Genomic DNA, 141,484 nt, shown 5'->3' on the forward strand with positions numbered 1-141,484 from the left:
AGGCTACAGCCTCATGGAAAGTGCTGCACACCTCCGTTTCTGCAGGGCAAGTCCGGCCTTAACCTACAGGCATGTGCTCACTCTGAGTGTCCCGTTAGCGACACAGCTTTGAAAGATGCTGACTTTCTCCTCGAGCTGAGTGACTTCAGGTACGAGGTCCGCGAAGTATGCAAAGCACAGTGTTTTTTCTTGGCAGCTCACACAAGGGCGGCAACCGGTATTTCCTGGGCGCTTCGGACACACCAGAAATCGTGTCCTGAAGCTGTTTGAGGGCTCTGGAAATAGAGCTCTCCTCAAGGAACGCGCAGTGTGTTGCCCATCACTCGGCACGCACGCAGGGCATCGGAGGGGAAGACGACTGGGCCTCGATGTTGCTCAGCTGGTCCACCGGGGTCTGGAGATACTCACTGACAATGGAGGAAAATGGATGCAAACCAGAGGGGCCTACGAGTCCTCAGAAGGGTACTTCCCTGAAAGTAAAGGCGAAGAGCTACTAAGAACTCGTGGAAACAGCTGCATGCCTCCCTTTCTGCCCGGCTACTCAGGGCCTAACCTGGAGGCAAGTTCTCACGTTGAGTTTCTCTTGACTTCTAGAGCTTGTCAGGCTGACCACCACGGCGGCCATGGAAGCACCTGGTTTAGACCGAGCAAATTCAGTTTCTTCCCAGAAGCATTCCTACAGGGTTCCCAGGCCTGTCAACAGCAGGGATTTCAGGTAGCATCAACGCACCGTGAATGCAGCCTTCCAAATTGGAAAGCGAGGATGTTTAAATCAGGCCCCCGATTTCATGCGCAAACGCAGCATACATTGCTGTTGTTTCTAACAAGTCAAAAGAGACACATGGCCCCTTGTGTTTGCTTGCCTGAATCAGCTTCTCGAAGCAGGGGGTTGTGCATCAAGTGGACTGCCTCAACCAAGGAACGCCCTAGCTACTCCTCTGGGGCCTGTTGCTATTCAGAAGCCTGCATTGCCACCGCAAGAAGCGGACTGAAATTGCAGTAAGAACGCAAGGGGACTTTCTTCTGGAGGCACGGTGACTTCAGGCAGGAGGTCCTAGATGGAATGCGAGGGCGAGGGTGCTCTCAGTGCAGGTCAGACTAGGGCAAGGCCTAAGACCTCAAGGCCTGTGAGACGTGCCAAAATTCTGTTCATGAACGTGTGGGTGTGATGGGGAAATTAAGCTGCTTCGGTGGAGACTGCTGTGCGTTTCCCTACCCTCGGCGTAGAGAGAGTGGCTCCAAAGGGCTACGGGGCTGGATGTTGCTTAGGAGACCTAAGGGGTCCTGGGGTTAGTCTGTGTTCCAGCCGGGAACAGGGAGCCCACGCGATTTTCCTAGGTGTCCGGAAAACTCTACTGCCATAAAAGATATGCAGAGCAGAGGCTACGGCCTCAAGGAAAGTGCTGCACGCCTGCGTTTCTGCAGGGCAAGTCCGGCCTTAACCTACAGGCATGTGCTCACACTGAGTGTCCCGTTAGCGACACAGCTTTGAAAGATGCTGACTTTCTCCTCGAGCTGAGTGACTTCAGGTATGAGGTCCGCGAAGTATGCAAAGCAGAGTGTTTTCCCTTGGCAGCTCACACAATGGCGGCAACCGGTATTTCCTGGGCGCTTCGGACACACCAGAAATCGTGTCCTGAAGCTGTTAGAGGGCTCTGGAAATAGAGCTCTCCTCAAGGAACGCGCAGTGTGTTGCCCATCACTCGGCACGCACGGAGGACATCGGAGGGGAAGACCACTGGGCCTCGATGTTGCTCAGCTGGTCCACCAGGGTCTGGAGATACTCACTGACAATGGAGGAAAATGGATGCAAACCAGAGGGGCCTACGAGTCCTCAGAAGGGTACTTCCCTGAAAGTAAAGGCGAAGAGCTACTAAGAACTCGTGGAAACAGCTGCATGCCTCCCTTTCTGCCCGGCTACTCAGGGCCTAACCTGGAGGCAAGTTCTCACGTTGAGTTTCTCTTGACTTCTAGAGCTTGTCAGGCTGACCACCACGGCGGCCATGGAAGCACCTGGTTTAGACCGACCAAACTCAGTTTGTTCCCAGAAGCATTCCTACAGGGTTCCCAGGCCTGTCAACAGCAGGGATTTCAGATAGCTTCAACGCACCGTGAATGCAGCCTTCCAAATTGGAAAGCGAGGATGTTTAAATCAGGCCCCCGATTTCATGCGCAAACGCAGCATACATTGCTGTTGTTTCTAACAAGTCAAAAGAGACACATGGCCCCTTGTGTTTGCTTGCCTGAATCAGCTTCTCGAAGCAGGGGGTTGTGCATCAAGTGGACTGCCTCAACCAAGGAACAACCTAGCTACTCCTCCTGGGCCTGTGGCTATTCAGAAGCCTGCATTGCCACAGCAAGAAGCGGACTGAAATTGCAGTAAGAACGCAAGGGGACTTTCTTCTGGAGGCACGCTGACTTCAGGCAGGAGGTCCTAGATGGAATGCGAGGCCGAGGGTGCTCTCAGTGCAGGTCAGACTAGGGCAAGGCGTAAGACCTCAAGGCCTGTGAGACGTGCCAAAATTCTGTTCGTGAACGTGTGGGTGTGATGGGGAAATTAAGCTGCTTCGTTGGAGACTGCTGTGCGTTTCCCTACCCTCGGCGTAGAGAGAGTTGGTTCCAAAGGGCTACGGGGCTGGATGTTGCTTAGTAGACCTAGGGGGTACTACGGTTAGTCTGTGTTCCAGCTTGAACCAGGGAGCCCACGCGATTTTCCTAGGTGTCCGGAAAACTCTACTGCCATAAAAGATATGCAGAGCAGAGGCTACAGCCTCATGGAAAGTGCTGCACACCTCCGTTTCTGCAGGGCAAGTCCGGCCTTAACCTACAGGCATGTGCTCACTCTGAGTGTCCCGTTAGCGACACAGCTTTGAAAGATGCTGACTTTCTCCTCGAGCTGAGTGACTTCAGGTACGAGGTCCGCGAAGTATGCAAAGCACAGTGTTTTTTCTTGGCAGCTCACACAAGGGCGGCAACCGGTATTTCCTGGGCGCTTCGGACACACCAGAAATCGTGTCCTGAAGCTGTTTGAGGGCTCTGGAAATAGAGCTCTCCTCAAGGAACGCGCAGTGTGTTGCCCATCACTCGGCACGCACGCAGTGCATCGGAGGGGAAGACGACTGGGCCTCGATGTTGCTCAGCTGGTCCACCGGGGTCTGGAGATACTCACTGACAATGGAGGAAAATGGATGCAAACCAGAGGGGCCTACGAGTCCTCAGAAGGGTACTTCCCTGAAAGTAAAGGCGAAGAGCTACTAAGAACTCGTGGAAACAGCTGCATGCCTCCCTTTCTGCCCGGCTACTCAGGGCCTAACCTGGAGGCAAGTTCTCACGTTGAGTTTCTCTTGACTTCTAGAGCTTGTCAGGCTGACCACCACGGCGGCCATGGAAGCACCTGGTTTAGACCGAGCAAATTCAGTTTCTTCCCAGAAGCATTCCTACAGGGTTCCCAGGCCTGTCAACAGCAGGGATTTCAGGTAGCATCAACGCACCGTGAATGCAGCCTTCCAAATTGGAAAGCGAGGATGTTTAAATCAGGCCCCCGATTTCATGCGCAAACGCAGCATACATTGCTGTTGTTTCTAACAAGTCAAAAGAGACACATGGCCCCTTGTGTTTGCTTGCCTGAATCAGCTTCTCGAAGCAGGGGGTTGTGCATCAAGTGGACTGCCTCAACCAAGGAACAACCTAGCTACTCCTCCTGGGGCTGTGGCTATTCAGAAGCCTGCATTGCCACAGCAAGAAGCGGACTGAAATTGCAGTAAGAACGCAAGGGGACTTTCTTCTGGAGGCACGCTGACTTCAGGCAGGAGGTCCTAGATGGAATGCGAGGCCGAGGGTGCTCTCAGTGCAGGTCAGACTAGGGCAAGGCGTAAGACCTCAAGGCCTGTGAGACGTGCCAAAATTCTGTTCGTGAACGTGTGGGTGTGATGGGGAAATTAAGCTGCTTCGGTGGAGACTGCTGTGCGTTTCCCTACCCTCGGCGTAGAGAGAGTTGGTTCCAAAGGGTTACGGGGCTGGATGTTGCTTAGTAGACCTAGGGGGTACTACGGTTAGTCTGTGTTCCAGCTTGAACCAGGGAGCCCACGCGATTTTCCTAGGTGTCCGGAAAACTCTACTGCCATCAAAGATATGCAGAGCAGAGGCTACAGCCTCATGGAAAGTGCTGCACACCTCCGTTTCTGCAGGGCAAGTCCGGCCTTAACCTACAGGCATGTGCTCACTCTGAGTGTCCCGTTAGCGACACAGCTTTGAAAGATGCTGACTTTCTCCTCGAGCTGAGTGACTTCAGGTACGAGGTCCGCGAAGTATGCAAAGCACAGTGTTTTTTCTTGGCAGCTCACACAAGGGCGGCAACCGGTATTTCCTGGGCGCTTCGGACACACCAGAAATCGTGTCCTGAAGCTGTTTGAGGGCTCTGGAAATAGAGCTCTCCTCAAGGAACGCGCAGTGTGTTGCCCATCACTCGGCACGCACGCAGGGCATCGGAGGGGAAGACGACTGGGCCTCGATGTTGCTCAGCTGGTCCACCGGGGTCTGGAGATACTCACTGACAATGGAGGAAAATGGATGCAAACCAGAGGGGCCTACGAGTCCTCAGAAGGGTACTTCCCTGAAAGTAAAGGCGAAGAGCTACTAAGAACTCGTGGAAACAGCTGCATGCCTCCCTTTCTGCCCGGCTACTCAGGGCCTAACCTGGAGGCAAGTTCTCACGTTGAGTTTCTCTTGACTTCTAGAGCTTGTCAGGCTGACCACCACGGCGGCCATGGAAGCACCTGGTTTAGACCGAGCAAATTCAGTTTCTTCCCAGAAGCATTCCTACAGGGTTCCCAGGCCTGTCAACAGCAGGGATTTCAGGTAGCATCAACGCACCGTGAATGCAGCCTTCCAAATTGGAAAGCGAGGATGTTTAAATCAGGCCCCCGATTTCATGCGCAAACGCAGCATACATTGCTGTTGTTTCTAACAAGTCAAAAGAGACACATGGCCCCTTGTGTTTGCTTGCCTGAATCAGCTTCTCGAAGCAGGGGGTTGTGCATCAAGTGGACTGCCTCAACCAAGGAACGCCCTAGCTACTCCTCTGGGGCCTGTTGCTATTCAGAAGCCTGCATTGCCACCGCAAGAAGCGGACTGAAATTGCAGTAAGAACGCAAGGGGACTTTCTTCTGGAGGCACGGTGACTTCAGGCAGGAGGTCCTAGATGGAATGCGAGGGCGAGGGTGCTCTCAGTGCAGGTCAGACTAGGGCAAGGCCTAAGACCTCAAGGCCTGTGAGACGTGCCAAAATTCTGTTCATGAACGTGTGGGTGTGATGGGGAAATTAAGCTGCTTCGGTGGAGACTGCTGTGCGTTTCCCTACCCTCGGCGTAGAGAGAGTGGCTCCAAAGGGCTACGGGGCTGGATGTTGCTTAGGAGACCTAAGGGGTCCTGGGGTTAGTCTGTGTTCCAGCCGGGAACAGGGAGCCCACGCGATTTTCCTAGGTGTCCGGAAAACTCTACTGCCATAAAAGATATGCAGAGCAGAGGCTACGGCCTCAAGGAAAGTGCTGCACGCCTGCGTTTCTGCAGGGCAAGTCCGGCCTTAACCTACAGGCATGTGCTCACACTGAGTGTCCCGTTAGCGACACAGCTTTGAAAGATGCTGACTTTCTCCTCGAGCTGAGTGACTTCAGGTATGAGGTCCGCGAAGTATGCAAAGCAGAGTGTTTTCCCTTGGCAGCTCACACAATGGCGGCAACCGGTATTTCCTGGGCGCTTCGGACACACCAGAAATCGTGTCCTGAAGCTGTTAGAGGGCTCTGGAAATAGAGCTCTCCTCAAGGAACGCGCAGTGTGTTGCCCATCACTCGGCACGCACGGAGGACATCGGAGGGGAAGACCACTGGGCCTCGATGTTGCTCAGCTGGTCCACCAGGGTCTGGAGATACTCACTGACAATGGAGGAAAATGGATGCAAACCAGAGGGGCCTACGAGTCCTCAGAAGGGTACTTCCCTGAAAGTAAAGGCGAAGAGCTACTAAGAACTCGTGGAAACAGCTGCATGCCTCCCTTTCTGCCCGGCTACTCAGGGCCTAACCTGGAGGCAAGTTCTCACGTTGAGTTTCTCTTGACTTCTAGAGCTTGTCAGGCTGACCACCACGGCGGCCATGGAAGCACCTGGTTTAGACCGACCAAACTCAGTTTGTTCCCAGAAGCATTCCTACAGGGTTCCCAGGCCTGTCAACAGCAGGGATTTCAGATAGCTTCAACGCACCGTGAATGCAGCCTTCCAAATTGGAAAGCGAGGATGTTTAAATCAGGCCCCCGATTTCATGCGCAAACGCAGCATACATTGCTGTTGTTTCTAACAAGTCAAAAGAGACACATGGCCCCTTGTGTTTGCTTGCCTGAATCAGCTTCTCGAAGCAGGGGGTTGTGCATCAAGTGGACTGCCTCAACCAAGGAACAACCTAGCTACTCCTCCTGGGCCTGTGGCTATTCAGAAGCCTGCATTGCCACAGCAAGAAGCGGACTGAAATTGCAGTAAGAACGCAAGGGGACTTTCTTCTGGAGGCACGCTGACTTCAGGCAGGAGGTCCTAGATGGAATGCGAGGCCGAGGGTGCTCTCAGTGCAGGTCAGACTAGGGCAAGGCGTAAGACCTCAAGGCCTGTGAGACGTGCCAAAATTCTGTTCGTGAACGTGTGGGTGTGATGGGGAAATTAAGCTGCTTCGTTGGAGACTGCTGTGCGTTTCCCTACCCTCGGCGTAGAGAGAGTTGGTTCCAAAGGGCTACGGGGCTGGATGTTGCTTAGTAGACCTAGGGGGTACTACGGTTAGTCTGTGTTCCAGCTTGAACCAGGGAGCCCACGCGATTTTCCTAGGTGTCCGGAAAACTCTACTGCCATAAAAGATATGCAGAGCAGAGGCTACAGCCTCATGGAAAGTGCTGCACACCTCCGTTTCTGCAGGGCAAGTCCGGCCTTAACCTACAGGCATGTGCTCACTCTGAGTGTCCCGTTAGCGACACAGCTTTGAAAGATGCTGACTTTCTCCTCGAGCTGAGTGACTTCAGGTACGAGGTCCGCGAAGTATGCAAAGCACAGTGTTTTTTCTTGGCAGCTCACACAAGGGCGGCAACCGGTATTTCCTGGGCGCTTCGGACACACCAGAAATCGTGTCCTGAAGCTGTTTGAGGGCTCTGGAAATAGAGCTCTCCTCAAGGAACGCGCAGTGTGTTGCCCATCACTCGGCACGCACGCAGGGCATCGGAGGGGAAGACGACTGGGCCTCGATGTTGCTCAGCTGGTCCACCGGGGTCTGGAGATACTCACTGACAATGGAGGAAAATGGATGCAAACCAGAGGGGCCTACGAGTCCTCAGAAGGGTACTTCCCTGAAAGTAAAGGCGAAGAGCTACTAAGAACTCGTGGAAACAGCTGCATGCCTCCCTTTCTGCCCGGCTACTCAGGGCCTAACCTGGAGGCAAGTTCTCACGTTGAGTTTCTCTTGACTTCTAGAGCTTGTCAGGCTGACCACCACGGCGGCCATGGAAGCACCTGGTTTAGACCGAGCAAATTCAGTTTCTTCCCAGAAGCATTCCTACAGGGTTCCCAGGCCTGTCAACAGCAGGGATTTCAGGTAGCATCAACGCACCGTGAATGCAGCCTTCCAAATTGGAAAGCGAGGATGTTTAAATCAGGCCCCCGATTTCATGCGCAAACGCAGCATACATTGCTGTTGTTTCTAACAAGTCAAAAGAGACACATGGCCCCTTGTGTTTGCTTGCCTGAATCAGCTTCTCGAAGCAGGGGGTTGTGCATCAAGTGGACTGCCTCAACCAAGGAACGCCCTAGCTACTCCTCTGGGGCCTGTTGCTATTCAGAAGCCTGCATTGCCACCGCAAGAAGCGGACTGAAATTGCAGTAAGAACGCAAGGGGACTTTCTTCTGGAGGCACGGTGACTTCAGGCAGGAGGTCCTAGATGGAATGCGAGGGCGAGGGTGCTCTCAGTGCAGGTCAGACTAGGGCAAGGCCTAAGACCTCAAGGCCTGTGAGACGTGCCAAAATTCTGTTCATGAACGTGTGGGTGTGATGGGGAAATTAAGCTGCTTCGGTGGAGACTGCTGTGCGTTTCCCTACCCTCGGCGTAGAGAGAGTGGCTCCAAAGGGCTACGGGGCTGGATGTTGCTTAGGAGACCTAAGGGGTCCTGGGGTTAGTCTGTGTTCCAGCCGGGAACAGGGAGCCCACGCGATTTTCCTAGGTGTCCGGAAAACTCTACTGCCATAAAAGATATGCAGAGCAGAGGCTACGGCCTCAAGGAAAGTGCTGCACGCCTGCGTTTCTGCAGGGCAAGTCCGGCCTTAACCTACAGGCATGTGCTCACACTGAGTGTCCCGTTAGCGACACAGCTTTGAAAGATGCTGACTTTCTCCTCGAGCTGAGTGACTTCAGGTATGAGGTCCGCGAAGTATGCAAAGCAGAGTGTTTTCCCTTGGCAGCTCACACAATGGCGGCAACCGGTATTTCCTGGGCGCTTCGGACACACCAGAAATCGTGTCCTGAAGCTGTTAGAGGGCTCTGGAAATAGAGCTCTCCTCAAGGAACGCGCAGTGTGTTGCCCATCACTCGGCACGCACGGAGGACATCGGAGGGGAAGACCACTGGGCCTCGATGTTGCTCAGCTGGTCCACCAGGGTCTGGAGATACTCACTGACAATGGAGGAAAATGGATGCAAACCAGAGGGGCCTACGAGTCCTCAGAAGGGTACTTCCCTGAAAGTAAAGGCGAAGAGCTACTAAGAACTCGTGGAAACAGCTGCATGCCTCCCTTTCTGCCCGGCTACTCAGGGCCTAACCTGGAGGCAAGTTCTCACGTTGAGTTTCTCTTGACTTCTAGAGCTTGTCAGGCTGACCACCACGGCGGCCATGGAAGCACCTGGTTTAGACCGACCAAACTCAGTTTGTTCCCAGAAGCATTCCTACAGGGTTCCCAGGCCTGTCAACAGCAGGGATTTCAGATAGCTTCAACGCACCGTGAATGCAGCCTTCCAAATTGGAAAGCGAGGATGTTTAAATCAGGCCCCCGATTTCATGCGCAAACGCAGCATACATTGCTGTTGTTTCTAACAAGTCAAAAGAGACACATGGCCCCTTGTGTTTGCTTGCCTGAATCAGCTTCTCGAAGCAGGGGGTTGTGCATCAAGTGGACTGCCTCAACCAAGGAACAACCTAGCTACTCCTCCTGGGCCTGTGGCTATTCAGAAGCCTGCATTGCCACAGCAAGAAGCGGACTGAAATTGCAGTAAGAACGCAAGGGGACTTTCTTCTGGAGGCACGCTGACTTCAGGCAGGAGGTCCTAGATGGAATGCGAGGCCGAGGGTGCTCTCAGTGCAGGTCAGACTAGGGCAAGGCGTAAGACCTCAAGGCCTGTGAGACGTGCCAAAATTCTGTTCGTGAACGTGTGGGTGTGATGGGGAAATTAAGCTGCTTCGTTGGAGACTGCTGTGCGTTTCCCTACCCTCGGCGTAGAGAGAGTTGGTTCCAAAGGGCTACGGGGCTGGATGTTGCTTAGTAGACCTAGGGGGTACTACGGTTAGTCTGTGTTCCAGCTTGAACCAGGGAGCCCACGCGATTTTCCTAGGTGTCCGGAAAACTCTACTGCCATAAAAGATATGCAGAGCAGAGGCTACAGCCTCATGGAAAGTGCTGCACACCTCCGTTTCTGCAGGGCAAGTCCGGCCTTAACCTACAGGCATGTGCTCACTCTGAGTGTCCCGTTAGCGACACAGCTTTGAAAGATGCTGACTTTCTCCTCGAGCTGAGTGACTTCAGGTACGAGGTCCGCGAAGTATGCAAAGCACAGTGTTTTTTCTTGGCAGCTCACACAAGGGCGGCAACCGGTATTTCCTGGGCGCTTCGGACACACCAGAAATCGTGTCCTGAAGCTGTTTGAGGGCTCTGGAAATAGAGCTCTCCTCAAGGAACGCGCAGTGTGTTGCCCATCACTCGGCACGCACGCAGGGCATCGGAGGGGAAGACGACTGGGCCTCGATGTTGCTCAGCTGGTCCACCGGGGTCTGGAGATACTCACTGACAATGGAGGAAAATGGATGCAAACCAGAGGGGCCTACGAGTCCTCAGAAGGGTACTTCCCTGAAAGTAAAGGCGAAGAGCTACTAAGAACTCGTGGAAACAGCTGCATGCCTCCCTTTCTGCCCGGCTACTCAGGGCCTAACCTGGAGGCAAGTTCTCACGTTGAGTTTCTCTTGACTTCTAGAGCTTGTCAGGCTGACCACCACGGCGGCCATGGAAGCACCTGGTTTAGACCGAGCAAATTCAGTTTCTTCCCAGAAGCATTCCTACAGGGTTCCCAGGCCTGTCAACAGCAGGGATTTCAGGTAGCATCAACGCACCGTGAATGCAGCCTTCCAAATTGGAAAGCGAGGATGTTTAAATCAGGCCCCCGATTTCATGCGCAAACGCAGCATACATTGCTGTTGTTTCTAACAAGTCAAAAGAGACACATGGCCCCTTGTGTTTGCTTGCCTGAATCAGCTTCTCGAAGCAGGGGGTTGTGCATCAAGTGGACTGCCTCAACCAAGGAACAACCTAGCTACTCCTCCTGGGGCTGTGGCTATTCAGAAGCCTGCATTGCCACAGCAAGAAGCGGACTGAAATTGCAGTAAGAACGCAAGGGGACTTTCTTCTGGAGGCACGCTGACTTCAGGCAGGAGGTCCTAGATGGAATGCGAGGCCGAGGGTGCTCTCAGTGCAGGTCAGACTAGGGCAAGGCGTAAGACCTCAAGGCCTGTGAGACGTGCCAAAATTCTGTTCGTGAACGTGTGGGTGTGATGGGGAAATTAAGCTGCTTCGGTGGAGACTGCTGTGCGTTTCCCTACCCTCGGCGTAGAGAGAGTTGGTTCCAAAGGGCTACGGGGCTGGATGTTGCTTAGTAGACCTAGGGGGTACTACGGTTAGTCTGTGTTCCAGCTTGAACCAGGGAGCCCACGCGATTTTCCTAGGTGTCCGGAAAACTCTACTGCCATCAAAGATATGCAGAGCAGAGGCTACAGCCTCATGGAAAGTGCTGCACACCTCCGTTTCTGCAGGGCAAGTCCGGCCTTAACCTACAGGCATGTGCTCACTCTGAGTGTCCCGTTAGCGACACAGCTTTGAAAGATGCTGACTTTCTCCTCGAGCTGAGTGACTTCAGGTACGAGGTCCGCGAAGTATGCAAAGCACAGTGTTTTTTCTTGGCAGCTCACACAAGCGCGGCAACCGGTATTTCCTGGGCGCTTCGGACACACCAGAAATCGTGTCCTGAAGCTGTTTGAGGGCTCTGGAAATAGAGCTCTCCTCAAGGAACGCGCAGTGTGTTGACCATCACTCGGCACGCACGCAGTGCATCGGAGGGGAAGACGACTGGGCCTCGATGTTGCTCAGCTGGTCCACCGGGGTCTGGAGATACTCACTGACAATGGAGGAAAATGGATGCAAACCAGAGGGGCCTACGAGTCCTCAGAAGGGTACTTCCCTGAAAGTAAAGGCGAAGAGCTACTAAGAACTCGTGGAAACAGCTGCATGCCTCCCTTTCTGCCCGGCTACTCAGGGCCTAACCTGGAGGCAAGTTCTCACGTTGAGTTTCTCTTGACTTCTAGAGCTTGTCAGGCTGACCACCACGGCGGCCATGGAAGCACCTGGTTTAGACCGAGCAAATTCAGTTTCTTCCCAGAAGCATTCCTACAGGGTTCCCAGGCCTGTCAACAGCAGGGATTTCAGGTAGCATCAACGCACCGTGAATGCAGCCTTCCAAATTGGAAAGCGAGGATGTTTAAATCAGGCCCCCGATTTCATGCGCAAACGCAGCATACATTGCTGTTGTTTCTAACAAGTCAAAAGAGACACATGGCCCCTTGTGTTTGCTTGCCTGAATCAGCTTCTCGAAGCAGGGGGTTGTGCATCAAGTGGACTGCCTCAACCAAGGAACGCCCTAGCTACTCCTCTGGGGCCTGTTGCTATTCAGAAGCCTGCATTGCCACCGCAAGAAGCGGACTGAAATTGCAGTAAGAACGCAAGGGGACTTTCTTCTGGAGGCACGGTGACTTCAGGCAGGAGGTCCTAGATGGAATGCGAGGGCGAGGGTGCTCTCAGTGCAGGTCAGACTAGGGCAAGGCCTAAGACCTCAAGGCCTGTGAGACGTGCCAAAATTCTGTTCGTGAACGTGTGGGTGTGATGGGGAAATTAAGCTGCTTCGGTGGAGACTGCTGTGCGTTTCCCTACCCTCGGCGTAGAGAGAGTGGCTCCAAAGGGCTACGGGGCTGGATGTTGCTTAGGAGACCTAAGGGGTCCTGGGGTTAGTCTGTTTTCCAGCCGGGAACAGGGACCCCACGCGATTTTCCTAGGTGTCCGGAAAACTCTACTGCCATCAAAGATATGCAGAGCAGAGGCTACGGCCTCATGGAAAGTGCTGCACGCCTCCGTTTCTGCAGGGCAAGTCCGGCCTTAACCTACAGGCATGTGCTCACACTGAGTGTCCCGTTAGCGACACAGCTTTGAAAGATGCTGACTTTCTCCTCGAGCTGAGTGACTTCAGGTACGAGGTCCGCGAAGTATGCAAAGCACAGTGTTTTTTCTTGGCAGCTCACACAAGGGCGGCAACCGGTATTTCCTGGGCGCTTCGGACACACCAGAAATCGTGTCCTGAAGCTGTTTGAGGGCTCTGGAAATAGAGCTCTCCTCAAGGAACGCGCAGTGTGTTGCCCATCACTCGGCACGCACGCAGGGCATCGGAGGGGAAGACGACTGGGCCTCGATGTTGCTCAGCTGGTCCACCGGGGTCTGGAGATACTCACTGACAATGGAGGAAAATGGATGCAAACCAGAGGGGCCTACGAGTCCTCAGAAGGGTACTTCCCTGAAAGTAAAGGCGAAGAGCTACTAAGAACTCGTGGAAACAGCTGCATGCCTCCCTTTCTGCCCGGCTACTCAGGGCCTAACCTGGAGGCAAGTTCTCACGTTGAGTTTCTCTTGACTTCTAGAGCTTGTCAGGCTGACCACCACGGCGGCCATGGAAGCACCTGGTTTAGACCGAGCAAATTCAGTTTCTTCCCAGAAGCATTCCTACAGGGTTCCCAGGCCTGTCAACAGCAGGGATTTCAGGTAGCATCAACGCACCGTGAATGCAGCCTTCCAAATTGGAAAGCGAGGATGTTTAAATCAGGCCCCCGATTTCATGCGCAAACGCAGCATACATTGCTGTTGTTTCTAACAAGTCAAAAGAGACACATGGCCCCTTGTGTTTGCTTGCCTGAATCAGCTTCTCGAAGCAGGGGGTTGTGCATCAAGTGGACTGCCTCAACCAAGGAACGCCCTAGCTACTCCTCTGGGGCCTGTTGCTATTCAGAAGCCTGCATTGCCACCGCAAGAAGCGGACTGAAATTGCAGTAAGAACGCAAGGGGACTTTCTTCTGGAGGCACGGTGACTTCAGGCAGGAGGTCCTAGATGGAATGCGAGGCCGAGGGTGCTCTCAGTGCAGGTCAGACTAGGGCAAGGCGTAAGACCTCAAGGCCTGTGAGACGTGCCAAAATTCTGTTCGTGAACGTGTGGGTGTGATGGGGAAATTAAGCTGCTTCGGTGGAGACTGCTGTGCGTTTCCCTACCCTCGGCGTAGAGAGAGTGGCTCCAAAGGGCTACGGGGCTGGATGTTGCTTAGGAGACCTAAGGGGTCCTGGGGTTAGTCTGTTTTCCAGCCGGGAACAGGGACCCCACGCGATTTTCCTAGGTGTCCGGAAAACTCTACTGCCATCAAAGATATGCAGAGCAGAGGCTACGGCCTCATGGAAAGTGCTGCACGCCTCCGTTTCTGCAGTGCAAGTCCGGCCTTAACCTACAGGCATGTGCTCACACTGAGTGTCCCGTTAGCGACACAGCTTTGAAAGATGCTGACTTTCTCCTCGAGCTGAGTGACTTCAGGTACGAGGTCCACGAAGTATGCAAAGCAGAGTGTTTTCTCTTGGCAGCTCACACAAGGGAGGCAACCGGTATTTCCTGGGCGCTTCGGACACACCAGAAATCGTGTCCTGAAGCTGTTAGAGGGCTCTGGAAATAGAGCTCTCCTCAAGGAACGCGCAGTGTGTTGCCCATCACTCGGCACGCACGCAGGGCATCGGACGGGAAGACCACTGGGCCTCGATGTTGCTCAGCTGGTCCACCGGGGTCTGGAGATACTCACTGACAATGGAGGAAAATGGATGCAAACCAGAGGGGCCTACGAGTCCTCAGAAGGGTACTTCCCTGAAAGTAAATGCGAAGAGCTACTAAGAACTCGTGGAAACAGCTGCATGCCTCCCTTTCTGCCCGGCTACTCAGGGCCTAACCTGGAGGCAAGTTCTCAGGTTGAGTTTCTCTTGACTTCTAGAGCTTGTCAGGCTGACCACCACGGCGGCCATGGAAGTACCTGGTTTAGACCGAGCAAACTCAGTTTCTTCCCAGAAGCATTCCTACAGGGTTCCCAGGCCTGTCAACAGCAGGGATTTCAGGTAGCTTCAACGCACCTTGAATGCAGCCTTCCAAATTGGAAAGGGAGGATGTTTAAATCAGGCCCCCGATTTCATGCGCAAACACAGCATACATTGCTGTTGTTTCTAATAAGTCAAAAGAGACACATGGCCCCTTGTGTTTGCTTGCCTGAATCAGCTTCTCGAAGCAGGGGGTTGTGCATCAAGTGGACTACCTCAACTAAGGAACGCCCTAGCTACTCCTCTGGGGCCTGTGGCTATTCAGAAGCCTGCATTGCCACCGCAAGAAGCGGACTGAAATTGCAGTAAGAACGCAAGGGGACTTTCTTCTGGAGGCACGGTGACTTCCGGCAGGAGGTCCTAGATGGAATGCGAGGCCGAGGGTGCTCTCAGTGCAGGTCAGACTAGGGCAAGGCGTAAGACCTCAAGGCCTGTGAGACGTTCCAAAGTTCTGTTCATGAACGTGTGTGTGTGATGGGGAAATTAAGCTGCTTCGGTGGAGACTGCTGTGTGTTTCCCTACCCTCGGCGTAGAGAGAGTTGGTTCCAAAGGGCTACGGGGCTGGATGTTGCTTAGTAGACCTAGGGGGTACTACGGTTAGTCTGTGTTCCAGCTTGAACCAGGGAGCCCACGCGATTTTCCTAGGTGTCCGGAAAACTCTACTGCCATAAAAGATATGCAGAGCAGAGGCTACAGCCTCATGGAAAGTGCTGCACACCTCCGTTTCTGCAGGGCAAGTCCGGCCTTAACCTACAGGCATGTGCTCACTCTGAGTGTCCCGTTAGGGACACAGCTTTGAAAGATGCTGACTTTCTCCTCGAGCTGAGTGACTTCAGGTACGAGGTCCGCGAAGTATGCAACGCACAGTGTTTTTTCTTGGCAGCTCATACAAGGGCGGCAACCGGTATTTCCTGGGCGCTTCGGACACACCAGAAATCGTGTCCTGAAGCTGTTTGAGGGCTCTGGAAATAGAGCTCTCCTCAAGGAACGCGCAGTGTGTTGCCCATCACTCGGCACGCACGCAGGGCATCGGAGGGGAAGACGACTGGGCCTCGATGTTGCTCAGCTCGTCCACCGGGGTCTGGAGATACTCACTGACAATGGAGGAAAATGGATGCAAACCAGAGGGGCCTACGAGTCCTCAGAAGGGTACTTCCCTGAAAGTAAAGGCGAAGAGCTACTAAGAACTCGTGAAAACAGCTGCATGCCTCCCTTTCTGCCCGGCTACTCAGGGCCTAACCTGGAGGCAAATTCTCACGTTGAGTTTCTCTTGACTTCTAGAGCTTGTCAGGCTGACCACCACGGCGGCCATGGAAGCACCTGGTTTAGACCGAGCAAATTCAGTTTCTTCCCAGAAGCATTCCTACAGGGTTCCCAGGCCTGTCAACAGCAGGGATTTCAGGTAGCATCAACGCACCGTGAATGCAGCCTTCCAAATTGGAAAGCGAGGATGTTTAAATCAGGCCCCCGATTTCATGCGCAAACGCAGCATACATTGCTGTTGTTTCTAACAAGTCAAAAGAGACACATGGCCCCTTGTGTTTGCTTGCCTGAATCAGCTTCTCGAAGCAGGGGGTTGTGCATCAAGTGGACTGCCTCAACCAAGGAACGCCCTAGCTACTCCTCTGGGGCCTGTTGCTATTCAGAAGCCTGCATTGCCACCGCAAGAAGGGGACTGAAATTGCAGTAAGAACGCAAGGGGACTTTCTTCTGGAGGCACGGTGACTTCAGGCAGGAGGTCCTAGATGGAATGCGAGGGCGAGGGTGCTCTCAGTGCAGGTCAGACTAGGGCAAGGCGTAAGACCTCAAGGCCTGTGAGACGTGCCAAAATTCTGTTCATGAACGTGTGGGTGTGATGGGGAAATTAAGCTGCTTCGGTGGAGACTGCTGTGCGTTTCCCTACCCTCGGCGTAGAGAGAGTGGCTCCAAAGGGCTACGGGGCTGGATGTTGCTTAGGAGACCTAAGGGGTCCTGGGGTTAGTCTGTGTTCCAGCCGGGAACAGGGAGCCCACGCGATTTTCCTAGGTGTCCGGAAAACTCTACTGCCATAAAAGATATGCAGAGCAGAGGCTACGGCCTCAAGGAAAGTGCTGCACGCCTGCGTTTCTGCAGGGCAAGTCCGGCCTTAACCTACAGGCATGTGCTCACACTGAGTGTCCCGTTAGCGACACAGCTTTGAAAGATGCTGACTTTCTCCTCGAGCTGAGTGACTTCAGGTACGAGGTCCGCGAAGTATGCAAAGCAGAGTGTTTTCCCTTGGCAGCTCACACAATGGCGGCAACCGGTATTTCCTGGGCGCTTCGGACACACCAGAAATCGTGTCCTGAAGCTGTTTGAGGGCTCTGGAAATAGAGCTCTCCTCAAGGAACGCGCAGTGTGTTTCCCATCACTCGGCACGCACGGAGGACATCGGAGGGGAAGACCACTGGGCCTCGATGTTGCTCAGCTGGTCCACCAGGGTCTGGAGATACTCACTGACAATGGAGGAAAATGGATGCAAACCAGAGGGGCCTACGAGTCCTCAGAAGGGTACTTCCCTGAAAGTAAAGGCGAAGAGCTACTAAGAACTCGTGGAAACAGCTGCATGCCTCCCTTTCTGCCCGGCTACTCAGGGCCTAACCTGGAGGCAAGTTCTCACGTTGAGTTTCTCTTGACTTCTAGAGCTTGTCAGGCTGACCACCACGGCGGCCATGGAAGCACCTGGTTTAGACCGAGCAAATTCAGTTTCTTCCCAGAAGCATTCCTACAGGGTTCCCAGGCCTGTCAACAGCAGGGATTTCAGGTAGCATCAACGCACCGTGAATGCAGCCTTCCAAATTGGAAAGCGAGGATGTTTAAATCAGGCCCCCGATTTCATGCGCAAACGCAGCATACATTGCTGTTGTTTCTAACAAGTCAAAAGAGACACATGGCCCCTTGTGTTTGCTTGCCTGAATCAGCTTCTCGAAGCAGGGGGTTGTGCATCAAGTGGACTGCCTCAACCAAGGAACGCCCTAGCTACTCCTCTGGGGCCTGTTGCTATTCAGAAGCCTGCATTGCCACCGCAAGAAGCGGACTGAAATTGCAGTAAGAACGCAAGGGGACTTTCTTCTGGAGGCACGGTGACTTCAGGCAGGAGGTCCTAGATGGAATGCGAGGCCGAGGGTGCTCTCAGTGCAGGTCAGACTAGGGCAAGGCGTAAGACCTCAAGGCCTGTGAGACGTGCCAAAATTCTGTTCGTGAACGTGTGGGTGTGATGGGGAAATTAAGCTGCTTCGGTGGAGACTGCTGTGCGTTTCCCTACCCTCGGCGTAGAGAGAGTGGCTCCAAAGGGCTACGGGGCTGGATGTTGCTTAGGAGACCTAAGGGGTCCTGGGGTTAGTCTGTTTTCCAGCCGGGAACAGGGACCCCACGCGATTTTCCTAGGTGTCCGGAAAACTCTACTGCCATCAAAGATATGCAGAGCAGAGGCTACGGCCTCATGGAAAGTGCTGCACGCCTCCGTTTCTGCAGGGCAAGTCCGGCCTTAACCTACAGGCATGTGCTCACACTGAGTGTCCCGTTAGCGACACAGCTTTGAAAGATGCTGACTTTCTCCTCGAGCTGAGTGACTTCAGGTACGAGGTCCGCGAAGTATGCAAAGCAGAGTGTTTTCTCTTGGCAGCTCACACAAGGGAGGCAACCGGTATTTCCTGGGCGCTTCGGACACACCAGAAATCGTGTCCTGAAGCTGTTAGAGGGCTCTGGAAATAGAGCTCTCCTCAAGGAACGCGCAGTGTGTTGCCCATCACTCGGCACGCACGCAGGGCATCGGACGGGAAGACCACTGGGCCTCGATGTTGCTCAGCTGGTCCACCGGGGTCTGGAGATACTCACTGACAATGGAGGAAAATGGATGCAAACCAGAGGGGCCTACGAGTCCTCAGAAGGGTACTTCCCTGAAAGTAAATGCGAAGAGCTACTAAGAACTCGTGGAAACAGCTGCATGCCTCCCTTTCTGCCCGGCTACTCAGGGCCTAACCTGGAGGCAAGTTCTCAGGTTGAGTTTCTCTTGACTTCTAGAGCTTGTCAGGCTGACCACCACGGCGGCCATGGAAGTACCTGGTTTAGACCGAGCAAACTCAGTTTCTTCCCAGAAGCATTCCTACAGGGTTCCCAGGCCTGTCAACAGCAGGGATTTCAGGTAGCTTCAACGCACCTTGAATGCAGCCTTCCAAATTGGAAAGGGAGGATGTTTAAATCAGGCCCCCGATTTCATGCGCAAACACAGCATACATTGCTGTTGTTTCTAATAAGTCAAAAGAGACACATGGCCCCTTGTGTTTGCTTGCCTGAATCAGCTTCTCGAAGCAGGGGGTTGTGCATCAAGTGGACTACCTCAACTAAGGAACGCCCTAGCTACTCCTCTGGGGCCTGTGGCTATTCAGAAGCCTGCATTGCCACCGCAAGAAGCGGACTGAAATTGCAGTAAGAACGCAAGGGGACTTTCTTCTGGAGGCACGGTGACTTCAGGCAGGAGGTCCTAGATGGAATGCGAGGCCGAGGGTGCTCTCAGTGCAGGTCAGACTAGGGCAAGGCGTAAGACCTCAAGGCCTGTGAGACGTTCCAAAGTTCTGTTCATGAACGTGTGTGTGTGATGGGGAAATTAAGCTGCTTCGGTGGAGACTGCTGTGCGTTTCCCTACCCTCGGCGTAGAGAGAGTTGGTTCCAAAGGGCTACGGGGCTGGATGTTGCTTAGTAGACCTAGGGGGTACTACGGTTAGTCTGTGTTCCAGCTTGAACCAGGGAGCCCACGCGATTTTCCTAGGTGTCCGGAAAACTCTACTGCCATAAAAGATATGCAGAGCAGAGGCTACAGCCTCATGGAAAGTGCTGCACACCTCCGTTTCTGCAGGGCAAGTCCGGCCTTAACCTACAGGCATGTGCTCACTCTGAGTGTCCCGTTAGCGACACAGCTTTGAAAGATGCTGACTTTCTCCTCGAGCTGAGTGACTTCAGGTACGAGGTCCGCGAAGTATGCAACGCACAGTGTTTTTTCTTGGCAGCTCACACAAGGGCGGCAACCGGTATTTCCTGGGCGCTTCGGACACACCAGAAATCGTGTCCTGAAGCTGTTTGAGGGCTCTGGAAATAGAGCTCTCCTCAAGGAACGCGCAGTGTGTTGCCCATCACTCGGCACGCACGCAGGGCATCGGAGGGGAAGACGACTGGGCCTCGATGTTGCTCAGCTCGTCCACCGGGGTCTGGAGATACTCACTGACAATGGAGGAAAATGGATGTAAACCAGAGGGGCCTACGAGTCCTCAGAAGGGTACTTCCCTGAAAGTAAAGGCGAAGAGCTACTAAGAACTCGTGGAAACAGCTGCATGCCTCCCTTTCTGCCCGGCTACTCAGGGCCTAACCTGGAGGCAAGTTCTCACGTTGAGTTTCTCTTGACTTCTAGAGCTTGTCAGGCTGACCACCACGGCGGCCATGGAAGCACCTGGTTTAGACCGAGCAAATTCAGTTTCTTCCCAGAAGCATTCCTACAGGGTTCCCAGGCCTGTCAACAGCAGGGATTTCAGGTAGCATCAACGCACCGTGAATGCAGCCTTCCAAATTGGAAAGCGAGGATGTTTAAATCAGGCCCCCGATTTCATGCGCAAACGCAGCATACATTGCTGTTGTTTCTAACAAGTCAAAAGAGACACATGGCCCCTTGTGTTTGCTTGCCTGAATCAGCTTCTCGAAGCAGGGGGTTGTGCATCAAGTGGACTGCCTCAACCAAGGAACGCCCTAGCTACTCCTCTGGGGCCTGTTGCTATTCAGAAGCCTGCATTGCCACCGCAAGAAGCGGACTGAAATTGCAGTAAGAACACAAGGGGACTTTCTTCTGGAGGCACGGTGACTTCAGGCAGGAGGTCCTAGATGGAATGCGAGGGCGAGGGTGCTCTCAGTGCAGGTCAGACTAGGGCAAGGCGTAAGACCTCAAGGCCTGTGAGACGTGCCAAAATTCTGTTCATGAACGTGTGGGTGTGATGGGGAAATTAAGCTGCTTCGGTGGAGACTGCTGTGCGTTTCCCTACCCTCGGCGTAGAGAGAGTGGCTCCAAAGGGCTACGGGGCTGGATGTTGCTTAGGAGACCTAAGGGGTCCTGGGGTTAGTCTGTGTTCCAGCCGGGAAGAGGGAGCCCACGCGATTTTCCTAGGTGTCCGGAAAACTCTACTGCCATAAAAGATATGCAGAGCAGAGGCTCCGGCCTCATGGAAAGTGCTGCACGCCTCCGTTTCTGCAGGGCAAGTCCGGCCTTAACCTACAGGCATGTGCTCACACTGAGTGTCCCGTCAGCGACACAGCTTTGAAAGATGCTGACTTTCTCCTCGAGCTGAGTGACTTCAGGTACGAGGTCCGCGAAGTATGCAAAGCAGAGTGTTTTCTCTTGGCAGCTCACACAAGGGCGGCAACCGGTATTTCCTGGGCGCTTCGGACACACCAGAAATCGTGTCCTGAAGCTGTTTGAGGGCTCTGGAAATAGAGCTCTCCTCAAGGAACGCGCAGTGTGTTGCCCATCACTCGGCACGCACGCAGGGCATCGGAGGGGAAGACCACTGGGCCTCGATGTTGCTCAGCTGGTCCACCGGGGTCTGGAGATACTCACTGACAATGGAGGAAAATGGATGCAAACCAGAGCGGCCTACGAGTCCTCAGAAGGGTAATTCCCTGAAAGTAAAGGCGAAGAGCTACTAAGAACTCGTGGAAACAGCTGCATGCCTCCCTTTCTGCCCGGCTACTCAGGGCCTAACCTGGAGGCAAGTTCTCACGTTGAGTTTCTCTTGACTTCTAGAGCTTGTCAGGCTGACCACCACGGCGGCCATGGAAGCACCTGGTTTAGACCGAGCAAACTCAGTTTCTTCCCAGAAGCATTCCTACAGGGTTCCCAGGCCTGTCAACAGCAGGGATTTCAGGTAGCTTCAACGCACCGTGAATGCAGCCTTCCAAATTGGAAAGCGAGGATGTTTAAATCAGGCCCCCGATTTCATGCGCAAACGCAGCATACATTGCTGTTGTTTCTAACAAGTCAAAAGAGGAACATGGCCCCTTGTGTTTGCTTGCCTGAATCAGCTTCTCGAAGCAGGGGTTTGTGCATCAAGTGGACTGCCTCAACCAAGGAACGCCCTAGCTACTCCTCTGGGGCCTGTGGCTATTCAGAAGCCTGCATTGCCACCGCAAGAAGCGGACTGAAATTGCAGTAAGAACGCAAGGGGACTTTCTTCTGGAGGCACGGTGACTTCAGGCAGGAGGTCCTAGGTGGAATGCGAGGGCGAGGATGCTCTCAGTGCAGCTCAGACTATGGCAAGGAGTAAGACCTCAAGGCCTGTGAGACGTGCCAAAATTCTGTTCGTGAACGTGTGGGTATGATGGGGAAATTAAGCTGCTTCGGTGGAGATTGCTGTGCGTTTCACTACCCTCGGCGTAGAGAGAGTGGCTCCAAAGGGCTACGGGGCTGGATGTTGCTTAGGAGACCTAAGGGGTCCTGGGGTTAGTCTGTGTTCCAGCCGGGAACAGGGAGCCCACACGATTTTCCTAGGTGTCCGGAAAACTCTACTGCCATAAAAGATATGCAGAGCAGAGGCTACGGCCTCATGGAAAGTGCTGCACGCCTCGGTTTCTGCAGGGCAAGTCCGGCCTTAACCTACAGGCATGTGCTCACACTGAGTGTCCCGTTAGCGACACAGCTTTGAAAGATGCTGACTTTCTCCTCGAGCTGAGTGACTTCAGGTACGAGGTCCGCGAAGTATGCAAAGCAGAGTGTTTTCTCTTGGCAGCTCACACAAGGGCGGCAACCGGTATTTCCTGGGCGCTTCGGACACACCAGAAATCGTGTCCTGAAGCTGTTTGAGGGCTCTGGAAATAGAGTTCTCCTCAAGGAACGCGCAGTGTGTTGCCCATCACTCGGCACGCACGCAGGGCATCGGAGGGGAAGACCACTGGGCCTCGATGTTGCTCAGCTGGTCCACCGGGGTCTGGAGATACTCACTGACAATGGAGGAAAATGGATGCAAACCAGCGGGGCCTACGAGTCCTCAGAAGGGTACTTCCCTGAAAGTAAAGGCGAAGAGCTACTAAGAACTCGTGGAAACAGCTGCATGCCTCCCTATCTGCCCGGCTACTCAGGGCCTAACCTGGAGGCAAGTTCTCACGTTGAGTTTCTCTTGACTTCTAGATCTTGTCAGGCTGACCACCACGGCGGCCATGGAAGCACCTGGTTTAGACCAAGCAAACTCAGTTTCTTCCCAGAAGCATTCCTACAGGGTTCCCAGGCCTGTCAACAGCAGGGATTTCAGGTAGCTTCAACGCACCGTGAATGCAGCCTTCCAAATTGGAAAGCGAGGATGTTTAAATCAGGCCCCCGATTTCATGCGCAAACGCAGCATACATTGCTGTTGTTTCTAACAAGTCAAAAGAGACACATGGCCCTTTGTGTTTGCTTGCCTGAATCAGCTTCTCGAAGCAGGAGTTTGTGCATCAAGTGGACTGCCTCAACCAAGGAACGCCCTAGCTACTCCTCTGGGGCCTGTGGCTATTCAAAAGCCTGCATTGCCACCGCAAGAAGCAGACTGAAATTGCAGTAAGAACGCAAGGGGACTTTCTTCTGGCGGCACGGTGACTTCAGGCAGGAGGTCCTAGATGGAATGCGAGGCCGAGGGTGCTCTCAGTGCAGCTCAGACTAGGGCAAGGCGTAAGACCTGAAGGCCTGTGAGACGTGCCAAAATTCTGTTCGTGAACGTGTGGGTGTGATGGGGAAATTAAGCTGCTTCGGTGGAGACTGCTGTGCGTTTCCCTACCATCGGTGTAGAGAGAGTGGCTCCAAAGGGCTACGGGGCTGGATGATGCTTAGGAAACCTAAGGGGTCCTGGGGTTAGTCTGTGTTCCAGCCGGGAACAGGGAGCCCACGCGATTTTCCTAGGTGTCCGGAAAACTCTACTGCCATAAAAGATATGCAGAACAGAGGCTACGGCCTCATGGAAAGTGCTGCACGCCTCCGTTTCTGCAGGGCAAGTCCGGCCTTAACCTACAGGCATGTGCTCACACTGAGTGTCCCGTTAGCGACACAGCTTTGAAAGATGCTGACTTTCTCCTCGAGCTGAGTGACTTCAGGTACGAGGTCCGCGAAGTATGCAAAGCAGAGTGTTTTCTCTTGGCAGCTCACACAAGGGCGGCAACCGGTATTTCCTGGGCGCTTCGGACACACCAGAAATCGTGTCCTGAAGCTGTTTGAGGGCTCTGGAAATAGAGCTCTCCTCAAGGAACGCGCAGTGTGTTGCCCATCACTCGGCACGCACGCAGGGCATCGGAGGGGAAGACCACTGGGCCTCGATGTTGCTCAGCTGGTCCACCGGGGTCTGGAGATACTCACTGACAATGGAGGAAAATGGATGCAAACCAGAGGGGCCTACGAGTCCTCAGAAGGGTACTTTCCTGAAAGTAAAGGCGAAGAGCTACTAAGAACTCGTGGAAACAGCTGCATGCCTCCCTTTCTGCCCGGCTACTCAGGGCCTAACCTGGAGGCAAGTTCTCACGTTGAGTTTCTCTTGACTTCTAGAGCTTGTCAGGCTGACCACCACGGCGGCCACGGAAGCACCTGGGTTAGACCGAGCAAACTCAGTTTCTTCCCAGAAGCATTCCTACAGGGTTCCCAGGCCTGTCAACAGCAGGGATTTCAGGTAGCTTCAACGCACCGTGAATGCAGCCTTCCAAATTGGAAAGCGAGGATGTTTAAATCAGGCCCCCGATTTCATGCGCAAACGCAGCATACATTGCTGTTGTTTCTAACAAGTCAAAAGAGACACATGGCCCCTTGTGTTTGCTTGCCTGAATCAGCTTCTCGAAGCAGGGGTTTGTGCATCAAGTGGACTGCCTCAACCAAGGAACGCCCTAGCTACTCCTCTTGGGCCTGTGGCTATTCAGAAGCCTGCATTGCCACCGCAAGAAGCGGACTGAAATTGCAGTAAGAACGCAAGGGGACTTTCTTCTGGAGGCACGGTGACTTCAGGCAGGAGGTCCTAGATGGAATGCGAGGGCGAGGGTGCTCTCAGTGCAGGTCAGACTAGGGCAAGGCGTAAGACCTCAAGGCCTGTGAGACGTGCCAAAATTCTGTTCATGAACGTGTGGGTGTGATGGGGAAATTAAGCTGCTTCGGTGGAGACTGCTGTGCGTTTCCCTACCCTCGGCGTAGAGAGAGTGGCTCCAAAGGGCTAGGGGGCTGGATGTTGCTTAGGAGACCTAAGGGGTCCTGGGGTTAGTCTGTGTTCCAGCCGGGAACAGGGAGCCCACGCGATTTTCCTAGGTGTCCGGAAAACTCTACTGCCATAAATGATATGCAGAGCAGAGGCTACGGCCTCATGGAAAGTGCTGCACGCCTCCGTTTCTGCAGGGCAAGTCCGGCCTTAACCTACAGGCATGTGCTCACACTGAGTGTCCCGTTAGCGACACAGCTTTGCAAGATGCTGACTTTCTCCTCGAGCTGAGTGACTTCAGGTACGAGGTCCGCGAAGTATGCAAAGAAGAGTGTTTTCTCTTGGCAGCTCACACAAGGGCGGCAACCGGTATTTCCTGGGCGCTTCAGACACACCAGAAATCGTGTCCTGAAACTGTTTGAGGGCTCTGGAAATAGAGCTCTCCTCAAGGAACGCACAGTGTGTTTCCCATCACTCGGCACGCACGGAGGGCATCGGAGGGGAAGACCACTGGGCCTCAATGTTGCTCAGCTGGTCCACCGGGGTCTGGAGATACTCACTGACAATGGAGGAAAATGGATGCAAACCAGAGGGGCCTACGAGTCCTCAGAAGGGTACTTCCGTGAAAGTAAAGGCGAAGAGCTACTAAGAACTCATGGAAACAGCTGCATGTCTCCCTTTCTGCCCGGCTACTCAGGGCCTAACCTGGAGGCAAGTTCTCACGTTGAGTTTCTCTTGACTTCTAGAGCTTGTCAGGCTGACCACCACGGCGGCCATGGAAGCACCTGGTTTAGACCGAGCAAACTCAGTTTCTTCCCAGAAGCATTCCTACAGGGTTCCCAGGCCTGTCAACAGCAGGGATTTCAGGTAGCATCAACGCACCGTGAATGCAGCCTTCCAAATTGGAAAGCGAGGATGTTTAAATCAGGCCCCCGATTTCATGCGCAAACGCAGCATACATTGCTGTTGTTTCTAACAAGTCAAAAGAGACACATGGCCCCTTGTGTTTGCTTGCCTGAATCAGCTTCTCGAAGCAGGGGTTTCTGCATCAAGTGGACTGCCTCAACCAAGGAACGCCCTAGCTACTCCTCTGGGGCCTGTGCCTATTCAGAAGCCTGCATTGCCACCGCAAGAAGCGGACTGAAATTGCAGTAAGAACGCAAGGGGACTTTCTTCTGGAGGCACGGTGACTTCAGGCAGGAGGTCCTAGATGGAATGCGAGGCCGAGGGTGCTCTCAGTGCAGGTCAGAGTAGGGCAAGGCGTAAGACCTCAAGGCCTGTGAGACGTGCCAAAATTCTGTTCGTGAACGTGTGGGTGTGATGGGGAAATTAAGCTGCTTCGGTGGAGACTGCTGTGCGTTTCCCTACCCTCGGCGTAGAGAGAGTGGCTCCAAAGGGCTACGGGGCTGGATGTTGCTTAGGAGACCTAAGGGGTCCTGGGGTTAGTCTGTGTTCCAGCCGGGAACAGGGAGCCCACGCGATTTTCCTAGGTGTCCGTAAAACTCTACTGCCATAAAAGATATGCAGAGCAGAGGCTACGGCCTCATGGAAAGTGCTGCACGCCTCGGTTTCTGCAGGGCAAGTCCGGCCTTAACCTACAGGCATGTGCTCACACTGAGTGTCCCGTTAGCGACACAGCTTTGAAAGATGCTGACTTTCTCCTCGAGCTGAGTGACTTCAGGTACGAGGTCCGCGAAGTATGCAAAGCAGAGTGTTTTCTCATGGCAGCTCACACAAGGGCGGCAACCGGTATTTCCTGGGCGCTTCGGACACACCAGAAATCGTGTCCTGAAGCTCTTTGAGGGCTCTGGAAATACAGCTCACCTCAAGGAACGCGCAGTGTGTTGCCCATCACTCGGCACGCACGCAGGGCATCGGAGGGGAAGACCACTGGGCCTCGATGTTGCTCAGCTGGTCCACCGGGGTCTGGAGATACTCACTGACAATGGAGGAAAATGGATGCAAACCAGAGGGGCCTACGAGTCCTCAGAAGGGTACTTCCCTGAAAATAAAGGTGCAGAGCTTCTAAGAACTCGTGGAAACAGCGGCATGCCTCCCTTTCTGCCCAGCTACTCAGGGCCTAACCTGGAGGCAAGTTCTCACGTTGAGTTTCTCTTGACTTCTAGAGCTTGTCAGGCTGACCACCACGGCGGCCATGGAAGCACCTGGTTTAGACCGAGCAAACTCAGTTTCTTCCCAGAAGCATTCCTACAGGGTTCCCAGGCCTGTCAACAGCAGGGATTTCAGGTAGCATCAACGCACCGTGAATGCAGCCTTCCAAATTGGAAAGCGAGGATGTTTAAATCAGGCCCCCGATTTCATGCGCAAACGCAGCATACATTGCTGTTGTTTCTAACAAGTCAAAAGAGACACATGGCCCCTTGTGTTTGCTTGCCTGAATCAGCTTCTCGAAGCAGGGGTTTCTGCATCAAGTGGACTGCCTCAACCAAGGAACGCCCTAGCTACTCCTCTGGGGCCTGTGCCTATTCAGAAGCCTGCATTGCCACCGCAAGAAGCGGACTGAAATTGCAGTAAGAACGCAAGGGGACTTTCTTCTGGAGGCACGGTGACTTCAGGCAGGAGGTCCTAGATGGAATGCGAGGCCGAGGGTGCTCTCAGTGCAGGTCAGAGTAGGGCAAGGCGTAAGACCTCAAGGCCTGTGAGACGTGCCAAAATTCTGTTCGTGAACGTGTGGGTGTGATGGGGAAATTAAGCTGCTTCGGTGGAGACTGCTGTGCGTTTCCCTACCCTCGGCGTAGAGAGAGTGGCTCCAAAGGGCTACGGGGCTGGATGTTGCTTAGGAGACCTAAGGGGTCCTGGGGTTAGTCTGTGTTCCAGCCGGGAACAGGGAGCCCACGCGATTTTCCTAGGTGTCCGTAAAACTCTACTGCCATAAAAGATATGCAGAGCAGAGGCTACGGCCTCATGGAAAGTGCTGCACGCCTCGGTTTCTGCAGGGCAAGTCCGGCCTTAACCTACAGGCATGTGCTCACACTGAGTGTCCCGTTAGCGACACAGCTTTGAAAGATGCTGACTTTCTCCTCGAGCTGAGTGACTTCAGGTACGAGGTCCGCGAAGTATGCAAAGCAGAGTGTTTTCTCATGGCAGCTCACACAAGGGCGGCAACCGGTATTTCCTGGGCGCTTCGGACACACCAGAAATCGTGTCCTGAAGCTCTTTGAGGGCTCTGGAAATACAGCTCTCCTCAAGGAACGCGCAGTGTGTTGCCCATCACTCGGCACGCACGCAGGGCATCGGAGGGGAAGACGACTGGGCCTCGATGTTGCTCAGCTGGTCCACCGGGGTCTGGAGATACTCACTGACAATGGAGGAAAATGGATGCAAACCAGAGGGGCCTACGAGTCCTCAGAAGGGTACTTCCCTGAAAATAAAGGTGCAGAGCTTCTAAGAACTCGTGGAAACAGCGGCATGCCTCCCTTTCTGCCCAGCTACTCAGGGCCTAACCTGGAGGCAAGTTCTCACGTTGAGTTTCTCTTGACTTCTAGAGCTTGTCAGGCTGACCACCACGGCGGCCATGGAAGCACCTGGTTTAGACCGACCAAACTCAGTTTCTTCCCAGAAGCATTCCTACAGGGTTCCCAGGCCTGTCAACAGCAGGGATTTCAGGTAGCTTCAACGCACCGTGAATGCAGCCTTCCAAATTGGAAAGCGAGGATGTTTAAATCAGGCCCCCGATTTCATGCGCAAACGCAGCATACATTGCTGTTGTTTCTAACAAGTCAAAAGAGGCACATGGCCCCTTGTGTTTGCTTGCCTGAATCAGCTTCTCGAAGCAGGGGTTTGTGCATCAAGTGGACTGCCTCAACCAAGGAACGCCCTAGCTACTCCTCTGGGGCCTGTTGCTATTCAGAAGCCTGCATTGCCACCGCAAGAAGGGGACTGAAATTGCAGTAAGAACGCAAGGGGACTTTCTTCTGGAGGCACGGTGACTTCAGGCAGGAGGTCCTAGATGGAATGCGAGGGCGAGGGTGCTCTCAGTGCAGGTCAGACTAGGGCAAGGCGTAAGACCTCAAGGCCTGTGAGACGTGCCAAAATTCTGTTCATGAACGTGTGGGTGTGATGGGGAAATTAAGCTGCTTCGGTGGAGACTGCTGTGCGTTTCCCTACCCTCGGCGTAGAGAGAGTGGCTCCAAAGGGCTACGGGGCTGGATGTTGCTTAGGAGACCTAAGGGGTCCTGGGGTTAGTCTGTGTTCCAGCCGGGAACAGGGAGCCCACGCGATTTTCCTAGGTGTCCGGAAAACTCTACTGCCATAAAAGATATGCAGAGCAGAGGCTACGGCCTCAAGGAAAGTGCTGCACGCCTGCGTTTCTGCAGGGCAAGTCCGGCCTTAACCTACAGGCATGTGCTCACACTGAGTGTCCCGTTAGCGACACAGCTTTGAAAGATGCTGACTTTCTCCTCGAGCTGAGTGACTTCAGGTACGAGGTCCGCGAAGTATGCAAAGCAGAGTGTTTTCCCTTGGCAGCTCACACAATGGCGGCAACCGGTATTTCCTGGGCGCTTGGGACACACCAGAAATCGTGTCCTGAAGCTGTTTGAGGGCTCTGGAAATAGAGCTCTCCTCAAGGAACGCGCAGTGTGTTGCCCATCACTCGGCACGCACGGAGGACATGGGAGGGGAAGACCACTGGGCCTCGATGTTGCTCAGCTGGTCCACCAGGGTCTGGAGATACTCACTGACAATGGAGGAAAATGGATGCAAACCAGAGGGGCCTACGAGTCCTCAGAAGGGTACTTCCCTGAAAGTAAAGGCGAAGAGCTACTAAGAACTCGTGGAAACAGCTGCATGCCTCCCTTTCTGCCCGGCTACTCAGGGCCTAACCTGGAGGCAAGTTCTCACGTTGAGTTTCTCTTGACTTCTAGAGCTTGTCAGGCTGACCACTACGGCGTCCATGGAAGCACCTGGTTTAGACCGAGCAAACTCATTTTCTTCCCAGAAGCATTCCTACAGGGTTCCCAGGCCTGTCAACAGCAGGGATTTCAGGTAGCTTCAACGCACCGTGAATGCAGCCTTCCAAATTGGAAAGCGAGGATGTTTAAATCAGGCCCCCGATTTCATGCGCAAACGCAGCATACATTGCTGTTGTTTCTAACAAGTCAAAAGAGACACATGGCCCCTTGTGTTTGCTTGCCTGAATCAGCTTCTCGAAGCAGGGGTTTGTGCATCAAGTGGACTGCCTCAACCAAGGAACGCCCTAGCTACTCCTCTGGGGCCTGTGGCTATTCAAAAGCCTGCATTGCCACCGCAAGAAGCGGACTGAAATTGCAGTAAGAACGCAAGGGGACTTTCTTCTGGCGGCACGGTGACTTCAGGCAGGAGGTCCTAGATGGAATGCGAGGCCGAGGGTCCTCTCAGTGCAGCTCAGACTAGGGCAAGGCGTAAGACCTGAAGGCCTGTGAGACGTGCCAAAATTCTGTTCGTGAACGTGTGGGTGTGATGGGGAAATTAAGCTGCTTCGGTGGAGACTGCTGTGCGTTTCCCTACCATCGGTGTAGAGAGAGTGGCTCCAAAGGGCTACGGGGCTGGATGATGCTTAGGAAACCTAAGGGGTCCTGGGGTTAGTCTGTGTTCCAGCCGGGAACAGGGAGCCCACGCGATTTTCCTAGGTGTCCGGAAAACTCTACTGCCATAAAAGATATGCAGAGCAGAGGCTACGGCCTCATGGAAAGTGCTGCACGCCTCCGTTTCTGCAGGGCAAGTCCGGCCTTAACCTACAGGCATGTGCTCACACTGAGTGTCCCGTTAGCGACACAGCTTTGAAAGATGCTGACTTTCTCCTCGAGCTGAGTGACTTCAGGTACGAGGTCCGCGAAGTATGCAAAGCAGAGTGTTTTCTCTTGGCAGCTCACACAAGGGCGGCAACCGGTATTTCCTGGGCGCTTCGGACACACCAGAAATCGTGTCCTGAAGCTGTTTGAGGGCTCTGGAAATAGAGCTCTCCTCAAGGAACGCGCAGTGTGTTGCCCATCACTCGGCACGCACGCAGGGCATCGGAGGGGAAGACCACTGGGCCTCGATGTTGCTCAGCTGGTCCACCGGGGTCTGGAGATACTCACTGACAATGGAGGAAAATGGATGCAAACCAGAGGGGCCTACGAGTCCTCAGAAGGGTACTTTCCTGAAAGTAAAGGCGAAGAGCTACTAAGAACTCGTGGAAACAGCTGCATGCCTCCCTTTCTGCCCGGCTACTCAGTGCCTAACCTGGAGGCAAGTTCTCACGTTGAGTTTCTCTTGACTTCTAGAGCTTGTCAGGCTGACCACCACGGCGGCCACGGAAGCACCTGGGTTAGACCGAGCAAACTCAGTTTCTTCCCAGAAGCATTCCTACAGGGTTCCCAGGCCTGTCAACAGCAGGGATTTCAGGTAGCTTCAACGCACCGTGAATGCAGCCTTCCAAATTGGAAAGCGAGGATGTTTAAATCAGGCCCCCGATTTCATGCGCAAACGCAGCATACATTGCTGTTGTTTCTAACAAGTCAAAAGAGACACATGGCCCCTTGTGTTTGCTTGCCTGAATCAGCTTCTCGAAGCAGGGGTTTGTGCATCAAGTGGACTGCCTCAACCAAGGAACGCCCTAGCTACTCCTCTGGGGCCTGTGGCTATTCAGAAGCCTGCATTGCCACCGCAAGAAGCGGACTGAAATTGCAGTAAGAACGCAAGGGGACTTTCTTCTGGAGGCACGGTGACTTCAGGCAGGAGGTCCTAGATGGAATGCGAGGGCGAGGGTGCTCTCAGTGCAGGTCAGACTAGGGCAAGGCGTAAGACCTCAAGGCCTGTGAGACGTGCCAAAATTCTGTTCATGAACGTGTGGGTGTGATGGGGAAATTAAGCTGCTTCGGTGGAGACTGCTGTGCGTTTCCCTACCCTCGGCGTAGAGAGAGTGGCTCCAAAGGGCTACGGGGCTGGATGTTGCTTAGGAGACCTAAGGGGTCCTGGGGTTAGTCTGTGTTCCAGCCGGGAACAGGGACCCCACGCGATTTTCCTAGGTGTCCGGAAAACTCTACTGCCATAAAAGATATGCAGAGCAGAGGCTACGGCCTCATGGAAAGTGCTGCACGCCTCCGTTTCTGCAGGGCAAGTCCGGCCTTAACCTACAGGCATGTGCTCACACTGAGTGTCCCGTTAGCGACACAGCTTTGCAAGATGCTGACTTTCTCCTCGAGCTGAGTGACTTCAGGTACGAGGTCCGCGAAGTATGCAAAGAAGAGTGTTTTCTCTTGGCAGCTCACACAAGGGCGGCAACCGGTATTTCCTGGGCGCTTCAGACACACCAGAAATCGTGTCCTGAAACTGTTTGAGGGCTCTGGAAATAGAGCTCTCCTCAAGGAACGCACAGTGTGTTTCCCATCACTCGGCACGCACGGAGGGCATCGGAGGGGAAGACCACTGGGCCTCGATGTTGCTCAGCTGGTCCACCGGGGTCTGGAGATACTCACTGACAATGGAGGAAAATGGATGCAAACCAGAGGGGCCTACGAGTCCTCAGAAGGGTACTTCCGTGAAAGTAAAGGCGAAGAGCTACTAAGAACTCATGGAAACAGCTGCATGTCTCCCTTTCTGCCCTGCTACTCAGGGCCTAACCTGGAGGCAAGTTCTCACGTTGAGTTTCTCTTGACTTCTAGAGCTTGTCAGGCTGACCACCACGGCGGCCATGGAAGCACCTGGTTTAGACCGAGCAAACTCAGTTTCTTCCCAGAAGCATTCCTACAGGGTTCCCAGGCCTGTCAACAGCAGGGATTTCAGGTAGCATCAACGCACCGTGAATGCAGCCTTCCAAATTGGAAAGCGAGGATGTTTAAATCAGGCCCCCGATTTCATGCGCAAACGCAGCATACATTGCTGTTGTTTCTAACAAGTCAAAAGAGACACATGGCCCCTTGTGTTTGCTTGCCTGAATCAGCTTCTCGAAGCAGGGGTTTCTGCATCAAGTGGACTGCCTCAACCAAGGAACACCCTAGCTACTCCTCTGGGGCCTGTGCCTATTCAGAAGCCTGCATTGCCACCGCAAGAAGCGGACTGAAATTGCAGTAAGAACGCAAGGGGACTTTCTTCTGGAGGCACGGTGACTTCAGGCAGGAGGTCCTAGATGGAATGCGAGGCCGAGGGTGCTCTCAGTGCAGGTCAGAGTAGGGCAAGGCGTAAGACCTCAAGGCCTGTGAGACGTGCCAAAATTCTGTTCGTGAACGTGTGGGTGTGATGGGGAAATTAAGCTGCTTCGGTGGAGACTGCTGTGCGTTTCCCTACCCTCGGCGTAGAGAGAGTGGCTCCAAAAGGCTACGGGGCTGGATGTTGCTTAGGAGACCTAAGGGGTCCTGGGGTTAGTCTGTGTTCCAGCCGGGAACAGGGAGCCCACGCGATTTTCCTAGGTGTCCGTAAAACTCTACTGCCATAAAAGATATGCAGAGCAGAGGCTACGGCCTCATGGAAAGTGCTGCACGACTCGGTTTCTGCAGTGCAAGTCCGGCCTTAACCTACAGGCATGTGCTCACACTGAGTGTCCCGTTAGCGACACAGCTTTGAAAGATGCTGACTTTCTCCTCGAGCTGAGTGACTTCAGGTACGAGGTCCGCGAAGTATGCAAAGCAGAGTGTTTTCTCATGGCAGCTCACACAAGGGCGGCAACCGGTATTTCCTGGGCGCTTCGGACACACCAGAAATCGTGTCCTGAAGCTCTTTGAGGGCTCTGGAAATACAGCTCTCCTCAAGGAACGCGCAGTGTGTTGCCCATCACTCGGCACGCACGCAGGGCATCGGAGGGGAAGACCACTGGGCCTCGATGTTGCTCAGCTGGTCCACCGGGGTCTGGAGATACTCACTGACAATGGAGGAAAATGGATGCAAACCAGAGGGGCCTACGAGTCCTCAGAAGGGTACTTCCCTGAAAATAAAGGTGCAGAGCTTCTAAGAACTCGTGGAAACAGCGGCATGCCTCCCTTTCTGCCCAGCTACTCAGGGCCTAACCTGGAGGCAAGTTCTCACGTTGAGTTTCTCTTGACTTCTAGAGCTTGTCAGGCTGACCACCACGGCGGCCATGGAAGCACCTGGTTTAGACCGACCAAACTCAGTTTCTTCCCAGAAGCATTCCTACAGGGTTCCCAGGCCTGTCAACAGCAGGGATTTCAGGTAGCTTCAACGCACCGTGAATGCAGCCTTCCAAATTGGAAAGCGAGGATGTTTAAATCAGGCCCCCGATTTCATGCGCAAACGCAGCATACATTGCTGTTGTTTCTAACAAGTCAAAAGAGGCACATGGCCCCTTGTGTTTGCTTGCCTGAATCAGCTTCTCGAAGCAGGGGTTTGAGCATCAAGTGGACTGCCTCAACCAAGGAACGCCCTAGCTACTCCTCTGGGGCCTGTTGCTATTCAGAAGCCTGCATTGCCACCGCAAGAAGGGGACTGAAATTGCAGTAAGAACGCAAGGGGACTTTCTTCTGGAGGCACGGTGACTTCAGGCAGGAGGTCCTAGATGGAATGCGAGGGCGAGGGTGCTCTCAGTGCAGGTCAGACTAGGGCAAGGCGTAAGACCTCAAGGCCTGTGAGACGTGCCAAAATTCTGTTCATGAACGTGTGGGTGTGATGGGGAAATTAAGCTGCTTCGGTGGAGACTGCTGTGCGTTTCCCTACCCTCGGCGTAGAGAGAGTGGCTCCAAAGGGCTACGGGGCTGGATGTTGCTTAGGAGACCTAAGGGGTCCTGGGGTTAGTCTGTGTTCCAGCCGGGAACAGGGAGCCCACGCGATTTTCCTAGGTGTCCGGAAAACTCTACTGCCATAAAAGATATGCAGAGCAGAGGCTACGGCCTCAAGGAAAGTGCTGCACGCCTGCGTTTCTGCAGGGCAAGTCCGGCCTTAACCTACAGGCATGTGCTCACACTGAGTGTCCCGTTAGCGACACAGCTTTGAAAGATGCTGACTTTCTCCTCGAGCTGAGTGACTTCAGGTACGAGGTCCGCGAAGTATGCAAAGCAGAGTGTTTTCCCTTGGCAGCTCACACAATGGCGGCAACCGGTATTTCCTGGGCGCTTCGGACACACCAGAAATCGTGTCCTGAAGCTGTTTGAGGGCTCTGGAAATAGAGCTCTCCTCAAGGAACGCGCAGTGTGTTGCCCATCACTCGGCACGCACGGAGGACATGGGAGGGGAAGACCACTGGGCCTCGATGTTGCTCAGCTGGTCCACCAGGGTCTGTAGATACTCACTGACAATGGAGGAAAATGGATGCAAACCAGAGGGGCCTACGAGTCCTCAGAAGGGTACTTCCCTGAAAGTAAAGGCGAAGAGCTACTAAGAACTCGTGGAAACAGCTGCATGCCTCCCTTTCTGCCCGGCTACTCAGGGCCTAACCTGGAGGCAAGTTCTCACGTTGAGTTTCTCTTGACTTCTAGAGCTTGTCAGGCTGACCACCACGGCGGCCATGGAAGCACCTGGTTTAGACCGACCAAACTCAGTTTGTTCCCAGAAGCATTCCTACAGGGTTCCCAGGCCTGTCAACAGCAGGGATTTCAGGTAGCTTCAACGCACCGTGAATGCAGCCTTCCAAATTGGAAAGCGAGGATGTTTAAATCAGGCCCCCGATTTCATGCGCAAACGCAGCATACATTGCTGTTGTTTCTAACAAGTCAAAAGAGACACATGGCCCCTTGTGTTTGCTTGCCTGAATCAGCTTCTCGAAGCAGGGGGTTGTGCATCAAGTGGACTGCCTCAACCAAGGAACAACCTAGCTACTCCTCCTGGGCCTGTGGCTATTCAGAAGCCTGCATTGCCACAGCAAGAAGCGGACTGACATTGCAGTAAGAACGCAAGGGGACTTTCTTCTGGAGGCACGCTGACTTCAGGCAGGAGGTCCTAGATGGAATGCGAGGCCGAGGGTGCTCTCAGTGCAGGTCAGACTAGGGCAAGGCGTAAGACCTCAAGGCCTGTGAGACGTGCCAAAATTCTGTTCGTGAACGTGTGGGTGTGATGGGGAAATTAAGCTGCTTCGGTGGAGACTGCTGTGCGTTTCCCTACCTTCGGCGTAGAGAGAGTGGCTCCAAAGGGCTACGGGGCTGGATGTTGCTTAGGAGACCTAAGGGGTCCTGGGGTTAGTCTGTTTTCCAGCCGGGAACAGGGAGCCCACGCGATTTTCCTAGGTGTCCGGAAAACTCTACTGCCATCAAAGATATGCAGAGCAGAGGCTACGGCCTCATGGAAAGTGCTGCACGCCTCCGTTTCTGCAGGGCAAGTCCGGCCTTAACCTACAGGCATGTGCTCACACTGAGTGTCCCGTTAGCGACACAGCTTTGAAAGATGCTGACTTTCTCCTCGAGCTGAGTGACTTCAGGTACGAGGTCCGCGAAGTATGCAAAGCAGAGTGTTTTCTCTTGGCAGCTCACACAAGGGAGGCAACCGGTATTTCCTGGGCGCTTCGGACACACCAGAAATCGTGTCCTGAAGCTGTTAGAGGGCTCTGGAAATAGAGCTCTCCTCAAGGAACGCGCAGTGTGTTGCCCATCACTCGGCACGCACGCAGGGCATCGGACGGGAAGACCACTGGGCCTCGATGTTGCTCAGCTGGTCCACCGGGGTCTGGAGATACTCACTGACAATGGAGGAAAATGGATGCAAACCAGAGGGGCCTACGAGTCCTCAGAAGGGTACTTCCCTGAAAGTAAATGCGAAGAGCTACTAAGAACTCGTGGAAACAGCTGCATGCCTCCCTTTCTGCCCGGCTACTCAGGGCCTAACCTGGAGGCAAGTTCTCACGTTGAGTTTCTCTTGACTTCTAGAGCTTGTCAGGCTGACCACCACGGCGGCCATGGAAGTACCTGGTTTAGACCGAGCAAACTCAGTTTCTTCCCAGAAGCATTCCTACAGGCTTCCCAGGCCTGTCAACAGCAGGGATTTCAGGTAGCTTCAACGCACCTTGAATGCAGCCTTCCAAATTGGAAAGGGAGGATGTTTAAATCAGGCCCCCGATTTCATGCGCAAACACAGCATACATTGCTGTTGTTTCTAATAAGTCAAAAGAGACACATGGCCCCTTGTGTTTGCTTGCCTGAATCAGCTTCTCGAAGCAGGGGGTTGTGCATCAAGTGGACTACCTCAACTAAGGAACGCCCTAGCTACTCCTCTGGGGCCTGTGGCTATTCAGAAGCCTGCATTGCCACCGCAAGAAGCGGACTGAAATTGCAGTAAGAACGCAAGGGGACTTTCTTCTGGAGGCACGGTGACTTCAGGCAGGAGGTCCTAGATGGAATGCGAGGGCGAGGGTGCTCTCAGTGCAGGTCAGACTAGGGCAAGGCGTAAGACCTCAAGGCCTGTGAGACGTTCCAAAGTTCTCTTCATGAACGTGTGTGTGTGATGGGGAAATTAAGCTGCTTCGGTGGAGACTGCTGTGCGTTTCCCTACCCTCGGCGTAGAGAGAGTTGGTTCCAAAGGGCTACGGGGCTGGATGTTGCTTAGTAGACCTAGGGGGTACTACGGTTAGTCTGTGTTCCAGCTTGAACCAGGGAGCCCACGCGATTTTCCTAGGTGTCCGGAAAACTCTACTGCCATAAAAGATATGCAGAGCAGAGGCTACGGCCTCATGGAAAGTGCTGCACGCCTCCGTTTCTGCAGGGCAAGTCCGGCCTTAACCTACAGGCATGTGCTCACACTGAGTGTCCCGTTAGCGACACAGCTTTGCAAGATGCTGACTTTCTCCTCGAGCTGAGTGACTTCAGGTACGAGGTCCGCGAAGTATGCAAAGAAGAGTGTTTTCTCTTGGCAGCTCACACAAGGGCGGCAACCGGTATTTCCTGGGCGCTTCAGACACACCAGAAATCGTGTCCTGAAACTGTTTGAGGGCTCTGGAAATAGAGCTCTCCTCAAGGAACGCACAGTGTGTTTCCCATCACTCGGCACGCACGGAGGGCATCGGAGGGGAAGACCACTGGGCCTCAATGTTGCTCAGCTGGTCCACCGGGGTCTGGAGATACTCACTGACAATGGAGGAAAATGGATGCAAACCAGAGGGGCCTACGAGTCCTCAGAAGGGTACTTCCGTGAAAGTAAAGGCGAAGAGCTACTAAGAACTCATGGAAACAGCTGCATGTCTCCCTTTCTGCCCGGCTACTCAGGGCCTAACCTGGAGGCAAGTTCTCACGTTGAGTTTCTCTTGACTTCTAGAGCTTGTCAGGCTGACCACCACGGCGGCCATGGAAGCACCTGGTTTAGACCGAGCAAACTCAGTTTCTTCCCAGAAGCATTCCTACAGGGTTCCCAGGCCTGTCAACAGCAGGGATTTCAGGTAGCATCAACGCACCGTGAATGCAGCCTTCCAAATTGGAAAGCGAGGATGTTTAAATCAGGCCCCCGATTTCATGCGCAAACGCAGCATACATTGCTGTTGTTTCTAACAAGTCAAAAGAGACACATGGCCCCTTGTGTTTGCTTGCCTGAATCAGCTTCTCGCAGCAAGGGGTTGTGCATCAAGTGGACTACCTCAACTAAGGAACGCCCTAGCTACTCCTCTGGGGCCTGTGGCTATTCAGAAGCCTGCATTGCCACCGCAAGAAGCGGACTGAAATTGCAGTAAGAACGCAAGGGGACTTTCTTCTGGAGGCACGGTGACTTCAGGCAGGAGGTCCTAGATGGAATGCGAGGGCGAGGGTGCTCTCAGTGCAGGTCAGACTAGGGCAAGGCGTAAGACCTCAAGGCCTGTGAGACGTTCCAAAGTTCTCTTCATGAACGTGTGTGTGTGATGGGGAAATTAAGCTGCTTCGGTGGAGACTGCTGTGCGTTTCCCTACCCTCGGCGTAGAGAGAGTTGGTTCCAAAGGGCTACGGGGCTGGATGTTGCTTAGTAGACCTAGGGGGTACTACGGTTAGTCTGTGTTCCAGCTTGAACCAGGGAGCCCACGCGATTTTCCTAGGTGTCCGGAAAACTCTACTGCCATAAAAGATATGCAGAGCAGAGGCTACGGCCTCATGGAAAGTGCTGCACGCCTCCGTTTCTGCAGGGTAAGTCCGGCCTTAACCTACAGGCATGTGCTCACACTGAGTGTCCCGTTAGCGACACAGCTTTGCAAGATGCTGACTTTCTCCTCGAGCTGAGTGACTTCAGGTACGAGGTCCGCGAAGTATGCAAAGAAGAGTGTTTTCTCTTGGCAGCTCACACAAGGGTGGCAACCGGTATTTCCTGGGCGCTTCAGACACACCAGAAATCGTGTCCTGAAACTGTTTGAGGGCTCTGGAAATAGAGCTCTCCTCAAGGAACGCACAGTGTGTTTCCCATCACTCGGCACGCACGGAGGGCATCGGAGGGGAAGACCACTGGGCCTCAATGTTGCTCAGCTGGTCCACCGGGGTCTGGAGATACTCACTGACAATGGAGGAAAATGGATGCAAACCAGAGGGGCCTACGAGTCCTCAGAAGGGTACTTCCGTGAAAGTAAAGGCGAAGAGCTACTAAGAACTCATGGAAACAGCTGCATGTCTCCCTTTCTGCCCGGCTACTCAGGGCCTAACCTGGAGGCAAGTTCTCACGTTGAGTTTCTCTTGACTTCTAGAGCTTGTCAGGCTGACCACCACGGCGGCCATGGAAGCACCTGGTTTAGACCGAGCAAACTCAGTTTCTTCCCAGAAGCATTCCTACAGGGTTCCCAGGCCTGTCAACAGCAGGGATTTCAGGTAGCATCCACGCACCGTGAATGCAGCCTTCCAAATTGGAAAGCGAGGATGTTTAAATCAGGCCCCCGATTTCATGCGCAAACGCAGCATACATTGCTGTTGTTTCTAACAAGTCAAAAGAGACACATGGCCCCTTGTGTTTGCTTGCCTGAATCAGCTTCTCGAAGCAGGGGTTTCTGCATCAAGTGGACTGCCTCAACCAAGGAACGCCCTAGCTACTCCTCTGGGGCCTGTGCCTATTCAGAAGCCTGCATTGCCACCGCAAGAAGCGGACTGAAATTGCCGTAAGAACGCAAGGGGACTTTCTTCTGGAGGCACGGTGACTTCAGGCAGGAGGTCCTAGATGGAATGCGAGGCCGAGGGTGCTCTCAGTGCAGGTCAGAGTAGGGCAAGGCGTAAGACCTCAAGGCCTGTGAGACGTGCCAAAATTCTGTTCGTGAACGTGTGGGTGTGATGGGGAAATTAAGCTGCTTCGGTGGAGACTGCTGTGCGTTTCCCTACCCTCGGCGTAGAGAGAGTGGCTCCAAAGGGCTACGGGGCTGGATGTTGCTTAGGAGACCTAAGGGGTCCTGGGGTTAGTCTGTGTTCCAGCCGGGAACAGGGAGCCCACGCGATTTTCCTAGGTGTCCGGAAAACTCTACTGCCATCAAAGATATGCAGAGCAGAGGCTACGGCCTCAAGGAAAGTGCTGCACGCCTGCGTTTCTGCAGGGCAAGACCGGCCTTAACCTACAGGCATGTGCTCACACTGAGTGTCCCGTTAGCGACACAGCTTTGAAAGATGCTGACTTTCTCCTCGAGCTGAGTGACTTCAGGTACGAGGTCCGCGAAGTATGCAAAGCAGAGTGTTTTCCCTTGGCAGCTCACACAATGGCGGCAACCGGTATTTCCTGGGCGCTTCGGACACACCAGAAATCGTGTCCTGAAGCTGTTTGAGGGCTCTGGAAATAGAGCTCTCCTCAAGGAACGCGCAGTGTGTTGCCCATCACTCGGCACGCACGGAGGACATGGGAGGGGAAGACCACTGGGCCTCGATGTTGCTCAGCTGGTCCACCAGGGTCTGGAGATACTCACTGACAATGGAGGAAAATGGATGCAAACCAGAGGGGCCTACGAGTCCTCAGAAGGGTACTTCCCTGAAAGTAAAGGCGAAGAGCTACTAAGAACTCGTGGAAACAGCTGCATGCCTCCCTTTCTGCCCGGCTACTCAGGGCCTAACCTGGAGGCAAGTTCTCACGTTGAGTTTCTCTTGACTTCTAGAGCTTGTCAGGCTGACCACCACGGCGGCCATTGAAGCACCTGGTTTAGACCGACCAAACTCAGTTTGTTCCCAGAATCATTCCTACAGGGTTCCCAGGCCTGTCAACAGCAGGGATTTCAGATAGCTTCAACGCACCGTGAATGCAGCCTTCCAAATTGGAAAGCGAGGATGTTTAAATCAGGCCCCCGATTTCATGCGCAAACGCAGCATACATTGCTGTTGTTTCTAACAAGTCAAAAGAGACACATGGCCCCTTGTGTTTGCTTGCCTGAATCAGCTTCTCGAAGCAGGGGGTTGTGCATCAAGTGGACTGCCTCAACCAAGGAACAACCTAGCTACTCCTCCTGGGCCTGTGGCTATTCAGAAGCCTGCATTGCCACAGCAAGAAGCGGACTGAAATTGCAGTAAGAACGCAAGGGGACTTTCTTCTGGAGGCACGCTGACTTCAGGCAGGAGGTCCTAGATGGAATGCGAGGCCGAGGGTGCTCTCAGTGCAGGTCAGACTAGGGCAAGGCGTAAGACCTCAAGGCCTGTGAGACGTGCCAAAATTCTGTTCGTGAACGTGTGGGTGTGATGGGGAAATTAAGCTGCTTCGGTGGAGACTGCTGTGCGTTTCCCTACCCTCGGCGTAGAGAGAGTGGCTCCAAAGGGCTACGGGGCTGGATGTTGCTTAGGAGACCTAAGGGGTCCTGGGGTTAGTCTGTTTTCCAGCCGGGAACAGGGAGCCCACGCGATTTTCCTAGGTGTCCGGAAAACTCTACTGCCATCAAAGATATGCAGAGCAGAGGCTACGGCCTCATGGAAAGTGCTGCACGCCTCCGTTTCTGCAGGGCAAGTCCGGCCTTAACCTACAGGCATGTGCTCACACTGAGTGTCCCATTAGCGACACAGCTTTGAAAGATGCTGACTTTCTCCTCGAGCTGAGTGACTTCAGGTACGAGGTCCGCGAAGTATGCAAAGCAGAGTGTTTTCTCTTGGCAGCTCACACAAGGGAGGCAACCGGTATTTCCTGGGCGCTTCGGACACACCAGAAATCGTGTCCTGAAGCTGTTAGAGGGCTCTGGAAATAGAGCTCTCCTCAAGGAACGCGCAGTGTGTTGCCCATCACTCGGCACGCACGCAGGGCATCGGACGGGAAGACCACTGGGCCTCGATGTTGCTCAGCTGGTCCACCGGGGTCTGGAGATACTCACTGACAATGGAGGAAAATGGATGCAAACCAGAGGGGCCTACGAGTCCTCAGAAGGGTACTTCCCTGAAAGTAAATGCGAAGAGCTACTAAGAACTCGTGGAAACAGCTGCATGCCTCCCTTTCTGCCCGGCTACTCAGGGCCTAACCTGGAGGCAAGTTCTCACGTTGAGTTTCTCTTGACTTCTAGAGCTTGTCAGGCTGACCACCACGGCGGCCATGGAAGTACCTGGTTTAGACCGAGCAAACTCAGTTTCTTCCCAGAAGCATTCCTACAGGCTTCCCAGGCCTGTCAACAGCAGGGATTTCAGGTAGCTTCAACGCACCTTGAATGCAGCCTTCCAAATTGGAAAGGGAGGATGTTTAAATCAGGCCCCCGATTTCATGCGCAAACACAGCATACATTGCTGTTGTTTCTAATAAGTCAAAAGAGACACATGGCCCCTTGTGTTTGCTTGCCTGAATCAGCTTCTCGAAGCAGGGGGTTGTGCATCAAGTGGACTACCTCAACTAAGGAACGCCCTAGCTACTCCTCTGGGGCCTGTGGCTATTCAGAAGCCTGCATTGCCACCGCAAGAAGCGGACTGAAATTGCAGTAAGAACGCAAGGGGACTTTCTTCTGGAGGCACGGTGACTTCAGGCAGGAGGTCCTAGATGGAATGCGAGGCCGAGGGTGCTCTCAGTGCAGGTCAGACTAGGGCAAGGCGTAAGACCTCAAGGCCTGTGAGACGTTCCAAAGTTCTGTTCATGAACGTGTGTGTGTGATGGGGAAATTAAGCTGCTTCGGTGGAGACTGCTGTGCGTTTCCCTACCCTCGGCGTAGAGAGAGTTGGTTCCAAAGGGCTACGGGGCTGGATGTTGCTTAGTAGACCTAGGGGGTACTACGGTTAGTCTGTGTTCCAGCTTGAACCAGGGAGCCCACGCGATTTTCCTAGGTGTCCGGAAAACTCTACTGCCATAAAAGATATGCAGAGCAGAGGCTACAGCCTCATGGAAAGTGCTGCACACCTCCGTTTCTGCAGGGCAAGTCCGGCCTTAACCTACAGGCATGTGCTCACTCTGAGTGTCCCGTTAGCGACACAGCTTTGAAAGATGCTGACTTTCTCCTCGAGCTGAGTGACTTCAGGTACGAGGTCCGCGAAGTATGCAAAGCACAGTGTTTTTTCTTGGCAGCTCACACAAGGGCGGCAACCGGTATTTCCTGGGCGCTTCGGACACACCAGAAATCGTGTCCTGAAGCTGTTTGAGGGCTCTGGAAATAGAGCTCTCCTCAAGGAACGCGCAGTGTGTTGCCCATCACTCGGCACGCACGCAGGGCACCGGAGGGGAAGACGACTGGGCCTCGATGTTGCTCAGCTGGTCCACCGGGGTCTGGAGATACTCACTGACAATGGAGGAAAATGGATGCAAACCAGAGGGGCCTACGAGTCCTCAGAAGGGTACTTCCCTGAAAGTAAAGGCGAAGAGCTACTAAGAACTCGTGGAAACAGCTGCATGCCTCCCTTTCTGCCCGGCTACTCAGGGCCTAACCTGGAGGCAAGTTCTCACGTTGAGTTTCTCTTGACTTCTAGAGCTTGTCAGGCTGACCACCACGGCGGCCATGGAAGCACCTGGTTTAGACCGACCAAACTCAGTTTGTTCCCAGAAGCATTCCTACAGGGTTCCCAGGCCTGTCAACAGCAGGGATTTCAGGTAGCATCAACGCACCGTGAATGCAGCCTTCCAAATTGGAAAGCGAGGATGTTTAAATCAGGCCCCCGATTTCATGCGCAAACGCAGCATACATTGCTGTTGTTTCTAACAAGTCAAAAGAGACACATGGCCCCTTGTGTTTGCTTGCCTGAATCAGCTTCTCGAAGCAAGGGTTTGTGCATCAAGTGGACTGCCTCAACCAAGGAACGCCCTAGCTACTCCTCTGGGGCCTGTGGCTATTCAGAAGCCTGCATTGCCACCGCAAGAAGCGGACTGAAATTGCAGTAAGAACACAAGGGGACTTTCTTCTGGAGGCACGGTGACTTCAGGCAGGAGGTCCTAGATGGAATGCGAGGGCGAGGGTGCTCTCAGTGCAGGTCAGACTAGGGCAAGGCGTAAGACCTCAAGGCCTGTGAGACGTGCCAAAATTCTGTTCATGAACGTGTGGGTGTGATGGGGAAATTAAGCTGCTTCGGTGGAGACTGCTGTGCGTTTCCCTACCCTCGGCGTAGAGAGAGTGGCTCCAAAGGGCTACGGGGCTGGATGTTGCTTAGGAGACCTAAGGGGTCCTGGGGTTAGTCTGTGTTCCAGCCGGGAACAGGGAGCCCACGCGATTTTCCTAGGTGTCCGGAAAACTCTACTGCCATAAAAGATATGCAGAGCAGAGGCTCCGGCCTCATGGAAAGTGCTGCACGCCTCCGTTTCTGCAGGGCAAGTCCGGCCTTAACCTACAGGCATGTGCTCACACTGAGTGTCCCGTTAGCGACACAGCTTTGAAAGATGCTGACTTTCTCCTCGAGCTGAGTGACTTCAGGTACGAGGTCCGCGAAGTATGCAAAGCAGAGTGTTTTCTCTTGGCAGCTCACACAAGGGCGGCAACCGGTATTTCCTGGGCGCTTCGGACACACCAGAAATCGTGTCCTGAAGCTGTTTGAGGGCTCTGGAAATAGAGCTCTCCTCAAGGAACGCGCAGTGTGTTGCCCATCACTCGGCACGCACGCAGGGCATCGGAGGGGAAGACCACTGGGCCTCGATGTTGCTCAGCTGGTCCACCGGGGTCTGGAGATACTCACTGACAATGGAGGAAAATGGATGCAAACCAGAGGGGCCTACGAGTCCTCAGAAGGGTACTTCCCTGAAAGTAAAGGCGAAGAGCTACTAAGAACTCGTGGAAACAGCTGCATGCCTCCCTTTCTGCCCGGCTACTCAGGGCCTAACCTGGAGGCAAGTTCTCACGTTGAGTTTCTCTTGACTTCTAGAGCTTGTCAGGCTGACCACCACGGCGGCCATGGAAGCACCTGGTTTAGACCGAGCAAACTCAGTTTCTTCCCAGAAGCATTCCTACAGGGTTCCCAGGCCTGTCAACAGCAGGGATTTCAGGTAGCTTCAACGCACCGTGAATGCAGCCTTCCAAATTGGAAAGCGAGGATGTTTAAATCAGGCCCCCGATTTCATGCGCAAACGCAGCATACATTGCTGTTGTTTCTAACAAGTCAAAAGAGGCACATGGCCCCTTGTGTTTGCTTGCCTGAATCAGCTTCTCGAAGCAGGGGTTTGTGCATCAAGTGGACTGCCTCAACCAAGGAACGCCCTAGCTACTCTTCTGGGGCCTGTGGCTATTCAGAAGCCTGCATTGCCACCGCAAGAAGCGGACTGAAATTGCAGTAAGAACGCAAGGGGACTTTCTTCTGGAGGCACGGTGACTTCAGGCAGGAGGTCCTAGGTGGAATGCGAGGCCGAGGGTGCTCTCAGTGCAGGTCAGACTAGGGCAAGGCGTAAGACCTCAAGGCCTGTGAGACGTGCCAAAATTCTGTTCGTGAACGTGTGGGTGTGATGGGGAAATTAAGCTGCTTCGCTGGAGACTGCTGTGCGTTTCCCTACCCTCGGCGTAGAGAGAGTGGCTCCAAAGGGCTACGGGGCTGGATGTTGCTTAGGAGACCTAAGGGGTCCTGGGATTAGTCTGTGTTCCAGCCGGGAACAGGGAGCCCACGCGATTTTCCTACGTGTCCGGAAAACTCTACTGCCATCAAAGATATGCAGAGCAGAGGCTACGGCCTCATGGAAAGTGCTGCACGCCTCCGTTTCTGCAGGGCAAGTCCGGCCTTAACCTACAGGCATGTGCTCACCCTGAGTGTCCCATTAGCGACACAGCTTTGAAAGATGCTGACTTTCTCCTCGAGCTGAGTGACTTCAGGTACGAGGTCCGCGAAGTATGCAAAGCAGAGTGTTTTCTCTTGGCAGCTCACACAAGGGCGGCAACCGGTATTTCCTGGGCTCTTCGGACACACCAGAAATCGTGTCCTGAAGCTGTTTGAGGGCACTGGAAATAGAGCTCTCCTCAAGGAACGCGCAGTGTGTTGCCCATCACTCGGCAGGCACGCAGGGCATCGGAGGGGAAGACCACTGGGACTCGATGTTGCTCAGCTGGTCCACCGGGGTCTGGAGATACTCACTGACAATGGAGGAAAATGGATGCAAACCAGAGGGGCGTACGAGTCCTCAGAAGGGTACTTCCCTGAAAGTAAAGGCGAAGAGCTACTAAGAACTCGTGGAAACAGCTGCATGCCTCCCTTTCTGCCCGGCTACTCAGGGCCTAACCTGGAGGCAAGTTCTCACGTTGAGTTTCTCTTGACTTCTAGAGCTTGTCAGGCTGACCACTACGGCGTCCATGGAAGCACCTGGTTTAGACCGAGCAAACTCATTTTCTTCCCAGAAGCATTCCTACAGGGTACCCAGGCCTGTCAACAGCAGGGATTTCAGGTAGCTCCAACGCACCGTGAATGCAGCCTTCCAAATTGGAAAGCGAGGATGTTTAAATCAGGCCCCCGATTTCATGCGCAAACGCAGCATACATTGCTGTAGTTTCTAACAAGTCAAAAGAGACACATGGCCCCTTGTGTTTGCTTGCCTGAATCAGCTTCTCGAAGCAGGGGTTTGTGCATCAAGTGGACTCCCTCAACCAAGGAACGCCCTAGCTACTCCTCTGGGGCCTGTGGCTATTCAGAAGCCTGCATTGCCACCGCAAGAAGCGGACTGAAATTGCAGTAAGAACGCAAGGGGACTTTCTTCTGGAGGCACGGTGACTTCAGGCAGGAGGTCCTAGATGGAATGCGAGGTCGAGTGTCCTCTCAGTGCAGCTCAGACTATGGCAAGGAGTAAGACCTCAAGGCCTGTGAGACGTGCCAAAATTCTGTTCGTGAACGTGTGGGTATGATGGGGAAATTAAGCTGCTTCGGTGGAGACTGCTGTGCGTTTCACTACCCTCGGCGTAGAGAGAGTGGCTCCAAAGGGCTACGGGGCTGGATGTTGCTTAGGAGACCTAAGGGGTCCTGGGGTTAGTCTGTGTTCCAGCAGGGAACAGGGAGCCCACGCGATTTTCCTAGGTGTCCGGAAAACTCTACTGCCATAAAAGATATGCAGAGCAGAGGCTACGGCCTCATGGAAAGTGCTGCACGCCTCCGTTTCTGCAGGGCAAGTCCGGCCTTAACCTACAGGCATGTGCTCACACTGAGTGTCCCGTTAGCGACACAGCTTTGAAAGATGCTGACTTTCTCCTCGAGCTGAGTGACTTCAGGTACGAGGTCCGCGAAGTATGCAAAGCAGAGTGTTTTCTCTTGGCAGCTCACACAAGGGCGGCAACCGGTATTTCCTGGGCGCTTCGGACACACCAGAAATCGTGTCCTGAAGCTGTTTGAGGGCTCTGGAAATAGAGTTCTCCTCAAGGAACGCGCAGTGTGTTGCCCATCACTCGGCACGCACGCAGGGCATCGGAGGGGAAGACCACTGGGCCTCGATGTTGCTCAGCTGGTCCACCGGGGTCTGGAGATACTCAAGGACAATGGAGGAAAATGGATGCAAACCAGAGGGGCCTACGAGTCCTCAGAAGGGTACTTCCCTGAAAGTAAAGGCGAAGAGCTACTAAGAACTCGTGGAAACAGCTGCATGCCTCCCTATCTGCCCGGCTACTCAGGGCCTAACCTGGAGGCAAGTTCTCACGTTGAGTTTCTTTTGACTTCTAGAGCTTGTCAGGCTGACCACCACGGCGGCCATGGAAGCACCTGGTTTAGACCGACCAAACTCAGTTTGTTCCCAGAAGCATTCCTACAGGGTTCCCAGGCCTGTCAACAGCAGGGATTTCAGATAGCTTCAACGCACCGTGAATGCAGCCTTCCAAATTGGAAAGCGAGGATGTTTAAATCAGGCCCCCGATTTCATGCGCAAACGCAGCATACATTGCTGTTGTTTCTAACAAGTCAAAAGAGACACATGGCCCCTTGTGTTTGCTTGCCTGAATCAGCTTCTCGAAGCAGGGGGTTGTGCATCAAGTGGACTGCCTCAACCAAGGAACAACCTAGCTACTCCTCCTGGGCCTGTGGCTATTCAGAAGCCTGCATTGCCACAGCAAGAAGCGGACTGAAATTGCAGTAAGAACGCAAGGGGACTTTCTTCTGGAGGCACGCTGACTTCAGGCAGGAGGTCCTAGATGGAATGCGAGGCCGAGGGTGCTCTCAGTGCAGGTCAGACTAGGGCAAGGCGTAAGACCTCAAGGCCTGTGAGACGTGCCAAAATTCTGTTCGTGAACGTGTGGGTGTGATGGGGAAATTAAGCTGCTTCGGTGGAGACTGCTGTGCGTTTCCCTACCCTCGGCGTAGAGAGAGTGGCTCCAAAGGGCTACGGGGCTGGATGTTGCTTAGGAGACCTAAGGGGTCCTGGGGTTAGTCTGTTTTCCAGCCGGGAACAGGGAGCCCACGCGATTTTCCTAGGTGTCCGGAAAACTCTACTGCCATCAAAGATATGCAGAGCAGAGGCTACGGCCTCATGGAAAGTGCTGCACGCCTCCGTTTCTGCAGGGCAAGTCCGGCCTTAACCTACAGGCATGTGCTCACACTGAGTGTCCCGTTAGCGACACAGCTTTGAAAGATGCTGACTTTCTCCTCGAGCTGAGTGACTTCAGGTACGAGGTCCGCGAAGTATGCAAAGCAGAGTGTTTTCTCTTGGCAGCTCACACAAGGGAGGCAACCGGTATTTCCTGGGCGCTTCGGACACACCAGAAATCGTGTCCTGAAGCTGTTTGAGGGCTCTGGAAATAGAGCTCTCCTCAAGGAACGCGCAGTGTGTTGCCCATCACTCGGCATGCACGCAGGGCATCGGACGGGAAGACCACTGGGCCTCGATGTTGCTCAGCTGGTCCACCGGGGTCTGGAGATACTCACTGACAATGGAGGAAAATGGATGCAAACCAGAGGGGCCTACGAGTCCTCAGAAGGGTACTTCCCTGAAAGTAAAGGCGAAGAGCTACTAAGAACTCGTGGAAACAGCTGCATGCCTCCCTTTCTGCCCGGCTACTCAGGGCCTAACCTGGAGGCAAGTTCTCACGTTGAGTTTCTCTTGACTTCTAGAGCTTGTCAGGCTGACCACTACGGCGTCCATGGAAGCACCTGGTTTAGACCGAGCAAACTCATTTTCTTCCCAGAAGCATTCCTACAGGGTTCCCAGGCCTGTCAACAGCAGGGATTTCAGGTAGCTCCAACGCACCGTGAATGCAGCCTTCCAAATTGGAAAGCGAGGATGTTTAAATCAGGCCCCCGATTTCATGCGCAAACGCAGCATACATTGCTGTTGTTTCTAACAAGTCAAAAGAGACACATGGCCCCTTGTGTTTGCTTGCCTGAATCAGCTTCTGGAAGCAGGGGTTTGTGCATCAAGTGGACTGCCTCAACCAAGGAACGCCCTAGCTACTCCTCTGGGGCCTGTGGCTATTCAGAAGCCTGCATTGCCACCACAAGAAGCGGAATGAAATTGCAGTAACAACGCAAGGGGACTTTCTTCTGGAGGCACGGTGACTTCAGGCAGGAGGTCCTAGATGGAATGCGAGGTCGAGTGTCCTCTCAGTGCAGCTCAGACTATGGCAAGGAGTAAGACCTCAAGGCCTGTGAGACGTGCCAAAATTCTGTTCGTGAACGTGTGGGTATGATGGGGAAATTAAGCTGCTTCGGTGGAGACTGCTGTGCGTTTCACTACCCTCGGCGTAGACAGAGTGGCTCCAAAGGGCTACGGGGCTGGATGTTGCTTAGGAGACCTAAGGGGTCCTGGGGTTAGTCTGTGTTCCAGCAGGGAACAGGGAGCCCACGCGATTTTCCTAGGTGTCCGGAAAACTCTACTGCCATAAAAGATATGCAGAGCAGAGGCTACGGCCTCATGGAAAGTGCTGCACGCCTCCGTTTCTGCAGGGCAAGTCCGGCCTTAACCTACAGGCATGTGCTCACACTGAGTGTCCCGTTAGCGACACAGCTTTGAAAGATGCTGACTTTCTCCTCGAGCTGAGTGACTTCAGGTACGAGGTCCGCGAAGTATGCAAAGCAGAGTGTTTTCTCTTGGCAGCTCACACAAGGGCGGCAACCGGTATTTCCTGGGCGCTTCGGACACACCAGAAATCGTGTCCTGAAGCTGTTTGAGGGCTCTGGAAATAGAGTTCTCCTCAAGGAACGCGCAGTGTGTTGCCCATCACTCGGCACGCACGCAGGGCATCGGAGGGGAAGACCACTGGGCCTCGATGTTGCTCAGCTGGTCCACCGGGGTCTGGAGATACTCACTGACAATGGAGGAAAATGGATGCAAACCAGAGGGGCCTACGAGTCCTCAGAAGGGTACTTCCCTGAAAGTAAAGGCGAAGAGCTACTAAGAACTCGTGGAAACAGCTGCATGCCTCCCTATCTGCCCGGCTACTCAGGGCCTAACCTGGAGGCAAGTTCTCACGTTGAGTTTCTCTTGACTTCTAGAGCTTGTCAGGCTGACCACCACGGCGGCCATGGAAGCACCTGGTTTAGACCGACCAAACTCAGTTTGTTCCCAGAAGCATTCCTACAGGGTTCCCAGGCCTGTCAACAGCAGGGATTTCAGATAGCTTCAACGCACCGTGAATGCAGCCTTCCAAATTGGAAAGCGAGGATGTTTAAATCAGGCCCCCGATTTCATGCGCAAACGCAGCATACATTGCTGTTGTTTCTAACAAGTCAAAAGAGACACATGGCCCCTTGTGTTTGCTTGCCTGAATCAGCTTCTCGAAGCAGGGGGTTGTGCATCAAGTGGACTGCCTCAACCAAGGAACAACCTAGCTACTCCTCCTGGGCCTGTGGCTATTCAGAAGCCTGCATTGCCACAGCAAGAAGCGGACTGAAATTGCAGTAAGAACGCAAGGGGACTTTCTTCTGGAGGCACGCTGACTTCAGGCAGGAGGTCCTAGATGGAATGCGAGGCCGAGGGTGCTCTCAGTGCAGGTCAGACTAGGGCAAGGCGTAAGACCTCAAGGCCTGTCTAGACGTGCCAAAATTCTGTTCCTGAACGTGTGGGTGTGATGGGGAAATTAAGCTGCTTCGGTGGAGACTGCTGTGCGTTTCCCTACCCTCGGCGTAGAGAGAGTTGGTTCCAAAGGGCTACGGGGCTGGATGTTGCTTAGTAGACCTAGGGGGTACTACGGTTAGTCTGTGTTCCAGCTTGAACCAGGGAGCCCACGCGATTTTCCTAGGTGTCCGGAAAACTCTACTGCCATAAAAGATATGCAGAGCAGAGGCTACAGCCTCATGGAAAGTGCTGCACACCTCCGTTTCTGCAGGGCAAGTCCGGCCTTAACCTACAGGCATGTGCTCACTCTGAGTGTCCCGTTAGCGACACAGCTTTGAAAGATGCTGACTTTCTCCTCGAGCTGAGTGACTTCAGGTACGAGGTCCGCGAAGTATGCAAAGCAGAGTGTTTTCTCTTGGCAGCTCACACAAGGGAGGCAACCGGTATTTCCTGGGCGCTTCGGACACACCAGAAATCGTGTCCTGAAGCTGTTTGAGGGCTCTGGAAATAGAGCTCTCCTCAAGGAACGCGCAGTGTGTTGCCCATCACTCGGCATGCACGCAGGGCATCGGACGGGAAGACCACTGGGCCTCGATGTTGCTCAGCTGGTCCACCGGGGTCTGGAGATACTCACTGACAATGGAGGAAAATGGATGCAAACCAGAGGGGCCTACGAGTCCTCAGAAGGGTACTTCCCTGAAAGTAAAGGCGAAGAGCTACTAAGAACTCGTGGAAACAGCTGCATGCCTCCCTTTCTGCCCGGCTACTCAGGGCCTAACCTGGAGGCAAGTTCTCACGTTGAGTTTCTCTTGACTTCTAGAGCTTGTCAGGCTGACCACTACGGCGTCCATGGAAGCACCTGGTTTAGACCGAGCAAACTCATTTTCTTCCCAGAAGCATTCCTACAGGGTTCCCAGGCCTGTCAACAGCAGGGATTTCAGGTAGCTCCAACGCACCGTGAATGCAGCCTTCCAAATTGGAAAGCGAGGATGTTTAAATCAGGCCCCCGATTTCATGCGCAAACGCAGCATACATTGCTGTTGTTTCTAACAAGTCAAAAGAGACACATGGCCCCTTGTGTTTGCTTGCCTGAATCAGCTTCTCGAAGCAGGGGTTTGTGCATCAAGTGGACTGCCTCAACAAAGGAACAACCTAGCTACTCCTCCTGGGCCTGTGGCTATTCAGAAGCCTGCATTGCCACAGCAAGAAGCGGACTGAAATTGCAGTAAGAACGCAAGGGGACTTTCTTCTGGAGGCACGCTGACTTCAGGCAGGAGGTCCTAGATGGAATGCGAGGCCGAGGGTGCTCTCAGTGCAGGTCAGACTAGGGCAAGGCGTAAGACCTCAAGGCCTGTCTAGACGTGCCAAAATTCTGTTCCTGAACGTGTGGGTGTGATGGGGAAATTAAGCTGCTTCGGTGGAGACTGCTGTGCGTTTCCCTACCCTCGGCGTAGAGAGAGTTGGTTCCAAAGGGCTACGGGGCTGGATGTTGCTTAGTAGACCTAGGGGGTACTACGGTTAGTCTGTGTTCCAGCTTGAACCAGGGAGCCCACGCGATTTTCCTAGGTGTCCGGAAAACTCTACTGCCATAAAAGATATGCAGAGCAGAGGCTACAGCCTCATGGAAAGTGCTGCACACCTCCGTTTCTGCAGGGCAAGTCCGGCCTTAACCTACAGGCATGTGCTCACTCTGAGTGTCCCGTTAGCGACACAGCTTTGAAAGATGCTGACTTTCTCCTCGAGCTGAGTGACTTCAGGTACGAGGTCCGCGAAGTATGCAAAGCACAGTGTTTTTTCTTGGCAGCTCACACAAGGGCGGCAACCGGTATTTCCTGGGCGCTTCGGACACACCAGAAATCGTGTCCTGAAGCTGTTTGAGGGCTCTGGAAATAGAGCTCTCCTCAAGGAACGCGCAGTGTGTTGCCCATCACTCGGCACGCACGCAGGGCATCGGAGGGGAAGACGACTGGGCCTCGATGTTGCTCAGCTGGTCCACCGGGGTCTGGAGATACTCACTGACAATGGAGGAAAATGGATGCAAACCAGAGGGGCCTACGAGTCCTCAGAAGGGTACTTCCCTGAAAGTAAAGGCGAAGAGCTACTAAGAACTCGTGGAAACAGCTGCATGCCTCCCTTTCTGCCCGGCTACTCAGGGCCTAACCTGGAGGCAAGTTCTCACGTTGAGTTTCTCTTGACTTCTAGAGCTTGTCAGGCTGACCACCACGGCGGCCATGGAAGCACCTGGTTTAGACCGAGCAAATTCAGTTTCTTCCCAGAAGCATTCCTACAGGGTTCCCAGGCCTGTCAACAGCAGGGATTTCAGGTAGCATCAACGCACCGTGAATGCAGCCTTCCAAATTGGAAAGCGAAGATGTTTAAATCAGGCCCCCGATTTCATGCGCAAACGCAGCATACATTGCTGTTGTTTCTAACAAGTCAAAAGAGACACATGGCCCCTTGTGTTTGCTTGCCTGAATCAGCTTCTCGAAGCAAGGGTTTGTGCATCAAGTGGACTGCCTCAACCAAGGAACGCCCTAGCTACTCCTCTGGGGCCTGTTGCTATTCAGAAGCCTGCATTGCCACCGCAAGAAGCGGACTGAAATTGCAGTAAGAACACAAGGGGACTTTCTTCTGGAGGCACGGTGACTTCAGGCAGGAGGTCCTAGATGGAATGCGAGGGCGAGTGAGCTCTCAGTGCAGGTCAGACTAGGGCAAGGCGTAAGACCTCAAGGCCTGTGAGATGTGCAAAAATTCTGTTCATGAACGTGTGGGTGTGATGGGGAAATTAAGCTGCTTCGGTGGAGACTGCTGTGCGTTTCCCTACCCTCGGCGTAGAGAGAGTGGCTCCAAAGGGCTACGGGGCTGGATGTTGCTTAGGAGACCTAAGGGGTCCTGGGGTTAGTCTGTGTTCCAGCCGGGAACAGGGAGCCCACGCGATTTTCCTAGGTGTCCGGAAAACTCTACTGCCATAAAAGATATGCAGAGCAGAGGCTCCGGCCTCATGGAAAGTGCTGCACGCCTCCGTTTCTGCAGGGCAAGTCCGGCCTTAACCTACAGGCATGTGCTCACACTGAGTGTCCCGTTAGCGACACAGCTTTGAAAGATGCTGACTTTCTCCTCGAGCTGAGTGACTTCAGGTACGAGGTCCGCGAAGTATGCAAAGCAGAGTGTTTTCTCTTGGCAGCTCACACAAGGGCGGCAACCGGTATTTCCTGGGCGCTTCGGACACACCAGAAATCGTGTCCTGAAGCTGTTTGAGGGCTCTGGAAATAGAGCTCTCCTCAAGGAACGCGCAGTGTGTTGCCCATCACTCGGCACGCACGCAGGGCATCGGAGGGGAAGACCACTGGGCCTCGATGTTGCTCAGCTGGTCCACCGGGGTCTGGAGATACTCACTGACAATGGAGGAAAATGGATGCAAACCAGAGGGGCCTACGAGTCCTCAGAAGGGTACTTCCCTGAAAGTAAAGGCGAAGAGCTACTAAGAACTCGTGGAAACAGCTGCATGCCTCCCTTTCTGCCCGGCTACTCAGGGCCTAACCTGGAGGCAAGTTCTCACGTTGAGTTTCTCTTGACTTCTAGAGCTTGTCAGGCTGACCACCACGGCGGCCATGGAAGTACCTGGTTTAGACCGAGCAAACTCAGTTTCTTCCCAGAAGCATTCCTACAGGCTTCCCAGGCCTGTCAACAGCAGGGATTTCAGGTAGCTTCAACGCACCTTGAATGCAGCCTTCCAAATTGGAAAGGGAGGATGTTTAAATCAGGCCCCCGATTTCATGCGCAAACACAGCATACATTGCTGTTGTTTCTAATAAGTCAAAAGAGACACATGGCCCCTTGTGTTTGCTTGCCTGAATCAGCTTCTCGAAGCAGGGGGTTGTGCATCAAGTGGACTACCTCAACTAAGGAACGCCCTAGCTACTCCTCTGGGGCCTGTAGCTATTCAGAAGCCTGCATTGCCACCGCAAGAAGCGGACTGAAATTGCAGTAAGAACGCAAGGGGACTTTCTTCTGGAGGCACGGTGACTTCAGGCAGGAGGTCCTAGGTGGAATGCGAGGCCGAGGGTGCTCTCAGTGCAGCTCAGACTAGGGCAAGGCGTAAGACCTCAAGGCCTGTGAGACGTGCAAAAATTCTGTTCATGAACGTGTGGGTGTGATGGGGAAATTAAGCTGCTTCGGTGGAGACTGCTGTGCGTTTCCCTACCCTCGGCGTAGAGAGAGTGGCTCCAAAGGGCTACGGGGCTGGATGTTGCTTAGGAGACCTAAGGGGTCCTGGGGTTAGTCTGTGTTCCAGCCGGGAACAGGGACCCCACGCGATTTTCCTAGGTGTCCGGAAAACTCTACTGCCATAAAAGATATGCAGAGCAGAGGCTCCGGCCTCATGGAAAGTGCTGCACGCCTCCGTTTCTGCAGGGCAAGTCCGGCCTTAACCTACAGGCATGTGCTCACACTGAGTGTCCCGTTAGCGACACAGCTTTGAAAGATGCTGACTTTCTCCTCGAGCTGAGTGACTTCAGGTACGAGGTCCGCGAAGTATGCAAAGCAGAGTGTTTTCTCTTGGCAGCTCACACAAGGGCGGCAACCGGTATTTCCTGGGCGCTTCGGACACACCAGAAATCGTGTCCTGAAGCTGTTTGAGGGCTCTGGAAATAGAGCTCTCCTCAAGGAACGCGCAGTGTGTTGCCCATCACTCGGCACGCACGCAGGGCATCGGAGGGGAAGACCACTGGGCCTCGATGTTGCTCAGCTGGTCCACCGGGGTCTGGAGATACTCACTGACAATGGAGGAAAATGGATGCAAACCAGAGGGGCCTACGAGTCCTCAGAAGGGTACTTCCCTGAAAGTAAAGGCGAAGAGCTACTAAGAACTCGTGGAAACAGCTGCATGCCTCCCTTTCTGCCCGGCTACTCAGGGCCTAACCTGGAGGCAAGTTCTCACGTTGAGTTTCTCTTGACTTCTAGAGCTTGTCAGGCTGACCACCACGGCGGCCATGGAAGCACCTGGTTTAGACCGAGCAAACTCAGTTTCTTCCCAGAAGCATTCCTACAGGGTTCCCAGGCCTGTCAACAGCAGGGATTTCAGGTAGCTTCAACGCACCGTGAATGCAGCCTTCCAAATTGGAAAGCGAGGATGTTTAAATCAGGCCCCCGATTTCATGCGCAAACGCAGCATACATTGCTGTTGTTTCTAACAAGTCAAAAGAGGCACATGGCCCCTTGTGTTTGCTTGCCTGAATCAGCTTCTCGAAGCAGGGGTTTGTGCATCAAGTGGACTGCCTCAACCAAGGAACGCCCTAGCTACTCTTCTGGGGCCTGTGGCTATTCAGAAGCCTGCATTGCCACCGCAAGAAGCGGACTGAAATTGCAGTAAGAACGCAAGGGGACTTTCTTCTGGAGGCACGGTGACTTCAGGCAGGAGGTCCTAGGTGGAATGCGAGGCCGAGGGTGCTCTCAGTGCAGGTCAGACTAGGGCAAGGCGTAAGACCTCAAGGCCTGTGAGACGTGCCAAAATTCTGTTCGTGAACGTGTGGGTGTGATGGGGAAATTAAGCTGCTTCGGTGGAGACTGCTGTGCGTTTCCCTACCCTCGGCGTAGAGAGAGTGGCTCCAAAGGGCTACGGGGCTGGATGTTGCTTAGGAGACCTAAGGGGTCCTGGGATTAGTCTGTGTTCCAGCCGGGAACAGGGAGCCCACGCGATTTTCCTACGTGTCCGGAAAACTCTACTGCCATAAAAGATATGCAGAGCAGAGGCTACGGCCTCATGGAAAGTGCTGCACGCCTCCGTTTCTGCAGGGCAAGTCCGGCCTTAACCTACAGGCATGTGCTCACACTGAGTGTCCCATTAGCGACACAGCTTTGAAAGATGCTGACTTTCTCCTCGAGCTGAGTGACTTCAGGTACGAGGTCCGCGAAGTATGCAAAGCAGAGTGTTTTCTCTTGGCAGCTCACACAAGGGCGGCAACCGGTATTTCCTGGGCTCTTCGGACACACCAGAAATCGTGTCCTGAAGCTGTTTGAGGGCACTGGAAATAGAGCTCTCCTCAAGGAACGCGCAGTGTGTTGCCCATCACTCGGCAGGCACGCAGGGCATCGGAGGGGAAGACCACTGGGACTCGATGTTGCTCAGCTGGTCCACCGGGGTCTGGAGATACTCACTGACAATGGAGGAAAATGGATGCAAACCAGAGGGGCCTACGAGTCCTCAGAAGGGTACTTCCCTGAAAGTAAAGGCGAAGAGCTACTAAGAACTCGTGGAAACAGCTGCATGCCTCCCTTTCTGCCCGGCTACTCAGTGCCTAACCTGGAGGCAAGTTCTCACGTTGAGTTTCTCTTGACTTCTAGAGCTTGTCAGGCTGACCACCACGGCGGCCACGGAAGCACCTGGTTTAGACCGAGCAAACTCAGTTTCTTCCCAGAAGCATTCCTACAGGGTTCCCAGGCCTGTCAACAGCAGGGATTTCAGGTAGCTTCAACGCACCGTGAATGCAGCCTTCCAAATTGGAAAGCGAGGATGTTTAAATCAGGCCCCCGATTTCATGCGCAAACGCAGCATACATTGCTGTTGTTTCTAACAAGTCAAAAGAGACACATGGCCCCTTGTGTTTGCTTGCCTGAATCAGCTTCTCGAAGCAGGGGTTTGTGCATCAAGTGGACTGCCTCAACCAAGGAACGCCCTAGCTACTCCTCTGGGGCCTGTGGCTATTCAGAAGCCTGCATTGCCACCGCAAGAAGCGGACTGAAATTGCAGTAAGAACGCAAGGGGACTTTCTTCTGGAGGCACGGTGACTTCAGGCAGGAGGTCCTAGATGGAATGCGAGGGCGAGGGTGCTCTCAGTGCAGGTCAGACTAGGGCAAGGCGTAAGACCTCAAGGCCTGTGAGACGTGCCAAAATTCTGTTCATGAACGTGTGGGTGTGATGGGGAAATTAAGCTGCTTCGGTGGAGACTGCTGTGCGTTTCCCTACCCTTGGCATAGAGAGAGTGGCTCCAAAGGGCTACGGGGCTGGATGTTGCTTAGGAGACCTAAGGGGTCCTGGGGTTCGTCTGTGTTCCAGCCGGGAACAGGGAGCCCACGCGATTTTCCTAGGTGTCCGGAAAACTCTACTGCCATAAAAGATATGCAGAGCAGAGGCTACGGCCTCTAGGAAAGTGCTGCACGCCTGCGTTTCTGCAGGGCAAGTCCGGCCTTAACCTACAGGCATGTGCTCACACTGAGTGTCCCGTTAGCGACACAGCTTTGAAAGATGCTGACTTTCTCCTCGAGCTGAGTGACTTCAGGTACGAGGTCCACGAATTATGCAAAGCAGAGTGTTTTCTCTTGGCAGCTCACACAAGGGCGGCAACCGGTATATCCTGGGCGCTTCGGACACACCAGAAATCGTGTCCTGAAGCTGTTTGAGGGCTCTGGAAATAGAGCTCTCCTCAAGGAACGCGCAGTGTGTTGCCCATCACTCGGCACGCACGCAGGGCATCGGACGGGAAGACCACTGGGCCTCGATGTTGCTCAGCTGGTCCACCGGGTTCTGGAGATACTCACTGACAATGGAGGAAAATGGATGCAAACCAGAGGGGCCTACGAGTCCTCAGAAGGGTACTTCCCTGAAAGTAAATGCGAAGAGCTACTAAGAACTCGTGGAAACAGCTGCATGCCTCCCTATCTGCCCGGCTACTCAGGGCCTAACCTGGAGGCAAGTTCTCACGTTGAGTTTCTCTTGACTTCTAGAGCTTGTCAGGCTGACCACCACGGCGGCCATGGAAGTACCTGGTTTAGACCGAGCAAACTCAGTTTCTTCCCAGAAGCATTCCTACAGGCTTCCCAGGCCTGTCAACAGCAGGGATTTCAGGTAGCTTCAACGCACCTTGAATGCAGCCTTCCAAATTGGAAAGGGAGGATGTTTAAATCAGGCCCCCGATTTCATGCGCAAACACAGCATACATTGCTGTTGTTTTTAATAAGTCAAAAGAGACACATGGCCCCTTGTGTTTGCTTGCCTGAATCAGCTTCTCGAAGCAGGGGGTTGTGCATCAAGTGGACTACCTCAACTAAGGAACGCCCTAGCTACTCCTCTGGGGCCTGTGGCTATTCAGAAGCCTGCATTGCCACAGCAAGAAGCGGACTGAAATTGCAGTAAGAACGCAAGGGGACTTTCTTCTGGAGGCACGGTGACTTCAGGCAGGAGGTCCTAGATGGAATGCGAGGCCGAGGGTGCTCTCAGTGCAGGTCAGACTAGGGCAAGGCGTAAGACCTCAAGGCCTGTGAGACGTTCCAAAGTTCTGTTCATGAACGTGTGTGTGTGATGGGGAAATTAAGCTGCTTCGGTGGAGACTGCTGTGCGTTTCCCTACCCTCGGCGTAGAGAGAGTTGGTTCCAAAGGGCTACGGGGCTGGATGTTGCTTAGTAGACCTAGGGGGTACTACGGTTAGTCTGTGTTCCAGCTTGAACCAGGGAGCCCACGCGATTTTCCTAGGTGTCCGGAAAACTCTACTGCCATAAAAGATATGCAGAGCAGAGGCTACAGCCTCATGGAAAGTGCTGCACGCCTCCGTTTCTGCAGGGCAAGTCCGGCCTTAACCTACAGGCATGTGCTCACACTGAGTGTCCCGTTAGCGACACAGCTTTGAAAGATGCTGACTTTCTCCTCGAGCTGAGTGACTTCAGGTACGAGGTCCGCGAAGTATGCAAAGCAGAGTGTTTTCTCTTGGCAGCTCACACAAGGGCGGCAACCGGTATTTCCTGGGCGCTTCGGACACACCAGAAATCGTGTCCTGAAGCTGTTTGAGGGCTCTGGAAATAGAGTTCTCCTCAAGGAACGCGCAGTGTGTTGCCCATCACTCGGCACGCACGCAGGGCATCGGAGGGGAAGACCACTGGGCCTCGATGTTGCTCAGCTGGTCCACCGGGGTCTGGAGATACTCACTGACAATGGAGGAAAATGGATGCAAACCAGAGGGGCCTACGAGTCCTCAGAAGGGTACTTCCCTGAAAGTAAAGGCGAAGAGCTACTAAGAACTCGTGGAAACAGCTGCATGCCTCCCTATCTGCCCGGCTACTCAGGGCCTAACCTGGAGGCAAGTTCTCACGTTGAGTTTCTCTTGACTTCTAGATCTTGTCAGGCTGACCACCACGGCGGCCATGGAAGCACCTGGTTTAGACCGACCAAACTCAGTTTCTTCCCAGAAGCATTCCTACAGGGTTCCCAGGCCTGTGAACAGCAGGGATTTCAGGAAGCTTCAACGCACCGTGAATGCAGCCTTCCAAATTGGAAAGCGAGGATGTTTAAATCAGGCCCCCGATTTCATGCGCAAACGCAGCATACATTGCTGTTGTTTCTAACAAGTCAAAAGAGACACATGGCCCCTTGTGTTTGCTTGCCTGAATCAGCTTCTCGAAGCAGGGGTTTGTGCATCAAGTGGACTGCCTCAACCAAGGAACGCCCTAGCTACTCTTCTGGGGCCTTTGGCTATTCAAAAGCCTGCATTGCCACCGCAAGAAGCGGACTGAAATTGCAGTAAGAACGCAAGGGGACTTTCTTCTGGCGGCACGGTGACTTCAGGCAGGAGGTCCTAGATGGAATGCGAGGCCGAGGGTCCTCTCAGTGCAGCTCAGACTAGGGCAAGGCGTAAGACCTGAAGGCCTGTGAGACGTGCCAAAATTCTGTTCGTGAACGTGTGGGTGTGATGGGGAAATTAAGCTGCTTCGGTGGAGACTGCTGTGCGTTTCCCTACCATCGGTGTAGAGAGAGTGGCTCCAAAGGGCTACGGGGCTGGATGATGCTTAGGAAACCTAAGGGGTCCTGGGGTTAGTCTGTGTTCCAGCCGGGAACAGGGAGCCCACGCGATTTTCCTAGGTGTCCGGAAAACTCTACTGCCATAAAAGATATGCAGAGCAGAGGCTACGGCCTCATGGAAAGTGCTGCACGCCTCCGTTTCTGCAGGGCAAGTCCGGCCTTAACCTACAGGCATGTGCTCACACTGAGTGTCCCGTTAGCGACACAGCTTTGAAAGATGCTGACTTTCTCCTCGAGCTGAGTGACTTCAGGTACGAGGTCCGCGAAGTATGCAAAGCAGAGTGTTTTCTCTTGGCAGCTCACACAAGGGCGGCAACCGGTATTTCCTGGGCGCTTCGGACACACCAGAAATCGTGTCCTGAAGCTGTTTGAGGGCTCTGGAAATAGAGCTCTCCTCAAGGAACGCGCAGTGTGTTGCCCATCACTCGGCACGCACGCAGGGCATCGGAGGGGAAGACCACTGGGCCTCGATGTTGCTCAGCTGGTCCACCGGGGTCTGGAGATACTCACTGACAATGGAGGAAAATGGATGCAAACCAGAGGGGCCTACGAGTCCTCAGAAGGGTACTTTCCTGAAAGTAAAGGCGAAGAGCTACTAAGAACTCGTGGAAACAGCTGCATGCCTCCCTTTCTGCCCGGCTACTCAGTGCCTAACCTGGAGGCAAATTCTCACGTTGAGTTTCTCTTGACTTCTAGAGCTTGTCAGGCTGACCACCACGGCGGCCATGGAAGCACCTGGTTTAGACCGAGCAAACTCAGTTTCTTCCGAGAAGCATTCCTACAGGGTTCCCAGGCCTGTCAACAGCAGGGATTTCAGGTAGCATCAACGCACCGTGAATGCAGCCTTCCAAATTGGAAAGCGAGGATGTTTAAATCAGGCCCCCGATTTCATGCGCAAACGCAGCATACATTGCTGTTGTTTCTAACAAGTCAAAAGAGACACATGGCCCCTTGTGTTTGCTTGCCTGAATCAGCTTCTCGAAGCAGGGGTTTCTGCATCAAGTGGACTGCCTCAACCAAGGAACGCCCTAGCTACTCCTCTGGGGCCTGTGCCTATTCAGAAGCCTGCATTGCCACCGCAAGAAGCGGACTGAAATTGCAGTAAGAACGCAAGGGGACTTTCTTCTGGAGGCACGGTGACTTCAGGCAGGAGGTCCTAGATGGAATGCGAGGCCGAGGGTGCTCTCAGTGCAGGTCAGAGTAGGGCAAGGCGTAAGACCTCAAGGCCTGTGAGACGTGCCAAAATTCTGTTCGTGAACGTGTGGGTGTGATGGGGAAATTAAGCTGCTTCGGTGGAGACTGCTGTGCGTTTCCCTACCCTCGGCGTAGAGAGAGTGGCTCCAAAGGGCTACGGGGCTGGATGTTGCTTAGGAGACCTAAGGGGTCCTGGGGTTAGTCTGTGTTCCAGCCGGGAACAGGGAGCCCACGCGATTTTCCTAGGTGTCCGTAAAACTCTACTGCCATAAAAGATATGCAGAGCAGAGGCTACGGCCTCATGGAAAGTGCTGCACGCCTCCGTTTCTGCAGGGCAAGTCCGGCCTTAACCTACAGGCATGTGCTCACACTGAGGGTCCCGTTAGCGACACAGCTTTGAAAGATGCTGACTTTCTCCTCGAGCTGAGTGACTTCAGGTACGAGGTCCGCGAAGTATGCAAAGCAGAGTGTTTTCTCATGGCAGCTCACACAAGGGCGGCAACCGGTATTTCCTGGGCGCTTCGGACACACCAGAAATCGTGTCCTGAAGCTGTTTGAGGGCTCTGGAAATAGAGCTCTCCTCAAGGAACGCGCAGTGTGTTGCCCATCACTCGGCACGCACGCAGGGCATCGGAGGGGAAGACCACTGGGCCTCGATGTTGCTCAGCTGGTCCACCGGGGTCTGGAGATACTCACTGACAATGGAGGAAAATGGATGCAAACCAGAGGGGCCTACGAGTCCTCAGAAGGGTACTTCCCTGAAAGTAAAGGTGCAGAGCTTCTAAGAACTCGTGGAAACAGCGGCATGCCTCCCTTTCTGCCCAGCTACTCAGGGCCTAACCTGGAGGCAAGTTCTCACGTTGAGTTTCTCTTGACTTCTAGAGCTTGTCAGGCTGACCACCACGGCGGCCATGGAAGCACCTGGTTTAGACCGAGCAAACTCAGTTTCTTCCCAGAAGCATTCCTACAGGGTTCCCAGGCCTGTCAACAGCAGGGATTTCAGGTAGCTTCAACGCACTGTGAATGCAGCCTTCCAAATTGGAAAGCGAGGATGTTTAAATCAGGCCCCCGATTTCATGCGCAAACGCAGCATACATTGCTGTTGTTTCTAACAAGTCAAAAGAGGCACATGGCCCCTTGTGTTTGCTTGACTGAATCAGCTTCTCGAAGCAGGGGTTTGTGCATCAAGTGGACTGCCTCAACCAAGGAACGCCCTAGCTACTCCTCTGGGGCCTGTTGCTATTCAGAAGCCTGCATTGCCACCGCAAGAAGGGGACTGAAATTGCAGTAAGAACGCAAGGGGACTTTCTTCTGGAGGCACGGTGACTTCAGGCAGGAGGTCCTAGATGGAATGCGAGGGCGAGGGTGCTCTCAGTGCAGGTCAGACTAGGGCAAGGCGTAAGACCTCAAGGCCTGTGAGACGTGCCAAAATTCTGTTCATGAACGTGTGGGTGTGATGGGGAAATTAAGCTGCTTCGGTGGAGACTGCTGTGCGTTTCCCTACCCTCGGCGTAGAGAGAGTGGCTCCAAAGGGCTACGGGGCTGGATGTTGCTTAGGAGACCTAAGGGGTCCTGGGGTTAGTCTGTGTTCCAGCCGGGAACAGGGAGCCCACGCGATTTTCCTAGGTGTCCGGAAAACTCTACTGCCATAAAAGATATGCAGAGCAGAGGCTACGGCCTCAAGGAAAGTGCTGCACGCCTGCGTTTCTGCAGGGCAAGTCCGGCCTTAACCTACAGGCATGTGCTCACACTGAGTGTCCCGTTAGCGACACAGCTTTGAAAGATGCTGACTTTCTCCTCGAGCTGAGTGACTTCAGGTACGAGGTCCGCGAAGTATGCAAAGCAGAGTGTTTTCCCTTGGCAGCTCACACAATGGCGGCAACCGGTATTTCCTGGGCGCTTCGGACACACCAGAAATCGTGTCCTGAAGCTGTTTGAGGGCTCTGGAAATAGAGCTCTCCTCAAGGAACGCGCAGTGTGTTGCCCATCACTCGGCACGCACGGAGGACATGGGAGGGGAAGACCACTGGGCCTCGATGTTGCTCAGCTGGTCCAGCAGGGTCTGGAGATACTCACTGACAATGGAGGAAAATGGATGCAAACCAGAGGGGCCTACGAGTCCTCAGAAGGGTACTTCCCTGAAAGTAAAGGCGAAGAGCTACTAAGAACTCGTGGAAACAGCTGCATGCCTCCCTTTCTGCCCGGCTACTCAGGGCCTAACCTGGAGGCAAGTTCTCACGTTGAGTTTCTCTTGACTTCTAGAGCTTGTCAGGCTGACCACCACGGCGGCCATGGAAGCACCTGGTTTAGACCGACCAAACTCAGTTTGTTCCCAGAAGCATTCCTACAGGGTTCCCAGGCCTGTCAAGAGCAGGGATTTCAGATAGCTTCAACGCACCGTGAATGCAGCCTTCCAAATTGAAAAGCGAGGATGTTTAAATCAGGCCCCCGATTTCATGCGCAAACGCAGCATACATTGCTGTTGTTTCTAACAAGTCAAAAGAGACACATGGCCCCTTGTGTTTGCTTGCCTGAATCAGCTTCTCGAAGCAGGGGGTTGTGCATCAAGTGGACTGCCTCAACCAAGGAACAACCTAGCTACTCCTCCTGGGCCTGTGGCTATTCAGAAGCCTGCATTGCCACAGCAAGAAGCGGACTGAAATTGCAGTAAGAACGCAAGGGGACTTTCTTCTGGGGGCACGCTGACTTCAGGCAGGAGGTCCTAGATGGAATGCGAGGCCGAGGGTGCTCTCAGTGCAGGTCAGACTAGGGCAAGGCGTAAGACCTCAAGGCCTGTGAGACGTGCCAAAATTCTGTTCGTGAACCTGTGGGTGTGATGGGGAAATTAAGCTGCTTCGGTGGAGACTGCTGTGCGTTTCCCTACCCTCGGCGTAGAGAGAGTGGCTCCAAAGGGCTACGGGGCTGGATGTTGCTTAGGAGACCTAAGGGGTCCTGGGGTTAGTCTGTTTTCCAGCCGGGAACAGGGAGCCCACGCGATTTTCCTAGGTGTCCGGAAAACTCTACTGCCATCAAAGATATGCAGAGCAGAGGCTACGGCCTCATGGAAAGTGCTGCACGCCTCCGTTTCTGCAGGGCAAGTCCGGCCTTAACCTACAGGCATGTGCTCACACTGAGTGTCCCGTTAGCGACACAGCTTTGAAAGATGCTGACTTTCTCCTCGAGCTGAGTGACTTCAGGTACGAGGTCCGCGAAGTATGCAAAGCAGAGTGTTTTCTCTTGGCAGCTCACACAAGGGAGGCAACCGGTATTTCCTGGGCGCTTCGGACACACCAGAAATCGTGTCCTGAAGCTGTTAGAGGGCTCTGGAAATAGAGCTCTCCTCAAGGAACGCGCAGTGTGTTGCCCATCACTCGGCACGCACGCAGGGCATCGGACGGGAAGACCACTGGGCCTCGATGTTGCTCAGCTGGTCCACCGGGTTCTGGAGATACTCACTGACAATGGAGGAAAATGGATGCAAACCAGAGGGGCCTACGAGTCCTCAGAAGGGTACTTCCCTGAAAGTAAATGCGAAGAGCTACTAAGAACTCGTGGAAACAGCTGCATGCCTCCCTTTCTGCCCGGCTACTCAGGGCCTAACCTGGAGGCAAGTTCTCACGTTGAGTTTCTCTTGACTTCTAGAGCTTGTCAGGCTGACCACCACGGCGGCCATGGAAGTACCTGGTTTAGACCGAGCAAACTCAGTTTCTTCCCAGAAGCATTCCTACAGGCTTCCCAGGCCTGTCAACAGCAGGGATTTCAGGTAGCTTCAACGCACCTTGAATGCAGCCTTCCAAATTGGAAAGGGAGGATGTTTAAATCAGGCCCCCGATTTCATGCGCAAACACAGCATACATTGCTGTTGTTTCTAATAAGTCAAAAGAGACACATGGCCCCTTGTGTTTGCTTGCCTGAATCAGCTTCTCGAAGCAGGGGGTTGTGCATCAAGTGGACTACCTCAACTAAGGAACGCCCTAGCTACTCCTCTGGGGCCTGTGGCTATTCAGAAGCCTGCATTGCCACAGCAAGAAGCGGACTGAAATTGCAGTAAGAACGCAAGGGGACTTTCTTCTGGAGGCACGGTGACTTCAGGCAGGAGGTCCTAGATGGAATGCGAGGCCGAGGGTGCTCTCAGTGCAGGTCAGACTAGGGCAAGGCGTAAGACCTCAAGGCCTGTGAGACGTTCCAAAGTTCTGTTCATGAACGTGTGTGTGTGATGGGGAAATTAAGCTGCTTCGGTGGAGACTGCTGTGCGTTTCCCTACCCTCGGCGTAGAGAGAGTTGGTTCCAAAGGGCTACGGGGCTGGATGTTGCTTAGTAGACCTAGGGGGTACTACGGTTAGTCTGTGTTCCAGCTTGAACCAGGGAGCCCACGCGATTTTCCTAGGTGTCCGGAAAACTCTACTGCCATAAAAGATATGCAGAGCAGAGGCTACAGCCTCATGGAAAGTGCTGCACGCCTCCGTTTCTGCAGGGCAAGTCCGGCCTTAACCTACAGGCATGTGCTCACACTGAGTGTCCCGTTAGCGACACAGCTTTGAAAGATGCTGACTTTCTCCTCGAGCTGAGTGACTTCAGGTACGAGGTCCGCGAAGTATGCAAAGCAGAGTGTTTTCTCTTGGCAGCTCACACAAGGGCGGCAACCGGTATTTCCTGGGCGCTTCGGACACACCAGAAATCGTGTCCTGAAGCTGTTTGAGGGCTCTGGAAATAGAGTTCTCCTCAAGGAACGCGCAGTGTGTTGCCCATCACTCGGCACGCACGCAGGGCATCGGAGGGGAAGACCACTGGGCCTCGATGTTGCTCAGCTGGTCCACCGGGGTCTGGAGATACTCACTGACAATGGAGGAAAATGGATGCAAACCAGAGGGGCCTACGAGTCCTCAGAAGGGTACTTCCCTGAAAGTAAAGGCGAAGAGCTACTAAGAACTCGTGGAAACAGCTGCATGCCTCCCTATCTGCCCGGCTACTCAGGGCCTAACCTGGAGGCAAGTTCTCACGTTGAGTTTCTCTTGACTTCTAGATCTTGTCAGGCTGACCACCACGGCGGCCATGGAAGCACCTGGTTTAGACCGACCAAACTCAGTTTCTTCCCAGAAGCATTCCTACAGGGTTCCCAGGCCTGTGAACAGCAGGGATTTCAGGAAGCTTCAACGCACCGTGAATGCAGCCTTCCAAATTGGAAAGCGAGGATGTTTAAATCAGGCCCCCGATTTCATGCGCAAACGCAGCATACATTGCTGTTGTTTCTAACAAGTCAAAAGAGACACATGGCCCCTTGTGTTTGCTTGCCTGAATCAGCTTCTCGAAGCAGGGGTTTGTGCATCAAGTGGACTGCCTCAACCAAGGAACGCCCTAGCTACTCTTCTGGGGCCTTTGGCTATTCAAAAGCCTGCATTGCCACCGCAAGAAGCGGACTGAAATTGCAGTAAGAACGCAAGGTGACTTTCTTCTGGCGGCACGGTGACTTCAGGCAGGAGGTCCTAGATGGAATGCGAGGCCGAGGGTCCTCTCAGTGCAGCTCAGACTAGGGCAAGGCGTAAGACCTGAAGGCCTGTGAGACGTGCCAAAATTCTGTTCGTGAACGTGTGGGTGTGATGGGGAAATTAAGCTGCTTCGGTGGAGACTGCTGTGCGTTTCCCTACCATCGGTGTAGAGAGAGTGGCTCCAAAGGGCTACGGGGCTGGATGATGCTTAGGAAACCTAAGGGGTCCTGGGGTTAGTCTGTGTTCCAGCCGGGAACAGGGAGCCCACGCGATTTTCCTAGGTGTCCGGAAAACTCTACTGCCATAAAAGATATGCAGAGCAGAGGCTACGGCCTCATGGAAAGTGCTGCACGCCTCCGTTTCTGCAGGGCAAGTCCGGCCTTAACCTACAGGCATGTGCTCACACTGAGTGTCCCGTTAGCGACACAGCTTTGAAAGATGCTGACTTTCTCCTCGAGCTGAGTGACTTCAGGTACGAGGTCCGCGAAGTATGCAAAGCAGAGTGTTTTCTCTTGGCAGCTCACACAAGGGCGGCAACCGGTATTTCCTGGGCGCTTCGGACACACCAGAAATCGTGTCCTGAAGCTGTTTGAGGGCTCTGGAAATAGAGTTCTCCTCAAGGAACGCGCAGTGTGTTGCCCATCACTCGGCACGCACGCAGGGCATCGGAGGGGAAGACCACTGGGCCTCGATGTTGCTCAGCTGGTCCACCGGGGTCTGGAGATACTCACTGACAATGGAGGAAAATGGATGCAAACCAGAGGGGCCTACGAGTCCTCAGAAGGGTACTTCCCTGAAAGTAAAGGCGAAGAGCTACTAAGAACTCGTGGAAACAGCTGCATGCCTCCCTATCTGCCCGGCTACTCAGGGCCTAACCTGGAGGCAAGTTCTCACGTTGAGTTTCTCTTGACTTCTAGATCTTGTCAGGCTGACCACCACGGCGGCCATGGAAGCACCTGGTTTAGACCGACCAAACTCAGTTTCTTCCCAGAAGCATTCCTACAGGGTTCCCAGGCCTGTGAACAGCAGGGATTTCAGGAAGCTTCAACGCACCGTGAATGCAGCCTTCCAAATTGGAAAGCGAGGATGTTTAAATCAGGCCCCCGATTTCATGCGCAAACGCAGCATACATTGCTGTTGTTTCTAACAAGTCAAAAGAGACACATGGCCCCTTGTGTTTGCTTGCCTGAATCAGCTTCTCGAAGCAGGGGTTTGTGCATCAAGTGGACTGCCTCAACCAAGGAACGCCCTAGCTACTCTTCTGGGGCCTTTGGCTATTCAAAAGCCTGCATTGCCACCGCAAGAAGCGGACTGAAATTGCAGTAAGAACGCAAGGGGACTTTCTTCTGGCGGCACGGTGACTTCAGGCAGGAGGTCCTAGATGGAATGCGAGGCCGAGGGTCCTCTCAGTGCAGCTCAGACTAGGGCAAGGCGTAAGACCTGAAGGCCTGTGAGACGTGCCAAAATTCTGTTCGTGAACGTGTGGGTGTGATGGGGAAATTAAGCTGCTTCGGTGGAGACTGCTGTGCGTTTCCCTACCATCGGTGTAGAGAGAGTGGCTCCAAAGGGCTACGGGGCTGGATGATGCTTAGGAAACCTAAGGGGTCCTGGGGTTAGTCTGTGTTCCAGCCGGGAACAGGGAGCCCACGCGATTTTCCTAGGTGTCCGGAAAACTCTACTGCCATAAAAGATATGCAGAGCAGAGGCTACGGCCTCATGGAAAGTGCTGCACGCCTCCGTTTCTGCAGGGCAAGTCCGGCCTTAACCTACAGGCATGTGCTCACACTGAGTGTCCCGTTAGCGACACAGCTTTGAAAGATGCTGACTTTCTCCTCGAGCTGAGTGACTTCAGGTACGAGGTCCGCGAAGTATGCAAAGCAGAGTGTTTTCTCTTGGCAGCTCACACAAGGGCGGCAACCGGTATTTCCTGGGCGCTTCGGACACACCAGAAATCGTGTCCTGAAGCTGTTTGAGGGCTCTGGAAATAGAGCTCTCCTCAAGGAACGCGCAGTGTGTTGCCCATCACTCGGCACGCACGCAGGGCATCGGAGGGGAAGACCACTGGGCCTCGATGTTGCTCAGCTGGTCCACCGGGGTCTGGAGATACTCACTGACAATGGAGGAAAATGGATGCAAACCAGAGGGGCCTACGAGTCCTCAGAAGGGTACTTTCCTGAAAGTAAAGGCGAAGAGCTACTAAGAACTCGTGGAAACAGCTGCATGCCTCCCTTTCTGCCCGGCTACTCAGTGCCTAACCTGGAGGCAAATTCTCACGTTGAGTTTCTCTTGACTTCTAGAGCTTGTCAGGCTGACCACCACGGCGGCCATGGAAGCACCTGGTTTAGACCGAGCAAACTCAGTTTCTTCCGAGAAGCATTCCTACAGGGTTCCCAGGCCTGTCAACAGCAGGGATTTCAGGTAGCATCAACGCACCGTGAATGCAGCCTTCCAAATTGGAAAGCGAGGATGTTTAAATCAGGCCCCCGATTTCATGCGCAAACGCAGCATACATTGCTGTTGTTTCTAACAAGTCAAAAGAGACACATGGCCCCTTGTGTTTGCTTGCCTGAATCAGCTTCTCGAAGCAGGGGTTTCTGCATCAAGTGGACTGCCTCAACCAAGGAACGCCCTAGCTACTCCTCTGGGGCCTGTGCCTATTCAGAAGCCTGCATTGCCACCGCAAGAAGCGGACTGAAATTGCAGTAAGAACGCAAGGGGACTTTCTTCTGGAGGCACGGTGACTTCAGGCAGGAGGTCCTAGATGGAATGCGAGGCCGAGGGTGCTCTCAGTGCAGGTCAGAGTAGGGCAAGGCGTAAGACCTCAAGGCCTGTGAGACGTGCCAAAATTCTGTTCGTGAACGTGTGGGTGTGATGGGGAAATTAAGCTGCTTCGGTGGAGACTGCTGTGCGTTTCCCTACCCTCGGCGTAGAGAGAGTGGCTCCAAAGGGCTACGGGGCTGGATGTTGCTTAGGAGACCTAAGGGGTCCTGGGGTTAGTCTGTGTTCCAGCCGGGAACAGGGAGCCCACGCGATTTTCCTAGGTGTCCGTAAAACTCTACTGCCATAAAAGATATGCAGAGCAGAGGCTACGGCCTCATGGAAAGTGCTGCACGCCTCCGTTTCTGCAGGGCAAGTCCGGCCTTAACCTACAGGCATGTGCTCACACTGAGGGTCCCGTTAGCGACACAGCTTTGAAAGATGCTGACTTTCTCCTCGAGCTGAGTGACTTCAGGTACGAGGTCCGCGAAGTATGCAAAGCAGAGTGTTTTCTCATGGCAGCTCACACAAGGGCGGCAACCGGTATTTCCTGGGCGCTTCGGACACACCAGAAATCGTGTCCTGAAGCTGTTTGAGGGCTCTGGAAATAGAGCTCTCCTCAAGGAACGCGCAGTGTGTTGCCCATCACTCGGCACGCACGCAGGGCATCGGAGGGGAAGACCACTGGGCCTCGATGTTGCTCAGCAGGTCCACCGGGGTCTGGAGATACTCACTGACAATGGAGGAAAATGGATGCAAACCAGAGGGGCCTACGAGTCCTCAGAAGGGTACTTCCCTGAAAGTAAAGGTGCAGAGCTTCTAAGAACTCGTGGAAACAGCGGCATGCCTCCCTTTCTGCCCAGCTACTCAGGGCCTAACCTGGAGGCAAGTTCTCACGTTGAGTTTCTCTTGACTTCTAGAGCTTGTCAGGCTGACCACCACGGCGGCCATGGAAGCACCTGGTTTAGACCGAGCAAACTCAGTTTCTTCCCAGAAGCATTCCTACAGGGTTCCCAGGCCTGTCAACAGCAGGGATTTCAGGTAGCTTCAACGCACTGTGAATGCAGCCTTCCAAATTGGAAAGCGAGGATGTTTAAATCAGGCCCCCGATTTCATGCGCAAACGCAGCATACATTGCTGTTGTTTCTAACAAGTCAAAAGAGGCACATGGCCCCTTGTGTTTGCTTGCCTGAATCAGCTTCTCGAAGCAGGGGTTTGTGCATCAAGTGGACTGCCTCAACCAAGGAACGCCCTAGCTACTCCTCTGGGGCCTGTTGCTATTCAGAAGCCTGCATTGCCACCGCAAGAAGGGGACTGAAATTGCAGTAAGAACGCAAGGGGACTTTCTTCTGGAGGCACGGTGACTTCAGGCAGGAGGTCCTAGATGGAATGCGAGGGCGAGGGTGCTCTCAGTGCAGGTCAGACTAGGGCAAGGCGTAAGACCTCAAGGCCTGTGAGACGTGCCAAAATTCTGTTCATGAACGTGTGGGTGTGATGGGGAAATTAAGCTGCTTCGGTGGAGACTGCTGTGCGTTTCCCTACCCTCGGCGTAGAGAGAGTGGCTCCAAAGGGCTACGGGGCTGGATGTTGCTTAGGAGACCTAAGGGGTCCTGGGGTTAGTCTGTGTTCCAGCCGGGAACAGGGAGCCCACGCGATTTTCCTAGGTGTCCGGAAAACTCTACTGCCATAAAAGATATGCAGAGCAGAGGCTACGGCCTCAAGGAAAGTGCTGCACGCCTGCGTTTCTGCAGGGCAAGTCCGGCCTTAACCTACAGGCATGTGCTCACACTGAGTGTCCCGTTAGCGACACAGCTTTGAAAGATGCTGACTTTCTCCTCGAGCTGAGTGACTTCAGGTACGAGGTCCGCGAAGTATGCAAAGCAGAGTGTTTTCCCTTGGCAGCTCACACAATGGCGGCAACCGGTATTTCCTGGGCACTTCGGACACACCAGAAATCGTGTCCTGAAGCTGTTTGAGGGCTCTGGAAATAGAGCTCTCCTCAAGGAACGCGCAGTGTGTTGCCCATCACTCGGCACGCACGGAGGACATGGGAGGGGAAGACCACTGGGCCTCGATGTTGCTCAGCTGGTCCAGCAGGGTCTGGAGATACTCACTGACAATGGAGGAAAATGGATGCAAACCAGAGGGGCCTACGAGTCCTCAGAAGGGTACTTCCCTGAAAGTAAAGGCGAAGAGCTACTAAGAACTCGTGGAAACAGCTGCATGCCTCCCTTTCTGCCCGGCTACTCAGGGCCTAACCTGGAGGCAAGTTCTCACGTTGAGTTTCTCTTGACTTCTAGAGCTTGTCAGGCTGACCACCACGGCGGCCATGGAAGCACCTGGTTTAGACCGACCAAACTCAGTTTGTTCCCAGAAGCATTCCTACAGGGTTCCCAGGCCTGTCAAGAGCAGGGATTTCAGATAGCTTCAACGCACCGTGAATGCAGCCTTCCAAATTGAAAAGCGAGGATGTTTAAATCAGGCCCCCGATTTCATGCGCAAACGCAGCATACATTGCTGTTGTTTCTAACAAGTCAAAAGAGACACATGGCCCCTTGTGTTTGCTTGCCTGAATCAGCTTCTCGAAGCAGGGGGTTGTGCATCAAGTGGACTGCCTCAACCAAGGAACAACCTAGCTACTCCTCCTGGGCCTGTGGCTATTCAGAAGCCTGCATTGCCACAGCAAGAAGCGGACTGAAATTGCAGTAAGAACGCAAGGGGACTTTCTTCTGGGGGCACGCTGACTTCAGGCAGGAGGTCCTAGATGGAATGCGAGGCCGAGGGTGCTCTCAGTGCAGGTCAGACTAGGGCAAGGCGTAAGACCTCAAGGCCTGTGAGACGTGCCAAAATTCTGTTCGTGAACCTGTGGGTGTGATGGGGAAATTAAGCTGCTTCGGTGGAGACTGCTGTGCGTTTCCCTACCCTCGGCGTAGAGAGAGTGGCTCCAAAGGGCTACGGGGCTGGATGTTGCTTAGGAGACCTAAGGGGTCCTGGGGTTAGTCTGTTTTCCAGCCGGGAACAGGGAGCCCACGCGATTTTCCTAGGTGTCCGGAAAACTCTACTGCCATCAAAGATATGCAGAGCAGAGGCTACGGCCTCATGGAAAGTGCTGCACGCCTCCGTTTCTGCAGGGCAAGTCCGGCCTTAACCTACAGGCATGTGCTCACACTGAGTGTCCCGTTAGCGACACAGCTTTGAAAGATGCTGACTTTCTCCTCGAGCTGAGTGACTTCAGGTACGAGGTCCGCGAAGTATGCAAAGCAGAGTGTTTTCTCTTGGCAGCTCACACAAGGGAGGCAACCGGTATTTCCTGGGCGCTTCGGACACACCAGAAATCGTGTCCTGAAGCTGTTAGAGGGCTCTGGAAATAGAGCTCTCCTCAAGGAACGCGCAGTGTGTTGCCCATCACTCGGCACGCACGCAGGGCATCGGACGGGAAGACCACTGGGCCTCGATGTTGCTCAGCTGGTCCACCGGGTTCTGGAGATACTCACTGACAATGGAGGAAAATGGATGCAAACCAGAGGGGCCTACGAGTCCTCAGAAGGGTACTTCCCTGAAAGTAAATGCGAAGAGCTACTAAGAACTCGTGGAAACAGCTGCATGCCTCCCTTTCTGCCCGGCTACTCAGGGCCTAACCTGGAGGCAAGTTCTCACGTTGAGTTTCTCTTGACTTCTAGAGCTTGTCAGGCTGACCACCACGGCGGCCATGGAAGTACCTGGTTTAGACCGAGCAAACTCAGTTTCTTCCCAGAAGCATTCCTACAGGCTTCCCAGGCCTGTCAACAGCAGGGATTTCAGGTAGCTTCAACGCACCTTGAATGCAGCCTTCCAAATTGGAAAGGGAGGATGTTTAAATCAGGCCCCCGATTTCATGCGCAAACACAGCATACATTGCTGTTGTTTCTAATAAGTCAAAAGAGACACATGGCCCCTTGTGTTTGCTTGCCTGAATCAGCTTCTCGAAGCAGGGGGTTGTGCATCAAGTGGACTACCTCAACTAAGGAACGCCCTAGCTACTCCTCTGGGGCCTGTGGCTATTCAGAAGCCTGCATTGCCACAGCAAGAAGCGGACTGAAATTGCAGTAAGAACGCAAGGGGACTTTCTTCTGGAGGCACGGTGACTTCAGGCAGGAGGTCCTAGATGGAATGCGAGGCCGAGGGTGCTCTCAGTGCAGGTCAGACTAGGGCAAGGCGTAAGACCTCAAGGCCTGTGAGACGTTCCAAAGTTCTGTTCATGAACGTGTGTGTGTGATGGGGAAATTAAGCTGCTTCGGTGGAGACTGCTGTGCGTTTCCCTACCCTCGGCGTAGAGAGAGTTGGTTCCAAAGGGCTACGGGGCTGGATGTTGCTTAGTAGACCTAGGGGGTACTACGGTTAGTCTGTGTTCCAGCTTGAACCAGGGAGCCCACGCGATTTTCCTAGGTGTCCGGAAAACTCTACTGCCATAAAAGATATGCAGAGCAGAGGCTACAGCCTCATGGAAAGTGCTGCACGCCTCCGTTTCTGCAGGGCAAGTCCGGCCTTAACCTACAGGCATGTGCTCACACTGAGTGTCCCGTTAGCGACACAGCTTTGAAAGATGCTGACTTTCTCCTCGAGCTGAGTGACTTCAGGTACGAGGTCCGCGAAGTATGCAAAGCAGAGTGTTTTCTCTTGGCAGCTCACACAAGGGCGGCAACCGGTATTTCCTGGGCGCTTCGGACACACCAGAAATCGTGTCCTGAAGCTGTTTGAGGGCTCTGGAAATAGAGTTCTCCTCAAGGAACGCGCAGTGTGTTGCCCATCACTCGGCACGCACGCAGGGCATCGGAGGGGAAGACCACTGGGCCTCGATGTTGCTCAGCTGGTCCACCGGGGTCTGGAGATACTCACTGACAATGGAGGAAAATGGATGCAAACCAGAGGGGCCTACGAGTCCTCAGAAGGGTACTTCCCTGAAAGTAAAGGCGAAGAGCTACTAAGAACTCGTGGAAACAGCTGCATGCCTCCCTATCTGCCCGGCTACTCAGGGCCTAACCTGGAGGCAAGTTCTCACGTTGAGTTTCTCTTGACTTCTAGATCTTGTCAGGCTGACCACCACGGCGGCCATGGAAGCACCTGGTTTAGACCGACCAAACTCAGTTTCTTCCCAGAAGCATTCCTACAGGGTTCCCAGGCCTGTGAACAGCAGGGATTTCAGGAAGCTTCAACGCACCGTGAATGCAGCCTTCCAAATTGGAAAGCGAGGATGTTTAAATCAGGCCCCCGATTTCATGCGCAAACGCAGCATACATTGCTGTTGTTTCTAACAAGTCAAAAGAGACACATGGCCCCTTGTGTTTGCTTGCCTGAATCAGCTTCTCGAAGCAGGGGTTTGTGCATCAAGTGGACTGCCTCAACCAAGGAACGCCCTAGCTACTCTTCTGGGGCCTTTGGCTATTCAAAAGCCTGCATTGCCACCGCAAGAAGCGGACTGAAATTGCAGTAAGAACGCAAGGGGACTTTCTTCTGGCGGCACGGTGACTTCAGGCAGGAGGTCCTAGATGGAATGCGAGGCCGAGGGTCCTCTCAGTGCAGCTCAGACTAGGGCAAGGCGTAAGACCTGAAGGCCTGTGAGACGTGCCAAAATTCTGTTCGTGAACGTGTGGGTGTGATGGGGAAATTAAGCTGCTTCGGTGGAGACTGCTGTGCGTTTCCCTACCATCGGTGTAGAGAGAGTGGCTCCAAAGGGCTACGGGGCTGGATGATGCTTAGGAAACCTAAGGGGTCCTGGGGTTAGTCTGTGTTCCAGCCGGGAACAGGGAGCCCACGCGATTTTCCTAGGTGTCCGGAAAACTCTACTGCCATAAAAGATATGCAGAGCAGAGGCTACGGCCTCATGGAAAGTGCTGCACGCCTCCGTTTCTGCAGGGCAAGTCCGGCCTTAACCTACAGGCATGTGCTCACACTGAGTGTCCCGTTAGCGACACAGCTTTGAAAGATGCTGACTTTCTCCTCGAGCTGAGTGACTTCAGGTACGAGGTCCGCGAAGTATGCAAAGCAGAGTGTTTTCTCTTGGCAGCTCACACAAGGGCGGCAACCGGTATTTCCTGGGCGCTTCGGACACACCAGAAATCGTGTCCTGAAGCTGTTTGAGGGCTCTGGAAATAGAGCTCTCCTCAAGGAACGCGCAGTGTGTTGCCCATCACTCGGCACGCACGCAGGGCATCGGAGGGGAAGACCACTGGGCCTCGATGTTGCTCAGCTGGTCCACCGGGGTCTGGAGATACTCACTGACAATGGAGGAAAATGGATGCAAACCAGAGGGGCCTACGAGTCCTCAGAAGGGTACTTTCCTGAAAGTAAAGGCGAAGAGCTACTAAGAACTCGTGGAAACAGCTGCATGCCTCCCTTTCTGCCCGGCTACTCAGTGCCTAACCTGGAGGCAAATTCTCACGTTGAGTTTCTCTTGACTTCTAGAGCTTGTCAGGCTGACCACCACGGCGGCCATGGAAGCACCTGGTTTAGACCGAGCAAACTCAGTTTCTTCCGAGAAGCATTCCTACAGGGTTCCCAGGCCTGTCAACAGCAGGGATTTCAGGTAGCATCAACGCACCGTGAATGCAGCCTTCCAAATTGGAAAGCGAGGATGTTTAAATCAGGCCCCCGATTTCATGCGCAAACGCAGCATACATTGCTGTTGTTTCTAACAAGTCAAAAGAGACACATGGCCCCTTGTGTTTGCTTGCCTGAATCAGCTTCTCGAAGCAGGGGTTTCTGCATCAAGTGGACTGCCTCAACCAAGGAACGCCCTAGCTACTCCTCTGGGGCCTGTGCCTATTCAGAAGCCTGCATTGCCACCGCAAGAAGCGGACTGAAATTGCAGTAAGAACGCAAGGGGACTTTCTTCTGGAGGCACGGTGACTTCAGGCAGGAGGTCCTAGATGGAATGCGAGGCCGAGGGTGCTCTCAGTGCAGGTCAGAGTAGGGCAAGGCGTAAGACCTCAAGGCCTGTGAGACGTGCCAAAATTCTGTTCGTGAACGTGTGGGTGTGATGGGGAAATTAAGCTGCTTCGGTGGAGACTGCTGTGCGTTTCCCTACCCTCGGCGTAGAGAGAGTGGCTCCAAAGGGCTACGGGGCTGGATGTTGCTTAGGAGACCTAAGGGGTCCTGGGGTTAGTCTGTGTTCCAGCCGGGAACAGGGAGCCCACGCGATTTTCCTAGGTGTCCGTAAAACTCTACTGCCATAAAAGATATGCAGAGCAGAGGCTACGGCCTCATGGAAAGTGCTGCACGCCTCCGTTTCTGCAGGGCAAGTCCGGCCTTAACCTACAGGCATGTGCTCACACTGAGGGTCCCGTTAGCGACACAGCTTTGAAAGATGCTGACTTTCTCCTCGAGCTGAGTGACTTCAGGTACGAGGTCCGCGAAGTATGCAAAGCAGAGTGTTTTCTCATGGCAGCTCACACAAGGGCGGCAACCGGTATTTCCTGGGCGCTTCGGACACACCAGAAATCGTGTCCTGAAGCTGTTTGAGGGCTCTGGAAATAGAGCTCTCCTCAAGGAACGCGCAGTGTGTTGCCCATCACTCGGCACGCACGCAGGGCATCGGAGGGGAAGACCACTGGGCCTCGATGTTGCTCAGCTGGTCCACCGGGGTCTGGAGATACTCACTGACAATGGAGGAAAATGGATGCAAACCAGAGGGGCCTACGAGTCCTCAGAAGGGTACTTCCCTGAAAGTAAAGGTGCAGAGCTTCTAAGAACTCGTGGAAACAGCGGCATGCCTCCCTTTCTGCCCAGCTACTCAGGGCCTAACCTGGAGGCAAGTTCTCACGTTGAGTTTCTCTTGACTTCTAGAGCTTGTCAGGCTGACCACCACGGCGGCCATGGAAGCACCTGGTTTAGACCGACCAAACTCAGTTTCTTCCCAGAAGCATTCCTACAGGGTTCCCAGGCCTGTCAACAGCAGGGATTTCAGGTAGCTTCAACGCACTGTGAATGCAGCCTTCCAAATTGGAAAGCGAGGATGTTTAAATCAGGCCCCCGATTTCATGCGCAAACGCAGCATACATTGCTGTTGTTTCTAACAAGTCAAAAGAGGCACATGGCCCCTTGTGTTTGCTTGCCTGAATCAGCTTCTCGAAGCAGGGGTTTGTGCATCAAGTGGACTGCCTCAACCAAGGAACGCCCTAGCTACTCCTCTGGGGCCTGTTGCTATTCAGAAGCCTGCATTGCCACCGCAAGAAGGGGACTGAAATTGCAGTAAGAACGCAAGGGGACTTTCTTCTGGAGGCACGGTGACTTCAGGCAGGAGGTCCTAGATGGAATGCGAGGGCGAGGGTGCTCTCAGTGCAGGTCAGACTAGGGCAAGGCGTAAGACCTCAAGGCCTGTGAGACGTGCCAAAATTCTGTTCATGAACGTGTGGGTGTGATGGGGAAATTAAGCTGCTTCGGTGGAGACTGCTGTGCGTTTCCCTACCCTCGGCGTAGAGAGAGTGGCTCCAAAGGGCTACGGGGCTGGATGTTGCTTAGGAGACCTAAGGGGTCCTGGGGTTAGTCTGTGTTCCAGCCGGGAACAGGGAGCCCACGCGATTTTCCTAGGTGTCCGGAAAACTCTACTGCCATAAAAGATATGCAGAGCAGAGGCTACGGCCTCAAGGAAAGTGCTGCACGCCTGCGTTTCTGCAGGGCAAGTCCGGCCTTAACCTACAGGCATGTGCTCACACTGAGTGTCCCGTTAGCGACACAGCTTTGAAAGATGCTGACTTTCTCCTCGAGCTGAGTGACTTCAGGTACGAGGTCCGCGAAGTATGCAAAGCAGAGTGTTTTCCCTTGGCAGCTCACACAATGGCGGCAACCGGTATTTCCTGGGCGCTTCGGACACACCAGAAATCGTGTCCTGAAGCTGTTTGAGGGCTCTGGAAATAGAGCTCTCCTCAAGGAACGCGCAGTGTGTTGCCCATCACTCGGCACGCACGGAGGACATGGGAGGGGAAGACCACTGGGCCTCGATGTTGCTCAGCTGGTCCAGCAGGGTCTGGAGATACTCACTGACAATGGAGGAAAATGGATGCAAACCAGAGGGGCCTACGAGTCCTCAGAAGGGTACTTCCCTGAAAGTAAAGGCGAAGAGCTACTAAGAACTCGTGGAAACAGCTGCATGCCTCCCTTTCTGCCCGGCTACTCAGGGCCTAACCTGGAGGCAAGTTCTCACGTTGAGTTTCTCTTGACTTCTAGAGCTTGTCAGGCTGACCACCACGGCGGCCATGGAAGCACCTGGTTTAGACCGACCAAACTCAGTTTGTTCCCAGAAGCATTCCTACAGGGTTCCCAGGCCTGTCAAGAGCAGGGATTTCAGATAGCTTCAACGCACCGTGAATGCAGCCTTCCAAATTGAAAAGCGAGGATGTTTAAATCAGGCCCCCGATTTCATGCGCAAACGCAGCATACATTGCTGTTGTTTCTAACAAGTCAAAAGAGACACATGGCCCCTTGTGTTTGCTTGCCTGAATCAGCTTCTCGAAGCAGGGGGTTGTGCATCAAGTGGACTGCCTCAACCAAGGAACAACCTAGCTACTCCTCCTGGGCCTGTGGCTATTCAGAAGCCTGCATTGCCACAGCAAGAAGCGGACTGAAATTGCAGTAAGAACGCAAGGGGACTTTCTTCTGGGGGCACGCTGACTTCAGGCAGGAGGTCCTAGATGGAATGCGAGGCCGAGGGTGCTCTCAGTGCAGGTCAGACTAGGGCAAGGCGTAAGACCTCAAGGCCTGTGAGACGTGCCAAAATTCTGTTCGTGAACCTGTGGGTGTGATGGGGAAATTAAGCTGCTTCGGTGGAGACTGCTGTGCGTTTCCCTACCCTCGGCGTAGAGAGAGTGGCTCCAAAGGGCTACGGGGCTGGATGTTGCTTAGGAGACCTAAGGGGTCCTGGGGTTAGTCTGTTTTCCAGCGGGGAACAGGGAGCCCACGCGATTTTCCTAGGTGTCCGGAAAACTCTACTGCCATCAAAGATATGCAGAGCAGAGGCTACGGCCTCATGGAAAGTGCTGCACGCCTCCGTTTCTGCAGGGCAAGTCCGGCCTTAACCTACAGGCATGTGCTCACACTGAGTGTCCCGTTAGCGACACAGCTTTGAAAGATGCTGACTTTCTCCTCGAGCTGAGTGACTTCAGGTACGAGGTCCGCGAAGTATGCAAAGCAGAGTGTTTTCTCTTGGCAGCTCACACAAGGGCGGCAACCGGTATTTCCTGGGCGCTTCGGACACACCAGAAATCGTGTCCTGAAGCTGTTAGAGGGCTCTGGAAATAGAGCTCTCCTCAAGGAACGCGCAGTGTGTTGCCCATCACTCGGCACGCACGCAGGGCATCGGACGGGAAGACCACTGGGCCTCGATGTTGCTCAGCTGGTCCACCGGGGTCTGGAGATACTCACTGACAATGGAGGAAAATGGATGCAAACCAGAGGGGCCTACGAGTCCTCAGAAGGGTACTTCCCTGAAAGTAAATGCGAAGAGCTACTAAGAACTCGTGGAAACAGCTGCATGCCTCCCTTTCTGCCCGGCTACTCAGGGCCTAACCTGGAGGCAAGTTCTCACGTTGAGTTTCTCTTGACTTCTAGAGCTTGTCAGGCTGACCACCACGGCGGCCATGGAAGTACCTGGTTTAGACCGAGCAAACTCAGTTTCTTCCCAGAAGCATTCCTACAGGCTTCCCAGGCCTGTCAACAGCAGGGATTTCAGGTAGCTTCAACGCACCTTGAATGCAGCCTTCCAAATTGGAAAGGGAGGATGTTTAAATCAGGCCCCCGATTTCATGCGCAAACACAGCATACATTGCTGTTGTTTCTAATAAGTCAAAAGAGACACATGGCCCCTTGTGTTTGCTTGCCTGAATCAGCTTCTCGAAGCAGGGGGTTGTGCATCAAGTGGACTACCTCAACTAAGGAACGCCCTAGCTACTCCTCTGGGGCCTTTTGCTATTCAGAAGCCTGCATTGCCACCGCAAGAAGCGGACTGAAATTGCAGTAAGAACGCAAGGGGACTTTCTTCTGGAGGCACGGTGACTTCAGGCAGGAGGTCCTAGATGGAATGCGAGGGCGAGGGTGCTCTCAGTGCAGGTCAGACTAGGGCAAGGCGTAAGACCTCAAGGCCTGTGAGACGTTCCAAAGTTCTGTTCATGAACGTGTGTGTGTGATGGGGAAATTAAGCTGCTTCGGTGGAGACTGCTGTGCGTTTCCCTACCCTCGGCGTAGAGAGAGTTGGTTCCAAAGGGCTACGGGGCTGGATGTTGCTTAGTAGACCTAGGGGGTACTACGGTTAGTCTGTGTTCCAGCTTGAACCAGGGAGCCCACGCGATTTTCCTAGGTGTCCGGAAAACTCTACTGCCATAAAAGATATGCAGAGCAGAGGCTACAGCCTCATGGAAAGTGCTGCACACCTCCGTTTCTGCAGGGCAAGTCCGGCCTTAACCTACAGGCATGTGCTCACTCTGAGTGTCCCGTTAGCGACACAGCTTTGAAAGATGCTGACTTTCTCCTCGAGCTGAGTGACTTCAGGTACGAGGTCCGCGAAGTATGCAAAGCACAGTGTTTTTTCTTGGCAGCTCACACAAGGGCGGCAACCGGTATTTCCTGGGCGCTTCGGACACACCAGAAATCGTGTCCTGAAGCTGTTTGAGGGCTCTGGAAATAGAGCTCTCCTCAAGGAACGCGCAGTGTGTTGCCCATCACTCGGCACGCACGCAGGGCATCGGAGGGGAAGACCACTGGGCCTCGATGTTGCTCAGCTGGTCCACCGGGGTCTGGAGATACTCACTGACAATGGAGGAAAATGGATGCAAACCAGAGGGGCCTACGAGTCCTCAGAAGGGTACTTCCCTGAAAGTAAAGGCGAAGAGCTACTAAGAACTCGTGGAAACAGCTGCATGCCTCCCTTTCTGCCCGGCTACTCAGGGCCTAACCTGGAGGCAAGTTCTCACGTTGAGTTTCTCTTGACTTCTAGAGCTTGTCAGGCTGACCACCACGGCGGCCATGGAAGCACCTGGTTTAGACCGAGCAAATTCAGTTTCTTCCCAGAAGCATTCCTACAGGGTTCCCAGGCCTGTCAACAGCAGGGATTTCAGGTAGCATCAACGCACCGTGAATGCAGCCTTCCAAATTGGAAAGCGAGGATGTTTAAATCAGGCCCCCGATTTCATGCGCAAACGCAGCATACATTGCTGTTGTTTCTAACAAGTCAAAAGAGACACATGGCCCCTTGTGTTTGCTTGCCTGAATCAGCTTCTCGAAGCAAGGGTTTGTGCATCAAGTGGACTGCCTCAACCGAGGAACGCCCTAGCTACTCCTCTGGGGCCTGTTGCTATTCAGAAGCCTGCATTGCCACCGCAAGAAGCGGACTGAAATTGCAGTAAGAACACAAGGGGACTTTCTTCTGGAGGCACGGTGACTTCAGGCAGGAGGTCCTAGATGGAATGCGAGGGCGAGTGTGCTCTCAGTGCAGGTCAGACTAGGGCAAGGCGTAAGACCTCAAGGCCTGTGAGACGTGCCAAAATTCTGTTCATGAACGTGTGGGTGTGATGGGGAAATTAAGCTGCTTCGGTGGAGACTGCTGTGCGTTTCCCTACCCTCGGCGTAGAGAGAGTGGCTCCAAAGGGCTACGGGGCTGGATGTTGCTTAGGAGACCTAAGGGGTCCTGGGGTTAGTCTGTGTTCCAGCCGGGAACAGGGAGCCCACGCGATTTTCCTAGGTGTCTGGAAAACTCTACTGCCATAAAAGATATGCAGAGCAGAGGCTCCGGCCTCATGGAAAGTGCTGCACGCCTCCGTTTCTGCAGGGCAAGTCCGGCCTTAACCTACAGGCATGTGCTCACACTGAGTGTCCCGTTAGCGACACAGCTTTGAAAGATGCTGACTTTCTCCTCGAGCTGAGTGACTTCAGGTACGAGGTCCGCGAAGTATGCAAAGCAGAGTGTTTTCTCTTGGCAGCTCACACAAGGGCGGCAACCGGTATTTCCTGGGCGCTTCGGACACACCAGAAATCGTGTCCTGAAGCTGTTTGAGGGCTCTGGAAATAGAGCTCTCCTCAAGGAACGCGCAGTGTGTTGCCCATCACTCGGCACGCACGCAGGGCATCGGAGGGGAAGACCACTGGGCCTCGATGTTGCTCAGCTGGTCCACCGGGGTCTGGAGATACTCACTGACAATGGAGGAAAATGGATGCAAACCAGAGGGGCCTACGAGTCCTCAGAAGGGTACTTCCCTGAAAGTAAAGGCGAAGAGCTACTAAGAACTCGTGGAAACAGCTGCATGCCTCCCTTTCTGCCCGGCTACTCAGGGCCTAACCTGGAGGCAAGTTCTCACGTTGAGTTTCTCTTGACTTCTAGAGCTTGTCAGGCTGACCACCACGGCGGCCATGGAAGCACCTGGTTTAGACCGAGCAAACTCAGTTTCTTCCCAGAAGCATTCCTACAGGGTTCCCAGGCCTGTCAACAGCAGGGATTTCAGGTAGCTTCAACGCACCGTGAATGCAGCCTTCCAAATTGGAAAGCGAGGATGTTTAAATCAGGCCCCCGATTTCATGCGCAAACGCAGCATACATTGCTGTTGTTTCTAACAAGTCAAAAGAGGCACATGGCCCCTTGTGTTTGCTTGCCTGAATCAGCTTCTCGAAGCAGGGGTTTGTGCATCAAGTGGACTGCCTCAACCAAGGAACGCCCTAGCTACTCCTCTGGGGCCTGTGGCTATTCAGAAGCCTGCATTGCCACCGCAAGAAGCGGACTGAAATTGCAGTAAGAACGCAAGGGGACTTTCTTCTGGAGGCACGGTGACTTCAGGCAGGAGGTCCTAGGTGGAATGCGAGGCCGAGGGTGCTCTCAGTGCAGGTCAGACTAGGGCAAGGCGTAAGACCTCAAGGCCTGTGAGACGTGCCAAAATTCTGTTCGTGAACGTGTGGGTGTGATGGGGAAATTAAGCTGCTTCGGTGGAGACTGCTGTGCGTTTCCCTACCCTCGGCGTAGAGAGAGTGGCTCCAAAGGGCTACGGGGCTGGATGTTGCTTAGGAGACCTAAGGGGTCCTGGGATTAGTCTGTGTTCCAGCCGGGAACAGGGAGCCCACGCGATTTTCCTACGTGTCCGGAAAACTCTACTGCCATCAAAGATATGCAGAGCAGAGGCTACGGCCTCATGGAAAGTGCTGCACGCCTCCGTTTCTGCAGGGCAAGTCCGGCCTTAACCTACAGGCATGTGCTCACACTGAGTGTCCCATTAGCGACACAGCTTTGAAAGATGCTGACTTTCTCCTCGAGCTGAGTGACTTCAGGTACGAGGTCCGCGAAGTATGCAAAGCAGAGTGTTTTCTCTTGGCAGCTCACACAAGGGCGGCAACCGGTATTTCCTGGGCTCTTCGGACACACCAGAAATCGTGTCCTGAAGCTGTTTGAGGGCACTGGAAATAGAGCTCTCCTCAAGGAACGCGCAGTGTTTTGCCCATCACTCGGCACGCACGCAGGGCATCGGAGGGGAAGACCACTGGGACTCGATGTTGCTCAGCTGGTCCACCGGGGTCTGGAGATACTCACTGACAATGGAGGAAAATGGATGCAAACCAGAGGGGCCTACGAGTCCTCAGAAGGGTACTTCCCTGAAAGTAAAGGCGAAGAGCTACTAAGAACTCGTGGAAACAGCTGCATGCCTCCCTTTCTGCCCGGCTACTCAGGGCCTAACCTGGAGGCAAGTTCTCACGTTGAGTTTCTCTTGACTTCTAGAGCTTGTCAGGCTGACCACTACGGCGTCCATGGAAGCACCTGGTTTAGACCGAGCAAACTCATTTTCTTCCCAGAAGCATTCCTACAGGGTTCCCAGGCCTGTCAACAGCAGGGATTTCAGGTAGCTCCAACGCACCGTGAATGCAGCCTTCCAAATTGGAAAGCGAGGATGTTTAAATCAGGCCCCCGATTTCATGCGCAAACGCAGCATACATTGCTGTTGTTTCTAACAAGTCAAAAGAGACACATGGCCCCTTGTGTTTGCTTGCCTGAATCAGCTTCTCGAAGCAGGGGGGTTGTGCATCAAGTGGACTGCCTAAACCAAGGAACGCCCTAGCTACTCCTCTGGGGCCTGTGGCTATTCAGAAGCCTGCATTGCCACCGCAAGAAGCGGACTGAAATTGCAGTAAGAACGCAAGGGGACTTTCTTCTGGAGGCACGGTGACTTCAGGCAGGAGGTCCTAGATGGAATGCGAGGTCGAGTGTCCTCTCAGTGCAGCTCAGACTATGGCAAGGAGTAAGACCTCAAGGCCTGTGAGACGTGCCAAAATTCTGTTCGTGAACGTGTGGGTATGATGGGGAAATTAAGCTGCTTCGGTGGAAACTGCTGTGCGTTTCACTACCCTCGGCGTAGAGAGAGTGGCTCCAAAGGGCTACGGGGCTGGATGTTGCTTAGGAGACCTAAGGGGTCCTGGGGTTAGTCTGTGTTCCAGCCGGGAACAGGGAGCCCACGCGATTTTCCTAGGTGTCCGGAAAACTCTACTGCCATAAAAGATATGCAGAGCAGAGGCTACGGCCTCATGGAAAGTGCTGCACGCCTCCGTTTCTGCAGGGCAAGTCCGGCCTTAACCTACAGGCATGTGCTCACACTGAGTGTCCCGTTAGCGACACAGCTTTGAAAGATGCTGACTTTCTCCTCGAGCTGAGTGACTTCAGGTACGAGGTCCGCGAAGTATGCAAAGCAGAGTGTTTTCTCTTGGCAGCTCACACAAGGGCGGCAACCGGTATTTCCTGGGCGCTTCGGACACACCAGAAATCGTGTCCTGAAGCTGTTTGAGGGCTCTGGAAATAGAGTTCTCCTCAAGGAACGCGCAGTGTGTTGCCCATCACTCGGCACGCACGCAGGGCATCGGAGGGGAAGACCACTGGGCCTCGATGTTGCTCAGCTGGTCCACCGGGGTCTGGAGATACTCACTGACAATGGAGGAAAATGGATGCAAACCAGAGGGGCCTACGAGTCCTCAGAAGGGTACTTCCCTGAAAGTAAAGGCGAAGAGCTACTAAGAACTCGTGGAAACAGCTGCATGCCTCCCTATCTGCCCGGCTACTCAGGGCCTAACCTGGAGGGAAGTTCTCACGTTGAGTTTCTCTTGACTTCTAGATCTTGTCAGGCTGACCACCACGGCGGCCATGGAAGCACCTGGTTTAGACCGAGCAAACTCAGTTTCTTCCCAGAAGCATTCCTACAGGGTTCCCAGGCCTGTCAACAGCAGGGATTTCAGGTAGCTTCAACGCACCGTGAATGCAGCCTTCCAAATTGGAAAGCGAGGATGTTTAAATCAGGCCCCCGATTTCATGCGCAAACGCAGCATACATTGCTGTTGTTTCTAACAAGTCAAAAGAGACACATGGCCCCTTGTGTTTGCTTGCCTGAATCAGCTTCTCGAAGCAGGGGTTTGTGCATCAAGTGGACTGCCTCAACCAAGGAACGCCCTAGCTACTCCTCTGGGGCCTGTGGCTATTCAAAAGCCTGCATTGCCACCGCAAGAAGCGGACTGAAATTGCAGTAAGAACGCAAGGGGACTTTCTTCTGGTGGCACGGTGACTTCAGGCAGGAGGTCCTAGATGGAATGCGAGGCCGAGGGTCCTCTCAGTGCAGCTCAGACTAGGGCAAGGCGTAAGACCTGAAGGCCTGTGAGACGTGCCAAAATTCTGTTCGTGAACGTGTGGGTGTGATGGGGAAATTAAGCTGCTTCGGTGGAGACTGCTGTGCGTTTCCCTACCATCGGTGTAGAGAGAGTGGCTCCAAAGGGCTACGGGGCTGGATGATGCTTAGGAAACCTAAGGGGTCCTGGGGTTAGTCTGTGTTCCAGCCGGGAACAGGGAGCCCACGCGATTTTCCTAGGTGTCCGGAAAACTCTACTGCCATAAAAGATATGCAGAGCAGAGGCTACGGCCTCATGGAAAGTGCTGCACGCCTCCGTTTCTGCAGGGCAAGTCCGGCCTTAACCTACAGGCATGTGCTCACACTGAGTGTCCCGTTAGCGACACAGCTTTGAAAGATGCTGACTTTCTCCTCGAGCTGAGTGACTTCAGGTACGAGGTCCGCGAAGTATGCAAAGCAGAGTGTTTTCTCTTGGCAGCTCACACAAGGGCGGCAACCGGTATTTCCTGGGCGCTTCGGACACACCAGAAATCGTGTCCTGAAGCTGTTTGAGGGCTCTGGAAATAGAGCTCTCCTCAAGGAACGCGCAGTGTGTTGCCCATCACTCGGCACGCACGCAGGGCATCGGAGGGGAAGACCACTGGGCCTCGATGTTGCTCAGCTGGTCCACCGGGGTCTGGAGATACTCACTGACAATGGAGGAAAATGGATGCAAACCAGAGGGGCCTACGAGTCCTCAGAAGGGTACTTCCCTGAAAGTAAAGGCGAAGAGCTACTAAGAACTCGTGGAAACAGCTGCATGCTTCCCTTTCTGCCCGGCTACTCAGGGCCTAACCTGGAGGCAAGTTCTCACGTTGAGTTTCTCTTGACTTCTAGAGCTTGTCAGGCTGACCACCACGGCGGCCACGGAAGCACCTGGTTTAGACCGAGCAAACTCAGTTTCTTCCCAGAAGCATTCCTACAGGGTTCCCAGGCCTGTCAACAGCAGGGATTTCAGGTAGCTTCAACGCACCGTGAATGCAGCCTTCCAAATTGGAAAGCGAGGATGTTTAAATCAGGCCCCCGATTTAATGCGCAAACGCAGCATACATTGCTGTTGTTTCTAACAAGTCAAAAGAGACACATGGCCCCTTGTGTTTGCTTGCCTGAATCAGCTTCTCGAAGCAGGGGTTTGTGCATCAAGTGGACTGCCTCAACCAAGGAACGCCCTAGCTACTCCTCTGGGGCCTGTGGCTATTCAGAAGCCTGCATTGCCACCACAAGAAGCGGACTGAAATTGCAGTAAGAACGCAAGGGGACTTTCTTCTGGAGGCACGGTGACTTCAGGCAGGAGGTCCTAGGTGGAATGCGAGGCCGAGGGTGCTCTCAGTGCAGGTCAGACTAGGGCAAGGCGTAAGACCTCAAGGCCTGTGAGACGTGCCAAAATTCTGTTCGTGAACGTGTGGGTGTGATGGGGAAATTAAGCTGCTTCGGTGGAGACTGCTGTGAGTTTCCCTACCCTCGGCGTAGAGAGAGTGGCTCCAAAGGGCTACGGGGCTGGATGTTGCTTAGGAGACCTAAGGGGTCCTGGGATTAGTCTGTGTTCCAGCCGGGAACAGGGAGCCCACGCGATTTTCCTACGTGTCCGGAAAACTCTACTGCCATCAAAGATATGCAGAGCAGAGGCTACGGCCTCATGGAAAGTGCTGCACGCCTCCGTTTCTGCAGGGCAAGTCCGGCCTTAACCTACAGGCATGTGCTCACACTGAGTGTCCCATTAGCGACACAGCTTTGAAAGATGCTGACTTTCTCCTCGAGCTGAGTGACTTCAGGTACGAGGTCCGCGAAGTATGCAAAGCAGAGTGTTTTCTCTTGGCAGCTCACCCAAGGGCGGCAACCGGTATTTCCTGGGCTCTTCGGACACACCAGAAATCGTGTCCTGAAGCTGTTTGAGGGCACTGGAAATAGAGCTCTCCTCAAGGAACGCGCAGTGTGTTGCCCATCACTCGGCAGGCACGCAGGGCATCGGAGGGGAAGACCACTGGGACTCGATGTTGCTCAGCTGGTCCACCGGGTTCTAGAGATACTCACTGACAATGGAGGAAAATGGATGCAAACCAGAGGGGCCTACGAGTCCTCAGAAGGGTACTTCCCTGAAAGTAAAGGCGAAGAGCTACTAAGAACTCGTGGAAACAGCTGCATGCCTCCCTTTCTGCCCGGCTACTCAGGGCCTAACCTGGAGGCAAGTTCTCACGTTGAGTTTCTCTTGACTTCTAGAGCTTGTCAGGCTGACCACTACGGCGTCCATGGAAGCACCTGGTTTAGACCGAGCAAACTCATTTTCTTCCCAGAAGCATTCCTACAGGGTTCCCAGGCCTGTCAACAGCAGGGATTTCAGGTAGCTCCAACGCACCGTGAATGCAGCCTTCCAAATTGGAAAGCGAGGATGTTTAAATCAGGCCCCCGATTTCATGCGCAAACGCAGCATACATTGCTGTTGTTTCTAACAAGTCAAAAGAGACACATGGCCCCTTGTGTTTGCTTGCCTGAATCAGCTTCTCGAAGCAGGGGTTTGTGCATCAAGTGGACTGCCTCAACCAAGGAACGCCCTAGCTACTCCTCTGGGGCCTGTGGCTATTCAGAAGCCTGCATTGCCACCGCAAGAAGCGGACTGAAATTGCAGTAAGAACGCAAGGGGACTTTCTTCTGGAGGCACGGTGACTTCAGGCAGGAGGTCCTAGATGGAATGCGAGGTCGAGTGTCCTCTCAGTGCAGCTCAGACTATGGCAAGGAGTAAGACCTCAAGGCCTGTGAGACGTGCCAAAATTCTGTTCGTGAACGTGTGGGTATGATGGGGAAATTAAGCTGCTTCGGTGGAGACTGCTGTGCGTTTCACTACCCTCGGCGTAGAGAGAGTGGCTCGAAAGGGCTACGGGGCTGGATGTTGCTTAGGAGACCTAAGGGGTCCTGGGGTTAGTCTGTGTTCCAGCAGGGAACAGGGAGCCCACGCGATTTTCCTAGGTGTCCGGAAAACTCTACTGCCATAAAAGATATGCAGAGCAGAGGCTACGGCCTCATGGAAAGTGCTGCACGCCTCCGTTTCTGCACGGCAAGTCCGGCCTTAACCTACAGGCATGTGCTCACACTGAGTGTCCCGTTAGCGACACAGCTTTGAAAGATGCTGACTTTCTCCTCGAGCTGAGTGACTTCAGGTACGAGGTCCGCGAAGTATGCAAAGCAGAGTGTTTTCTCTTGGCAGCTCACACAAGGGCGGCAACCGGTATTTCCTGGGCGCTTCGGACACACCAGAAATGGTGTCCTGAAGCTGTTTGAGGGCTCTGGAAATAGAGCTCTCCTCAAGGAACACGCAGTGTGTTGCCCATCACTCGGCACGCACGCAGGGCATCGGAGGGGAAGACCACTGGGCCTCGATGTTGCTCAGCTGGTCCACCGGGGTCTGGAGATACTCACTGACAATGGAGGAAAATGGATGCAAACCAGAGGGGCCTACGAGTCCTCAGAAGGGTACTTCCCTGAAAGTAAAGGGGAAGAGCTACTAAGAACTCGTGGAAACAGCTGCATGCCTCCCTTTCTGCCCGGCTACTCAGGGCCTAACCTGGAGGCAAGTTCTCACGTTGAGTTTCTCTTGACTTCTAGAGCTTGTCAGGCTGACCACTACGGCGTCCATGGAAGCACCTGGTTTAGACCGAGCAAACTCAGTTTCTTCCCAGAAGCATTCCTACAGGGTTCCCAGGCCTGTCAACAGCAGGGATTTCAGGTAGCTCCAACGCACCGTGAATGCAGCCTTCCAAATTGGAAAGCGAGGATGTTTAAATCAGGCCCCCGATTTCATGCGCAAACGCAGCATACATTGCTGTTGTTTCTAACAAGTCAAAAGAGACACATGGCCCCTTGTGTTTGCTTGCCTGAATCAGCTTCTCGAAGCAGGGGTTTGTGCATCAAGTGGACTGCCTCAACCAAGGAACGCCCTAGCTACTCCTCTGGGGCCTGTGGCTATTCAGAAGCCTGCATTGCCACCGCAAGAAGCGGACTGAAATTGCAGTAAGAACGCAAGGGGACTTTCTTCTGGAGGCACGGTGACTTCAGGCAGGAGGTCCTAGATGGAATGCGAGGTCGAGTGTCCTCTCAGTGCAGCTCAGACTATGGCAAGGTGTAAGACCTCAAGGCCTGTGAGACGTGCCAAAATTCTGTTCGTGAACGTGTGGGTATGATGGGGAAATTAAGCTGCTTCGGTGGAGACTGCTGTGCGTTTCACTACCCTCGGCGTAGAGAGAGTGGCTCGAAAGGGCTACGGGGTTGGATGTTGCTTAGGAGACCTAAGGGGTCCTGGGGTTAGTCTGTGTTCCAGCAGGGAACAGGGAGCCCACGCGATTTTCCTAGGTGTCCGGAAAATTCTACTGCCATAAAAGATATGCAGAGCAGAGGCTACGGCCTCATGGAAAGTGCTGCACGCCTCCGTTTCTGCAGGGCAAGTCCGGCCTTAACCTACAGGCATGTGCTCACACTGAGTGTCCCGTTAGCGACACAGCTTTGAAAGATGCTGACTTTCTCCTCGAGCTGAGTGACTTCAGGTACGAGGTCCGCGAAGTATGCCATGCAGAGTGTTTTCTCTTGGCAGCTCACAGAAGGGCGGCAACCGGTATTTCCTGGGCGCTTCGGACACACCAGAAATCGTGTCCTGAAGCTGTTTGAGGGCTCTGGAAATAGAGCTCTCCTCAAGGAACGCGCAGTGTGTTGCCCATCACTCGGCACGCACGCAGGGCATCGGAGGGGAAGACCACTGGGCCTCGATGTTGCTCAGCTGGTCCACCGGGGTCTGGAGATACTCACTGACAATGGAGGAAAATGGATGCAAACCAGAGGGGCCTACGAGTCCTCAGAAGGGTACTTTCCTGAAAGTAAAGGCGAAGAGCTACTAAGAACTCGTGGAAACAGCTGCATGCCTCCCTTTCTGCCCGGCTACTCAGGGCCTAACCTGGAGGCAAGTTCTCACGTTGAGTTTCTCTTGACTTCTAGAGCTTGTCAGGCTGACCACCACGGCGGCCACGGAAGCACCTGGTTTAGACCGAGCAAACTCAGTTTCTTCCCAGAAGCATTCCTACAGGGTTCCCAGGCCTGTCAACAGCAGGGATTTCAGGTAGCTTCAACGCACCGTGAATGCAGCCTTCCAAATTGGAAAGCGAGGATGTTTAAATCAGGCCCCCGATTTCATGCGCAAACGCAGCATACATTGCTGTTGTTTCTAACAAGTCAAAAGAGGCACATGGCCCCTTGTGTTTGCTTGCCTGAATCAGCTTCTCGAAGCAGGGGTTTGTGCATCAAGTGGACTGCCTCAACCAAGGAACGCCCTAGCTACTCCTCTGGGGCCTGTGGCTATTCAGAAGCCTGCATTGCCACCGCAAGAAGCGGACTGAAATTGCAGTAAGAACGCAAGGGGACTTTCTTCTGGAGGCACGGTGACTTCAGGCAGGAGGTCCTAGGTGGAATGCGAGGCCGAGGGTGCTCTCAGTGCAGGTCAGACTAGGGCAAGGCGTAAGACCTCAAGGCCTGTGAGACGTGCCAAAATTCTGTTCGTGAACGTGTGGGTGTGATGGGGAAATTAAGCTGCTTCGGTGGAGACTGCTGTGCGTTTCCCTACCCTCGGCGTAGAGAGAGTGGCTCCAAAGGGCTACGGGGCTGGATGTTGCTTAGGAGACCTAAGGGGTCCTGGGATTAGTCTGTGTTCCAGCCGGGAACAGGGAGCCCACGCGATTTTCCTACGTGTCCGGAAAACTCTACTGCCATCAAAGATATGCAGAGCAGAGGCTACGGTCTCATGGAAAGTGCTGCACGCCTCCGTTTCTGCAGGGCAAGTCCGGCCTTAACCTACAGGCATGTGCTCACACTGAGTGTCCCGTTAGCGACACAGCTTTGAAAGATGCTGACTTTCTCCTCGAGCTGAGTGACTTCAGGTACGAGGTCCGCGAAGTATGCAAAGCAGAGTGTTTTCTCTTGGCAGCTCACACAAGGGCGGCAACCGGTATTTCCTGGGTGCTTCGGACACACCAGAAATCGTGTCCTGAAGCTGTTTGAGGGCTCTGGAAATAGAGCTCTCCTCAAGGAACGCGCAGTGTGTTGCCCATCACTCGGCACGCACGCAGGGCATCGGAGGGGAAGACCACTGGGCCTCGATGTTGCTCAGCTGGTCCACTGGGGTCTGGAGATACTCACTGACAATGGAGGAAAATGGATGCAAACCAGAGGGGCCTACGAGTCCTCAGAAGGGTCCTTTCCTGAAAGTAAAGGCGAAGAGCTACTAAGAACTCGTGGAAACAGCTGCATGCCTCCCTTTCTGCCCGGCTACTCAGTGCCTAACCTGGAGGCAAGTTCTCACGTTGAGTTTCTCTTGACTTCTAGAGCTTGTCAGGCTGACCACCACGGCGGCCACGGAAGCACCTGGTTTAGACCGAGCAAACTCAGTTTCTTCCCAGAAGCATTCCTACAGGGTTCCCAGGCCTGTCAACAGCAGGGATTTCAGGTAGCTTCAACGCACCGTGAATGCAGCCTTCCAAATTGGAAAGCGAGGATGTTTAAATCAGGCCCCCGATTTCATGCGCAAACGCAGCATACATTGCTGTTGTTTCTAACAAGTCAAAAGAGACACATGGCCCCTTGTGTTTGCTTGCCTGAATCAGCTTCTCGAAGCAGGGGTTTGTGCATCAAGTGGACTGCCTCAACCAAGGAACGCCCTAGCTACTCCTCTGGGGCCTGTGGCTATTCAGAAGCCTGCATTGCCACCGCAAGAAGCGGACTGAAATTGCAGTAAGAACGCAAGGGGACTTTCTTCTGGAGGCACGGTGACTTCAGGCAGGAGGTCCTAGATGGAATGCGAGGGCGAGGGTGCTCTCAGTGCAGGTCAGACTAGGGCAAGGCGTAAGACCTCAAGGCCTGTGAGACGTGCCAAAATTCTGTTCATGAACGTGTGGGTGTGATGGGGAAATTAAGCTGCTTCGGTGGAGACTGCTGTGCGTTTCCCTACCCTCGGCGTAGAGAGAGTGGCTCCAAAGGGCTACGGGGCTGGATGTTGCTTAGGAGACCTAAGGGGTCCTGGGATTAGTCTGTGTTCCAGCCGGGAACAGGGAGCCCACGCGATTTTCCTAGGTGTCCGGAAAACTCTACTGCCATAAAAGATATGCAGAGCAGAGGCTACGGCCTCAAGGAAAGTGCTGCACGCCTGCGTTTCTGCAGGGCAAGTCCGGCCTTAACCTACAGGCATGTGCTCACACTGAGTGTCCCGTTAGCGACACAGCTTTGAAAGATGCTGACTTTCTCCTCGAGCTGAGTGACTTCAGGTACGAGGTCCACGAATTATGCAAAGCAGAGTGTTTTCTCTTGGCAGCTCACACAAGGGCGGCAACCGGTATTTCCTGGGGGCTTCGGACACACCAGAAATCGTGTCCTGAAGCTGTTTGAGGGCTCTGGAAATAGAGCTCTCCTCAAGGAACGCGCAGTGTGTTGCCCATCACTCGGCACGCACGCAGGGCATCGGACGGGAAGACCACTGGGCCTCGATGTTGCTCAGCTGGTCCACCGGGGTCTGGAGATACTCACTGACAATGGAGGAAAATGGATGCAAACCAGAGGGGCCTACGAGTCCTCAGAAGGGTACTTCCCTGAAAGTAAATGCGAAGAGCTACTAAGAACTCGTGGAAACAGCTGCATGCCTCCCTTTCTGCCCGGCTACTCAGGGCCTAACCTGGAGGCAAGTTCTCACGTTGAGTTTCTCTTGACTTCTAGAGCTTGTCAGGCTGACCACCACGGCGGCCATGGAAGTACCTGGTTTAGACCGAGCAAACTCAGTTTCTTCCCAGAAGCATTCCTACAGGCTTCCCAGGCCTGTCAACAGCAGGGATTTCAGGTAGCTTCAACGCACCTTGAATGCAGCCTTCCAAATTGGAAAGGGAGGATGTTTAAATCAGGCCCCCGATTTCATGCGCAAACACAGCATACATTGCTGTTGTTTCTAATAAGTCAAAAGAGACACATGGCCCCTTGTGTTTGCTTGCCTGAATCAGCTTCTCGAAGCAGGGGGTTGTGCATCAAGTGGACTACCTCAACTAAGGAACGCCCTAGCTACTCCTCTGGGGCCTGTGGCTATTCAGAAGCCTGCATTGCCACCGCAAGAAGCGGACTGAAATTGCAGTAAGAACACAAGGGGACTTTCATCTGGAGGCACGGTGACTTCAGGCAGGAGGTCCTAGATGGAATGCGAGGGCGAGGGTGCTCTCAGTGCAGGTCAGACTAGGGCAAGGCGTAAGACCTCAAGGCCTGTGAGACGTGCAAAAATTCTGTTCATGAACGTGTGGGTGTGATGGGGAAATTAAGCTGCTTCGGTGGAGAATGCTGTGCGTTTCCCTACCCTCGGCGTAGAGAGAGTGGCTCCAAAGGGCTACGGGGCTGGATGTTGCTTAGGAGACCTAAGGGGTCCTGGGGTTAGTCTGTGTTCCAGCCGGGAACAGGGAGCCCACGCGATTTTCCTAGGTGTCCGGAAAACTCTACTGCCATAAAAGATATGCAGAGCAGAGGCTCCGGCCTCATGGAAAGTGCTGCACGCCTCCGTTTCTGCAGGGCAAGTCCGGCCTTAACCTACAGGCATGTGCTCACACTGAGTGTCCCGTTAGCGACACAGCTTTGAAAGATGCTGACTTTCTCCTCGAGCTGAGTGACTTCAGGTACGAGGTCCGCGAAGTATGCAAAGCAGAGTGTTTTCTCTTGGCAGCTCACACAAGGGCGGCAACCGGTATTTCCTGGGCTCTTCGGACACACCAGAAATCGTGTCCTGAAGCTGTTTGAGGGCACTGGAAATAGAGCTCTCCTCAAGGAACGCGCAGTGTGTTGCCCATCACTCGGCACGCACGCAGGGCATCGGAGGGGAAGACCACTGGGCCTCGATGTTGCTCAGCTGGTCCACCGGGGTCTGGAGATACTCACTGACAATGGAGGAAAATGGATGCAAACCAGAGGGGCCTACGAGTCCTCAGAAGGGTACTTCCCTGAAAGTAAAGGCGAAGAGCTACTAAGAACTCGTGGAAATAGCTGCATGCCTCCCTTTCTGCCCGGCTACTCAGGGCCTAACCTGGAGGCAAGTTCTCACGTTGAGTTTCTCTTGACTTCTAGAGCTTGTCAGGCTGACCACTACGGCGTCCATGGAAGCACCTGGTTTAGACCGAGCAAACTCATTTTCTTCCCAGAAGCATTCCTACAGGGTTCCCAGGCCTGTCAACAGCAGTGATTTCAGGTAGCTCCAACGCACCGTGAATGCAGCCTTCCAAATTGGAAAGCGAGGATGTTTAAATCAGGCCCCCGATTTCATGCGCAAACGCAGCATACATTGCTGTTGTTTCTAATAAGTCAAAAGAGACACATGGCCCCTTGTGTTTGCTTGCCTGAATCAGCTTCTCGAAGCAGGGGGTTGTGCATCAAGTGGACTACCTCAACTAAGGAACGCCCTAGCTACTCCTCTGGGGCCTGTGGCTATTCAGAAGCCTGCATTGCCACAGCAAGTAGCGGACTGAAATTGCAGTAAGAACGCAAGGGGACTTTCTTCTGGAGGCACGGTGACTTCAGGCAGGAGGTCCTAGATGGAATGCGAGGCCGAGGGTGCTCTCAGTGCAGGTCAGACTAGGGCAAGGCGTAAGACCTCAAGGCCTGTGAGACGTTCCAAAGTTCTGTTCATGAACGTGTGTGTGTGATGGGGATATTAAGCTGCTTCGGTGGAGACTGCTGTGCGTTTCCCTACCCTCGGCGTAGAGAGAGTTGGTTCCAAAGGGCTACGGGGCTGGATGTTGCTTAGTAGACCTAGGGGGTACTATGGTTAGTCTGTGTTCCAGCTTGAACCAGGGAGCCCACGCGATTTTCCTAGGTGTCCGGAAAACTCTACTGCCATAAAAGATATGCAGAGCAGAGGCTACAGCCTCATGGAAAGTGCTGCACACCTCCGTTTCTGCAGGGCAAGTCCGGCCTTAACCTACAGGCATGTGCTCACTCTGAGTGTCCCGTTAGCGACACAGCTTTGAAAGATGCTGACTTTCTCCTCGAGCTGAGTGACTTCAGGTACGAGGTCCGCGAAGTATGCAAAGCACAGTGTTTTTTCTTGGCAGCTCACACAAGGGCGGCAACCGGTATTTCCTGGGCGCTTCGGACACACCAGAAATCGTGTCCTGAAGCTGTTTGAGGGCTCTGGAAATAGAGCTCTCCTCAAGGAACGCGCAGTGTGTTGCCCATCACTCGGCACGCACGCAGGGCATCGGACGGGAAGACCACTGGGCCTCGATGTTGCTCAGCTGGTCCACCGGGGTCTGGAGATACTCACTGACAATGGAGGAAAATGGATGCAAACCAGAGGGGCCTACGAGTCCTCAGAAGGGTACTTCCCTGAAAGTAAAGGCGAAGAGCTACTAAGAACTCGTGGAAACAGCTGCATGCCTCCCTTTCTGCCCGGCTACTCAGGGCCTAACCTGGAGGCAAGTTCTCACGTTGAGTTTCTCTTGACTTCTAGAGCTTGTCAGGCTGACCACCACGGCGGCCATGGAAGCACCTGGTTTAGACCGAGCAAATTCAGTTTCTTCCCAGAAGCATTCCTACAGGGTTCCCAGGCCTGTCAACAGCAGGGATTTCAGGTAGCATCAACGCACCGTGAATGCAGCCTTCCAAATTGGAAAGCGAAGATGTTTAAATCAGGCCCCCGATTTCATGCGCAAACGCAGCATACATTGCTGTTGTTTCTAACAAGTCAAAAGAGACACATGGCCCCTTGTGTTTGCTTGCCTGAATCAGCTTCTCGAAGCAAGGGTTTGTGCATCAAGTGGACTGCCTCAACCAAGGAACGCCCTAGCTACTCCTCTGGGGCCTGTTGCTATTCAGAAGCCTGCATTGCCACCGCAAGAAGCGGACTGAAATTGCAGTAAGAACACAAGGGGACTTTCTTCTGGAGGCACGGTGACTTCAGGCAGGAGGTCCTAGATGGAATGCGAGGGCGAGGGTGCTCTCAGTGCAGGTCAGACTAGGGCAAGGCGTAAGACCTCAAGGCCTGTGAGACGTGCAAAAATTCTGTTCATGAACGTGTGGGTGTGATGGGGAAATTAAGCTGCTTCGGTGGAGAATGCTGTGCGTTTCCCTACCCTCGGCGTAGAGAGAGTGGCTCCAAAGGGCTACGGGGCTGGATGTTGCTTAGGAGACCTAAGGGGTCCTGGGGTTAGTCTGTGTTCCAGCCGGGAACAGGGAGCCCACGCGATTTTCCTACGTGTCCGGAAAACTCTACTGCCATCAAAGATATGCAGAGCAGAGGCTACGGCCTCATGGAAAGTGCTGCACGCCTCCGTTTCTGCAGGGCAAGTCCGGCCTTAACCTACAGGCATGTGCTCACACTGAGTGTCCCGTTAGCGACACAGCTTTGAAAGATGCTGACTTTCTCCTCGAGCTGAGTGACTTCAGGTACGAGGTCCGCGAAGTATGCAAAGCAGAGTGTTTTCTCTTGGCAGCTCACACAAGGGCGGCAACCGGTATTTCCTGGGCTCTTCGGACACACCAGAAATCGTGTCCTGAAGCTGTTTGAGGGCACTGGAAATAGAGCTCTCCTCAAGGAACGCGCAGTGTGTTGCCCATCACTCGGCACGCACGCAGGGCATCGGAGGGGAAGACCACTGGGCCTCGATGTTGCTCAGCTGGTCCACCGGGGTCTGGAGATACTCACTGACAATGGAGGAAAATGGATGCAAACCAGAGGGGCCTACGAGTCCTCAGAAGGGTACTTCCCTGAAAGTAAAGGCGAAGAGCTACTAAGAACTCGTGGAAATAGCTGCATGCCTCCCTTTCTGCCCGGCTACTCAGGGCCTAACCTGGAGGCAAGTTCTCACGTTGAGTTTCTCTTGACTTCTAGAGCTTGTCAGGCTGACCACTACGGCGTCCATGGAAGCACCTGGTTTAGACCGAGCAAACTCATTTTCTTCCCAGAAGCATTCCTACAGGGTTCCCAGGCCTGTCAACAGCAGTGATTTCAGGTAGCTCCAACGCACCGTGAATGCAGCCTTCCAAATTGGAAAGCGAGGATGTTTAAATCAGGCCCCTGATTTCATGCGCAAACGCAGCATACATTGCTGTTGTTTCTAACAAGTCAAAAGAGGCACATGGCCCCTTGTGTTTGCTTGCCTGAATCAGCTTCTCGAAGCAGGGGTTTGTGCATCAAGTGGACTGCCTCAACCAAGGAACGCCCTAGCTACTCCTCTGGGGCCTGTGGCTATTCAGAAGCCTGCATTGCCACCGCAAGAAGCGGACTGAAATTGCAGTAAGAACGCAAGGGGACTTTCTTCTGGAGGCACGGTGACTTCAGGCAGGAGGTCCTAGGTGGAATGCGAGGCCGAGGGTGCTCTCAGTGCAGGTCAGACTAGGACAAGGCGTAAGACCTCAAGGCCTGTGAGACGTGCCAAAATTCTGTTCGTGAACGTGTGGGTATGATGGGGAAATTAAGCTGCTTCGGTGGAGACTGCTGTGCGTTTCCCTACCCTCGGCGTAGAGAGAGTGGCTCCAAAGGGCTACGGGGCTGGATGTTGCTTAGGAGACCTAAGGGGTCCTGGGATTAGTCTGTGTTCCAGCCGGGAACAGGGAGCCCACGCGATTTTCCTACGTGTCCGGAAAACTCTACTGCCATCAAAGATATGCAGAGCAGAGGCTACGGCCTCATGGAAAGTGCTGCACGCCTCCGTTTCTGCAGGGCAAGTCCGGCCTTAACCTACAGGCATGTGCTCACACTGAGTGTCCCATTAGCGACACAGCTTTGAAAGATGCTGACTTTCTCCTCGAGCTGAGTGACTTCAGGTACGAGGTCCGCGAAGTATGCAAAGCACAGTGTTTTTTCTTGGCAGCTCACACAAGGGAGGCAACCGGTATTTCCTGGGCGCTTCGGACACACCAGAAATCGTGTCCTGAAGCTGTTTGAGGGCTCTGGAAATAGAGCTCTCCTCAAGGAACGCGCAGTGTGTTGCCCATCACTCGGCACGCACGCAGGGCATCGGAGGGGAAGACGACTGGGCCTCGATGTTGCTCAGCTGGTCCACCGGGGTCTGGAGATACTCACTGACAATGGAGGAAAATGGATGCAAACCAGAGGGGCCTACGAGTCCTCAGAAGGGTACTTCCCTGAAAGTAAAGGCGAAGAGCTACTAAGAACTCGTGGAAACAGCTGCATGCCTCCCTTTCTGCCCAGCTACTCAGGGCCTAACCTGGAGGCAAGTTCTCACGTTGAGTTTCTCTTGACTTCTAGAGCTTGTCAGGCTGTCCACCACGGCGGCCATGGAAGCACCTGGTTTAGACCGAGCAAATTCAGTTTCTTCCCAGAAGCATTCCTACAGGGTTCCCAGGCCTGTCAACAGCAGGGATTTCAGGTAGCATCAACGCACCGTGAATGCAGCCTTCCAAATTGGAAAGCGAGGATGTTTAAATCAGGCCCCCGATTTCATGCGCAAACGCAGCATACATTGCTGTTGTTTCTAACAAGTCAAAAGAGACACATGGCCCCTTGTGTTTGCTTGCCTGAATCAGCTTCTCGAAGCAGGGGTTTGTGCATCAAGTGGACTGCCTCAACCAAGGAACGCCCTAGCTACTCCTCTGGGGCCTGTGGCTATTCAAAAGCCTGCATTGCCACCGCAAGAAGCGGACTGAAATTGCAGTAAGAACGCAAGGGGACTTTCTTCTGGCGGCACGGTGACTTCAGGCAGGAGGTCCTAGATGGAATGCGAGGCCGAGGGTCCTCTCAGTGCAGCTCAGACTAGGGCAAGGCGTAAGACCTGAAGGCCTGTGAGACGTGCCAAAATTCTGTTCGTGAACGTGTGGGTGTGATGGGGAAATTAAGCTGCTTCGGTGGAGACTGCTGTGCGTTTCCCTACCATCGGTGTAGAGAGAGTGGCTCCAAAGGGCTACGGGGCTGCATGATGCTTAGGAAACCTAAGGGGTCCTGGGGTTAGTCTGTGTTCCAGCCGGGAACAGGGAGCCCACGCGATTTTCCTAGGTGTCCGGAAAACTCTACTGCCATAAAAGATATGCAGAGCAGAGGCTACGGCCTCATGGAAAGTGCTGCACGCCTCCGTTTCTGCAGGGCAAGTCCGGCCTTAACCTACAGGCATGTGCTCACACTGAGTGTCCCGTTAGCGACACAGCTTTGAAAGATGCTGACTTTCTCCTCGAGCTGAGTGACTTCAGGTACGAGGTCCGCGAAGTATGCAAAGCAGAGTGTTTTCTCTTGGCAGCTCACACAAGGGCGGCAACCGGTATTTCCTGGGCGCTTCGGACACACCAGAAATCGTGTCCTGAAGCTGTTTGAGGGCTCTGGATATAGAGCTCTCCTCAAGGAACGCGCAGTGTGTTGCCCATCACTCGGCACGCACGCAGGGCATCGGAGGGGAAGACCACTGGGCCTCGATGTTGCTCAGCTGGTCCACCGGGGTCTGGAGATACTCACTGACAATGGAGGAAAATGGATGCAAACCAGAGGGGCCTACGAGTCCTCAGAAGGGTACTTTCCTGAAAGTAAAGGCGAAGAGCTACTAAGAACTCGTGGAAACAGCTGCATGCCTCCCTTTCTGCCCGGCTACTCAGTGCCTAACCTGGAGGCAAGTTCTCACGTTGAGTTTCTCTTGACTTCTAGAGCTTGTCAGGCTGACCACCACGGCGTCCACGGAAGCACCTGGTTTAGACCGAGCAAACTCAGTTTCTTCCCAGAAGCATTCCTACAGGGTTCCCAGGCCTGTCAACAGCAGGGATTTCAGGTAGCTTCAACGCACCGTGAATGCAGCCTTCCAAATTGGGAAGCGAGGATGTTTAAATCAGGCCCCCGATTTCATGCGCAAACGCAGCATACATTGCTGTTCTTTCTAACAAGTCAAAAGAGACACATGGCCCCTTGTGTTTGCTTGCCTGAATCAGCTTCTCGAAGCAGGGGTTTGTGCATCAAGTGGACTGCCTCAACCAAGGAACGCCCTAGCTACTCCTCTGGGACCTGTGGCTATTCAGAAGCCTGCATTGCCACCGCAAGAAGCGGACTGAAATTGCAGTAAGAACGCAAGGGGACTTTCTTCTGGAGGCACGGTGACTTCAGGCAGGAGGTCCTAGATGGAATGCGAGGGCGAGGGTGCTCTCAGTGCAGGTCAGACTAGGGCAAGGCGTAAGACCTCAAGGCCTGTGAGACGTGCCAAAATTCTGTTCATGAACGTGTGGGTGTGATGGGGAAATTAAGCTGCTTCGGTGGAGACTGCTGTGCGTTTCCCTACCCTCGGCGTAGAGAGAGTTGGTTCCAAAGGGCTACGGGGCTGGATGTTGCTTAGTAGACCTAGGGGGTACTACGGTTAGTCTGTGTTCCAGCTTGAACCAGGGAGCCCACGCGATTTTCCTAGGTGTCCGGAAAACTCTACTGCCATAAAAGATATGCAGAGCAGAGGCTACAACCTCATGGAAAGTGCTGCACACCTCCGTTTCTGCAGGGCAAGTCCGGCCTTAACCCACAGGCATGTGCTCACTCTGAGTGTCCCGTTAGCGACACAGCTTTGAAAGATGCTGACTTTCTCCTCGAGCTGAGTGACTTCAGGTACGAGGTCCGCGAAGTATGCAAAGCACAGTGTTTTTTCTTGGCAGCTCACACCAGGGCGGCAACCGGTATTTCCTGGGCGCTTCGGACACACCAGAAATCGTGTCCTGAAGCTGTTTGAGGGCTCTGGAAATAGAGCTCTCCTCAAGGAACGCGCAGTGTGTTGCCCATCACTCGGCACGCACGCAGGGCATCGGAGGGGAAGACGACTGGGCCTCGATGTTGCTCAGCTGGTCCACCGGGGTCTGGAGATACTCACTGACAATGGAGGAAAATGGATGCAAACCAGAGGGGCCTACGAGTCCTCAGAAGGGTACTTCCCTGAAAGTAAAGGCGAAGAGCTACTAAGAACTCGTGGAAACAGCTGCATGCCTCCCTTTCTGCCCGGCTACTCAGGGCCTAACCTGGAGGCAAGTTCTCACGTTGAGTTTCTCTTGACTTCTAGAGCTTGTCAGGCTGACCACCACGGCGGCCATGGAAGCACCTGGTTTAGATCGAGCAAATTCAGTTTCTTCCCAGAAGCATTCCTACAGGGTTCCCAGGCTTGTCAACAGCAGGGATTTCAGGTAGCATCAACGCACCGTGAATGCAGCCTTCCAAATTGGAAAGCGAGGATGTTTAAATCAGGCCCCCGATTTCATGCGCAAACGCAGCATACATTGCTGTTGTTTCTAACAAGTCAAAAGAGACACATGGCCCCTTGTGTTTGCTTGCCTGAATCAGCTTCTCGAAGCAGGGGGTTGTGCATCAAGTGGACTGCCTCAACCAAGGAACGCCCTAGCTACTGCTCTGGGGCCTGTTGCTATTCAGAAGCCTGCATTGCCACCGCAAGAAGCGGACTGAAATTGCAGTAAGAACGCAAGGGGACTTTCTTCTGGAGGCACGGTGACTTCAGGCAGGAGGTCCTAGATGGAATGCGAGGGCGAGGGTGCTCTCAGTGCAGGTCAGACTAGGGCAAGGCGTAAGACCTCAAGGCCTGTGAGACGTGCCCAAATTCTGTTCGTGAACGTGTGGGTGTGATGGGGAAATTAAGCTGCTTCGGTGGAGACTGCTGTGCGTTTCCCTACCCTCGGCGTAGAGAGAGTGGCTCCAAAGGGCTACGGGGCTGGATGTTGCTTAGGAGACCTAAGGGGTCCTGGGGTTAGTCTGTGTTCCAGCCGGGAACAGGGAGCCCACGCGATTTTCCTAGGTGTCCGGAAAACTCTACTGCCATAAAAGATATGCAGAGCAGAGGCTACGGCCTCAAGGAAAGTGCTGCACGCCTGCGTTTCTGCAGGGCAAGTCCGGCCTTAACCTACAGGCATGTGCTCACACTGAGTGTCCCGTTAGCGACACAGCTTTGAAAGATGCTGACTTTCTCCTCGAGCTGAGTGACGTCAGGTACGAGGTCCGCGAAGTATGCAAAGCAGAGTGTTTTCCCTTGGCAGCTCACACAATGGCGGCAACCGGTATTTACTGGGCGCTTCGGACACACCAGAAAGCGTGTCCTGAAGCTGTTTGAGGGCTCTGGAAATAGAGCTCTCCTCAAGGAACGCGCAGTGTGTTGCCCATCACTCGGCACGCACGGAGGACATGGGAGGGGAAGACCACTGGGCCTCGATGTTGCTCAGCTGGTCCACCGGGGTCTGGAGATACTCACTGACAATGGAGGAAAATGGATGCAAACCAGAGGGGCCTACGAGTCCTCAGAAGGGTACTTCCCTGAAAGTAAAGGCGAAGAGCTACTAAGAACTCGTGGAAACAGCTGCATGCCTCCCTTTCTGCCCGGCTACTCAGGGCCTAACCTGGAGGCAAGTTCTCACGTTGAGTTTCTCTTGACTTCTAGAGCTTGTCAGGCTGACCACCACGGCGGCCATGGAAGCACCTGGTTTAGACCGACCAAACTCAGTTTGTTCCCAGAAGCATTCCTACAGGGTTCCCAGGCCTGTCAACAGCAGGGATTTCAGATAGCTTCAACGCACCGTGAATGCAGCCTTCCAAATTGGAAAGCGAGGATGTTTAAATCAGGCCCCCGATTTCATGCGCAAACGCAGCATACATTGCTGTTGTTTCTAACAAGTCAAAAGAGACACATGGCCCCTTGTGTTTGCTTGCCTGAATCAGCTTCTCGAAGCAGGGGGTTGTGCATCAAGTGGACTGCCTCAACCAAGGAACAACCTAGCTACTCCTCCTGGGCCTGTGGCTATTCAGAAGCCTGCATTGCCACAGCAAGAAGCGGACTGAAATTGCAGTAAGAACGCAAGGGGACTTTCTTCTGGAGGCACGCTGACTTCAGGCAGGAGGTCCTAGATGGAATGCGAGGCCGAGGGTGCTCTCAGTGCAGGTCAGACTAGGGCAAGGCGTAAGACCTCAAGGCCTGTGAGACGTGCCAAAATTCTGTTCGTGAACGTGTGGGTGTGATGGGGAAATTAAGCTGCTTCGGTGGAGACTGCTGTGCGTTTCCCTACCCTCGACGTAGAGAGAGTGGCTCCAAAGGGCTACGGGGCTGGATGTTGCTTAGGAGACCTAAGGGGTCCTGGGGTTAGTCTGTTTTCCAGCCGGGAACAGGGACCCCACGCGATTTTCCTAGGTGTCCGGAAAACTCTACTGCCATAAAAGATATGCAGAGCAGAGGCTACGGCCTCATGGAAAGTGCTGCACGCCTCCGTTTCTGCAGGGCAAGTCCGGCCTTAACCTACAGGCATGTGCTCACACTGAGTGTCCCGTTAGCGACACAGCTTTGAAAGATGCTGACTTTCTCCTCGAGCTGAGTGACTTCAGGTACGAGGTCCACGAATTATGCAAAGCAGAGTGTTTTCTCTTGGCAGCTCACACAAGGGCGGCAACCGGTATTTCCTGGGCGCTTCGGACACACCAGAAATCGTGTCCTGAAGCTGTTTGAGGGCTCTGGAAATAGAGCTCTCCTCAAGGAACGCGCAGTGTGTCGCCCATCACTCGGCACGCACGCAGGGCATCGGAGGGGAAGACGACTGGGCCTCGATGTTGCTCAGCTGGTCCACCGGGGTCTGGAGATACTCACTGACAATGGAGGAAAATGGATGCAAACCAGAGGGGCCTACGAGTCCTCAGAAGGGTACTTCCCTGAAAGTAAAGGCGAAGAGCTACTAAGAACTCGTGGAAACAGCTGCATGCCTCCCTTTCTGCCCGGCTACTCAGGGCCTAACCTGGAGGCAAGTTCTCACGTTGAGTTTCTCTTGACTTCTAGAGCTTGTCAGGCTGACCACCACGGCGGCCATGGAAGCACCTGGTTTAGACCGAGCAAATTCAGTTTCTTCCCAGAAGCATTCGTACAGGGTTCCCAGGCCTGTCAACAGCAGGGATTTCAGGTAGCATCAACGCACCGTGAATGCAGCCTTCCAAATTGGAAAGCGAGGATGTTTAAATCAGGCCCCCGATTTCATGCGCAAACGCAGCATACATTGCTGTTGTTTCTAACAAGTCAAAAGAGACACATGGCCCCTTGTGTTTGCTTGCCTGAATCAGCTTCTCGAAGCAAGGGTTTGTGCATCAAGTGGACTGCCTCAACCAAGGAACGCCCTAGCTACTCCTCTGGGGCCTGTTGCTATTCAGAAGCCTGCATTGCCACCGCAAGAAGCGGACTGAAATTGCAGTAAGAACACAAGGGGACTTTCTTCTGGAGGCACGGTGACTTCAGGCAGGAGGTCCTAGATGGAATGCGAGGGCGAGGGTGCTCTCAGTGCAGGTCAGACTAGGGCAAGGCGTAAGACCTCAAGGCCTGTGAGACGTGCAAAAATTCTGTTCATGAACGTGTGGGTGTGATGGGGAAATTAAGCTGCTTCGGTGGAGAATGCTGTGCGTTTCCCTACCCTCGGCGTAGAGAGAGTGGCTCCAAAGGGCTACGGGGCTGGATGTTGCTTAGGAGACCTAAGGGGTCCTGGGGTTAGTCTGTGTTCCAGCCGGGAACAGGGAGCCCACGCGATTTTCCTAGGTGTCCGGAAAACTCTACTGCCATAAAAGATATGCAGAGCAGAGGCTCCGGCCTCATGGAAAGTGCTGCACGCCTCCGTTTCTGCAGGGCAAGTCCGGCCTTAACCTACAGGCATGTGCTCACACTGAGTGTCCCGTTAGCGACACAGCTTTGAAAGATGCTGACTTTCTCCTCGAGCTGAGTGACTTCAGGTACGAGGTCCGCGAAGTATGCAAAGCAGAGTGTTTTCTCTTGGCAGCTCACACAAGGGCGGCAACCGGTATTTCCTGGGCTCTTCGGACACACCAGAAATCGTGTCCTGAAGCTGTTTGAGGGCACTGGAAATAGAGCTCTCCTCAAGAAACGCGCAGTGTGTTGCCCATCACTCGGCACGCACGCAGGGCATCGGAGGGGAAGACCACTGGGCCTCGATGTTGCTCAGCTGGTCCACCGGGGTCTGGAGATACTCACTGACAATGGAGGAAAATGGATGCAAACCAGAGGGGCCTACGAGTCCTCAGAAGGGTACTTCCCTGAAAGTAAAGGCGAAGAGCTACTAAGAACTCGTGGAAATAGCTGCATGCCTCCCTTTCTGCCCGGCTACTCAGGGCCTAACCTGGAGGCAAGTTCTCACGTTGAGTTTCTCTTGACTTCTAGAGCTTGTCAGGCTGACCACTACGGCGTCCATGGAAGCACCTGGTTTAGACCGAGCAAACTCATTTTCTTCCCAGAAGCATTCCTACAGGGTTCCCAGGCCTGTCAACAGCAGTGATTTCAGGTAGCTCCAACGCACCGTGAATGCAGCCTTCCAAATTGGAAAGCGAGGATGTTTAAATCAGGCCCCTGATTTCATGCGCAAACGCAGCATACATTGCTGTTGTTTCTAACAAGTCAAAAGAGGCACATGGCCCCTTGTGTTTGCTTGCCTGAATCAGCTTCTCGAAGCAGGGGTTTGTGCATCAAGTGGACTGCCTCAACCAAGGAACGCCCTAGCTACTCCTCTGGGGCCTGTGGCTATTCAAAAGCCTGCATTGCCACCGCAAGAAGCGGACTGAAATTGCAGTAAGAACGCAAGGGGACTTTCTACTGGCGGCACGGTGACTTCAGGCAGGAGGTCCTAGATGGAATGCGAGGCCGAGGGTCCTCTCAGTGCAGCTCAGACTAGGGCAAGGCGTAAGACCTGAAGGCCTGTGAGACGTGCCAAAATTCTGTTCGTGAACGTGTGGGTGTGATGGGGAAATTAAGCTGCTTCGGTGGAGACTGCTGTGCGTTTCCCTACCATCGGTGTAGAGAGAGTGGCTCCAAAGGGCTACGGGGCTGGATGATGCTTAGGAAACCTAAGGGGTCCTGGGGTTAGTCTGTGTTCCAGCCGGGAACAGGGAGCCCACGCGATTTTCCTAGGTGTCCGGAAAACTCTACTGCCATAAAAGATATGCAGAGCAGAGGCTACGGCCTCATGGAAAGTGCTGCACGCCTCCGTTTCTGCAGGGCAAGTCCGGCCTTAACCTACAGGCATGTGCTCACACTGAGTGTCCCGTTAGCGACACAGCTTTGAAAGATGCTGACTTTCTCCTCGAGCTGAGTGACTTCAGGTACGAGGTCCGCGAAGTATGCAAAGCAGAGTGTTTTCTCTTGGCAGCTCACACAAGGGCGGCAACCGGTATTTCCTGGGCGCTTCGGAAACACCAGAAATCGTGTCCTGAAGCTGTTTGAGGGCTCTGGATATAGAGCTCTCCTCAAGGAACGCGCAGTGTGTTGCCCATCACTCGGCACGCACGCAGGGCATCGGAGGGGAAGACCACTGGGCCTCGATGTTGCTCAGCTGGTCCACCGGGGTCTGGAGATACTCACTGACAATGGAGGAAAATGGATGCAAACCAGAGGGGCCTACGAGTCCTCAGAAGGGTACTTTCCTGAAAGTAAAGGCGAAGAGCTACTAAGAACTCGTGGAAACAGCTGCATGCCTCCCTTTCTGCCCGGCTACTCAGTGCCTAACCTGGAGGCAAGTTCTCACGTTGAGTTTCTCTTGACTTCTAGAGCTTGTCAGGCTGACCACCACGGCGTCCACGGAAGCACCTGGTTTAGACCGAGCAAACTCAGTTTCTTCCCAGAAGCATTCCTACAGGGTTCCCAGGCCTGTCAACAGCAGGGATTTCAGGTAGCTTCAACGCACCGTGAATGCAGCCTTCCAAATTGGGAAGCTAGGATGTTTAAATCAGGCCCCCGATTTCATGCGCAAACGCAGCATACATTGCTGTTCTTTCTAACAAGTCAAAAGAGACACATGGCCCCTTGTGTTTGCTTGCCTGAATCAGCTTCTCGAAGCAGGGGTTTGTGCATCAAGTGGACTGCCTCAACCAAGGAACGCCCTAGCTACTCCTCTGGGGCCTGTGGCTATTCAGAAGCCTGCATTGCCACCGCAAGAAGCGGACTGAAATTGCAGTAAGAACGCAAGGGGACTTTCTTCTGGAGGCACGGTGACTTCAGGCAGGAGGTCCTAGATGGAATGCGAGGGCGAGGGTGCTCTCAGTGCAGGTCAGACTAGGGCAAGGCGTAAGACCTCAAGGCCTGTGAGACGTGCAAAAATTCTGTTCATGAACGTGTGGGTGTGATGGGGAAATTAAGCTGCTTCGGTGGAGACTGCTGTGCGTTTCCCTACCCTCGGCGTAGAGAGAGTTGGTTCCAAAGGGCTACGGGGCTGGATGTTGCTTAGTAGACCTAGGGGGTACTACGGTTAGTCTGTGTTCCAGCTTGAACCAGGGAGCCCACGCGATTTTCCTAGGTGTCCGGAAAACTCTACTGCCATAAAAGATATGCAGAGCAGAGGCTACAGCCTCATGGAAAGTGCTGCACACCTCCGTTTCTGCAGGGCAAGTCCGGCCTTAACCCACAGGCATGTGCTCACTCTGAGTGTCCCGTTAGCGACACAGCTTTGAAAGATGCTGACTTTCTCCTCGAGCTGAGTGACTTCAGGTACGAGGTCCGCGAAGTATGCAAAGCACAGTGTTTTTTCTTGGCAGCTCACACCAGGGCGGCAACCGGTATTTCCTGGGCGCTTCGGACACACCAGAAATCGTGTCCTGAAGCTGTTTGAGGGCTCTGGAAATAGAGCTCTCCTCAAGGAACGCGCAGTGTGTTGCCCATCACTCGGCACGCACGCAGGGCATCGGAGGGGAAGACGACTGGGCCTCGATGTTGCTCAGCTGGTCCACCGGGGTCTGGAGATACTCACTGACAATGGAGGAAAATGCATGCAAACCAGAGGGGCCTACGAGTCCTCAGAAGGGTACTTCCCTGAAAGTAAATGCGAAGAGCTACTAAGAACTCGTGGAAACAGCTGCATGCCTCCCTTTCTGCCCGGCTACTCAGGGCCTAACCTGGAGGCAAGTTCTCACGTTGAGTTTCTCTTGACTTCTAGAGCTTGTCAGGCTGACCACCACGGCGGCCATGGAAGCACCTGGTTTAGACCGAGCAAATTCAGTTTCTTCCCAGAAGCATTCCTACAGGGTTCCCAGGCCTGTCAACAGCAGGGATTTCAGGTAGCATCAACGCACCGTGAATGCAGCCTTCCAAATTGGAAAGCGAGGATGTTTAAATCAGGCCCCCGATTTCATGCGCAAACGCAGCATACATTGCTGTTGTTTCTAACAAGTCAAAAGAGACACATGGCCCCTTGTGTTTGCTTGCCTGAATCAGCTTCTCGAAGCAGGGGGTTGTGCATCAAGTGGACTGCCTCAACCAAGGAACGCCCTAGCTACTCCTCTGGGGCCTGTTGCTATTCAGAAGCCTGCATTGCCACCGCAAGAAGCGGACTGAAATTGCAGTAAGAACGCAAGGGGACTTTCTTCTGGAGGCACGGTGACTTCAGGCAGGAGGTCCTAGATGGAATGCGAGGGCGAGGGTGCTCTCAGTGCAGGTCAGACTAGGGCAAGGCGTAAGACCTCAAGGCCTGTGAGACGTGCCCAAATTCTGTTCGTGAACGTGTGGGTGTGATGGGGAAATTAAGCTGCTTCGGTGGAGACTGCTGTGCGTTTCCCTACCCTCGGCGTAGAGAGAGTGGCTCCAAAGGGCTACGGGGCTGGATGTTGCTTAGGAGACCTAAGGGGTCCTGGGGTTAGTCTGTGTTCCAGCCGGGAACAGGGAGCCCACGCGATTTTCCTAGGTGTCCGGAAAACTCTACTGCCATAAAAGATATGCAGAGCAGAGGCTACGGCTTCAAGGAAAGTGCTGCACGCCTGCGTTTCTGCAGGGCAAGTCCGGCCTTAACCTACAGGCATGTGCTCACACTGAGTGTCCCGTTAGCGACACAGCTTTGAAAGATGCTGACTTTCTCCTCGAGCTGAGTGACTTCAGGTACGAGGTCCGCGAAGTATGCAAAGCAGAGTGTTTTCCCTTGGCAGCTCACACAATGGCGGCAACCGGTATTTACTGGGCGCTTCGGACACACCAGAAATCGTGTCCTGAAGCTGTTTGAGGGCTCTGGAAATAGAGCTCTCCTCAAGGAACGCGCAGTGTGTTTCCCATCACTCGGCACGCACGGAGGACATGGGAGGGGAAGACCACTGGGCCTCGATGTTGCTCAGCTGGTCCACCGGGGTCTGGAGATACTCACTGACAATGGAGGAAAATGGATGCAAACCAGAGGGGCCTACGAGTCCTCAGAAGGGTACTTCCCTGAAAGTAAAGGCGAAGAGCTACTAAGAACTCGTGGAAACAGCTGCATGCCTCCCTTTCTGCCCGGCTACTCAGGGCCTAACCTGGAGGCAAGTTCTCACGTTGAGTTTCTCTTGACTTCTAGAGCTTGTCAGGCTGACCACCACGGCGGCCATGGAAGCACCTGGTTTAGACCGACCAAACTCAGTTTGTTCCCAGAAGCATTCCTACAGGGTTCCCAGGCCTGTCAACAGCAGGGATTTCAGATAGCTTCAACGCACCGTGAATGCAGCCTTCCAAATTGGAAAGCGAGGATGTTTAAATCAGGCCCCCGATTTCATGTGCAAACGCAGCATACATTGCTGTTGTTTCTAACAAGTCAAAAGAGACACATGGCCCCTTGTGTTTGCTTGCCTGAATCAGCTTCTCGAAGCAGGGGGTTGTGCATCAAGTGGACTGCCTCAACCAAGGAACAACCTAGCTACTCCTCCTGGGCCTGTGGCTATTCAGAAGCCTGCATTGCCACAGCAAGAAGCGGACTGAAATTGCAGTAAGAACGCAAGGGGACTTTCTTCTGGAGGCACGCTGACTTCAGGCAGGAGGTCCTAGATGGAATGCGAGGCCGAGGGTGCTCTCAGTGCAGGTCAGACTAGGGCAAGGCGTAAGACCTCAAGGCCTGTGAGACGTGCCAAAATTCTGTTCGTGAACGTGTGGGTGTGATGGGGAAATTAAGCTGCTTCGGTGGAGACTGCTGTGCGTTTCCCTACCCTCGACGTAGAGAGAGTGGCTCCAAAGGGCTACGGGGCTGGATGTTGCTTAGGAGACCTAAGGGGTCCTGGGGTTAGTCTGTTTTCCAGCCGGGAACAGGGACCCCACGCGATTTTCCTAGGTGTCCGGAAAACTCTACTGCCATAAAAGATATGCAGAGCAGAGGCTACGGCCTCATGGAAAGTGCTGCACGCCTCCGTTTCTGCAGGGCAAGTCCGGCCTTAACCTACAGGCATGTGCTCACACTGAGTGTCCCGTTAGCGACACAGCTTTGAAAGATGCTGACTTTCTCCTCGAGCTGAGTGACTTCAGGTACGAGGTCCCCGAATTATGCAAAGCAGAGTGTTTTCTCTTGGCAGCTCACACAAGGGCGGCAACCGGTATTTCCTGGGCGCTTCGGACACACCAGAAATCGTGTCCTGAAGCTGTTTGAGGGCTCTGGAAATAGAGCTCTCCTCAAGGAACGCGCAGTGTGTTGCCCATCACTCGGCACGCACGCAGGGCATCGGAGGGGAAGACGACTGGGCCTCGATGTTGCTCAGCTGGTCCACCGGGGTCTGGAGATACTCACTGACAATGGAGGAAAATGGATGCAAACCAGAGGGGCCTACGAGTCCTCAGAAGGGTACTTCCCTGAAAGTAAAGGCGAAGAGCTACTAAGAACTCGTGGAAACAGCTGCATGCCTCCCTTTCTGCCCGGCTACTCAGGGCCTAACCTGGAGGCAAGTTCTCACGTTGAGTTTCTCTTGACTTCTAGAGCTTGTCAGGCTGACAACCACGGCGGCCATGGAAGCACCTGGTTTAGACCGAGCAAATTCAGTTTCTTCCCAGAAGCATTCCTACAGGGTTCCCAGGCCTGTCAACAGCAGGGATTTCAGGTAGCTTCAACGCACCGTGAATGCAGCCTTCCAAATTGGAAAGCGAGGATGTTTAAATCAGGCCCCCGATTTCATGCGCAAACGCAGCATACATTGCTGTTGTTTCTAACAAGTCAAAAGAGACACATGGCCCCTTGTGTTTTCTTGCCTGAATTAGCTTCTCGAAGCAGGGGGTTGTGCATCAAGTGGACTGCCTCAACCAAGGAACGCCCTAGCTACTCCTCTGGGGCCTGTTGCTATTCAGAAGCCTGCATTGCCACCGCAAGAAGCGGACTGAAATTGCAGTAAGAACGCAAGGGGACTTTCTTCTGGAGGCACGGTGACTTCAGGCAGGAGGTCCTAGATGGAATGCGAGGGCGAGGGTGCTCTCAGTGCAGGTCAGACTAGGGCAAGGCGTAAGACCTCAAGGCCTGTGAGACGTGCAAAAATTCTGTTCATGAACGTGTGGGTGTGATGGGGAAATTAAGCTGCTTCGGTGGAGACTGCTGTGCGTTTCCCTACCCTCGGCGTAGAGAGAGTTGGTTCCAAAGGGCTACGGGGCTGGATGTTGCTTAGTAGACCTAGGGGGTACTACGGTTAGTCTGTGTTCCAGCTTGAACCAGGGAGCCCACCCGATTTTCCTAGGTGTCCGGAAAACTCTACTGCCATAAAAGATATGCTGGGCAGAGGCTACAGCCTCATGGAAAGTGCTGCACACCTCCGTTTCTGCAGGGCAAGTCCGGCCTTAACCTACAGGCATGTGCTCACTCTGAGTGTCCCGTTAGCGACACAGCTTTGAAAGATGCTGACTTTCTCCTCGAGCTGAGTGACTTCAGGTACGAGGTCCGCGAAGTATGCAAAGCACAGTGTTTTTTCTTGGCAGCTCACACAAGGGCGGCAACCGGTATTTCCTGGGCGCTTCGGACACACCAGAAATCGTGTCCTGAAGCTGTTTGAGGGCTCTGGAAATAGAGCTCTCCTCAAGGAACGCGCAGTGTGTTGCCCATCACTCGGCACGCACGCAGGGCATCGGAGGGGAAGACGACTGGGCCTCGATGTTGCTCAGCTGGTCCACCGGGGTCTGGAGATACTCACTGACAATGGAGGAAAATGGATGCAAACCAGAGGGGCCTACGAGTCCTCAGAAGGGTACTTCCCTGAAAGTAAAGGCGAAGAGCTACTAAGAACTCGTGGAAACAGCTGCATGCCTCCCTTTCTGCCCGGCTACTCAGGGCCTAACCTGGAGGCAAGTTCTCACGTTGAGTTTCTCTTGACTTCTAGAGCTTGTCAGGCTGACCACCACGGCGGCCATGGAAGCACCTGGTTTAGACCGAGCAAATTCAGTTTCTTCCCAGAAGCATTCCTACAGGGTTCCCAGGCCTGTCAACAGCAGGGATTTCAGGTAGCATCAACGCACCGTGAATGCAGCCTTCCAAATTGGAAAGCGAGGATGTTTAAATCAGGCCCCCGATTTCATGCGCAAACGCAGCATACATTGCTGTTGTTTCTAACAAGTCAAAAGAGACACATGGCCCCTTGTGTTTGCTTGCCTGAATCAGCTTCTCGAAGCAGGGGGTTGTGCATCAAGTGGACTGCCTCAACCAAGGAACGCCCTAGCTACTCCTCTGGGGCCTGTTGCTATTCAGAAGCCTGCATTGCCACCGCAAGAAGCGGACTGAAATTGCAGTAAGAACGCAAGGGGACTTTCTTCTGGAGGCACGGTGACTTCAGGCAGGAGGTCCTAGATGGAATGCGAGGGCGAGGGTGCTCTCAGTGCAGGTCAGACTAGGGCAAGGCGTAAGACCTCAAGGCCTGTGAGACGTGCAAAAATTCTGTTCATGAACGTGTGGGTGTGATGGGGAAATTAAGCTGCTTCGGTGGAGACTGCTGTGCGTTTCCCTACCCTCGGCGTAGAGAGAGTGGCTCCAAAGGGCTACGGGGCTGGATGTTGCTTAGGAGACCTAAGGGGTCCTGGGGTTAGTCTGTGTTCCAGCCGGGAACAGGGAGCCCACGCGATTTTCCTAGGTGTCCGGAAAACTCTACTGCCATAAAAGATATGCAGAGCAGAGGCTACGGCCTCATGGAAAGTGCTGCACGCCTCCGTTTCTGCAGGGCAAGTCCGGCCTTAACCTACAGGCATGTGCTCACACTGAGTGTCCCGTTAGCGACACAGCTTTGAAAGATGCTGACTTTCTCCTCGAGCTGAGTGACTTCAGGTACGTGGTCCGCGAAGTATGCAAAGCAGAGTGTTTTCTCTTGGCACCTCACCCAAGGGCGGCAACCGGTATTTCCTGGGCACTTCGGACACAGCAGAAATCGTGTCCTGAAGCTGTTTGAGGGCTCTGGAAATAGAGCTCTCCTCAAGGAACGCGCAGTGTGTTGCCCATCACTCGGCACGCACGCAGGGCATCGGAGGGGAAGACCACTGGGCCTCGATGTTGCTCAGCTGGTCCACCGGGGTCTGGAGATACTCACTGACAATGGAGGAAAATGGATGCAAACCAGAGGGGCCTACGAGTCCTCAGAAGGGTACTTCCCTGAAAGTAAAGGCGAAGAGCTACTAAGAACTCGTGGAAACAGCTGCATGCCTCCCTTTCTGCCCGGCTACTCCGGGCCTAACCTGGAGGCAAGTTCTCACGTTGAGTTTCTCTTGACTTCTAGAGCTTGTCAGGCTGACCACCACGGCGGCCATGGAAGCACCTGGTTTAGACCGAGCAAACTCAGTTTCTTCCCAGAAGCATTCCTACAGGGTTCCCAGGCCTGTCAACAGCAGGGATTTCAGGTAGCTTCAACGCACCGTGAATGCACCCTTCCAAATTGGAAAGCGAGGATGTTTAAATCAGGCCCCCGATTTCATGCGCAAACGCAGCATACATTGCTGTTGTTTCTAACAAGTCAAAAGAGACACATGGCCCCTTGTGTTTGCTTGCCTGAATCAGCTTCTCGAAGCAGGGGTTTGTGCATCAAGTGGACTGCCTCAACCAAGGAACGCCCTAGCTACTCCTCTGGGGCCTGTGGCTATTCAGAAGCCTGCATTGTCACCGCAAGAAGCGGACTGAAATTGCAGTAAGAACACAAGGGGACTTTCTTCTGGAGGCACGGTGACTTCAGGCAGGAGGTCCTAGATGGAATGCGAGGGCGAGGGTGCTCTCAGTGCAGGTCAGACTAGGGCAAGGCGTAAGACCTCAAGGCCTGTGAGACGTTCCAAAGTTCTCTTCATGAACGTGTGTGTGTGATGGGGAAATTAAGCTGCTTCGGTGGAGACTGCTGTGCGTTTCCCTACCCTCGGCGTAGAGAGAGTTGGTTCCAAAGGGCTACGGGGCTGGATGTTGCTTAGTAGACCTAGGGGGTACTACGGTTAGTCTGTGTTCCAGCTTGAACCAGGGAGCCCACGCGATTTTCCTAGGTGTCCGTAAAACTCTACTGCCATAAAAGATATGCAGAGCAGAGGCTACAGCCTCATGGAAAGTGCTGCACAGCTCCGTTTCTGCAGGGCAAGTCCGGCCTTAACCTACAGGCATGTGCTCACTCTGAGTGTCCCGTTAGCGACACAGCTTTGAAAGATGCTGACTTTCTCCTCGAGCTGAGTGACTTCAGGTACGAGGTCCGCGAAGTATGCAAAGAAGAGTGTTTTTTCTTGGCAGCTCACACAGGGGCGGCAACCGGTATTTCCTGGGCGCTTCGGACACACCAGAAATCGTGTCCTGAAGCTGTTTGAGGGCTCTGGAAATAGAGCTCTCCTCAAGGAATGCGCAGTGTGTTGCCCATCACTCGGCACGCACGCAGGGCATCGGAGGGGAAGACCACTGGGCCTCGATGTTGCTCAGCTGGTCCACCGGGGTCTGGAGATACTCACTGACAATGGAGGAAAATGGATGCAAACCAGAGGGGCCTACGAGTCCTCAGAAGGGTACTTCCCTGAAAGTAAAGGCGAAGAGCTACTAAGAACTCGTGGAAACAGCTGCATGCCTCCCTTTCTGCCCGGCTACTCAGGGCCTAACCTGGAGGCAAGTTCTCACGTTGAGTTTCTCTTGACTTCTAGAGCTTGTCAGGCTGACCACCACGGCGGCCATGGAAGCACCTGGTTTAGACCGAGCAAATTCAGTTTCTTCCCAGAAGCATTCCTACAGGGTTCCCAGGCCTGTCAACAGCAGGGATTTCAGGTAGCATCAACGCACCGTGAATGCAGCCTTCCAAATTGGAAAGCGAGGATGTTTAAATCAGGCCCCCGATTTCATGCGCAAACGCAGCATACATTGCTGTTGTTTCTAACAAGTCAAAAGAGACACATGGCCCCTTGTGTTTGCTTGCCTGAATCAGCTTCTCGAAGCAGGGGGTTGTGCATCAAGTGGACTGCCTCAACCAAGGAACGCCCTAGCTACTCCTCTGGGGCCTGTTGCTATTCAGAAGCCTGCATTGCAACCGCAAGAAGCGGACTGAAATTGCAGTAAGAACGCAAGGGGACTTTCTTCTGGAGGCACGGTGACTTCAGGCAGGAGGTCCTAGATGGAATGCGAGGGCGAGGGTGCTCTCAGTGCAGGTCAGACTAGGGCAAGGCGTAAGACCTCAAGGCCTGTGAGACGTGCAAAAATTCTGTTCATGAACGTGTGGGTGTGATGGGGAAATTAAGCTGCTTCGGTGGAGACTGCTGTGCGTTTCCATACCCTCGGCGTAGAGAGAGTGGCTCGAAAGGGCTACGGGGCTGGATGTTGCTTAGGAGACCTAAGGGGTCCTGGGGTTAGTCTGTGTTCCACCCAGGAACTGGGAGCCCACGCGATTTTCCTAGGTGTCCGGAAAACTCTACTGCCATAAAAGATATGCAGAGCAGAGGCTACGGCCTCATGGAAAGTGCTGCACGCCTCCGTTTCTGCAGGGCAAGTCCGGCCTTAACCTACAGGCATGTGCTCACACTGAGTGTCCCGTTAGCGACACAGCTTTGAAAGATGCTGACTTTCTCCTCGAGCTGAGTGACTTCAGGTACGAGGTCCGCGAAGTATGCAAAGCACAGTGTTTTCTCTTGGCAGCTCACACAAGGGCGGCAACCGGTATTTCCTGGGCGCTTCGGACACACCAGAAATCGTGTCCTGAAGCTGTTTGAGGGCTCTGGAAATAGAGCTCTCCTCAAGGAACGCGCAGTGTGTTGCCCATCACTTGGCACGCACGCAGGGCATCGGAGGGGAAGACCACTGGGCCTCGATGTTGCTCAGCTGGTCCACTGGGGTCTGGAGATACTCACTGACAATGGAGGAAAATGGATGCAAACCAGAGGGGCCTACGAGTCCTCAGAAGGGTACTTCCCTGAAAGTAAAGGCGAAGAGCTACTAAGAATTCGTGGAAACAGCTGCATGCCTCCCTTTCTGCCCGGCTACTCAGGGCCTAACCTGGAGGCAAGTTCTCACGTTGAGTTTCTCTTGACTTCTAGAACTTGTCAGGCTGACCACCACGGCGGCCATGGAAGCACCTGATTTAGACCGAGCAAACTCAGTTTCTTCCCAGAAGCATTCCTACAGGGTTCCCAGGCCTGTCAACAGCAGGGATTTCAGGTAGCTTCAACGCACCGTGAATGCACCCTTCCAAATTGGAAAGCGAGGATGTTTAAGTCAGGCCCCCGATTTCATGCGCAAACGCAGCATACATTGCTGTTGTTTCTAACAAGTCAAAAGAGACACATGGCCCCTTGTGTTTGCTTGCCTGAATCAGCTTCTCGAAGCAGGGGTTTGTGCATCAAGTGGACTGCCTCAACCAAGGAACGCCCTAGCTACTCCTCTGGGGCCTGTGGCTATTCAGAAGCCTGCATTGCCACCGCAAGAAGCGGACTGAAATTGCAGTAAGAACACAAGGGGACTTTCTTCTGGAGGCACGGTGACTTCAGGCAGGAGGTCCTTGATGGAATGCGAGGCCGAGGGTGCTCTCAGTGCAGGTCAGAGTAGGGCAAGTCGTAAGACCTCAAGGCCTGTGAGACGTGCCAAAATTCTGTTCGTGAACGTGTGGGTGTGATGGGGAAATTAAGCTGCTTCGGTGGAGACTGCTGTGCGTTTCCCTACCCTCGGCGTAGAGAGAGTGGCTCCAAAGGGCTACGGGGCTGGATGTTGCTTAGGAGACCTAAGGGGTCCTGGGGTTAGTCTGTGTTCCAGCCGGGAACAGGGAGCCCACGCGATTTTCCTAGGTGTCCGGAAAACTCTACTGCCATCAAAGATATGCAGAGCAGAGGCCACGGCCTCATGGAAAGTGCTGCACGCCTCCGTTTCTGCAGGGCAAGTCCGGCCTTAACCTACAGGCACGTGCTCACACTGAGTGTCCCGTTAGCGACACAGCTTTGAAAGATGCTGACTTTCTCCTCGAGCTGAGTGACTTCAGGTACGTGGTCCGCGAAGTATGCAAAGCAGAGTGTTTTCTCTTGGCAGCTCACCCAAGGGCGGCAACCGGTATTTCCTGGGCGCTTCGGACACACCAGAAATCGTGTCCTGAAGCTGTTTGAGGGCTCTGGAAATAGAGCTCTCCTCAAGGAACGCGCAGTGTGTTGCCCATCACTCGGCACGCACGCAGGGCATCGGAGGGGAAGACCACTGGGCCTCGATGTTGCTCAGCTGGTCCACTGGGGTCTGGAGATACTCACTGACAATGGAGGAAAATGGATGCAAACCAGAGGGGCCTACGAGTCCTCAGAAGGGTACTTCCCTGAAAGTAAAGGCGAAGAGCTACTAAGAACTCGTGGAAACAGCTGCATGCCTCCCTTTCTGCCCGGCTACTCAGGGCCTAACCTGGAGGCAAGTTCTCACGTTGAGTTTCTCTTGACTTCTAGAGCTTGTCAGGCTGACCACCACGGCGGCCATGGAAGCACCTGGTTTAGACCGAGCAAATTCAGTTTCTTCCCAGAAGCATTCCTACAGGGTTCCCAGGCCTGTCAACAGCAGGGATTTCAGGTAGCATCAACGCACCGTGAATGCAGCCTTCCAAATTGGAAAGCGAGGATGTTTAAATCAGGCCCCCGATTTCATGCGCAAACGCAGCATACATTGCTGTTGTTTCTAACAAGTCAAAAGAGACACATGGCCCCTTGTGTTTGCTTGCCTGAATCAGCTTCTCGAAGCAGGGGGTTGTGCATCAAGTGGACTGCCTCAACCAAGGAACGCCCTTGCTACTCCTCTGGGGCCTGTTGCTATTCAGAAGCCTGCATTGCCACCGCAAGAAGCGGACTGAAATTGCAGTAAGAACGCAAGGGGACTTTCTTCTGGAGGCACGGTGACTTCAGGCAGGAGGTCCTAGATGGAATGCGAGGGCGAGGGTGCTCTCAGTGCAGGTCAGACTAGGGCAAGGCGTAAGACCTCAAGGCCTGTGAGACGTGCCAAAATTCTGTTCATGAACGTGTGGGTGTGATGGGGAAATTAAGCTGCTTCGGTGGAGACTGCTGTGCGTTTCCCTACCCTCGGCGTAGAGAGAGTGGCTCCAAAGGGCTACGGGGCTGGATGTTGCTTAGGAGACCTAAGGGGTCCTGGGGTTAGTCTGTGTTCCAGCCGGGAACTGGGAGCCCACGCGATTTTCCTAGGTGTCCGGAAAACTCTACTGCCATAAAAGATATGCAGAGCAGAGGCTACGGCCTCATGGAAAGTGCTGCACGCCTCCGTTTCTGCAGGGCAAGTCCGGCCTTAACCTACAGGCATGTGCTCACACTGAGTGTCCCGTTAGCGACACAGCTTTGAAAGATGCTGACTTTCTCCTCGAGCTGAGTGACTTCAGGTACGAGGTCCGCGAAGTATGCAAAGCACAGTGTTTTTTCTTGGCAGCTCACACAAGGGCGGCAACCGGTATTTCCTGGGCGCTTCGGACACACCAGAAATCGTGTCCTGAAGCTGTTTGAGGGCTCTGGAAATAGAGCTCTCCTCAAGGAACGCGCAGTGTGTTGCCCATCACTTGGCATGCACGCAGGGCATCGGAGGGGAAGACCACTGGGCCTCGATGTTGCTCAGCTGGTCCACTGGGGTCTGGAGATACTCACTGACAATGGAGGAAAATGGATGCAAACCAGAGGGGCCTACGAGTCCTCAGAAGGGTACTTCCCTGAAAGTAAAGGCGAAGAGCTACTAAGAATTCGTGGAAACAGCTGCATGCCTCCCTTTCTGCCCGGCTACTCAGGGCCTAACCTGGAGGCAAGTTCTCACGTTGAGTTTCTCTTGACTTCTAGAGCTTGTCAGGCTGACCACCACGGCGGCCATGGAAGCACCTGGTTTAGACCGAGCAAACTCAGTTTCTTCCCAGAAGCATTCCTACAGGGTTCCCAGGCCTGTCAACAGCAGGGATTTCAGGTAGCTTCAACGCACCGTGAATGCACCCTTCCAAATTGGAAAGCGAGGATGTTTAAATCAGGCCCCCGATTTCATGCGCAAACGCAGCATACATTGCTGTTGTTTCTAACAAGTCAAAAGAGACACATGGCCCCTTGTGTTTGCTTGCCTGAATCAGCTTCTCGAAGCAGGGGTTTGTGCATCAAGTGGACTGCCTCAACCAAGGAACGCCCTAGCTACTCCTCTGGGGCCTGTGGCTATTCAGAAGCCTGCATTGCCACCGCAAGAAGCGGACTGAAATTGCAGTAAGAACACAAGGGGACTTTCTTCTGGAGGCACGGTGACTTCAGGCAGGAGGTCCTAGATGGAATGCGAGGCCGAGGGTGCTCTCAGTGCAGGTCAGAGTAGGGCAAGTCGTAAGACCTCAAGGCCTGTGAGACGTGCCAAAATTCTGTTCGTGAACGTGTGGGTGTGATGGGGAAATTAAGCTGCTTCGGTGGAGACTGCTGTGCGTTTCCCTACCCTCGGCGTAGAGAGAGTGGCTCCAAAGGGCTACGGGGCTGGATGTTGCTTAGGAGACCTAAGGGGTCCTGGGGTTAGTCTGTGTTCCAGCCGGGAACAGGGAGCCCACGCGATTTTCCTAGGTGTCCGGAAAACTCTACTGCCATAAAAGATATGCAGAGCAGAGGCTACGGCCTCATGGAAAGTGCTGCACGCCTCCGTTTCTGCAGGGCAAGTCCGGCCTTAACCTACAGGCATGTGCTCACACTGAGTGTCCCGTTAGCGACACAGCTTTGAAAGATGCTGACTTTCTCCTCGAGCTGAGTGACTTCAGGTACGTGGTCCGCGAAGTATGCAAAGCAGAGTGTTTTCTCTTGGCAGCTCACCCAAGGGCGTCAACCGGTATTTCCTGGGCGCTTCGGACACACCAGAAATCGTGTCCTGAAGCTGTTTGAGGGCTCTGGAAATAGAGCTCTCCTCAAGGAACGCGCAGTGTGTTGCCCATCACTCGGCACGCACGCAGGGCATCGGAGGGGAAGACCACTGGGCCTCGATGTTGCTCAGCTGGTCCACCGGGGTCTGGAGATACTCACTGACAATGGAGGAAAATGGATGCAAACCAGAGGGGCCTACGAGTCCTCAGAAGGGTACTTCCCTGAAAGTAAAGGCGAAGAGCTACTAAGAACTCGTGGAAACAGCTGCATGCCTCCCTTTCTGCCCGGCTACTCAGGGCCTAACCTGGAGGCAAGTTCTCACGTTGAGTTTCTATTGACTTCTAGAGCTTGTCAGGGTGACCACCACGGCGGCCATGGAAGCACCTGGTTTAGACCGAGCAAATTCAGTTTCTTCTCAGAAGCATTCCTACAGGGTTCCCAGGCCTGTCAACAGCAGGGATTTCAGGTAGCATCAACGCACCGTGAATGCAGCCTTCCAAATTGGAAAGCGAGGATGTTTAAATCAGGCCCCCGATTTCATGCGCAAACGCAGCATACATTGCTGTTTTTTCTAACAAGTCAAAAGAGACACATGGCCCCTTGTGTTTGCTTGCCTGAATCAGCTTCTCGAAGCAGGGGTTTGTGCATCAAGTGGACTGCCTCAACCAAGGAACGCCCTAGCTACTCCTCTGGGGCCTGTTGCTATTCAGAAGCCTGCATTGCCACCGCAAGAAGCGGACTGAAATTGCAGTAAGAACACAAGGGGACTTTCTCCTGGAGGCACGGTGACTTCAGGCAGGAGGTCCTAGATGGAATGCGAGGCCGAGGGTGCTCTCAGTGCAGGTCAGAGTAGGGCAAGGCGTAAGACCTCAAGGCCTTTGAGACGTGCCAAAATTCTGTTCGTGAACGTGTGGGTGTGATGGGGAAATTAAGCTGCTTCGGTGGAGACTGCTGTGCGTTTCCCTACCCTCGGCGTAGAGAGAGTGGCTCCAAAGGGCTACGGGGCTGGATGTTGCTTAGGGGACCTAAGGGGTCCTGGGGTTAGTCTGTGTTCCAGCCGGGAACAGGGAGCCCACGCGATTTTCCTAGGTGTCCGGAAAAATCTACTGCCATAAAAGATATGCAGAGCAGAGGCTACGGCCTCATGGAAAGTGCTGCACGCCTCCGTTTCTGCAGGGCAAGTCCGGCCTTAACCTACAGGCATGTGCTCACACTGAGTGTCCCGTTAGCGACACAGCTTTGAAAGATGCTGACTTTCTCCTCGAGCTGAGTGACTTCAGGTACGTGGTCCGCGAAGTATGCAAAGCAGAGTGTTTTCTCTTGGCAGCTCACCCAAGGGAGGCAACCGGTATTTCCTGGGCGCTTCGGACACACCAGAAATCGTGTCCTGAAGCTGTTTGAGGGCTCTGGAAATAGAGCTCTCCTCAAGGAACGCGCAGTGTGTTGCCCATCACTCGGCACGCACGCAGGGCATCGGAGGGGAAGACCACTGGGCCTCGATGTTGCTCAGCTGGTCCACCGGGGTCTGGAGATACTCACTGACAATGGAGGAAAATGGATGCAAACCAGAGGGGCCTACGAGTCCTCAGAAGGGTACTTCCCTGAAAGTAAAGGCGAAGAGCTACTAAGAACTCGTGGAAACAGCTGCATGCCTCCCTTTCTGCCCGGCTACTCAGGGCCTAACCTGGAGGCAAGTTCTCACGTTGAGTTTCTCTTGACTTCTAGAGCTTGTCAGGCTGACCACCACGGCGGCCATGGAAGCACCTGGTTTAGACCGAGCAAACTCAGTTTCTTCCCAGAAGCATTCCTACAGGGTTCCCAGGCCTGTCAACAGCAGGGATTTCAGGTAGCTTCAACGCACCGTGAATGCACCCTTCCAAATTGGAAAGCGAGGATGTTTAAATCAGGCCCCCGATTTCATGCGCAAACGCAGCATACATTGCCGTTTTTTCTAACAAGTCAAAAGAGACACATGGCCCCTTGTGTTTGCTTGCCTGAATCAGCTTCTCGAAGCAGGGGTTTGTGCATCAAGTGGACTGCCTCAACCAAGGAACGCCCTAGCTACTCCTCTGGGGCCTGTGGCTATTCAGAAGCCTGCATTGCCACCGCAAGGAGCGGACTGAAATTGCAGTAAGAACACAAGGGGACTTTCTTCTGGAGGCACGGTGACTTCAGGCAGGAGGTCCTAGATGGAATGCGAGGCCGAGGGTGCTCTCAGTGCAGGTCAGAGTAGGGCAAGGCGTAAGACCACAAGGCCTGTGAGACGTGCCAAAATTCTGTTCGTGAACGTGTGGGTGTGATGGGGAAATTAAGCTGCTTCGGTGGAGACTGCTGTGCGTTTCCCTACCCTCGGCGTAGAGAGAGTGGCTCGAAAGGGCTACGGGGCTGGATGTTGCTTAGGAGACCTAAGGGGTCCTGGGGTTAGTCTGTGTTCCAGCCGGGAACAGGGAGCCCACGCGATTTTCCTAGGTGTCCGGAAAACTCTACTGCCATCAAAGATATGCAGAGCAGAGGCTACAGCCTCATGGAAAGTGCTGCACACCTCCGTTTCTGCAGGGCAAGTCCGGCCTTAACCTACAGGCATGTGCGCACTCTGAGTGTCCCGTTAGCGACACAGCTTTGAAAGATGCTGACTTTCTCCTCGAGCTGAGTGACTTCAGGTACGAGGTCCGCGAAGTATGCAAAGCACAGTGTTTTTTCTTGGCAGCTCACACAAGGGCAGCAACCGGTATTTCCGGGGTGCTTCGGACACACCAGAAATCGTGTCCTGAAGCTGTTTGAGGGCTCTGGAAATAGAGCTCTCCTCAAGGAACGCGCAGTGTGTTGCCCATCACTCGGCACGCACGCAGGGCATCGGAGGGGAAGACCACTGGGCCTCGATGTTGCTCAGCTGGTCCACCGGGGTCTGGAGATACTCACTGACAATGGAGGAAAATGGATGCAAACCAGAGGGGCCTACGAGTCCTCAGAAGGGTACTTCCCTGAAAGTAAAGGCGAAGAGCTACTAAGAACTCGTGGAAACAGCTGCATGCCTCCCTTTCTGCCCGGCTACTCAGGGCCTAACCTGGAGGCAAGTTCTCACGTTGAGTTTCTCTTGACTTCTAGAGCTTGTCAGGCTGACCACCACGGCGGCCATGGAAGCACCTGGTTTAGACCGAGCAAACTCAGTTTCTTCCCAGAAGCATTCCTACAGGGTTCCCAGGCCTGTCAACAGCAGGGATTTCAGGTAGCTTCAACGCACCGTGAATGCAGCCTTCCAAATTGGAAAGCGAGGATGTTTAAATCAGGCCCCCGATTTCATGCGCAAACGCAGCATACATTGCTGTTGTTTCTAACAAGTCAAAAGAGACACATGGCCCCTTGTGTTTGCTTGCCTGAATCAGCTTCTCGAAGCAGGGATTTGTGCATCAAGTGGACTGCCTCAACCAAGGAACGCCCTAGCTACTCCTCTGGGGCCTGTTGCTATTCAGAAGCCTGCATTGCCACCGCAAGAAGCGGACTGAAATTGCAGTAAGAACGCAAGGGGACTTTCTTCTGGAGGCACGGTGACTTCAGGCAGGAGGTCCTAGATGGAATGCGAGGGCGAGGGTGCTCTCAGTGCAGGTCAGACTAGGGCAAGGCGTAAGACCTCAAGGCCTGTGAGACGTGCCAAAATTCTGTTCATGAACGTGTGGGTGTGATGGGGAAATTAAGCTGCTTCGGTGGAGACTGCTGTGCGTTTCCCTACCCTCGGCGTAGAGAGAGTGGCTCCAAAGGGCTACGGGGCTGGATGTTGCTTAGGAGACCTAAGGGGTCCTGGGGTTAGTCTGTGTTCCAGCCGGGAACAGGGAGCCCACGCGATTTTCCTAGGTGTCCGGAAAACTCTACTGCCATCAAAGATATGCAGAGCAGAGGCTACGGCCTCATGGAAAGTGCTGCACGCCTCCGTTTCTGCAGGGCAAGTCCGGTCTTAACCTACAGGCATGTGCTCACACTGAGTGTCCCGTTAGCGACACAGCTTTGAAAGATGCTGACTTTCTCCTCGAGCTGAGTGACTTCAGGTACGAGGTCCGCGAAGTATGCAAAGCACAGTGTTTTCTCTTGGCAGCTCACACAAGGGCGGCAACCGGTATTTCCTGGGCGCTTCGGACACACCAGAAACCGTGTCCTGAAGCTGTTTGAGGGCTCTGGAAATAGAGCTCTCCTCAAGGAACGCGCAGTGTGCTGCCCGTCACTGGGCACGCACGCATGGCATCGGAGGGGAAGACCACTGGGCCTCGATGTTGCTCAGCTGGTCCACTGGGGTCTGGAGATACTCACTGACAATGGAGGAAAATGGATGCAAACCAGAGGGGCCTACGAGTCCTCAGAAGGGTACTTCCCTGAAAGTAAAGGCGAAGAGCTACTAAGAATTCGTGGAAACAGCTGCATGCCTCCCTTTCTGCCCGGCTACTCAGGGCCTAACCTGGAGGCAAGTTCTCACGTTGAGTTTCTCTTGACTTCTAGAGCTTGTCAGGCTGACCACCACGGCGGCCATGGAAGCACCTGGTTTAGACCGAGCAAATTCAGTTTCTTCCCAGAAGCATTCCTACAGGGTTCCCAGGCCTGTCAACAGCAGGGATTTCAGGTAGCATCAACGCACCGTGAATGCAGCCTTCCAAATTGGAAAGCGAGGATGTTTAAATCAGGCCCCCGATTTCATGCGCAAACGCAGCATACATTGCTGTTGTTTCTAACAAGTCAAAAGAGACACATGGCCCCTTGTGTTTGCTTGCCTGAATCAGCTTCTCGAAGCAGGGGGTTGTGCATCAAGTGGACTGCCTCAAGCAAGGAACGCCCTAGCTACTCCTCTGGGGCCTGTGGCTACTCAGAAGCCTGCAATGCCACCGCAAGAAGCGGACTGAAATTGCAGTGAGAACACAAGGGGACTTTCTTCTGGAGGCACGGTGACTTCAGGCAGGAGGTCCTAGATGGAATGCGAGGCCGAGGGTGCTCTCAGTGCAGGTCAGAGTAGGGCAAGGCGTAAGACCTCAAGGCCTGTGAGACGTGCCAAAATTCTGTTCGTGAATGTCTGGGTGTGATGGGGAAATTAAGCTGCTTCGGTGGAGACTGCTGTGCGTTTCCCTACCCTCGGCGTAGAGAGAGTGGCTCCAAAGGGCTACGGGGCTGGATGTTGCTTAGGAGACCTAAGGGGTCCTGGGGTTAGTCTGTGTTCCAGCCGGGAACAGGGAGCCCACGCGATTTTCCTAGGTGTCCGGAAAACTCTACTGCCATCAAAGATATGCAGAGCAGAGGCTACGGCCTCATGGAAAGTGCTGCACGCCTCCGTTTCTGCAGGGCAAGTCCGGCCTTAACCTACAGGCATGTGCTCACACTGAGTGTCCCGTTAGCGACACAGCTTTGAAAGATGCTGACTTTCTCCTCGAGCTGAGTGACTTCAGGAACGAGGTCCGCGAAGTTTGCAGAGCAGAGTGTTTTCTCTTGGCAGCTCACACAAGCGCGGCAACCGGTATTTCCTGGGCGCTTCGGACACACCAGAAATCGTGTCCTGAAGCTGTTTGAGGGCTCTGGAAATAGAGCTCTCCTCAAGGAACGCGCAGTGTGCTGCCCGTCACTGGGCACGCACGCATGGCATCGGAGGGGAAGACCACTGGGCCTCGATGTTGCTCAGCTGGTCCACCGGGGTCTGGAGATACTCACTGACAATGGAGGAAAATGGATGCAAACCAGAGGGGCCTACGAGTCCTCAGAAGGGTACTTCCCTGAAAGTAAAGGCGAAGAGCTACTAAGAACTCGTGGAAACAGCTGCATGCCTCCCTTTCTGCCCGGCTACTCAGGGCCTAACCTGGAGGCAAGTTCTCACGTTGAGTTTCTCTTGACTTCTAGAGCTTGTCAGGCTGACCACCACGGCGGCCATGGAAGCACCTGGTTTAGACCGAGCAAACTCAGTTTCTTCCCAGAAGCATTCCTACAGGGTTCCCAGGCCTGTCAACAGCAGGGATTTCAGGTAGCTTCAACGCACCGTGAATGCACCCTTCCAAATTGGAAAGCGAGGATGTTTAAATCAGGCCCCCGATTTCATGCGCAAACGCAGCATACATTGCTGTTGTTTCTAACAAGTCAAAAGAGACACATGGCCCCTTGTGTTTGCTTGCCTGAATCAGCTTCTGGAAGCAGGGGTTTGTGCATCAAGTGGACTGCCTCAACCAAGGAACGCCCTAGCTACTCCTCTGGGGCCTGTGGCTATTCAGAAGCCTGCATTGCCACCGCAAGAAGCGGACTGAAATTGCAGTAAGAACACAAGGGGACTTTCTTCTGGAGGCACGCTGACTTCAGGCAGGAGGTCCTAGATGGAATGCGAGGCCGAGGGTGCTCTCAGTGCAGGTCAGAGTAGGGCAAGGCGTAAGACCTCAAGGCCTGTGAGACGTGCCAAAATTCTGTTCGTGAACGTGTGGGTGTGATGGGGAAATTAAGCTGCTTCGGTGGAGACTGCTGTGCGTTTCCCTACCCTCGGCGTAGAGAGAGTGGCTCCAAAGGGCTACGGGGCTGGATGTTGCTTAGGAGACCTAAGGGGTCCTGGGGTTAATCTGTGTTCCAGCCGGGAACAGGGAGCCCACGCGATTTTCCTAGGTGTCCGGAAAACTCTACTGCCATAAAAGATATGCAGAGCAGAGGCTACAGCCTCATGGAAAGTGCTGCACACCTCCGTTTCTGCAGGGCAAGTCCGGCCTTAACCTACAGGCATGTGCGCACTCTGAGTGTCCCGTTAGCGACACAGCTTTGAAAGATGCTGACTTTCTCCTCGAGCTGAGTGACTTCAGGTACGAGGTCCGCGAAGTATGCAAAGCACAGTGTTTTTTCTTGGCAGCTCACACAAGGGCGGTAACCGGTATTTCCTGGGTGCTTCGGACACACCAGAAATCGTGTCCTGAAGCTGTTTGAGGGCTCTGGAAATAGAGCTCTCCTCAAGGAACGCGCAGTGTGTTGCCCATCACTCGGCACGCACGCAGGGCATCGGAGGGGAAGACCACTGGGCCTCGATGTTGCTCAGCTGGTCCACCGGGGTCTGGAGATACTCACTGACAATGGAGGAAAATGGATGCAAACCAGAGGGGCCTACGAGTCCTCAGAAGGGTACTTCCCTGAAAGTAAAGGCGAAGAGCTACTAAGAACTCGTGGAAACAGCTGCATGCCTCCCTTTCTGCCCGGCTACTCAGGGCCTAACCTGGAGGCAAGTTCTCACGTTGAGTTTCTCTTGACTTCTAGAGCTTGTCAGGCTGACCACCACGGCGGCCATGGAAGCACCTGGTTTAGACGGAGCAAACTCAGTTTCTTCCCAGAAGCATTCCTACAGGGTTCCCAGGCCTGTCAACAGCAGGGATTTCAGGTAGCTTCAACGCACCGTGAATGCACCCTTCCAAATTGGAAAGCGAGGATGTTTAAATCAGGCCCCCGATTTCATGCGCAAACGCAGCATACATTGCTGTTGTTTCTAACAAGTCAAAAGAGACACATGGCCCCTTGTGTTTGCTTGCCTGAATCAGCTTCTCGAAGCAGGGATTTGTGCATCAAGTGGACTGCCTCAACCAAGGAACGCCCTAGCTACTCCTCTGGGGCCTGTGGCTATTCAGAAGCCTGCATTGCCACCGCAAGAAGCGGACTGAAATTGCAGTAAGAACACAAAGGGACTTTCTTCTGGAGGCACGGTGACTTAAGGCAGGAGGTCCTAGATGGAATGCGAGGACGAGGGTGCTCTCAGTGCAGGTCAGACTAGGGCAAGGCGTAAGACCTCAACGCCTGTGAGACGTGCCAAAATTCTGTTCGTGAACGTGTCGGTGTGATGGGGAAATTAAGCTGCTTCGGTGGAGACTGCTGTGCGTTTCCCTACCCTCGGCGTAGAGAGAGTGGCTCCAAAGGGCTACGGGGCTGGATGTTGCTTAGGAGACCTAAGGGGTCCTGGGGTTAGTCTGTGTTCCAGCCGGGAACAGGGAGCCCACGCGATTTTCCTAGGTGTCCGGAAAACTCTACTGCCATCAAAGATATGCAGAGCAGAGGCTACGGCCTCATGGAAAGTGCTGCACGCCTCCGTTTCTGCAGGGCAAGTCCGGTCTTAACCTACAGGCATGTGCTCACACTGAGTGTCCCGTTAGCGACACAGCTTTGAAAGATGCTGACTTTCTCCTCGAGCTGAGTGACTTCAGGTACGAGGTCCGCGAAGTATGCAAAGCAGAGTGTTTTTTCTTGGCAGCTCACACAAGGGCGGCAACCGGTATTTCCTGGGTGCTTCGGACACACCAGAAATCGTGTCCTGAAGCTGTTTGAGGGCTCTGGAAATAGAGCTCTCCTCAAGGAACGCGCAGTGTGTTGCCCATCACTCGGCACGCACGCAGGGCATCGGAGGGGAAGACCACTGGGCCTCGATGTTGCTCAGCTGGTCCACCGGGGTCTGGAGATACTCACTGACAATGGAGGAAAATGGATGCAAACCAGAGGGGCCTACGAGTCCTCAGAAGGGTACTTCCCTGAAAGTAAAGGCGAAGAGCTACTAAGAACTCGTGGAAACAGCTGCATGCCTCCCTTTCTGCCCGGCTACTCAGGGCCTAACCTGGAGGCAAGTTCTCACGTTGAGTTTCTCTTGACTTCTAGAGCTTGTCAGGCTGACCACCACGGCGGCCATGGAAGCACCTGGTTTAGACCGAGCAAATTCAGTTTCTTCCCAGAAGCATTCCTACAGGGTTCCCAGGCCTGTCAACAGCAGGGATTTCAGGTAGCATCAACGCACCGTGAATGCAGCCTTCCAAATTGGAAAGCGAGGATGTTTAAATCAGGCCCCCGATTTCATGCGCAAACGCAGCATACATTGCTGTTGTTTCTAACAAGTCAAAAGAGACACATGGCCCCTTGTGTTTGCTTGCCTGAATCAGCTTCTCGAAGCAGGGGGTTGTGCATCAAGTGGACTGCCTCAACCAAGGAACGCCCTAGCTACTCCTCTGGGGCCTGTTGCTATTCAGAAGCCTGCATTGCCACCGCAAGAAGCGGACTGAAATTGCAGTAAGAACGCAAGGGGACTTTCTTCTGGAGGCACGGTGACTTCAGGCAGGAGGTCCTAGATGGAATGCGAGGCCGAGGGTGCTCTCAGTGCAGGTCAGAGTAGGGCAAGGCGTAAGACCTCAAGGCCTGTGAGACGTGCCAAAATTCTGTTCGTGAACGTCTGGGTGTGATGGGGAAATTAAGCTGCTTCGGTGGAGACTGCTGTGCGTTTCCCTACCCTCGGCGTAGAGAGAGTGGCTCCAAAGGGCTACGGGGCTGGATGTTGCTTAGGAGACCTAAGGGGTCCTGGGGTTAGTCTGTGTTCCAGCCGGGAACAGGGAGCCCACGCGATTTTCCTAGGTGTCCGGAAAACTCTACTGCCATCAAAGATATGCAGAGCAGAGGCTACGGCCTCATGGAAAGTGCTGCACGCCTCCGTTTCTGCAGGGCAAGTCCGGCCTTAACCTACAGGCATGTGCTCAAACTGAGTGTCCCGTTAGCGACACAGCTTTGAAAGATGCTGACTTTCTCCTCGAGCTGAGTGACTTCAGGAATGAGGTCCGCGAAGTTTGCAGAGCAGAGTGTTTTCTCTTGGCAGCTCACACAAGGGCGGCAACCGGTATTTCCTGGGCGCTTCGGACACACCAGAAATCGTGTCCTGAAGCTGTTTGAGGGCTCTGGAAATAGAGCTCTCCTCAAGGAACGCGCAGTGTGCTGCCCGTCACTGGGCACGCACGCATGGCATCGGAGGGGAAGACCACTGGGCCTCGATGTTGCTCAGCTGGTCCACCGGGGTCTGGAGATACTCACTGCCAATGGAGGAAAATGGATGCAAACCAGAGGGGCCTACGAGTCCTCAGAAGGGTACTTCCCTGAAAGTAAAGGCGAAGAGCTACTAAGAATTCGTGGAAACAGCTGCATGCCTCCCTTTCTGCCCGGCTACTCAGGGCCTAACCTGGAGGCAAGTTCTCACGTTGAGTTTCTCTTGACTTCTAGAGCTTGTCAGGCTGACCACCACGGCGGCCATGGAAGCACCTGGTTTAGACCGAGCAAACTCAGTTTCTTCCCAGAAGCATTCCTACAGGGTTCCCAGGCCTGTCAACAGCAGGGATTTCAGGTAGCTTCAACGCACCGTGAATGCACCCTTCCAAATTGGAAAGCGAGGATGTTTAAATCAGGCCCCCGATTTCATGCGCAAACGCAGCATACATTGCTGTTGTTTCTAACAAGTCAAAAGAGACACATGGCCCCTTGTGTTTGCTTGCCTGAATCAGCTTCTCGAAGCAGGGGTTTGTGCATCAAGTGGACTGCCTCAACCAAGGAACGCCCTAGCTACTCCTCTGGGGCCTGTGGCTATTCAGAAGCCTGCATTGCCACCGCAAGAAGCGGACTGAAATTGCAGTAAGAACACAAGGGGACTTTCTTCTGGAGGCACGGTGACTTCAGGCAGGAGGTCCTAGATGGAATGCGAGGCCGAGGGTGCTCTCAGTGCAGGTCAGACTAGGGCAAGGCGTAAGACCTCAAGGCCTGTGAGACGTGCCAAAATTCTGTTCGTGAACGTGTGGGTGTGATGGGGAAATTAAGCTGCTTCGGTGGAGACTGCTGTGCGTTTCCTTACCCTCGGCGTAGAGAGAGTGGCTCCAAAGGGCTACGGGGCTGGATGTTGCTTAGGAGACCTAAGGGGTCCTGGGGTTAGTCTGTGTTCCAGCCGGGAACAGGGACCCCACGCGATTTTCCTAGGTGTCCGGAAAACTCTACTGCCATCAAAGATATGCAGAGCAGAGGCTACGGCCTCATGGAAAGTGCTGCACACCTCCGTTTCTGCAGGGCAAGTCCGGCCTTAACCTACAGGCATGTGCGCACTCTGAGTGTCCCGTTAGCGACACAGCTTTGAAAGATGCTGACTTTCTCCTCGAGCTGAGTGACTTCAGGTACGAGGTCCGCGAAGTATGCAAAGCACAGTGTTTTTTCTTGGCAGCTCACACAAGGGCGGCAACCGGTATTTCCTGGGTGCTTCGGACACACCAGAAATCGTGTCCTGAAGCTGTTTGAGGGCTCTGGAAATAGAGCTCTCCTCAAGGAACGCGCAGTGTGTTGCCCATCACTCGGCACGCACGCAGGGCATCGGAGGGGAAGACCACTGGGCCTCGATGTTGCTCAGCTGGTCCACTGGGGTCTGGAGATACTCACTGACAATGGAGGAAAATGGATGCAAACCAGAGGGGCCTACGAGTCCTCAGAAGGGTACTTCCCTGAAAGTAAAGGCGAAGAGCTACTAAGAACTCGTGGAAACAGCTGCATGCCTCCCTTTCTGCCCGGCTACTCAGGGCCTAACCTGGAGGCAAGTTCTCACGTTGAGTTTCTCTTGACATCTAGAGCTTGTCAGGCTGACCACCACGGCGGCCATGGAAGCACCTGGTTTAGACCGAGCAAACTCAGTTTCTTCCCAGAAGCATTCCTACAGGGTTCCCAGGCCTGTCAACAGCAGGGATTTCAGGTAGCTTCAACGCACCGTGAATGCAGCCTTCCAAATTGGAAAGCGAGGATGTTTAAATCAGGCCCCCGATTTCATGCGCAAACGCAGCATACATTGCTGTTGTTTCTAACAAGTCAAAAGAGACACATGGCCCCTTGTGTTTGCTTGCCTGAATCAGCTTCTCGAAGCAGGGGTTTGTGCATCAAGTGGACTGCCTCAACCAAGGAACGCCCTAGCTACTCCTCTGGGGCCTGTGGCTATTCAGAAGCCTGCATTGCCACCGCAAGAAGCGGACTGAAATTGCAGTAAGAACACAAAGGGACTTTCTTCTGGAGGCACGGTGACTTAAGGCAGGAGGTCCTAGATGGAATGCGAGGACGAGGGTGCTCTCAGTGCAGGTCAGACTAGGGCAAGGCGTAAGACCTCAACGCCTGTGAGACGTGCCAAAATTCTGTTCGTGAACGTGTGGGTGTGATGGGGAAATTAAGCTGCTTCGGTGGAGACTGCTGTGCGTTTCCCTACCCTCGGCGTAGATAGAGTGGCTCCAAAGGGCTACGGGGCTGGATGTTGCTTAGGAGACCTAAGGGGTCCTGGGGTTAGTCTGTGTTCCAGCCGGGAACAGGGAGCCCACGCGATTTTCCTAGGTGTCCGGAAAACTCTACTGCCATCAAAGATATGCAGAGCAGAGGCTACGGCCTCATGGAAAGTGCTGCACGCCTCCGTTTCTGCAGGGCAAGTCCGGCCTTAACCTACAGGCATGTGCTCACACTGAGTGTCCCGTTAGCGACACAGCTTTGAAAGATGCTGACTTTCTCCTCGAGCTGAGTGACTTCAGGTACGAGGTCCGCGAAGTATGCAAAGCACAGTGTTTTTTCTTGGCAGCTCACACAAGGGCGGCAACCGGTATTTCCTGGGTGCTTCGGACACACCAGAAATCGTGTCCTGAAGCTGTTTGAGGGCTCTGGAAATAGAGCTCTCCTCAAGGAACGCGCAGTGTGTTGCCCATCACTCGGCACGCACGCAGGGCATCGGAGGGGAAGACCACTGGGCCTCGATGTTGCTCAGCTGGTCCACCGGGGTCTGGAGATACTCACTGACAATGGAGGAAAATGGATGCAAACCAGAGGGGCCTACGAGTCCTCAGAAGGGTACTTCCCTGAAAGTAAAGGCGAAGAGCTACTAAGAACTCGTGGAAACAGCTGCATGCCTCCCTTTCTGCCCGGCTACTCAGGGCCTAACCTGGAGGCAAGTTCTCACGTTGAGTTTCTCTTGACTTCTAGAGCTTGTCAGGCTGACCACCACGGCGGCCATGGAAGCACCTGGTTTAGACCGAGCACATTCAGTTTCTTCCCAGAAGCATTCCTACAGGGTTCCCAGGCCTGTCAACAGCAGGGATTTCAGGTAGCATCAACGCACCGTGAATGCAGCCTTCCAAATTGGAAAGCGAGGATGTTTAAATCAGGCCCCCGATTTCATGCGCAAACGCAGCATACATTGCTGTTGTTTCTAACAAGTCAAAAGAGACACATGGCCCCTTGTGTTTGCTTGCCTGAATCAGCTTCTCGAAGCAGGGGGTTGTGCATCAAGTGGACTGCCTCAACCAAGGAACGCCCTAGCTACTCCTCTGGGGCCTGTTGCTATTCAGAAGCCTGCATTGCCACCGCAAGAAGCGGACTGAAATTGCAGTAAGAACGCAAGGGGACTTTCTTCTGGAGGCACGGTGACTTCAGGCAGGAGGTCCTAGATGGAATGCGAGGGCGAGGGTGCTCTCAGTGCAGGTCAGACTAGGGCAAGGCGTAAGACCTCAAGGCCTGTGAGACGTGCCAAAATTCTGTTCATGAACGTGTGGGTGTGATGGGGAAATTAAGCTGCTTCGGTGGAGACTGCTGTGCGTTTCCCTACCCTCGGCGTAGAGAGAGTGGCTCCAAAGGGCTACGGGGCTGGATGTTGCTTAGGAGACCTAAGGGGTCCTGGGGTTAGTCTGTGTTACAGCCGGGAACTGGGAGCCCACGCGATTTTCCTAGGTGTCCGGAAAACTCTACTGCCATAAAAGATATGCAGAGCAGAGGCTACGGCCTCATGGAAAGTGCTGCACGCCTCCGTTTCTGCAGGGCAAGTCCGGCCTTAACCTACAGGCATGTGCTCACACTGAGTGTCACGTTAGCGACACAGCTTTGAAAGATGCTGACTTTCTCCTCGAGCTGAGTGACTTCAGGTACGAGGTCCGCGAAGTATGCAAAGCACAGTGTTTTCTCTTGGCAGCTCACACAAGGGCGGCAACCGGTATTTCCTGGGCGCTTCGGACACACCAGAAACCGTGTCCTGAAGCTGTTTGAGGGCTCTGGAAATAGAGCTCTACTCAAGGAACGCGCAGTGTGCTGCCCGTCACTGGGCACGCACGCATGGCATCGGAGGGGAAGACCACTGGGCCTCGATGTTGCTCAGCTGGTCCACTGGGGTCTGGAGATACTCACTGACAATGGAGGAAAATGGATGCAAACCAGAGGGGCCTACGAGTCCTCAGAAGGGTACTTCCCTGAAAGTAAAGGCGAAGAGCTACTAAGAATTCGTGGAAACAGCTGCATGCCTCCCTTTCTGCCCGGCTACTCAGGGCCTAACCTGGAGGCAAGTTCTCACGTTGAGTTTCTCTTGACTTCTAGAGCTTGTCAGGCTGACCACCACGGCGGCCATGGAAGCACCTGGTTTAGACCGAGCAAACTCAGTTTCTTCCCAGAAGCATTCCTACAGGGTTCCCAGGCCTGTCAACAGCAGGGATTTCAGGTAGCTTCAACGCACCGTGAATGCAGCCTTCCAAATTGGAAAGCGAGGATGTTTAAATCAGGCCCCCGATTTCATGCGCAAACGCAGCATACATTGCTGTTGTTTCTAACAAGTCAAAAGAGACACATGGTCCCTTGTGTTTGCTTGCCTGAATCAGCTTCTCGAAGCAGGGGTTTGTGCATCAAGTGGACTGCCTCAACCAAGGAACGCCCTAGCTACTCCTCTGGGGCCTGTTGCTATTCAGAAGCCTGCATTGCCACCGCAAGAAGCGGACTGAAATTGCAGTAAGAACACAAAGGGACTTTCTTCTGGAGGCACGGTGACTTAAGGCAGGAGGTCCTAGATGGAATGCGAGGACGAGGGTGCTCTCAGTGCAGGTCAGACTAGGGCAAGGCGTAAGACCTCAACGCCTGTGAGACGTGCCAAAATTCTGTTCGTGAACGTGTGGGTGTGATGGGGAAATTAAGCTGCTTCGGTGGAGACTGCTGTGCGTTTCCCTACCCTCGGCGTAGAGAGAGTGGCTCCAAAGGGCTACGGGGCTGGATGTTGCTTAGGAGACCTAAGGGGTCCTGGGGTTAGTCTGTGTTACAGCCGGGAACTGGGAGCCCACGCGATTTTCCTAGGTGTCCGGAAAACTCTACTGCCATAAAAGATATGCAGAGCAGAGGCTACGGCCTCATGGAAAGTGCTGCACGCCTCCGTTTCTGCAGGGCAAGTCCGGCCTTAACCTACAGGCATGTGCTCACACTGAGTGTCCCGATAGCGACACAGCTTTGAAAGATGCTGACTTTCTCCTCGAGCTGAGTGACTTCAGGTACGGGGTCCGCGAAGTATGCAAAGCACAGTGTTTTCTCTTGGCAGCTCACACAAGGGCGGCAACCGGTATTTCCTGGGCGCTTCGGACACACCAGAAACCGTGTCCTGAAGCTGTTTGAGGGCTCTGGAAATAGAGCTCTACTCAAGGAACGCGCAGTGTGCTGCCCGTCACTGGGCACGCACGCATGGCATCGGAGGGGAAGACCACTGGGCCTCGATGTTGCTCAGCTGGTCCACTGGGGTCTGGAGATACTCACTGACAATGGAGGAAAATGGATGCAAACCAGAGGGGCCTACGAGTCCTCAGAAGGGTACTTCCCTGAAAGTAAAGGCGAAGAGCTACTAAGAATTCGTGGAAACAGCTGCATGCCTCCCTTTCTGCCCGGCTACTCAGGGCCTAACCTGGAGGCAAGTTCTCACGTTGAGTTTCTCTTGACTTCTAGAGCTTGTCAGGCTGACCACCACGGCGGCCATGGAAGCACCTGGTTTAGACCGAGCAAACTCAGTTTCTTCCCAGAAGCATTCCTACAGGGTTCCCAGGCCTGTCAACAGCAGGGATTTCAGGTAGCTTCAACGCACCGTGAATGCAGCCTTCCAAATTGGAAAGCGAGGATGTTTAAATCAGGCCCCCGATTTCATGCGCAAACGCAGCATACATTGCTGTTGTTTCTAACAAGTCAAAAGAGACACATGGTCCCTTGTGTTTGCTTGCCTGAATCAGCTTCTCGAAGCAGGGGTTTGTGCATCAAGTGGACTGCCTCAACCAAGGAACGCCCTAGCTACTCCTCTGGGGCCTGTTGCTATTCAGAAGCCTGCATTGCCACCGCAAGAAGCGGACTGAAATTGCAGTAAGAACACAAAGGGACTTTCTTCTGGAGGCACGGTGACTTAAGGCAGGAGGTCCTAGATGGAATGCGAGGACGAGGGTGCTCTCAGTGCAGGTCAGACTAGGGCAAGGCGTAAGACCTCAACGCCTGTGAGACGTGCCAAAATTCTGTTCGTGAACGTGTGGGTGTGATGGGGAAATTAAGCTGCTTCGGTGGAGACTGCTGTGCGTTTCCCTACCCTCGGCGTAGATAGAGTGGCTCCAAAGGGCTACGGGGCTGGATGTTGCTTAGGAGACCTAAGGGGTCCTGGGGTTAGTCTGTGTTCCAGCCGGGAACAGGGAGCCCACGCGATTTTCCTAGGTGTCCGGAAAACTCTACTGCCATCAAAGATATGCAGAGCAGAGGCTACGGCCACATGGAAAGTGCTGCACGCCTCCGTTTCTGCAGGGCAAGTCCGGCCTTAACCTACAGGCATGTGCTCACACTGAGTGTCCCGTTAGCGACACAGCTTTGAAAGATGCTGACTTTCTCCTCGAGCTGAGTGACTTCAGGTACGAGGTCCGCGAAGTATGCAAAGCACAGTGTTTTTTCTTGGCAGCTCACACAAGGGCGGCAACCGGTATTTCCTGGGTGCTTCGGACACACCAGAAATCGTGTCCTGAAGCTGTTTGAGGGCTCTGGAAATAGAGCTCTCCTCAAGGAACGCGCAGTGTGTTGCCCATCACTCGGCACGCACGCAGGGCATCGGAGGGGAAGACCACTGGGCCTCGATGTTGCTCAGCTGGTCCACCGGGGTCTGGAGATACTCACTGACAATGGAGGAAAATGGATGCAAACCAGAGGGGCCTACGAGTCCTCAGAAGGGTACTTCCCTGAAAGTAAAGGCGAAGAGCTACTAAGAACTCGTGGAAACAGCTGCATGCCTCCCTTTCTGCCCGGCTACTCAGGGCCTAACCTGGAGGCAAGTTCTCACGTTGAGTTTCTCTTGACTTCTAGAGCTTGTCAGGCTGACCACCACGGCGGCCATGGAAGCACCTGGTTTAGACCGAGCAAATTCAGTTTCTTCCCAGAAGCATTCCTACAGGGTTCCCAGGCCTGTCAACAGCAGGGATTTCAGGTAGCATCAACGCACCGTGAATGCAGCCTTCCAAATTGGAAAGCGAGGATGTTTAAATCAGGCCCCCGATTTCATGCGCAAACGCAGCATACATTGCTGTTGTTTCTAACAAGTCAAAAGAGACACATGGCCCCTTGTGTTTGCTTGCCTGAATCAGCTTCTCGAAGCAGGGGGTTGTGCATCAAGTGGACTGCCTCAACCAAGGAACGCCCTAGCTACTCCTCTGGGGCCTGTTGCTATTCAGAAGCCTGCATTGCCACCGCAAGAAGCGGACTGAAATTGCAGTAAGAACGCAAGGGGACTTTCTTCTGGAGGCACGGTGACTTCAGGCAGGAGGTCCTAGATGGAATGCGAGGGCGAGGGTGCTCTCAGTGCAGGTCAGAGTAGGGCAAGGCGTAAGACCTCAAGGCCTGTGAGACGTGCCAAAATTCTGTTCATGAACGTGTGGGTGTGATGGGGAAATTAAGCTGCTTCGGTGGAGACTGCTGTGCGTTTCCCTACCCTCGGCGTAGAGAGAGTGGCTCCAAAGGGCTACGGGGCTGGATGTTGCTTAGGAGACCTAAGGGGTCCTGGGGTTAGTCTGTGTTACAGCCGGGAACTGGGAGCCCACGCGATTTTCCTAGGTGTCCGGAAAACTCTACTGCCATAAAAGATATGCAGAGCAGAGGCTACGGCCTCATGGAAAGTGCTGCACGCCTCCGTTTCTGCAGGGCAAGTCCGGCCTTAACCTACAGGCATGTGCTCACACTGAGTGTCACGTTAGCGACACAGCTTTGAAAGATGCTGACTTTCTCCTCGAGCTGAGTGACTTCAGGTACGAGGTCCGCGAAGTATGCAAAGCACAGTGTTTTCTCTTGGCAGCTCACACAAGGGCGGCAACCGGTATTTCCTGGGCGCTTCGGACACACCAGAAACCGTGTCCTGAAGCTGTTTGAGGGCTCTGGAAATAGAGCTCTCCTCAAGGAACGCGCAGTGTGCTGCCCGTCACTGGGCACGCACGCATGGCATCGGAGGGGAAGACCACTGGGCCTCGATGTTGCTCAGCTGGTCCACTGGGGTCTGGAGATACTCACTGACAATGGAGGAAAATGGATGCAAACCAGAGGGGCCTACGAGTCCTCAGAAGGGTACTTCCCTGAAAGTAAAGGCGAAGAGCTACTAAGAATTCGTGGAAACAGCTGCATGCCTCCCTTTCTGCCCGGCTACTCAGGGCCTAACCTGGAGGCAAGTTCTCACGTTGAGTTTCTCTTGACTTCTAGAGCTTGTCAGGCTGACCACCACGGCGGCCATGGAAGCACCTGGTTTAGACCGAGCAAATTCAGTTTCTTCCCAGAAGCATTCCTACAGGGTTCCCAGGCCTGTCAACAGCAGGGATTTCAGGTAGCATCAACGCACCGTGAATGCAGCCTTCCAAATTGGAAAGCGAGGATGTTTAAATCAGGCCCCCGATTTCATGCGCAAACGCAGCATACATTGCTGTTGTTTCTAACAAGTCAAAAGAGACACATGGCCCCTTGTGTTTGCTTGCCTGAATCAGCTTCTCGAAGCAGGGGGTTGTGCATCAAGTGGACTGCCTCAACCAAGGAACGCCCTAGCTACTCCTCTGGGGCCTGTGGCTACTCAGAAGCCTGCAATGCCACCGCAAGAAGCGGACTGAAATTGCAGTAAGAACACAAGGGGACTTTCTTCTGGAGGCACGGTGACTTCAGGCAGGAGGTCCTAGATGGAATGCGAGGCCGAGGGTGCTCTCAGTGCAGGTCAGAGTAGGGCAAGGCGTAAGACCTCAAGGCCTGTGAGACGTGCCAAAATTCTGTTCGTGAACGTCTGGGTGTGATGGGGAAATTAAGCTGCTTCGGTGGAGACTGCTGTGCGTTTCCCTACCCTCGGCGTAGAGAGAGTGGCTCCAAAGGGCTACGGGGCTGGATGTTGCTTAGGAGACCTAAGGGGTCCTGGGGTTAGTCTGTGTTCCAGCCGGGAACAGGGAGCCCACGCGATTTTCCTAGGTGTCCGGAAAACTCTACTGCCATCAAAGATATGCAGAGCAGAGGCTACGGCCTCATGGAAAGTGCTGCACGCCTCCGTTTCTGCAGGGCAAGTCCGGCCTTAACCTACAGGCATGTGCTCACACTGAGTGTCCCGTTAGCGACACAGCTTTGAAAGATGCTGACTTTCTCCTCGAGCTGAGTGACTTCAGGAACGAGGTCCGCGAAGTTTGCAGAGCAGAGTGTTTTCTCTTGGCAGCTCACACAAGGGCGGCAACCGGTATTTCCTGGGCGCTTCGGACACACCAGAAATCGTGTCCTGAAGCTGTTTGAGGGCTCTGGAAATAGAGCTCTCCTCAAGGAACGCGCAGTGTGCTGCCCGTCACTGGGCACGCACGCATGGCATCGGAGGGGAAGACCACTGGGCCTCGATGTTGCTCAGCTGGTCCACCGGGGTCTGGAGATACTCACTGCCAATGGAGGAAAATGGATGCAAACCAGAGGGGCCTACGAGTCCTCAGAAGGGTACTTCCCTGAAAGTAAAGGCGAAGAGCTACTAAGAATTCGTGGAAACAGCTGCATGCCTCCCTTTCTGCCCGGCTACTCAGGGCCTAACCTGGAGGCAAGTTCTCACGTTGAGTTTCTCTTGACTTCTAGAGCTTGTCAGGCTGACCACCACGGCGGCCATGGAAGCACCTGGTTTAGACCGAGCAAACTCAGTTTCTTCCCAGAAGCATTCCTACAGGGTTCCCAGGCCTGTCAA

This window comes from Phocoena phocoena, chromosome 18, assembly GCF_963924675.1.
Source record: "Phocoena phocoena chromosome 18, mPhoPho1.1, whole genome shotgun sequence".
Taxonomy (NCBI): Eukaryota; Metazoa; Chordata; class Mammalia; order Artiodactyla; family Phocoenidae; genus Phocoena; species Phocoena phocoena.